Here is a 135,311-nt window from a genome sequence, read left to right as displayed (position 1 = left end):
GAGGGGCTCAGAAGTTGAACATATCTGTGCTGGGAAAATCCCTTATTTTGGCTGCTGATCCCTTATTTTCGAGGCTGCTGGTCCCTTATTTTCAAATCTGTAAGTTGACAGCTATGCTCCAGATATTGCTGAACTCCAGCTCCCAGCAACCGCAGACAGCCTGGCCAATGGGCAGTAGGAGCTACTATTCCAGATTCACCATCCCTTTTTAAATGCATGTCCAGGTTGTGAATAGTGCCATGCACCTTGCCAGTATTTTTGCTGGCCCAATCAGGAAACCCAAATTCTGTCAAGGAACCAATATTGTGGGCTGAAAAGCCAGTAAAATCCAGTTTCTACCAAGCTCTGTCTGTAGCTGTTTCTTTTCTTACATCTACATTCCAGCCTTTCTCCAGGAAACCCAAGGTAGTGATCCTCCTCCTCATCTCCATTTTATCAGTGCTTTTTTTCAGCTGACGCACAGTTCCGGCACCTCTCAGGTAGGTACTATTACACCTGAACGACAGACTGCACAAGGCACTCGGTTGCACTCTTCCTTACTATGGCAAGTTGTAATGCCTATAATGTTTAGGTAAGGCCTGATATTTTTGATGGAAAACAGACTGTCAAGTCGTGCACCCATAGCAGTGACCATAGGAGGAATGACCGCTGGGAGGAGTGCAGAGAGAAGAAACACCCTGGTGCATCTGCAACAGTACAAGCAGACACCTTCACCTGCCCCAGCTGCAACAAAACATGTCTTTCCTATATCGGTCTCTACAGTCAAAGCAGGGACACTCCTCCATTGTCTTCTGAGACAGATGGATGCCAACCAACCAGATATTCTGATGGGTTTTTAATGTTATCATTCTACCTATAATCAATAAATGTTTTAGGAAGCTGCCTTATACCAGATCGGACTCTTTGTCCATCTGGTATAGAAATGAGGACTCTCTAGTCCCAAACTTGGGTCTCTAGCTGTTTTTGGACTACAGTACCCATCATCCCTAACCACTGGTCCTGCTAACTAGGGATGATTACTAGTTGTAATCCCAAAACAGCTAGAGACCCAAGTGTGGGATATCCTGCTCTAGCTCATCGGCCAAGATCAGTCTGCGGGCCCCAGCTTGTGGGGTTATTGGGTTGTTGTTCTTATTTTGATTATGTCTTTTGTGGTTTTATATTTTGATTTTGTTCTATGAACCTCCCTGAGACCTCCGGGTATAGGGCAGTATATAAATTCAAGAAATAATAATGATAAACTACATTCACTTGCTGTGACGTCTGTTGAAGAGCTATATGGTGAGGTTCAAGCATAACAGGGTTTGCCTTGCCAGCTCATTCCCTGCAAGGAATGCACTGGCAAAGCAGACTCCTGCAGCCAGTAAAATTAAACCTGCCACTCATCAGCCAATAAGTTCAGTCTTGCTCAGTTTGGATGCATATGCCTGTTCCCCTACTGGGAACAAAAACTCACCATCAAAGACAGTGCTATGGCCCTTTTGGAAACATCCCTGTGCTGTTCTTTAAACTTCCAAAACCCAGTGGTTTAAAGAGCACTATAGGGCTGTTTGCAAAAGGGCTTTCAAACAGTCCCATACTGTGCTTTCATGTCCCAAAGGCCAGGCAACTGACAAGCAGGCAGCCCCACTCACCTGTCAATTTAAAGGTAAAGGTAAAGGGACCCCAGACCATTAGGTCCAGTCGTGACTGACTCTGGGGTTGCGGCGCTCATCTCGCTTTATTGACCGAGGGAGCCGGCGTACAGCTTCCAGGTCATGTGGCCAGCATGACTAAGCCGCTTCTGGCGAACCAGAGCAGTGCACGGAAACGCCGTTTACCTTCCCGCCGGAGCAGTACCTAATTATCTACTTGCACTTTGATGTGCTTTCGAACTGCTAGGTGGGCAGGAGCAGGGACCGAGCAACGGGAGCTCACCCCATTGCGGGGATTCAAACCGCCGACCTTCTGATCGGCAAGTCCTAGGCTCTGTGGTTTAACCCACAGCTCCACCCACGTCCCCTACTGTCAATTTAGCCCTCCTCTAATTCCCACCTCTGATCTAGTACACTAAGTGACAGCAGCTCTTGAGGGTCTCAGCTAGGGAAGGGTCTTTCCCATCCAAGGAGACTTTTAACGGGGGATGCCAGGGATCAGTTCTAGAGACATTTTGCACAGAAAGCATGTATTGCAGCATGGAGCTATAAGTACTCCCCATATTACAATATTCAAGCAAATGGAAGACTGCAGCTATCAGATCATTGTGCCTGGAGTCAGACCTTGCAATGGATACTGCTCCCCAGGCTTAATCATAATTAATAATAATTAATAATAATAGGTCAAACTTGGCTGTAGTGCAGTCTGGTCTATGCAGCTCTGCACTCTGTTAAATTAATGTCCTCACTGACACCTAATAAATATACTTTGATGAATGTCTCCACTGTTAACTAATAAATATACTTTATTCTACTGGGATTGTTTGTGATGTTACTTTTCCTAAATACCCTTGGAATTCTTTTTTTAAAAAAAAAAATGGCAAGGAGCTGCTGTCGAGCTGCCCTACATCAAGATGATTTTCAGGCTGGGTCAGGATCAGGGCAATATTTCAAAATGCACGTTTTTGGTTGCAGATTTGGAAGGGAGTTCAGGTCTTGAAGGTTTTGCAGATTCACAGTCAAGCAGACCTTTGTGCCTGAGCAGGGCAAAAAAAAAAAGGGAGGCCAGGCCACAGTAGTGAGGAGGCTCCCTCCTGCGTGGTGTCTCCAGGGAAATACAGGTCTCTTACCAGTTTGGCATAGAACAACCAGGTAAGCACTCCGGCAGTGCAGTTATTTTCACATAAATTAAGCAAGACTGCATGTGTATTCCAGAGCATAGCTGTCAACTTACAGATTTGAAAATAAGGGACCAGCAGCCTCGAAAATAAGGGATCAGCAGCCAAAATAAGGGATTTTCCAAGCACAGGTATGTTCAACTTCTGAGCCCCTCCGAGCCAAAGGCAGAAAGCCCAGCCAGCAGCCAAACGAAGCCTCAAGCGGTGGTTCCCACAGCGCAGCAACCCAGCAAAGGGGATGCAGCAAGGAAAACCACTGTTACCTCTCCGCTGGGAAGCGCTGAGCAAAGGTGAGTCCCCAGGCAACGCGACGGATTTGATCGGCACAAGGCATGCAAGCTCCACTTCCCAGTCGTTCTTAGACTCCTTATTGGGTGAGCAACGCAGCCAAGCAACACAGCTGGAGCCTCCCTCCTCCCTGGCTGGCAGGGAGGGAGGGAGAGGAGCTGCTTCCTTTGAAACCCGGGAAATTTAAGAGACATCATCAATAAGGGCAGCAGTGGCACACAGCACTGGGATAAGGGACTTTCCCGCCAGATACAGGACGGTTGCCAGCTATGTTCCAGAGCCTCCCACCCCCGCAAGTGCACTGCTGCAAGCTAGAAATCTGGCATCAGAATGTCCCCAGAGAAGGTAAGATGACCTTGCATCAAAGCAAGTGTCCCCCCCACACACACACTTTCCACTGCATCCTCCCATCACTTCGCTTATTGCAAGAAGTCCAATCCTTTGGGAGGTCTTGCAGAGCAAACTGCTTCCCCACCCAACTATAAATGTGCACCCTGAATTTGCCAGTGTATGACTGGACCCTACCCTGAAACAGCAAGCAGTCTGGCAGCACCCATTGTCCCCACCCGCTCTGAGTACAGTGCCTTATCAGGAAAGGATTGCAGTCATTCCAACGCAGGAAGCGATCAGGCAAAAGGAAAGACCAGGCGCACAGTGACACAAGGACTGCGATAAGGTTTCTTCTCATGACAGCTATGCTAAACTCCAGCCACAGTCCCACTCCAGGAGATGCGCTAAGGACATTAACACAAGATAATAAACTCCAACAAAGTACTCACCAGGTGCAGCACAGTCCAAAACAAACCTCCATCAAGCACAGAGAACCAGCTCAGGTCCAAATGTGATCCAAAGGCAAGGTCAGGAAACAGTCCAAGACCAGTATATAAGAGGGAGGTTACATAAAGGTGCATATCAGCCACTTAGGGTACATAGCAGTGCTGGATTAAACCCTGTGGAGGTCCTTAGGCAGTTGAAATCTCAGTGACAGATATCCCCCACTGGTGGGAATAATTTTCCTTCAAGATATTATTTTGATCCGTTGTCACGGGACCCCTAAAAAGTGGGGGGGGGGGGCGATAGGCTGGTACCTACTCTGCCTATTAGATATTCATACCTACTCTGCCTATTAGATATTCATACCTTGGACACGGGTGGTTCTGTAGTCTAAACCACTAAGCTTCTTGGGCTTGCTGATCAGAAGGTTGGCAGTTCGAATCCCCGTTGTTCTGTCCCAGCTCCTGCCAACCTAGCAGTTTGAAAGCATGCCAGTGCAAGTAGATAAATAGGTACTGCTGTAACGGGAAGGTAAACAGCATTTCCATGCGCTTTGGTTTCCGTCACGCCAGAAGCGGTTTAGTCCTGCTGGCCACATGACCCAGAAAGCTGTCTGTGGACAAACACCGGCTCCCTAGGCCTAAAAGCAAGATGAGCAACCCCATAGTCGCCTGTGACTGGACTTAACCATCCAGGAGTCCTTTACCTTTGAGTCAAGAGTCCTGTGTTGCTTCCCACAACTAAATGCCTCAAAAGGGAGGCCTTATATAAACACACACTGGCCTCCCAAACCACAGCTGCTAGCAATCAAGGGGGTAGTAGGCCTGGTTTACTCTCAAGAATTCTGCTTACTCCTGAGTAGACCAGCAGCTCTGAGTCTTTAGAGGCATACTACACTGTTGCTCTCCCACAGGGATGCAAAGCTTTTTTGCTGGTGGTGTTCTCAAGTCGTCTCTTCTGCAGGTTGCAGAGGTTCCTCAAGGGTGGGGTCAGCAAACTTTTTCAGCAGGGGGGGCCAATCTACTGTCCCTAAGGCCTTGTGGGGGGTCAGACTATATTTTGAAGGGGGGAAATGAACAAATTCCTATGCCCCACAAATAACCCAGAGATGCATTTTAAATAAAAGCACACATTCTACTCATGTAAAAACACCAGGCAGGCCCCACAAATAACCCACAGATGCATCATAAATAAAAAGTCACATTCTACTCATGTCAAAACATGCTGACTGACTGCAGGCCAGATTTAGAAGGCCTTAAATTGCCTACCCATGCTCAAGGGGGTCCTCCACATTGGACTTGGTGGGTGGCAAGGGGGCTCCTAGCTGCTTCTCAAAGCCCTCAACCTGTGGGGTGCCCGATTAAAGATAAAGGTAAAGGGACCCCTGACCATTTGGTCGAGTCGTGACTGACTCTGGGGTTGCGGTGCTCATCTCGCTTTATTGGCCGAGGGAGCCAGCGTACAGCTTCCGGGTCATGTGGCCAGCATGACTAAGCCGCTTCTGGCGAACCAGAGCAGCGCACAGAAACGCCGTTTACCTTCCCGCTGGAGTGGTACCTATTTATCTACTTGCATTTTGACGTGCTTTCGAACTGCTAGTTTTGCAGGAGCAGGGACCGAACAACGTGAGCTCAACCCATCGCTGGGATTCAAACCGCCAACCTTCTGATCGGCAAGTTCTAGGCTCTGTGGTTTAACCCGGGGTGCCCGGTTAGTGCCCTCCAAGTTCCCCTTGCCAGGGGGCCAGGCACGGCAGCCACTGCTTCTGCCTATTTGCCTGGCTTACTGCCAGGCTCTGCCTTGAATAGGTAGGCCGAGAAAGATGGAGCGGTGCCACGGGTCTCCCTTATTTCTTCTGTCTCTCGGTGTGGTGGCTACTGTCTACTCAGGAGTCGGCAGGAAAAGCAGCAGGGAAAATGCCAACATAAACATGGGGGGCAGGGAGCTGGTGGGTCCTGAGACCCCCCCTTCAGCTTCCTCTACCTGTCTGCCCCAGGTCTATGGAAGATTGCAATATTCCCCAAAATGAAAATCCGGACAAAGTTGAGCTTCTTTTCTTTTCTCTAAGTTGTTGAGATTTTGGGGAGGAACATCACCCTGCAAATAAGTTTGGGGCTTTCTCCACTTTTTGAAGGATTCCCCTCCCCCCCCCACACACAAACAAAATAACCCCTTTGCCATATGTCTGGGTTTCCCTGGACGTTTTTCCAATCTAACGAAATGGCGCCCAGACGCAAAATGGCTTCCTGATTCCCGGAACGTGTCCAGGGAAACCAGGTCGTATGGCAGCCCTAGCAATTTAGGGGTCCTGTGACAACAGATCAAATTAATATTGATTTGATCTTGAAATAACATTGGTTTATTAAAATTGGTTGGTCAGTAAAATCAAAAGCATATTAGATCATTTGTGAGGCTGCCACCCCCACCCCCAAGATTTCGACTGCCAAGAGGCCTCCACAGGGTTTAATCCGGCACTGAGAATTTCTAACAGGCAGAGTTCGGGTACAGGTGGCTACTTTTCATTAATGTAACATATAGGACTTGGCTATACAAATATACCGTATTTTTCGCTCTATAAGACGCACCAGACCACAAGACGCACCTAGTTTTTGGAGGAGGAAAACAAGAAACAAAATATTCTGAATCTCAGAAGCCAGAACAGCAAGAGGGATCGCTGCGCAGTGAAAGCAGCAATCCCTCTTGCTGTTCTGGCTTCTGGGATAGCTGCACAGCCTGCATTCGCTCCATAAGATGCACACACATTTCCCCTTACTTTTTAGGAGGGGAAAAGTGAGTCTTATAGAGCAAAAAATACGGTAAACGTTTTAAGTGTTTGTTTCAAGTGCATTATATAGATTTGACACTAGATGGCGATGGTGAGCTTATGGCAAATTCAATATATTTATTTTAAAAAAGCAGTTTTTTATATGTGTCTGGATTCTACCATAGTCAGATAGATAGATAATACTTTATTCGGCTATAAGCCCACAAGGTAAAACAAATCAATAGATAAAAATCAATAGATAAAATCAATAGCATTTTACAATCTAAAATATCAACTAAAATATTTCAACGCATAATCTCTAAATGTACCGTGTTATGGCCTTGAAGATAAAGATGGTGCATAGAGTTTACTGAATTTTTAATAGTCATGCAGCATTCCATGAGGTCTTTTATATGACAGAACTGAGATCAGGAATCTAGCAACCTGTAAAGTTCTATAAGAGTCAATGTCCTGGAGTAGATAAGCTAGATGTAATTCAGGTACCATAGTCAAATTCTTACCATACTGTTGGAGTCCCACTCTCCACATGCCCACCCTTTCAACCCATCAATAAACTACGGGACCTGATTTAAGGTTCTGATTTAGTGTGTAAAAATCCCTATACAGCTTAGGACCCAGATTCTTGTTGGAGTGCCTTTTCCTGGAAATGGGTTTGTGGATTAAATCCCACCCAAAGAGAGCAACAATCTAGAACCCCCCCCCCCCCATTCTCAAAATTCCCATACTGTAGTTTTGGTTCCCTTTACAGACACCTGGATTGCTTTAGCAGAGAGGGACAAACTTGCCTGCAATAGACTACCCCACCTCCAAATGGTCTAGTATTGTGAAGCAAGCAGTTGGCTAACTACTTTATTTCCATGGCAACATATTTGCCAAGCATCAGGGCTAACAATTGTCTTTTGTCAAGACCTAAGACGCTTGGCTAGGTCTTGCTGGAGTTAAGAAAACTCCTGTTCCACGGGTTTGACCACTTCAGCAGATACTTGTCCAGCTGCCAGTCTTACAGTCATAGATTCATCAAGTCGCAAGAGGTCTCTCGTGGTTATTCTAGACCAACCCCCCAAATTTCTGATAACACCAATGCTCAGAGGTAATTTGTTTCAGCAGACACAAAACACAAGGTGTGGAAGAAGTTGACTATCACACTCGCGGCCGGATTTAGGTTTGATGAGGCCCTAAGCTACGGAAGGTAATGGGGCCCTTTATATGTCCAGCTGTCCTTTGTCAACAACAAATTGTCGCTGTTTTTTGTGTTGAATATATGCTATATGGTAATTTACGGACCTAATAGATATCTAAAGCCATTTGCACATAACGAATAGGAGCCTACACAACACAAAACACTGTTGCTGTATGTAGGTTTTATTTTATTTGTTTTTTATCTTATATTTTGGAAATGTACATCCAGTTTTTTTCCCTTTAATTTTTTTTTGGGGGGGGAGCTCCAAGAGAGTGGGGCCCTAAGCTATAGTTTGTTTAGCTTATACATAAGTCCGGCACTGATTCACACTTTGGCTAACTTACACGAATTTTGCTTGGCAGAAACATACTGAAATCCTTATAAGAGACATGTCACCTTCCAAACCCTTCTAGTTGAGTCCCAGAGATATCTGGCTGGCCACTGCTGAGGACAGGACTTTGAAATAGAAAGTGAAGATGGTATCACACCTTGCCTGCTGCTTTTCAAACCAAAGAACTAAAGCAGCTCACGATGAAGACAAATAAACAATATAATGACAGAATAATCAAAACCCTACCACTGAAACCACACACAGAAGGCTTTTTTATTATTATTAATCAGGCATCATTAAAAACAAACAACATGAAAATAAAAAGAGCCATCCTAATACCATCAAATCTCAATAAGGGCCTGATTTCCACCACACCTCCAATATACAGTGGTACCTCTGGTTAAGTACTTAATTCGTTCCGGAGGTCCGTTCTTAACCTGAAACTGTTCTTAACCTGAAGCACCACTTTAGCTAATGGGGCCTCCCGCTGCTGCCACGCCGCCGGAGCACAATTTCTGTTCTCATCCTGAAGCAAAGTTCTTAACCCCAGGACTATTTCTGGGTTAGTGGAGTCTGTAACCTGAAGCGTATGTAACCCGAGGTACCACTGTATCTCCAGTCCTGACCCACAGGCAATCATGTTCTGATCTTATGTTCTTAAGTTCAGGCCTCCTGCCACTGTTCTCCAACTTCAGCTCACAGCAGTAATATGGGGGCACTGGGGAAGGGGTATTTTTTATTTTTTGTTTTGTAATCCTTGGCCAGACCTCAGTGTTTGAGGGCAGGTGTTTATTCCTGCTGTTCCCGCTAGTAGAAACATAGCCAGACCTATAGGCCTTTGTCCCAAACCACAAAAAGCATCTCTTCCGTTATTCAGTGGGAAGGGAAATACATGCTCAGAGGCAATCTGTTCTATACTATATTTTTACATGCTCACAGGTTGCGCCCAATGAATGAAAATAGGTTCTTGAGTGGGGTCTCAGGATCCAGGTATTTACAGTGGTACCTCGGGTTAAGTACTTAAACTGTTCTTAACCTGAAGCACCACTTTAGCTAATGGGGCCTCCTGCTGCTGCCGCGCCGCCGGAGCACGATTTCTGTTCTCATCCTGAAGCAAAGTTCTTAACCCGAGGTACTATTTCTGGGTTAGCAGAGTCTGTAACCTGAAGCGTATGTAACCTGAAGCGTATGTAACCCGAGGTACCACTGTATTTGTTTTAAGATGTTTATGAATTGCCCATCATCCTAAATCTCTAAGAGATTTACAGCAAAAATAAAGTACAGAGTTAACATGCGCCACAAATAAAACAGTAGAGTATGAGGAAAGTGACCAGATAAAATTAACGTACCGGAAATGCTTGCTGAAATAAAAATGTTTTCACAGCACGGCGGAATCCATACAGTGTCAGCATCCATCTCACCTGGAAGAGCATCTGTTTTGCTTCCAGAAGGTCCCAGGTTCAGCCATTCACTCTCAGTTCCAGCACTCAAGTCGAGCAAACAAAACCTTTGACTGCCACCTCAGGATCTTAAAAACAGCTCCGTTGGATTTGACCAGTCCCAGATCCCATTTCCTGAAGCAGTCAACCAGTTGTTTGCAGGAAGTCCATAGGTAGTGTGTGATAGAAATAGATCTAACCTATAATATACCACCCTGCCCCCTGCATTCTGAGGAATATTACCTCTGGATATAGAGATTCTGTTTATGGCTAATATATGGGGTTCGTTGTTCCCATATGGCTCTTATCCTCCACAGATTTATTTAAACACCTTGTGAACCCTGTTAAGCCAATGGCTACTGTTACCGTAAGTTGTGGGTGAACATATCAGACGACACAGCGATTCTTCAAACAGCTCTTGTTTATTCACAGGCCAGAACAGAACTGAACTGAACTGAAGGGTTCAGTCAGCCTGCTTATATAGAGCTCCAGTACAATGTTACTGTAACAACTTTCTAAAACTATCCAATCACTGAACGTCACTTTCGATCCTTCATTTGCATAACTATCTACAGTATCCCCCTGCTGGCTCAGGATGAGAACTTCAGTACATAACAGCTACCATCATCTTTCCTCTGTCCTGTATCTTTTGCTAATAAATTTCACTGAGCTCTAGTATAATGGCATCTCCAGGTAGGGCTGTGAGAGAACTCACTCTGAAATCCTGGGGAGCCGCTGGAAGTCAGTGTTGACAATACTGTGCTAAATGGATGAATGGTCTTTGTATAAGGCAGCTCCCTATTTCCCTATCTTTCTATGTACAGTGGTACCTCGGGTTACAGACGCTTCAGGTTACAGATGCTTCAGGTTACAGACTCCACTAACCCAGAAATAGTACCTCGGGTTAAGAACTTTGCTTCAGGATGAGAACAGAAATCGTGCAGCGGCAGCAGGAGGCCCCATTAACTAAAGTGGTACCTCAGGTTAAGAACAGTTTCAGGTTAAGAACAGACCTCCAGAACGAATTAAGTTCTTAACCTGAGGTACTACTGTATCTCCACTGGATGGTCTGTTCTGAGTAAAGAGAGACTTGGTTTCTGGGACAGAAGGGCACCTCCCAAAGCTCAGTCCCTGATCATCCAAGTGGTTCTTGTTGTTTTACAAATCTCCTTTTGCATGTGTCTTTAGGTGAAGGGAGAGGGACTTTCTGTCATTCATCAGGCAATGGCTTTTTCCACCTGCCTTGCCCCACCATCCAGGCCTAGGAGCCTTTCCCAGACCATGACTTTAAGAACGGCAGAAGCAGCTGGGAAGACAGAAGCCAAGTTCAGGGATATTTTTTAAAAACAAAATATAAGTTGTATGTCCTCATTTCTCTATTTGATCCTTTTACATGGTTTTTTTATGTTTTGTGGAATTTTATGCATTGTGACTTGCCGTTATTTTTATTGCTTATAAAAAGGTAAATGACCCCTGACAGTTAAGGCCAGTCGTGACCGACTCTGGGGTTGCGGCGCTCATCTCGCTTTACTGGCCGAGGGAGCCGGCATTTGTCTGCAGACAGTTTTTCCGGGTCATGTGGCCAGCATGACTAAGCCGCTTCTGGTGAAACCAGAGCAGCACACGGAAACGCCGTTTACCTTCCCGCCGGAGCGGTACCTATTTATCTACTTGCACTTGGACGTGCTTTCAAACTGCTAGGTTGGCAGGAGCAGGGACCGTGCAACGGGAGCTCACCCCATAGCGGGGATTCAAACCGCTGACCTTCTGATCGGCAAGCCCTAGGCTCTGTGGTTTAGACCACAGCGCCACCATTATTTATTGTAGTTGGTAAGTGTAAATAGTTTCATTATTATTGCTGATATTTAATTTTACTATTTACTATTATACAGTAATGGATTATTGAATATTGCTTTATTTGATATAAGCTGCTTATTTTAAAGTTATTGTCACTTGTTTGTATTGGATCAGATTGTTATCACATGTGTGATCTTTGTTGTCTAATTTTGGTTGTTTCTTCAGCTTGTAAACCGCCCTGTATATAGTAATATAGGAAGACAGTATACAAATTAGAAGTGAAATGAAATTTAAAAGCATACCTTCAAAACAGCTGGAAACACTTTTTCAAATGGCAACTAAAGATAGGTTTGAAAACAACTAAAGATAGCAACTAAAGATAGGTTTGAAAACAATACAAAGCAGACACTCATTGGCAGAGATCCATTCATCCAACTAGGAAAGGTTGTCAGAGTGAAAATGTTTTCAATTGTTTCCAAAAAGTACAGATAATAGGTGCTTATCTCAGCAGCGATGCTGTTCCACAAAACAGAGGCAGCCACACTGAAAGCTCTTTCTGCATACAGTGGTACCCCACAAGACGAACACCTCGCAAGACGGAAAACCCGCTAGACGAAAGAGTTTTCCGTTTTGGAGGCGCTTCGCAAAACGAATTTCCCTATGGGCTTGCTTCGCAAGACGACAGCCCATAGGGAAATCTCAGGGACAGCGGGGAAGTGCAGCGGGTCTTCCCCACTGTCCTCGGACCTCCTCCGAAGCCTGGCGGCGGGGCGGGGACACCTCCTCCCGCCGCCGCCGGGCTTCGGAAGGCTCCTCCGAAGCTGGGCGGTGGGGCGGGAACACCTCCCGCCGCCGCCGGGCTTCGGAAGGCTCCTCCGAAGCCGGGTGGCGGGGCGGGAACACCTCCCACCGCCGCCCGGCTTTGGAACGGTGCTCCGAAGCCGGGCGGGGGGGAGGGAACACCTCCCGCCGCCGCCCGGCTTTGGAACGGTGCTCCGAAGCCGGGCGCGGGGGAGGGAACACCTCCCGCCACCGCCCGGCTTCGGAACGGTGCTCCGAAGCCGGGCGGGGGGGAGGGAACACCTCCCGCCGCCGCCCAGCTTCGGAACGGTGCTCCGAAGCCGGGCGGCGGGGCGGGAACACCTTCTGAAGGCGGGCGGGGGGCGAAAGTCTTTGCTCCCCCCTGCCTGCCTGTCCCGGAGGGCTTTTAAATCGCCCCGGACAGCGGAGAAGTCCTCCGCTGTCCCGGGGCGATTTTAAAATGCCGCCCGCCAGCATTTTAAGATCGCCCGGACAGCGGAGAAGTCCTCCGCTGTCCCGGGGTTTTTTAAAATGCTGGGGGTGGGAAGAAAAGCCCTTGTCCCCCCCCCCCCCAGACTTCAGAAGAGGTCTGGGGACAGACTGTCCCCGGACCTGGCCTGAAGGCGGTTTCCCTAGGAACGCATTAATTGATTTTCAATGCATTCCTATGGGAAACCGTGCATCGCAAGACGAAAAACTCGCAAGACGAAGAGACTTGCGGAACGAATTAATTTCGTCTTGCGAGGCACCACTGTACTGGGCTTCTAATATTTAAGGGCCTTGAAGGAAAAATCTCTTGCAGAACTAGGGATGAGGCAGTCTCTCACCTAACGTGGTTCTGAGCTGCATAGGGCATAGGGCCTTATATGTTAGTACTAACACCCACTGGCGGAGGAAGAGGAGTGGGGTGCCATCGTGCCTGCCCTCCCCGCCCGCGCTGGGCGCCATGCCCCTACAGGTGGTGCGGCACGCTCCCGGGTGCTCGCCAGACCTGCCCCTACCTACTCTCTGCCCCCCCCCCCGTGCCAGCGCATGAAACTCCGCCACCGCTAACACCTTGAACTTGGCTCAGCAGAAGATGGGTAGCGAGTGCAAATCCTGAAAACCAAGGTGTTGCATACTGGCGGTAGTTTGTCCCCACAAACAGCCTAGCCGTTGCATTTTGCACTAGCTGTGGCCTCTGGAGCAACCTCAGTGGTAAGTCTCACATAGATCTCTTTGCAGTAATTCAGCCTTGAATGATTGATAAACCACCCTTTGACTGGATTCTCGGTGCCTGAAAGTTCAAAACATTGGCCCCATCTGCATTAAGCGGTATCATACTGCATTCAAAAGTCAGGACTTCCTCCAGAGAATCCTGGGAACTATAGTTTAAGGGTGCTGAGAGTGGTGTAACTATCAATCCCTCTTCCCAGCGTGGGAATTATAGCTCTGTGAGGGGAATAGCGCTCTCCTACTTACTTTCAGCAGCAATGGTTCCCAGGATTCTTAGAATTCTTGGGGAGGAATCTATGACTGTGGAAAGTGATATGATTATGCTTTGAATGTCTAGTGCAGACGGGGCCATTGTCTGAAAGAAATCCACGCTTCTCATTCTTGCTCATTCCCTGACACAAACAATTGCAGAGATAGCATCCCTTTGTCCTCTTCCAAGCTTTCCACTTTAATGAGCAACGCCACCTTCTGGCCACTTGGAAGTTTGCTAGGCAGGTTATTACATAGACATAGAGAGAAAGGAGGGATTCATCCTGCACACTTCTGGCAGGCCAGGCCGTTTTGGGCTGGTGATGGTGATCTGCTGGCCCTCACCCAAATCCGTGGGTCTACAATTGAGTGTCAGGTGCACAACCAGCCCATGAGATCTACACTGTTGCACAAGGCTGTGATTGCAAGGGCTGTTGTAGAATCGATGGCGGCATTGTGTTGCAAGGATATATGTGTTGGATTACCGTAGTTGCTTCAAGAGATCGCTCATGCCTTTAAATGTGAAATGAGACTAAAAACTGGCCAGTAACTAAAGGAGGAGGCTGCCTGCTTCCTTATTCACTCCCACATTTCTGTTGCCCTTTGATATGTACATAAAGAATATATATGTTCCATTTCTCTTCTGATGCTCCCAGTGTGCTGGGATTGCAGCCAGAGTAATACACAGATTATAGTAAAATAACTGGATCTAGGAAACTTAGATGCAAACCGTTTTAGCTTTGAAGCCCACTCCGTGACCTGGGGTGAATCATTCCTTGTAAAAACATGCACAACCTTCTGTACATGCAACAGAATAATAATAATAATAATAATAATAATAATAATAATAATAATAATAATGGCCTATATATAAAGCTGCCTTATACCAAGTCAGAGAATTCCTGCACTCTCGCCTATAATGATTTTCCAACTTTTTGCATTTTAAAATATTCTGTGTCTATCTTCTCCATACCCCAACCAGTACTGATACAGTGGTACCTCGGGTTAAGAACTTAATTCGTTCCGGAGGTCCAGTCTTAACCTGAAACTGTTCTTAACCTGAAGCACCACTTCAGCTAATGGGGCCTCCCTCTGCTGCCGGAGCACAATTTCTGTTCTCATCCTGAAGCAAAGTTCTTAACCCGAGGTACTATTTCTGGGATAGCGGAGTCTGTAACCTGAAGCGTATGTAACCCGGGGTACCACTGTAATCTGTTCTATAGATAAATATGCAGAGCTGTGTGTACCGGCAGCTACTGCATGCAAGGATTTGTGGACTGGAGCAGCAATCTTGCATGGGCAATAGAAGAGGTGGGACCTGCAAGAAAATGTTGCAGCGTAGATTTCCTCCGCTCAGTGCCTGCAAGTTAGAAACTTGGAATGTCATCCCACAAACTACTGTAGTTCTGTTAGTGCAAGGAACTTTGGCTGTGCCCAATCACACATGTTTTTAGGGCATCTTCCAAATTCCTGATTCTTGATGTTTGTGAAAAAGACCACCTTTTATATCAGCCTATACACAGTAATCCTGCACATATGACTGATCAGCTCACCTTATATAGATCAGCCAAATGATTAACTTCTGGTGACAACATTGTATGTTACACATTCACCACTGAGGAAGTGTCCTTGGTTGAAAAATGTTTGGTCTTTAGCCTTACTTTTTATCATTATTCATCACATTAGCTTGATGTGAAGGCATCATTCTGTTGCTATCATAAACTAGGGTTGCCATATTTCAAAAAATGAAAATTTGGACGGAAAAGTTGTTTAGTTGTGTGTGTTTTTTGCAAAGTTTTTTTTGGGGGGCATCTCAAATAACATTGAAATATTTGAGCTATTTTAAATGGAACTTCCTATCATAAATGCTGTGTTTTAGAAATTTCGTTCCTATGTTTGATGCGTGGCCATACAGTTTGTAAGACTGAAGTTGAATTTTCTTTTCATACACATTTTATCAGGGGCATAGCGTGGGAGGAAGGGAGCGCTGCCAGGGCCAGTGCCCCAGAGCACATTTTCCGGTGCTGCTCACACTGCCCTCCCCAAGCCCGTCCTCTACTGTTTTGCGAGGCTGTGGGATCACAAGGTGGGGAAAACCATAAAGCCAGCCCATGCCTCTATATAGCTCCATCCTTATTTCAGACACCGTGATATACAGTGGTACCTTGGGTTACATACGCTTCAGGTTACAGACGCTTCAGGTTACAGACTCCGCTAACCCAGAAATAGTACCTTGGGTTAAGAACTTTGCTTCAGGATGAGAACAGAAATCTTGCAGTGGCGGCACAGAGGCAGCAGGAGGCCCCATTAGCTAAAGTGGTGTTCTTTACACTCTGCACGTGCCCAGAGGTGGCCTTCATTATTCCTCCCCATGCTAAGGCCCTGGCATGGAGAAGAAGTTTTGCAACTGGCTTCCTGACAAGCCCTTCCTCCAAAAAGCCAATTTTTATACATGCCTCAAATGAAGTGCTTGTGTCTATCCCATTTAAATGAGCTTAGGTAAAGGTAAAGGGACCCCTGTCCATTAGATCCAGTCGTGGCCGACTCTGGGGTTGCGGCGCTCATCTCGCTTTATTGGCCGAGGGAGCCGGCGTACAGCTTCTGGGTCATGTGGCCAGCATGACTAAGCCGCTTCTGGCGAACCAGAGCAGCGCACGGAAACGCCGTTTACCTTCCCGCCGGAGAGGTACCTATTTATCTACTTGCACTTTGACATGCTTTCGAACTGCTAGGTTGGCAGGAGCAGGGACCGAGCAACGGGCGCTCACCCCGTCGCGGGGATTCGAACTGCCGACCTTCTGATCAGCAAGGCCTAGGCTCTGTGGTTTAACCCACAGCGCCTTTGCCCATTGGCATGCCAGAGATTGGTGACCTGGAAGGGCAGCTCTCTCCCCTCTCAAGCTGAGCTGTTGTTACGACCACCAGTGAAACCATGAACCAGAGTGAATGACAGGCAGGTCCATCGTCTCCCCTCTCCCAGATCAATCAACCCATGAGCGAAAAGAAACCCCTCTCTCTTTCTCCCCTTCTGACCAACACCTGAGGAATTTGCCTGAAGCCACACGGCTGACAGCTCCCAGATGCCGTCCCTGCACAGCCGGTGCATTTACTGCGAGCAACCGAGGGTCACGTATCATAAACCCAGGCAGTGCTACAGATGTCTTCATAATATTTTACAAGAGCTGTGTGCAGCGTTACCCATATTTCAGCTGGGAGCGTGAGAGTGAGAGAAAGCGATAAGAAAGGGGGCGGCGTAAAGGAGCACAAGGTTGCGTGGAGCTCACGGTGGAAACTGGAGAAGGCTTTGAGATTTTAAAAGCCTTAACAAAAGGGGGCAGTTGGGGGCGGGGGGGCGGGGAGAGAAGAAACTGTTCAAAATCTGCTTTCTGATCCACCAACAGGGCACTGAGCCAAGGAGGCGCAAAATAATAATTAATAAAAAACGGATTTTTGTGAAAATAATAATTTAGTGGGGGATGCCCAATTTTGTCCTTGCTCAGGGCGCCATGTGACCAAAGTCCGCCACCGGTTCTTCCTCCCAACTTTGTTGCTGCCCCTTTTGTCTTACATTTCGCTCTATCAGCTTCCCCCAAAACTATAGTTCAGTGTTTGCAAAAGAAAAACCCTGGCCACCTAGAAAGTTAACTGAAATATACTCAGAGTCGCAAAGTGATTTCATGCTCTTTATTCAGCTCATAGTGGTGAGGAGGAATGAATGAAAGTCCCCCCAAAGTATCTGCTTTATATACATTATTTACACAATGGGCTGCACATGATTGGCTAATTCTGGAATTCTACTGTAAGCCAATCAGGTTGTGGATTCACTTATATCTGGAGCATGATTGGGTGGTTCCTGCCAACCAATCATACTGCTGCATTGTTCTAGGACCAATCAGACTGCGGCAGTTTGGATCCCATTGTTCTAGGACCAATCAGACTGCTGCAGTTTGGATCCTATTCAACTCAGTACATAACATTAACTGAAACTGTATTTGGTGCCAGTGGGAGGTGGTAGCCAAAAGCATGGAATTATGCTTAAATTTCACAGTCCATTGCTGGTCTTGCAGTTCCTGCCACCTGTGATGTGTGGCAGTGGTGGACATTGGACTCTGAAATTTCAGCGGTGCCCTGTGTGATGCTAAATTCCCCCCCTCCACCTCTTGCACACCATTCTACAGCACTGTTGCGGCACCCCCTGCAGCATGGCGCCCAGTGCGGCCAAACCAGTTTCGTTGCACTAAAACCGCCTCTGTGTGTGGCTTTGCACGATAAGGTCCCAGGTTCAGTTGCAGAAAGCAGGACTGGACAATACAGGCAGTGTGGTGTAGTGGTTAGAGCAGGTGGTGCCCTCCTGGTGTTGTTGAACTACAACTCCCATCATCGCTGACCATTAACCATTTTGAGTAGGGATGATGGAGTAGGCATGGTCACATAACAACAGGAGAGCACTAGTTTGGTTACCCCAGGTCAGGGTGTTGGGTTGCGGACTTGGGAGACAAGGGTTCAAATCCTCACTTGACCATGAAGTTCATTGGGTGACCCTGGACCCGACACAGTCATTCAGCCTAACCCCCAAAACCACAGAAAGTTGTTGAGCTTTTTTGATGAAAAAGCCAGAAACACACAATTTCCCGGACACATGGCAGCCCTATTCTGGGGGGTTTTCCCCACCCCAGCTGGTTGAAGGGGCAGAGTGGGGGGTCCTGTGTGTTGGCTCTCGCTAACGCAACTATTTCGCTGAATACTGAATTTACAATTAAAATATAAAGCTGAGGTTTGCAATTCATGTTTTTGGCAGTCTACGTAATGCAAAGTCTAGCTTCAAAACTGTTAGGAGAAAGACGTAACTGCTCTAATTCTGCTTTGCGGCTGCAAGGGGGAAAGAATTCGAGATAGACATCCCTTTGGTTCCTTAATCTTGAGAGAAGTATGTGCTTAATGTTATCAGGAAAGTTTAAGAATCGGAGCTCAAGGAAGTATTACGATGATTTGGAGTTTGATTTGTTGCCTCTGCAGCTGGATGGCTCATTGCTGATTTATACTGTGGACTCGGTTGTATATGTACCTTTGGGCTACATGTTTTCCAGCCTTGGGGATGTGTTTCTTTAATTATATTCAAATTAATAAAAAGTTAAATATAATGGAAAGTAAATCTGAGTCACATTTCCCACATAACAAACTCAAAACTTCAGAATCCCTCTCTCTACTACATAAATTTCAGCTCTATAAGCCAGACTTCTATGGCCAATTTCTGCAATAACTCAGAGCAGGACTGGCTCAAACTATCTTGTTGCCTTGGATGAAAATAGCTTGTTGCACTGGGATCAGAGGGGTTGTGTGAAGTCATGGTTGCCCTACCAGTGAATGAAGCAAGGCATTCACTGGGGTGAGGGTGTGACTGGGAGCCATTACTGCTGTAACCCTGAGAGTTCTCCAAAGTAGCCCAAGAGCACCTGGTAAATTTGACAATTCCAAGCAGCTGAATTGATTGACTTGGATCCAGACTAAGTTAGTAGTTGTTGTTTATTAATCGCCTTCCACAGGTTAAAAGCTTTGGGATGCAACTCAGCCAGTGGGTTTGCATAGGAGAAAGGAGACACAGAGGTGCAATCTAGGCACATATAAAAAACATTGTGAAAATGCTTTTTAAAAAAACGTTATGAAATAATATATTGAATTTGCCATAGCTCACCATCAAGGGGAAGCCGGAGGAGGCAGCAGCGGCTGCAGCCTGAGGGGGGAGGAGGAAGAGGAGGGGATGGGGAGGGACGCAGAAGGGCGGCGCTTCCGCGGCCGCTGTGGCACCCCAACCACCTCATGCCAGGCTCGCAGGCGGCATGGGCGAGTCTCTCTCTCCCTCCCTCCCTCTCTCTCGGGCGGGAAAGGGCCGATGGAACTCCTCGCGCCAGGACGACGGCAGCCCCGACGTGCTGCTTAGCATCTTCTCCAACCAGTGCAGCATCTTAATGTAGTGATTTCCCCCTCTGCATCCCTTTCATAACTCTATTTTTATAAATCATTTGTCCACCCATAGTTCAAATTTTTACTACAAGTTTTCTGTCAATCCTACCAATGCATGTAACTCTTTACAATAGCTTTTCAACTAAATTATAAACTTTCCCCATTCCTTATTAAAGAGGTCCTCTTCCTGGTTTCTAATTCTGCCTGTTAGCTTTGCCATCTCGACGTCATTCATCAGTTTTGTCTGCCACTCTTCTTTGGTCGGAGTTGTATAGACCCTTAGGCTCATCTAGTCCAATCCCCTGCAAAACAGAGTCAGTCGCAGCAAAAGCAGCGTGGCTCCATCAGTGCGGGATTTCTGTACAAGCTAAGCAAAATCCCTTATTTTGGCTGCTGATCCCTTATTTTCGAGGCTGCTGGTCCCTTATTTTCAAATCTGTAAGTTGACAGCTATGCTCTCTGGCATGTAGCTCACACAGTTTTGCACACAGGAAACTAACCTTTACTACAGAAGGGAGCAACGTAAGGCCTGAGAGCTGAAAGAAATCCTTCCTGCCTGGTCCTTTTATAACTGGAGGTGGCAGGGGGTTGAATGGGGGGGGGGGGACGTCAGCATGCAAAGCCTCTGCCTGTCTCCCTCTGCTGGCACCCGGTAGACACCAGACAGAGGTCTCAACACTGTCACATGAAAACACTATAGCTTTGCAGGGGTCGTGGGGTGTCAGATTGACACAGCCCAGAGAGGATGAATACAGTATTTATTGGAAATATCTTAAGCTCAGGGGCTAATCTTGAGAATGGGTGACTTTTGTTCATTCTTGTATTGCAGAAACGGCCTGCACGACTAGCGAGGAGCCTTGCTTGACTAACAGCTTCACAATGGCTGTGGGTGAACAGCCGGTTTTAAGCCTGGCCTCATGCACTTATCTGCAGGAATCCCCTGGTTTCCTCCAGGCACAAGTGCCACCTGGTGGCCACTTGGAGAGCAGCAAGCCCAATCTGTTGACAAAGCCACGTCAACTTGATTAATACCTGACAATTAATAAATATGCACGGTAAATTCATAAAGTTTCTGTGTACTATAAAGTCGCCATAAATCCCAGGCATCTATGGTGTAGATTAAAAGCATATAAATACCAAGGATATAAAATATTACCGATAGTAAAAGAGTTTGTTATATCCCAATTATGTTTCCTACTTTGCTTTTTCATCGCGTTATATCTACGTGTGTGTGTGATTCTGCTGTTGTACAGTGTAACTGAATGGCGTAAAATATGCCAGGCTTTCAAGCCATTTGAGACACTTTAAATGGCAGCGCTTTTAATTTACTTGTTACATTGATGTTAAAGCTCGCGGTAACTTTTATTAATAAAATCGTCGCAGCCACCATGTGCATAAATGCAAACACAGAATTGTCTTTAGACCACCTACAAAAATAGCAAGCTGCGTTAGACCAAGCCAAGCCATTGGCCCATCTAGGTCAATATTGTCAACACTGACAGGCAACAACTCTCTGGGTTTCAAGCAGGGGTTTTTTCCAGGGGTTGAACCTGAGACCATCAGTGTCCTGAAGTGGCAGGACAATGGAAAAGAGGAAGAGGATCCTGGCGAGGTGTGTAGCTGGGACTGAGACACAAGCTGGGGATGCGGAAGGAGAGGTTGGTGTAGGAACTACTCACAGGGTGATGGAGGGTGACAAGGGGTTGTGGGGCAAGGCACAGGAACCAGAGCAGCAGGACCCATCACCAGAGCCAGAGGGGCCCCAGTCTCCACGAACTGTTGGGATTCCATTCCACCTTTCGTTGCAAACATGGGACTGTTGCGTGTCACATGTCTGTTTACATTCCAGCACAGATTGCTGGGTTCCGCTCTGTGTACTGCTTTTGATTTTGGTCTCTCTCCTAGAAGACAGCAAGGAGAGACAACCCATAGTGGTGCTGTGGGTTAAACCACAGAGGCTAGGACTTGCTGATCAGAAGGTCGGCGGTTCGAATCCCTGCGACGAGGTGAGCTCCTGTTGCTCGGTCCCTGCTCCTGCCAATCTAGCAGTTCGAAAGCACGTCAAAATGCAAGTAGATAAATAAGTACCACTCCGGCGGGAAGGTAAATGGCCTTTCCCTGCGCTGCTCTGGTTCGCCAGAAGCGGCTTAGTCATGCTGGCCACATGACCCGGAAGCTGTAAGCCGGCTCCCTCGGCCAATAAAGCGAGATGAGCGCCGCAACCCCAGAGTCGGCCACGACTGGACCTAATGGTCAGGGGTCCCTTTACCTTTACTTACAGCCTCAAGCTTCTTATGTTGTGCAGTTTACACTGCTGAGTAAAGTGTGCTCAAGTCTAAGTCACTGATCACGTCGGAGCAGAGGTCAATGAATCTCCACAGCAGCAAGGCTGGAGGGAGACGCTCCAGCTGGGGCCCTGCCAGCTGGCCTTATGACCCCCAGATTCCGACACAAACATGGTGGGGTTCTGAGGTGTAGGAGCAGTGGGAGGGACACACTAGGACAGGGGTCAGCAAACTTTTTCAGCAGGGGGCCGGTCCACCGTCCCTCAGACCATGTAGTGGACTGGACTATTTTGGGGGGAGAAATGAACGAATTCCTATGCCCCACAAATAACCCAGAGATGCATTTTAAATAAAAGGACACATTCTACTCATGTAAAAACACGCTGATTCCCGGACCATCCGCAGGCCGGATTTAGAAGGCAATGGGCCGGATCCGGGCCCTGGGCCTTTGGTTGCCTACCCCTGCTCTAGGAGGCTGAGGCATGCAAGGGCCCACAGCCCAGATTGCTAGCTGGCCATGTGGGGCTCGCTAGCTCTGGGAGGAGGTGTGTGATTCCTCAGCTGGAGTTGGCTCGGAACAGGTGAGGGTCACCTGTCTCATGAAACCCAGACACTGCAATCAGCAGGCATAGTATAAAAGGGCAGCAGAGCTGAGGTGCTATGTCTACTTGACTGTCCATGTTGATGGACCTCAGCTTGGATGCTCTAGGTTCTCTGCGGGACTGTGCTTGCGACACTTGGATTGACCCTAGACTGGGGGACTTGACATACAGTGGTACCTCGGGTTAAGTACTTAATTCGTTCCGGAGGTCCGTTCTTAACCTGAAACTGTTCTTAACCTGAAGACCACTTTAGCTAATGGGGCCTCCCGCCTCCCGATTTCTGCTCTCATCCTGAAGCCAAGTTCTTAACCTGAGGTACTATTTCTGGGTTAGCGGAGTCTGTAACCTGAAGTGTCTGTAACCTGAAGCGTGTGTAACCCAAGGTACCACTGTACTGACTTGCTGCCAGGGGTTCAGGACATTCTGCATGGAAAGCATATGCTTTGCCGCTGAGTTATGGTCTTCCCCCAAAAAGTTGTATGCCCATTTCCTTGAGAATAACTTCAGTAGTGAATGTGCACAGAGGACAGCAGATCTAATCCAATGATCCCTTCTAGGACCCATCACTGCAACCTTTCAACATCACCCTCGATGTTGGTGATAACATGTGATGCTCGATACAACTATAGAGAAGCTGAGGACAATGCAAGCAAAGCAGTTCAGAAGCGAAGAAAGATCTGTCACTTTTATGGGTTGCCACCTAGTGCTTTTATTGATTCATAAGTCTGATTACATCTGTGTACAGCCCAGCCAAGTATACAAACAGGCAATATACATTTGTATACTGCCCCATTTGCATAGCGCATACTGGGTGGTCTGCATAAGCCATAAAATACAAAATACCACTCACAATAAAATAAACCAATTCACAATAAACCGAAGCAAAATAAATCTCAGCAGCTGCAAAAGGATGCATGCAACCGGAATCGGCATAAAACGCAGAGGCTAGAATAATTTAATCAATTTACAAAACCAGCATAATCCCCAGCAGAGGAACCTTGGTGCAAAAAAAATATCCAAAGCACTAGGTGACTTGTGATTAAAAGGCAGGGCAAGATCTTCATCTGGTGCCTAAAAAGACTATAGCATGAGCACCAAGCAAGCCTCTCTGGGGAAGGCATTGCATAACCAGGGTGCCACTACTGAAAAGGCCCTTCTTTTTAGGAGCCACCTTCCATATTCCAATGGGCAGAGGAACCTGGAGAAGGACATCCAAAGGTCATTTCAAGGTCCAGGCAGATCTGTGGCTGGGGCCCATTCTGACTGATGGAGCAGAAGGTGTGAAGTCAAAAATGTAGGGGCAACCAGATCCAATGACAGGCAAAAGCCACAAATTCTAGTTTCCCCCGCATCCTCCCTGCTGAATTCTGCAAGGATAATACTGAGACAGAAGAGGAGGACCAAACTGAGTAGCTGGAAAGCAAGCAGGTGGGGGCTGGCTGAGGTTGGTGGGACAGTACCCCATTTGCCTCTGTGGACCAGTCTCTACCAAAGGAAGAAATAGAACAGGCACAACTTTTTTTTTAAGGAACACAGGAAGCTGTCTGTATTGTCTAATTGACAACTGTGACTCTAAGGTAGAGAGCATGGGTAGGCAAACTAAGGACTTGGGGGCCGGATCCGGCCCAATCGCCTTCTAAATCCATCCTGTGGACGGTCCAGGAATCAGTGTGGTTTTTACATGAGTAGAATGTGTCCTTTTATTTAAAATGCATCTCTGGGTTATTTGTGGGGCATAGGAATTCGTTCATTTCCCCCCCCCCCAAAAAAAAATATAGTCCGGCCCCCCACAAGGTCTGAGGGACAGTGGACCGGCCCCCTGCTGAAAAAGTTTGCTGACCCCTGGTAGAGAGTCTTTCACACCACCAGGGACAGGATTGTTTTTTAGTTAAAACAGTCATGGGTTGAATCTGTACCTTCTGCAAGCAAAGCGGAATACCCAAATCCGAACTAAGGCTGGTCCTCCCTTCCATTTCAAGTGTGCTAGCAGAGGCCACCTCATGAGAAAAGAAGTCTCCCTGGAAAAGACCCTGATGTTGGGAAAGATGGAGAGCACAAGGAGAAGGGGACGGCAGAGGACGAGATGGTTGGATGGTGTTCTCGAAGCTACCAGCATGAGTTTGACCAAACTGCGGGAGGCAGTGGAAGACAGGAGTGCCTGGCGTGCTCTGGTCCATGGGGTCACCAAGAGTCGGACACGACTAAATGACTAAACAATAACAAGAGGAGGCTGATGGGAGTCATAGTTCAAAACAAGTGGAGGGCTCCACATGGCTGCTATCCCTGAACTAAGTTTCTGTAGTGTAGTGGTTATCACGTTCGCCTAACATGTGAAAGGTCCCGGGTTCGAAACTGGGCAGAAACAACATGAAATTTTGATAGCCAGTGTGGTGTAGTGGTTAAGAGCGGTAGATTCGTAATCTGGTGAACTGGGTTCGCATCTCCGCTCCTCCACATGCAGCTGCTGGGTGACCTTGGGCCAGTCACACTTCTTTGAAGTCTCTCAGCCTCACTCACCTCACAGTGTTTGTTGTGGGGGAGGAAGGGAAAGGAGAATGTTAGCCGCTTTGAGACTCCTTTGGGTAGTGATAAAGCGGGATATCAAATCCAAACTCTGCTTCTTCTACTACTACAGTATGAAGTTCCTGAAGCTATGGTCCCATGGACTGTCTTTAAGCTGAAGAAAAGCAATGAGATCAGCCCCATCCCTCCCATCCTGCTTTTTAGCAAATGTCTTTTTGTTTCACACTGCTTTTTAGGGTACCATCTAGGTTTCAAATCCACTGCTATCAGATTTTAAGTTCTTCTGCTGCCTGTTTCAATCGTTTAAGGTTTGGGGGTGTTGTCTATTTAATTGTTAGATATTTTACTATGTGTGTAACACACAAACACATTCACAATTAAGCAAGGGAGTGTTTTCATGCAAAACTCTTTTTTTTTAGAAAAACATGTTGCCTTTCCAGTTCGTTGTTTAACAGCGGCATGTACGTTGTTTCTTTATTTTGCTAACCTTACAATTAGCACAAAAGCACTTTTTAGACTACTTTTTTAAAAAATAAATAAATAAATCACACAATAGAGCTAAATAAAACTATACATTTAAAGCACTCTGATACCCCTTCAACAGTCATGGCTTCCCCCAAATAATCCTAGGAAGTGCATTTTGTTAAGGGTGCTCACCCCACAGAGCTACAGTTCCCAGCACATTCACAAAATACACTTCCCCGGATTCTCCATGACTTTTGAAGTGGCCGAAGAGTGCTTTAAATATTTGGTGTGGTGTCTTTTCAGTGGTGGCTCCTTGGCAATGAAATGCCCTCCCCAGCGAGGCTTGACTGAGACATATTTTTGATGTCATTTAAGTAGCAGGCAAAAATACCTTTTTTAAATTTTCCCAGCGATTTTAATGTGTTCCGGCTATAATTTACTTTCCGTGCCCCTTTTTATATTGATTTCACTGTATGTTTCACTACTGATTCTGTTTTATTGCATGTGTTCTTAATTGGCTTTTGCTCTCGTCGTAATTCACCCTGAGAACTTGGTGGTAAACTGTATGTGAATACTTAAGATAAAATGGGGATTTGACCCAAACACACAAGACAAGCTGGCTTACTTGTGCCACTTATTATCTGTAGATTCTGCTCAAATTTGATTTATAGTCTATTTTAGATAATTTTATAATCTACGTTTAATCTTGGTAATACATTTCTGGAGATTTTTAAAATTATTATTAAAGAGCCCTTAATTATTATTTTTGGAGGGTAGATGTTAGAAAATTCTTACACTGCATTTTCTCCTTTCTCCCAATCTTACATCCTTGTGCAATTTCCATAATTTTTCACGACAGAAAGCTCAGTGCTGCAGGAAATGCACCAGGCTCCTCCTTTGCATAATGAACCATTGTATATTTGGTTTTGCATCGTAAAGGTTGGGTGCATCCCATTCTTTGCATAATAAGAGGATTGACCAGAGAAGCATGGCTACTTAAGTGTTGTCTGCATTGCAGAGTACCACTTTGGACACCAGGTGGCACTAGAGGAAAAGCTCAAAGAAGCCCTCTTGCTCCCAATTCTCCTTCCAGGAACTAAAGGTAGCAATAGACTTTATTAGTGCAGTGAGCAGAGCATTTAAGCACTACTGATAAAGGGGCTGTGTGCAGCATCCTTCGAAGCTGCTCCAGGCCAGTGTAAGCCCTCTCTTTCCCTCCATAGTTCTGATCCAGGTAGGAAGTCTCTTATTCTCACCTTATAGCCAACTTTTCTTCTGCAGAGCTGAAGGCATGGGGTTCGCAAGTCATTTCCCAAGCAGTTAAGGATCACAGCAAGACCTGCTTGACTTCAGCAAGATGGTTGCATCATCATGTTGCCTTCAGACCAGTGAGTTTAGGAAAAGCACTTTTTCACATGCAGCCTCCTGCTAGGTTGGCAGGAGCAGGGACCAAGCAATGGGAGCTCACCCCGTCGCGGGGATTCAAACCACCGACCTTCTGATTGGCAAGCCCAAGGATCTGTGGTTTAACCCACAGCACCACCCGCGTCCCACGCATGCAAAATGCTGTGAAAATCCATGTCAGTGAGCGCCGTCCTCTGTCGCTGTCAGGAGTGAAGGGCAGATTGATTCCCCACCTCAACATTGTCCTTACATATATAAGACTTACCTACCGCCTGTTCCCTCCAATCTCGGCCATTAGAAGCGAAGTGTGCTTGGATCTGCACAGTCCCACCTTTTCACTCTTCTCATTCTTGGTAACACAGGAAAGTGATGGACAGAATCTGATTTGTGTTTGTTTGTTCATTAGATTCCACATCTACTAGGGGTTTTTTTTTTTTTGTGGTGGGGGGTGAGAGAAGCTGCTGGGCAAAGAAGCACAATTCCTGAGCACTGGCAATCCTGGCTTTGAAGATTTCTGCAAGCTTTGCCCCCATACATTTAAAGCCACGCTTTTGCTTTTGTTGTGTGTAAATCATTTTTATCTACCGTATTTTTCGCTCTATAAGACGCACCAGACCATATGATGCACCTAGTTTTTGGAGGAGGAAAACAAGAAAAAAATATATTCTGAATCCCAGAAGCCAGGACAGCAAGCGGGATCGCAGCTTGCTGTCCTGGCTTATGGGATAGCCACGCATAGCCTCTCCCGGGCAGCGGCATGAATTCTCCCCCTGCCGGGGAGAGGCTGCGTGTGGCTAAGGCTCCCCCAAGAGCCGCACTCCCTTTAAAGAGCCGTCTGGAACGTGTGTGTGTGGCTCTTGGGGGCCCCACACACGTTCCAGACGGCTCTTTAAAGGGAGTGCTGAGCAGAGCCTCCCGTCTGCATTCACTCCATAAGACGCACACACATTTCCCCTTTTTAGGAGGGAAAAAGTGAGTCTTATAGAGCAAAAAATACGGTACTTTAAACAAGAGGAGAAGGAAAGGACAAATGCACAGGTGTTCAAAGCCAGGCTTTCACATTTTATTTCTTTATTTTAGATGGATGCAGAGTTTCCCAGAGTTTTTTAGGGAGGACGGTGTTTCCGGCGGGGCTGGAGGAGGTGGGCAGTGGCTGGAGTGTGGCTCCTCCGGCGAGGAAGAGGAGGAGGCTGGACGTGGCACCTCCTGGCTCAGCCGGCCACTTCGTGCCGCGGTGGCCATGGCAGACAGAGGCTCTGGGTACAGCTGCATGGTGGAGGCGGGTGAGGGCAGCAAGCTGATGCCGGGAGGCACCGCATCCAGCCTCCGCCTCTTCCCTGGCGTCCTCCAGAACTTGGCGCCCTGCGCCACCAGCCTCTATGGGTAAGACGCCCCTGCTCACACATCCACCCCCACACCCCTAATTGGATTGGTTCCACACCAAGGTCCATGAGCATGGGTGAGGCAATTTCTTTCCACCATCAATCAGAAAGTAGAATCAAAACAGGGTTTTCTGCCCAGTACTCACTATAGTGCTATATTACTAGGCAATTCTATTCTTCCATGGCTGAGACTCTTCTGCTTACTCGCCAGTTAGAGTTGGCCCACACGGCGTTGTTATTTAAGTATAATGAGAAGGATTTCCGATGTATTTAAAATATAGTCTCCCGATCTTTGCTCTTTATACACTGATCTGTCAGGGTCTCTTTAAAGCACTAGGCAGTTCACTTTCTTTATATAAATCCAGCAGACCCTCTTCTCCTTAATCGCTTAGTCCTTAGTTAAGGGGATTGAGGAAGTTGGAAATTTTGCCACTGCTCTTACCGTTTGGGGTTTTGAGGCTTGCTGATGAGGCTTGCTTGGGTCTAGGTTCCCTCCGCCGCCTCACCTCCTAGATGGGACGCAAACTTCAGAGAGTTCCTTTTTTTAACGCTGCTGGACCTTGTCAGTTCTGGGTCACCCCCCGGAGCCTTTTTGGGGGTCGCGTAGCCTCCGCATTGCCCCCCAAAATTTCCTCTATCAGCTGCTGAACATGGAGAACCCGCGAAGCACACCCACAACGGAAGGCGGAAAAAACCGGAAGCCTCCATTCCAGATTTAATTCAAAGTACAGCTTTAAAAAAAATCTTTAAAGCCTTGAATGGCTTGGGGCCAGGAATATGTACCTGCCCTAACATGGAGAGCTTCCTCTAGGTTTTGACATTCCCAGTCCTTTTTTTATAAAACACACACACACATACCAATCAATCAATCAATCAATCAATCAATCTGTTTTTCAAGTTCTGGAATCAATGCTTATCTGCTTTTATTCTTTACTACGCTGGAAGTTTTTATTTTAGATTATCATATATGCCATTTCTATGTTGGAAGCTGTCTGCAGAGACCAATGTTATAGGGCAGCGTTTTATATACCGTATTTTTTGCTCTATAAGACTCACTTTTTCCCTCCTAAAAAGTAAGGGGAAATGTGTGTGCGTCTTATGGAGTGAATGCAGGCTGCGCAGCTATCCCAGAAGCCAGAACAGCAAGAGGGATTGCTGCTTTCACTGCGCCGTGATCCCTCTTGCTGTTCTGGCTTCTGAGATTCAGAATATTTTTCTTTCTTGTTTTCCTCCAAAAAGTAGGTGCGTCTTGTGGTCTGGTACGTCTTATAGACTGAAAAATACGGTATATTATGGGGGGGGCACATCTTTAAAGTTGTTTAATGTTACAAATATTATGCCTGAATTTTTCCTTTCAACTTGACAGCTCAGGGAAGATACCTAGCTTCAAAAATCATATAAAATCAACTCCTTTGCTATTTTCCCCTTGGAAAAAGGACTCTTTTCCCCTGCCACCTCACCAAGTGTGAAGACATATATACACACCTCCTACCCCAGGAAATGCCCAGAGGTGACAATTGCTGGACTCACTTAGCCAAGGGAAGCCAAATCTCATCACCAGACTTGCCTCAGGCTCCAGACATACTTTGGGTGTGTGGGTACTTAAGACATGTTTGCCTATGCTAATCTTATACTTGGGTGTTGCCCTGACATATCTGTCCATGCTAATCTTGTGTAACGCTCCCCTTTAGTGATGTAGCAATGATGTACTGATGATGCTGTGCAAACTGTATTCTGGGATATGGTGGGAAAGTTTTAAAAGTCAATGGGTTCGCTCGCTGCTGTTTGAACCTGTTGCGTGACAATAAAGAATCTAAGTCTACTGACCGCTGTTTTGCTACAAATTACTTGGCTGGAACTTCCTTATCTTACTGACCGCGTGGACCCGCGGGGGACTTGTACCCCGAAGAGCTGGGCTGTTGGATAGTCTCTCAACCCAGAATTTTCCTTAACAGTAGCAAAGACCCCTTGTTAGGCTGCAAATGAAGAAGCAGCAGAGCCTCAAAGAGGGAAAGGTTAAATATGTTGAGGTTAAAGATGGGTTCTTTAGGGACGTGGGTGGCGCTGTGGGTTAAACCACAGAGCCTAGGACTTGTCGATCAGAAGGTGCAAGTAGATAAATAGGTACCGCTCTGACAGGAAGGTAAACGGCGTTTCCGTGCGCTGCTCTGGTTCGCCAGAAGCGGCTTAGTCATGCTGGCCACATGACTCGGAAGCTGTACGCCGGCTCCCTTAGCTAATAAAGCGAGATGAGCGCCACAACCCCGGAGTCAGTCACGACTGGACCTTAAAGATGGGTTCTAGTTCTCAAAAAGCTGAAGACCATGGGCGAAATATTAATATATAATATATAATCTGGTGACCACAGATCTTAGCTACGATGGGAGAAACAGCCAATTTTGCTCACGCCTGCTGTGCTTCTGCTGTTGGTGGTTTCCTCCACTACTCTGCTCTTCCTCTCTCGGGCAGCTTCTCGATCGATGCAGCAACCAGATTCAAAAGCAGACACCGGAGGAGCTAAAGAAAAGGACAAGAGCCTGTTCTGAAAAGTAACCATTTATTAGAACCAATACAAGAAGTATGAAAGAGTGGGGATGAGGAACACGGGGCAGAGGAGAGAGGTTTGTTTGTAACGCGTCAAACTGTACGACAAATAGCTCCTTCGCTTAAAAATCAATTTTCACACTTTAAAAAACAGTGTAACATACATTAGTGGAGAATCAAAGAGCTTGGCTAAAACGTCACCACAAGGGAAGCTCACATGTACACCCCCCCTGCAAAGTTAATCAACGTTTTATTGTGGATGGCAGCATATTACTGGGGTGAAAAGGGAAGAGTGGCCACATCGCCCCAGTAAGGCCTCCTTCCAGCGTTCACTGGAACTTTTAACACTGATCAAGTTGAACCTTGATATGCTTCACTTCCTTGCCCCACAGGAAACTCTCAAGGTCCTTTCACACAACTACTCTGCATGTGGCTGAGCTTGTGTTTTTCTGCTTGGATCCGACCAAAGTATTCATGTCGTCTGAACTGTTTGCTATAAATCGAATGCTACAACTTTACAGCCTCTCTCCGAAAGGCTTCACAACAGGCTTCAGTTTGTTGTGAACGGATTCAGGCAGCATTATGCACCCAAATGATGCCTGCATCCAGGCAAGGTGAAAAAAAGTAAATGCAGTGAACCACCAGATTTCTTTTCCTTTGAGAGCTGGCTTTGGATTTTGAAGTGATGACATAAGCTATTGTCTTGGATGTCTCTCTTGTGCAGCTAAAATTCACTTCTTTGTGACCCGTGGTCTTTGTTTCTGATAAACAAGAATTTCAGATCTGGCACAAGAAATTTAGGATCTAGCTCAAAATGGTTCAAATGCTTTTTTTAAAAGGCTTCAGAGAACAGGAATCCAAAACACAGTTCTGCTGTAAGCTAAGCAGCAAGTTGCAAGCCTAAAGTTGTTGCAAAAGTTGCAGGTAAAATCTAATGCTCTTGTTCACAAACAGAATGCCTCTCCAGTTTGGGGGATCCAAGAAAATTCAGATCGTACTGGGTGGATGCCTGGCTTCTCCCTTCCTTCTCCTGCTGCCTTCTTCACTGTTCCCCACTGAGGGGACGAGGCAGCGTCATTACAGTGCACGTTGCCAAGGAAAGATTTAGATGCCACCCCAGGTAAAAATTAGACCGTTAATCAAAAAATTAATGAGTTTAATTAAAACAAAATTAATTTTCTCTCTCTGAGTTTTATTTCATTATTCTAGGCGACTGGGATAACAATTCACTTCTTGACAGCATGCTAAGAAGAAGATGCGTCAGAAGACTGCACCTGCAAATTGAATGTCTCACCATGAACTTAACCCATGATGAATACAGAGAGGAAGTACTCAATTTTAAAGGGGGGGGGAATCTTTAGAGTTTTTTAAAGCCCCAAACAGACATGCACACATGCACACCATTTACAAACCGCTAATAAAAGCCCAGATCTAAAAATCAAACCTCCCCCATCAACTCATCAGACATACATTTCCCCACAACTTCCAAAGGTAAGACACCAAAAAAGCTAACATCAAAATGCTTTGTTTTGCCACTGAAACATTGAGACCAGGAGCCAAAAAGGAGGTAGGATCATTTCAGAAGCCACTGAAACGCAGCGTGAATGGCTTAGAGATCCTAAGATGTTTTCAATCAGCTGGCAAGTTCCATACACCTTGCAGGATGTTCAGCTGACTGGAGGGAACTGGGGCGGCGGCGGCGGGGGGGGTTGCACATGGCTGGTATCCCGGAATCCAGCCATGCTTTTGGGATATATTTAAAAGAGCTTTCTCTTTTTTAAAAAAGAAGTGTCTTTTTGAACAGTGCTGCAGCATATCATCAGCTCACGTTGTGAAACTCGCTAAGGTCTACTTCCTTACATTTCTGCCTACTGAGAAGATTAAAAGGGATTTTCAGTTTCTGTCTCTTAGCAGGTTAGGCAGCTGACCCATTTTGTGGGTATGTTTAGCTTGGCAAGGGAGCTTTAAGTACCACCATACAATGTCCAACTGTGACGGGGGGTTGTGTGCTACCTCAGACTAAAAGTGCATTTTTTAAAAAAAAGTTGAAAGAGGAAAAACAGAATGACATTCTAGTTATTTTAACTTTTCTCCTCCCTGGAAAGCTGCGTATGGGAGTAGATATTTAAAAACACACATGCAGACCAACAAATGCACCACTGAGAAATCGTAGCACAAATACTTGCAAGGAAGAGAAGTGCTAGCGTGTTTTGCTAGAAATGGTTTTAATACAGTGGTATTGGACAGTGGTATTATCAAATACCTACTAATTTCCCCAACAGATGTCTTTGCTTTTTTTTTTTTTTAAGCCTGTCACACAAGTGCTTATAATCACCAGAAGTCCTCATTTTCAGCTCTAGATAGAAACATCTATTAGCAGCAGCTGGCAAAAAGGATAGTGTTTATGCTGCAATAGAGTGGAGGATAAAGGAAATATGTGCTTCTAGTGCTCTCAACGCTGTTCCCACGAGGTTTACAGGGGTAAGAGGGGGAGAAATCACTGTTTGATCTGGTGGAACTGTGGGGACTTTTACAGAGAGGATCTGGGAATTATCCTTATGAAAGGAAAGCTCTCTTATTTAGCCTGCACCATACTGGCAGGATGTCCAGCTGTAAGAGGTCAGGGCACCTGCACCTTCGACAGTTGTGTGGAAGAGGGAATTTCAGCTGGTGTAATTTGTCAGATGATTCACTCTTCTACACAGCTATCATAAGGGACAGGAGCCCTGTTCTGTTTTGCACCTGGCCACTCCTACCTGAACTAAACACACCGACCTTGGCCGATACCAGGCAATGTTGCTGCTAAAGGCTTGGCCTGGGAAGCTAAAGAAGGCGGCCACAATATGGAAACTCTGAGTTTCGATACTGCAGGTTTTGGTCCACAGAACCAGTGGTGTAGCGTGGGGGGAGCTGAAGGGACCATCGACCAGCACACAGTTTTTTGGGGGGTGCCTCAGCTCCCGTTGCTCAGTCCCTGCTCCTGCCAACCTAGCAGTTCGAAAATGCAAGTAGATCAATAGGTACCACTCCAGCGGGAAGGTAAACGGCGTTTCCTTGTGCTGCTCTGGTTCGCCAGAAGCGGCTTAGTCATGCTGGCCAAATGACCCAGAAGCTGTACGCCGGCTCCCTCGGCCTATAGAGCGAGATGAGCGCTGCAACCCAGAGTCGGTCACGACTGGACCTAATAGTCAGCGGTCCCTTTACCTTTTACATGGCACCATGCCCCATTGTGAGCTGTTGCAACATGCATGCGCCCTGGCCCTCCCTGCAAGCCCAGCGCTGCTCACAAAAGCAGCACTGGGCTCGAAGGGAGGGCCAGGGCGCACGTCTGCTTGCGGTACCCCGCAAGCCCCACCTCGCTTTTGCAAGTCTCACAAAGCGATGCTGGGCTTGCGGGGTGCCATAACCGTGCCCCACTTTGCAGCAGTGGGCAGGGATTGCTCCGGTGGTGCGCTCCACCCCCACAGTGTGCCCTGCGCATGCCCCAGGCACAAGCGGGGAATGCTTTGCCGCTGTGCAGAACTGCAGCACAGGAAAGATGTTCCAAATGGCAGACTGCGGTTGGTTCAAAGCTTCTGCTCTGTGGTGGGCTTAGATGTGGTCCCTTGCTGTGGACTCCAGATACCTCTTTACTTCTTTGTCCACTTCCCCAAACTCCAGACCACATGGAGATAACTAGTGGCAAAGAAGAAGGTCCAACAGACTATTGGAAGGACCAGGGAAAAGGGTCAGTACACAAGGCAGACTGACCTCTAGGAGAGCATAAGACTGTGCTGCTTCTGAACTGAAATGGGACTTCAGAGGCTGAGAGCTGTTTGCTGGCTGATTAAGGGCATCTAGCTTTCAATATTGCCTTCCCAGATGCAATTCTTCCTGTCTCCTACTCCTCAGTCCCCCCCTCCCATCTTTTTCTCTCTCTCTTTTTTTTTTTTTTGTTAAGTAGAAGGCAGAAGCTATAATGAGTCACAGCCCCCACCCAAGATGGTGAGCCTCATACCTGTAATGCCTTCAGGTGCATAAATAAAGTTTGGGTCATTCAGCAGCTTTATTTTTCCTGCTGTTTTAATTCAAACAGATGGCTAACAACAAAAGCAATAATAACGAAAATAAGAAGACGGCTATTTTAAACCATTTGTTCTTTCCATCTTTACAGAATACAATGCAAAAAATTTTTTTATCCAACTGGCCCTTTCCAACAGTTGTAAGTAGGGAATGGGGATGGGGAGAGAGACGATAGCTTTCTGTGAAGAAGTGTAGGGAAAGAAACAGGAATTCCCCCCCCCCCTTAAAGTAACTATATTCAAAGATCAGAACCTTCTCAAAAAACTCTCCAAGTGATTATTTGTTCACGGTGCAAAAGTGGCGCAGATCAAATTTAAGTGGAGTGTGAAACCCATCTATCCTCACAAATCCTGCTTAGCAGCTGCTATATTCTGCCTGTTCAACATGCATGTGTTTTGGGGACTGAGTGAAAAGATGCCAAAACACAGAAATGCTGGTGGAGTCAGAAGAGATGGGAGATGGGCAAGTCTCTAGTGGTGCAGGAGTTACAAACAATAGCACCAAGTCAGCTCCTGCCACCACACCATATCCAAACCATCCACAAGAAGCGGTTCTTGACAGTGTGACAGGGCTCAGCATACAGAGGCACAAAATGGAATGATGTGGAACCGCTTTGACTGTCTGCTGTAGGAAAAGACAAAGCTGAAAACCTCACAACGCCAAACGGAACGAGGAACTGTCACCAGGCTTGGGACTTGCATTGGTGCAAACACTCTGTCTCACCCTTCTCCCCTATAAAAAGCAAGACGAAAGTGGTTGGGATGCGTGTGGGGCAGGCAGGGAGCAAAAGAGTTAACTGCTAGACCCTGAAAGGAAATTAGCAGGAAATGCAAGGACTAGTGGCATTTCACTTCCACGGCAGAAGGCTAGCCTACTTCAAACTGATTCTTTTGCACGCTCCCATCAAGTCTCTTACAAAGTTGTACGATGCTTATCTGTCCTTAGGTATCCAAAAGTGCAGCTGGTGAGAAGCCAGCAGCAATCAATGCTAATACTGTCAAGCTTTCCCTTTTATTGCCGGGAGTTACACTGAAATCTGTCTGCAAAGAGGGAAGATGAAGCTAATAGTGAGTGTCAAAACTCTAAAGGGCCCTAAAGTCCTATCTATATACTACACAATACAGACATTCCATGTGAAAAAACATGCATGGGCATTGTCATGAGAGAAGGGCACGAAGGAAGGGAAGACTGCTACCTGCTTTCTGTGACTTGGTCCTCCAGCCGCTCACCATATGGAACAAGATGGGGAAATCAACTGCCGAAAGGACTTCTAAGGGTTAAACAATCCCAACACCCTCAGCGTGGAATAATTATTTAGCCGCCACATTGCTGGTGCAGAGAAATAGGATACTTTTCAGGGGGCAGCCAAGGAGAGACAAAAAAAAAAAGTCTGTCCAGAAAACTCTTGCATCAAGATCCGTGTGCTACGTATAACCAGGTGCTTGAAAGGAAAGCATGCTCGTATGAGACAGCTCCTCTAAGTGGCCAATTTTCTTTTTTTAAAAAAACAAACAAACGTACCTGGGGTAAATGGCGGAAATAAAAGAGTTTGCCCACATCTCACAGCAGAGGTTATTATGTCAGAGATGCCTGCTGCATGTGAAGAGAGCTATCCAAATGACGAGAGAGCCCAGAAAATAATCCAATTTTGGAACCATGGTTTCCAGCTGTCTTTGGAATAGCCACAACAAAGAAGGCTCTCCAGTATGGCACAAAATTTGGCTGGGCTGCTAGTCCTATCCATGTACTGCAAGATAAGAAAAACAAAAGGAAAGAGGTGGTAGGATACTAGATTTTGATTGCATGAAAGGACTGGTTGGAAAAGGAGGAAATTGTCCTTGCTAGCTAATTAGTTTTTAATGGTTGCCTTCCCAAATTACCTGCTCCTGCCCTGCAGCTAGAAAACTGAGTGTTGGCTGAGTGGAGCTGGTGCAAGTGACATTGGCATTGGGAGTCAGGATGAAAACCGGTACCAAGCATCCTGGAACCCAATTCCAGCAAAACGTCAGCAATTCCTAAAACAACGAAAACGGCCCCATGATGTCCTGGCTTGAGAATTATTTGGGTAATCTCAGAATCCAAACAGTTTTCTGAGTCAGAACCCCCCCCTGCCAGTTTTACAGTCTTCATATAGGCCAATGGGAAACAATAACCCTTCACTCTCAAACTGATGCAAAAGTGAGGAACCCGGGTGGGGGAGGGTGGGGGGGGGGAGACAAATGGCCTGGAGACTCAGAGGGATTTCAAAGTGAAAACAGATTTTGGGGGATTGTGAGATAAGGGGAACAAGGAACACACATACACGCACGCACACACACACACCATGTCAATCTTTTGGGAGTGAAACTGAACGTGACTCACACCATTAATGTTATGGCTAACCCAACCAATATCAACATTTCTCCTGTGGAGCACAGTAATAAGCACATTTTCATGGATGCATTTGGGTGGAGGGGAAAGGAGGGTGGATATGTACAACTATGGACGGACAGAGGACCCTGGCCACTTTAGCTTTTCACTGCTTCCCGCTCTTTGTTTTCAGCGTCTTCTGGGTACGCGTGCCAGGTCAGTCTCTCTTCATAAAACGCTATCACAATTTGAGGGCACTTGACGTTGGCTTCTTTCGCTAGAACCAGGTCAGCCTCATCCGTGTCTTTCCTGAAGAGGTAAGCGAGGACAACAAGAGAAAGACTCGTCACTAGTTGATCAAGCAGTCACACCCCGCCCCCCAATTGATTGGTACATGAAAAAAGGGGAGCTGGGCTCAAGTAACCTCCCTGAAGGAAGCAGCACCAGAGTAGGAGAAAACATATACCGGTATTTAAGCTAAATAAGAAAAATTCCTTCCAGTAGCACCTTAGAGTTATTCAAGCCCCTTTGCCACGGCAAGGCAGTGATGCATGAAGGGACATCCCATGGACTGCAAGAAGATAAAGCCTATCCATTCTGAAGGAAATCAGCCCTGAGTGCTCACTGGAAGGACAGATCCTGGAGCTGAGGCTCCAGTACTTTGGCCACCTCACGAGAAGAGAAGACTCCCTGGAAAGGACCCTGATGTTGGGAAAGATGGAGGGCGCAAGGAGAAGGGGACGACAGAGGACAAGATGGTTGGACAGTGTCCTGGAAGCTACCAGCATGAGTTTGACCAAACTGCGGGAGGCAGCGGAAGACAGGAGTGCCTGGCGTGCTCTGGTCCATGGGGTCACGAAGAGTCGGACACGACTAAACGACTAAACAACAACAAACAACAAAGCACCTTAGAGACCAACTAAGTTTGTTATTGGTATGAGCTTTCGTGTGCATGCACACTTCTTCAGATACATTGAAGCTGTCAATTAACTGGGAGGAGGAAGGCAGCTACTGCAACCCCAGTGGTGTGTGCGTGTGTTGCATACATTAATTGTCAACTAAGGGACTTTTTTTCAGTGAAGAAGCAATTTATAAACAAAATATACATATGCAATACTTATAACAGGCTGCAAATGTCGACAGGCATAATCAATAAACGAATCAACTAAATCTTTAGTTGATTAATGGGAGCAATTTTTAATCAATGAGACTGAATTAAAGCCATCCTTGTTTTACATTTCAAGGTGATTTGGTTGTAGTATCTTTTACAAAACGGAAGAAAAGTTTGGGGGGGAGGAAGAAAAAGAAAAATATTGAAAGGTGGCCTTTCCTATTAATTAGGTTGTTGTTTTTGTTTTTATTATGTGTTTTGTGTTTTTATATCTTGATTTTAGTCTGTGAACCATCCTGAGACAGGTTTAGGGCAGTACAGTGGTACCTCAGGTTACATACGCTTCAGGTTACAGACTCCACTAACCCAGAAATAGTGCTTCAGGTTAAGAACTTTGCTTCAGGATGAGAACAGAAATCATGTTCCGGCGACGCGGCAGCAGCAGGAGGCCCCATTAGCTAAAGTGGTGCTTCAGGTTAAGAACAGTTTCAGGTTAAGAACGGACCTCCGGAACGAATTAAGTACTTAACCCGAGGTACCACTGTATATAAATTCTAATAATAATATTAATAATAGCTTTTGTTCATAAATGGCTAATTAAACTTAAATTTCCTCCAATATCACAATGAATTGATTGAAGCACAGATGGTTTATCAACTTAAAAAAAAGATTGACAACTCTCATTATATACTACTTAATGTCCTGGTCAGCAACTGGCTTTCTGGAGGACTCTTTGAGGAGGGAGCAAGGGATGGCTGCCAACCATTTATTTTGCCACCGTTGCCTTTAATCCTCTAGGTTGATAACTGGAGGGCCAGGTTGGCATCTCCTAGGGTACCCAATCTGACACAAGTGCTTCCAGTTGCTGAACCCAATCCTAGTGCAGTAACACTGATGTTCTAACCAGTGTTTGAACGCATACTCAAACAGAAATCTCTGCATTTCTCCCTTTTTCCTGCTCTGATCGATGAGGGGCACAAACACAATTTTCTCTGCTGTACCCCTTCTCCAAGAGCTGACTTTAAGATTAGGGCTGGGTTGCCAAAAGAAAGCAACACTGTGCACTTCTTTTCCCATCAAAAGGATGAGAAGAGGGGAGAGGAAGCAACAGAGCAATGTCTCGCCCTCAATCTTTCTAGGAATTGTACGGTTATGGGTGGGAGTCCAACATTCAATCAATTAATTGGTTAGATCAATCAATTAAAAATACTCCAACTGGTTAAAAATGTGCATCTGTGCATTACATACAGCACAACCAAGCACACACTGCAGGAAATACTATTGACAAAAATTGAATGATTCTTTCAAGCCTGATTGCAGCAAAGGAAAGGATTATCTGGGCACATGTTTGCCCAGGAATGCCATGTTGGAAACCCCTGATTTAAATCAAAGGACGTATGGTTTTCTTTTTTGTTTTACCCCTGTGCAAATGTAATTGATTAATAATGAATCCCTGATTTTATTTTTTACACCACCCAGAAAACTATTCCTGTTGAGCAACTGATAAATGGTTGACTAAGGTAAATGGCAGCCCGAGTTTGAAATGTTTCCACCTAACATAATAGGGGCTAAATACAGTACAAAAAGGTGCCCAGTTTTCCTGGATCTCTAGAAGCATAGAATTTGGCTCCTGTACTTGTCCACACAATCGTTTGATGGCACAGCATATTGAAAACTGCTACTATAAGCAAACTTTTTAGTTATTTTTTTCAGCTTAACTTTGTTTCAATTTATTTACGCTTAAAATGTTGTGCTTCAAAAGGTCAACTCCCAGGATTTTTCTTTCTTTCTTTACTCTATTGGCAGGACTGGAGGCTTGCACTGTATGTTAGAGATTCCTATTTTAAAATGCATTTCCTATTTTAATATCTCAAGGGAACTGCATGCAACCGATGAAGAAATCATATAGTAGAATGTACAACTACACGAGATGAAATGTAAGCTTGCTTTGTAATCTAGCATCTTCTTTTTTTTAGAAAATAGGGATAGGCAAAGGCAAAACAGAGGTAAGGCAAGGGTATACAAAGAGGACAATTTAGCTTGACCAGTATACTACAATAACAAGAACAGAAATGGGCAATATAGCCTGGATGTCCATCCACTCTCATTTTCTATGCCTTGCTTTGAGTTTAAAAGCTTCTGGTGATACCTGAGCTTTCTGCAAAGGCATTACAAAGTTGCTAGACATTGCGTATCTCATGACATTTACTGGTAAAGGCTACCTAGCACAGATTAGGGCTACAAACCTTTTAATTAATTAACTGGTGCAATCAACTCAAGACTTCATTACCAGTTAACCTCCACCCCCAACACATACACAATGGTATTAGTGAGAGGCTATAGCAAGTAAACAGTCTGGGGACTGTTAAAGGTAAATTTGATGAAGGTAAATTTGCAGACTGCTTTTCCTTGTGTCTGTGCCCAACATTAACAGTTACGCCCTGGGAAGCAAAGGTTTTCATGACAGTCGTCAGAAACTGAAGCTGGTAATCCTGACCTTTACTTGCTTTTTATTATTAAGCTGATGAAAAATAAAATATTGACAAATTGCCTTTCCTTAAACAATACATTATTTATTAATTTATAAGCTACTTCTCTTCGCTTCAAGATCCCCAAAACAAAACAATCATTCAAGTTTTACATTTTGTCAATCTAAATAATATACATATTATTGGTGAGCATTTTAGGTTCTTTTTACTCGTTTTTAATATTTGTTTTCAAAAGTCACTTTGAGTTTACCTTTCTGAGAAAAGCAATAAATATAATAAGTAATTATAGCAAAATATTTATGAGTAGATATTAGGTGCACTGTTAAGTCCCAATTGAGTGCAATTCAGTAAATGCAATTCCCAAGTAAATGGGTACAGGATTGCAACCTTAATTCAATAGAATTCGCTTAAATGCCAGATAGCAAACACGTTTCATTAATGACCACTGAATGATGTCAATTGCAAAGGTAAGATTTAAAAGTGATCCAACCTAGAGTACAGATTAATTAAAATGAGTGTTGTTAAACTTCACAATCTGTTTCTGCAGTATTTTGCAATAGAAATTATTCCCACTGCCTAAAAAGAGATTAGTTCTTTTGAAGTAATTAATTTACCCAATGATGGCAAATGTGATCCAGGGGCTAATTTGGTTGTGTACCTATAAGCCCAGGGCTCAAACCAAAGCCTTGGACAAGCCACATTCCCTTAACCTCAGCTTCCATTTATAAAACAACAATCACAGCAAAATAGTTCACAGGGTTCAATGGTGCTGAGCACTGTAAATAACCTTTGCACATTTAAAACAGTCTACAAATATCATCGTGTTAATCTGCAAAGCATTTGTCTCATTGAACAGATTCCTTGCTCTACAGAATTCAAGTGAGCTGGAAATTTCAAGATTGGATATTCATCAGCTATTAATCATTGCCTTTCTTGGATGCATCACCTGGGACCAAGCTACCATTGGACCTGGGCCTCATATAAATGACTTTTTTTAAAACAGCGATTGTTCCACACAGGTGATTTACCAAAGGTGAAGTTCTCCAGTTTGGGATTGTAGCCCTTACAGGGTATGGGGGTGTATTTCCGCAACCAAGAGGTGCCAGAAAATACCCCTGGGTACCCAGGGCGTTTGGTCGCGCAGTAGAATGAACCAGGGAGAGGTGAAGCGACCAATTCTTCTCCCCGCGTTCCTTGTCTCTGTGTTCCCTCCAGCCCCCTCCTCCAAGGCGCTGTTGTGCAGCTGGCTCCCCTCCCCCACCCTGTCTCAAGAGGAGGAGGCACCATCCATCTCAACCCCGCCAGCTTCAGAGACAGCAAAGCCCCGGACAAGGGCTTATTATCTCTGCTGCATAGCTACAGGGGAGGAGGACCCAGTATCGAAATCTTGCGGGGCTGGGGCTGGGGGTGGCGGAGGGGAGTTGAGGAGCAAGAGGCAGCTCCCTTGAACACAGCTGTGCTATAACCTCTGCCAGGCAGATAAGCCAGACTCCCAGCTCTTTGTTTCGGCTGGCGGGGGAGGGGCTGCTGCATATGCAAGCACGGCCATCTCTCTCTCTCTCTCTCTCTCTCTCTCTCTCTCTGGCCAGAGAGGCTTCCAGCTGAGATAAGCCCAGGAGCAAAAACAAGAGGCAAGTCAAAACCTTCCCAGGAGGATTTCCTGTGCTCTCTAGTATTTCTTCTTCTTTTTGGGGGCGGGGAGGGGGGCCGAGATGTGGAAGGGAAGGGGCTTGTGTATCTTGCAAAGCATGATATACAAGCTCCAGGTGTAGAGCATTTTGCAGAGCAGAGGGAAAACAAAGCCTTAGCAGAGAAGCAGAATGAAGTGTCCTTGGGCCGTTTCGCCACAGCACCTCACCCTAGACTATTCTGGTAATTTATTGGCTGCTTTAAGAAGGGCCGCCGAGAGCAGGAAAACCAGACAACACGGTCAATATTAAAAAAAAAGAAGAAAGAAGCACACTCACCATTTCATTAGGAACATTAAATCGCCGCAAGAGTCTGTGGCTCCAATGATCTTTTCCGGCTCCAATCCTCTTTCAAAGCCCCTGGCAATATCGGTGCTCTGGTGGAAAGAAAGACAGAGAAAGAGAAAGACAGTTACAAAAACAATTCTTTCCTCCTCCCGTTCTTTGGCCATTTGTTAATCTCCCTCAACCATGAGGCAGAGGGGCTTCAAAGGGCACCGAGAATCAGGTGATAAACAGATGTGGTACATGGCTTGATGGTAATTAGCAGATGAGGGAAGAGGCCTTATCATCTTTTCTTCTTCTCTCTTTTCTTTGACATATCTTCTTTATGAAATGTTTGGGGAGAGGGGGAAAGGGGAAAGAAACCTAAAAGGAGGGGGGGAGGGAGAGAGAGAGAGAAGAGAAATAAAGAGTCGCCATTAAAATGGGCTAGCAAAGCGATGGATAGATCTAGGGAATTAAGTCATCTTGCCTTTGCAGCTGCTGCAGCAGCAGTAGCAGCAGCCATTCGTGATTTCCAAGGCTCCCCATCCCTGCTACGCCTCCCCCGCTCCAGAGCGCACCACCTCTACGGGCTCTCACACGGTCCTCGAGGTCTTTGTGCCGGTGCCGTCAATGGGTGTGTCCCATTCATGCAGTTGGGGCGCTTTTTTTGGTTTGTTTTTTTGTTTGCAAGGAGAGAGCTTAAACCGCCGGGGCCCCAGACAAGGGTCGGTCAGCTCCCTCTGCACATACCATCTGAAGGCTGGTAACAGCGTTCAGTTGCTGCAAGCCTGGAGCGAGCGTGTTCTCCCTGCTTTGCAGCAGCAGCACCGCCACACGCTATTCTGAGGGAGATCCACACATTTGTTGCCCACACATACTGTCTGGTAGATGCGGCTAGGCAGAGCAAGCAGTTAACAAAGAGGCAGGCGGCTTGACTTTTTCGAGGAAATAAAAGCAATTGCCAAATGAAGAAGAGGAATTTAAAAAAAAATCTATCTGTGTGTGTGTGTGTGTGAGAGAGAGAGAGAGAGAGAGAGAGAGAGGAGAGAGAGAGAGAGAAAATACAGACTGAATACAGAGGACAACTCTAGGGGACCTTGGGGAAACTAATGAACCCACAAATCATGTAATAATATAATACAACACTTCATTTCTCAGCTTCCTCATATTGCATAAGAAATCCAGACCAAACTCCTGGTTTAGGACAGTTTGGACTAACAATCACCTCTGGCTTTAGTTAAGAACACTTTAAATTGAACTCATAACAGGGCCAGAACAAGATCATGTCTGTGTGGAAAATTGTAGCATATGAGGGGGCCCCCTATTTCCCCCCCCAAAAAAAAATTGGAGTGGGGGCTTAGTCAAAACTGGCCACTAAGATTACTGAGCCCTTACAACAAATATCTAACTCAACAGGTATGTATATGGGCATTTTTTTAAAAAGTCTTACTCCCCAAAGTGCTGATGGCCATGATAGATCTACGTATAGCTGTTACAACTCCCAACAGCCTGGTAGAAAAGGATAACTGCTTTAAAGAAAAGTTTTGTTGGGTAAAGAGAATCTCTTGTGCGAACAGTAATTGGATAGTGCGCTAGCCAAAACAAACAAGCAAAAGTGTTCTCCTTTTGAACTATTGAGTCTCCAGTAGCTATTGTTATTTGCTGTGATCTCTAAAACAGTCACAGTGTTAGCAAGACCCTAGCAGATGGCTCAATATAAGGGCCAAAGCTACACATGGCTTTAAAAAGAGGGAAATGTTTGTGTTTGTGTTTGTGTGTGTGTGTGTGTGTGTGTGTGTGTGAGAGAGAGAGAGAGAGAGAGAGAGAGAGAGAGAGAGATTTCAATCCAAAGGACATGTGCATTCTCCCCATGCCCCTTTTGTGCTTTAAAATCACATGCCCCACCCACCTTACATATGACTGGAGGAGACCCATGGAGGAGACACAGGTTACATGCCACCATTAAACATAGTTTTGCCTTGGATTACCAACTAAGTTAAAAAGCAGTCTGGGCTGGAACTGAGACCAGTGCTGTCTCACTCTGCCTTACCAAGCAGCCTAGCTGCACATGGAGATTTGTTTATTTATTTTTTTAATCTAAGTTTTACTCAAGAGAAGACATACTGAAATTAATGGACCTAACCTAGCCATGTTCGCTAATACCAATGAGTGTACTTCAAGTAAAACTTAGCTGACTACCAACCCACCTCTGTCAAATCTCCCTCACGACAGAAAGTTTCATACACTTATTTATTTAAATATTTTTATGCCTCCCTTCAGTAGAACTCCTAGGGTGGCTTGCAAGAAAATGAGAAAAACAAAAAAAAGGTTAACAACAAATATAAAAACAACAATAATCCAATAGCGCAACTAATCTTTGAGCACACTGCTGAAACTGTGAGCAGCCAGGAACGCACAACAGTGTCTTAATCTGAGATACAGGATCTCTTATATGACACATAGACACAGACCCATCTTTTTCACAGGCCTCCCTGTGTTCCTCTCCCTTAAACAGCACCACAGGCTCTAGTGTAGAGACAATCATAAGTGCACTGAGCTTTGATAACCAAAGCATATACCAAGAAAGAATAATGCTGTACCGCTGCAAACTTCCTCTCTTGAAAATCACATCTTTTGATGTGGTTTCAGTGGCTAGGTCAGACAGATATGGGATTTTCACAATATGTGTTTTATATGTGGTTGATTATTTAAAACATTTTAAATATATATGTTTAGTTGTCAGCTATCCTAAGCTCTGGAACAGGGCTAGATGGATGTTTGAATGCCTTTCCAGCTCCCCGCTTGCTCATCACATTTATATCCTGCAGATTCTGAGAGGTAAGTTAGACTAAGAGAAGCAGAGTAACTTGCTCAAGGTCATCTAGTGAGCCTGTGGTCCAAATCCCATGCTTCATCCACTACTATACCATACTGGCTTCCAAAGAGGGAGCACTATGAACTGAGCTTCTAGCCTCTTCCAAGGCTGGTGCAGACATGATGCTTAACCATGATTAAACATAACAAATGGCCTTAGCCTTACTATCTGGGTTCTCATCAGCTGCAAACTAAAATGTGAAAGCATGACTTAAAGCAAGATTGCTAATCGCAGTCACGGCGTCTATGGTTTCATCCCTGTATGCGCAGGCCACGACACCAGAGAGATGGGAATGCCGAGTAGACATACTGCAAGTCAAAAAGCAGATCTTTTCCAAACTAATATTTACAGTCTTCCTCTTTCTATCTGTGACTCAGCCTCCATCTACACCTCATGCCTGGACTCTGGCTCAACCATAGAAGCCAATTCCTAGGGTCCATGGGGGCTTCAGTTCCCACAATAAAATATTTGAGGGGCTGATCCCCCCCAGTTGATATGCATTCCCATTCAAATGGTGTGTGTGCACTGTGTCATGTGATCAATTATGCAGGGTGGGGCTTACCTAGGCCCCCACAATATTTATTCAAGTTGGCACCCGTGGGCTCAACCAGCAACAGCCTGTGCCTACAATTTGTGACTGTCTGATACGTCTGTCCCAGCAGTCCAGCAGAGACCTCAGAAAACATCTGCTGCAGCCCATGAGCTAGAGCTGATTATCAACAGAGAGATCAGAGCTATTCCTTCTTAAACGGTACAAAAGCATCACTGTAGTGAAACAAGGAGACCAGGGAGCCTGTTGACATGGAGGTGAGCAAGAATATGCAGGAACGTCTGCAAACCCAGCTCTGAAAAAAGACTACCTTTAGAAGAAGAGTTTGGATTTGATATCCCGCTTTATCACTACCTGAAGAAGTCTCAAAGTGGCTAACATTCTCCTTTCCCTTCCTCCCCCACAACAAACACTCTGTGAGGTGAGTGGGGCTGAGAGACTTCAGAGAAGTGTGACTGGCCCAAGGTCACCCAGCAGCTGCATATGAGGAGCGGGGAAGCAAACCCGGTTCCCCAGATTAACCACCACTCTTAACCACTACACCACACTGGCTCTCTTTATCTAGCTGTTAAGAGATAGCAAAGAAAGGCTACAACAGAGCCTCATGCTAACAGGTGGGGAACCTCTGGCCCTCCAGGTGTTGCTGGACTACAACTCCCATCACCCTGAATCATTGACTATGAAGGCAGGGGCTGATGGAGTCCAACAACATCTGGAGGTCCAGAGGCTTCACATCCCTGCTCTAGCCAGTGCAGGGAGAAATGCAGCGGCAGCTCACAATCTCCATTCTGGAGCAGAAGCCATCTGAAGTGTCCAACAGGATGGGGAAAAGGAAATTAAAGAAGTTACCATTTAGTGCCTGCTTCAAGAGAAGCCACAGGATTGCAGACAAAGGAATAGTACTGCTGTGGGTTCCAACATTTCTCTGACTCGTTCCACACCTTCCGAAACAAATCCTGTGTTTTGTTGGGGATGGGAAAGAACAGCATGGGGGGTGTTGCTAGTAGACTTTGAACATGACAATGAACATTCTCAACTCTTGGGAATGAATCAGTGTCACTTGAGGTATTGCCAAGGTGGCTAAGAGGCCTGGAGCCACAGATCCTTGATGAAACTTCACCCTGCTCCTAGAATGGAGTTTATCAAAGCCATCACAAACTCAGGGAAGGCAGCAGCTGGAAGGTGCTCAGTGGTAGGCACCTGACATCCTCTACTAATTTCCTGTTTGCTTGCAACTCCCAACTAAACATTCCATAAGTGTATTTGGAATTTCCCCTGCACCTCATTTAGCAGGTACTTAAATGAGAGGTGCCTGTAGCATTTCAAGATAACCCACTTCCCTTTAAATTCCTATGTCTCTTGCTAATTTTTTGCACAATTAACATTTCCCCATTCCTGTCTCTCTCAGCAAACAGGGAAAGAGCAGCCATGTGTGTCCCTAGATGGCACACGAGCATTGATTCAGTTTATGGGTCTTAGCACCTCTATGGTTATGGGTGGAGGAAGCCGATAATCTGCTACAGCCACAGGAAGAAGAGTAGCAGAAATAACCCCTTAACATTTCTAAAGAAAGCATGCCTGGGAGGAAAAAACAGGGATGTGAAGGAGAGGCCTGAATTACAGGGAATACTAGATGCCACTGTTTAGGGTACGTTGGTCTACAAACTTGGGGAAGGGTACTTGGGTGGGTAGTACTAGGAATTGGAAGTGAAACACCTGAACAGGAGGTGAAAAGCTGAGAATTGCCCAGAAGTTGTCAAGGAGGAATGCCCTTGGCTTATCTGCCTGCCAATGGTACAATGCTAACTTGTATGATGTTGCTCTGCCCTCAGTTAGGCAAAACAGAGCAGGGTCAAAGAGCATCTGGGGCTCCTGAAGAAGGCAGGTGAGACAAAGGACACCATTGAAAGCTGCGGAGGAACAGTCCCTCTTTCCTCCTATGCACACAGTCAGGGCGGCTCAGCACAGCTAACTGCTGACTGAGTCCAGGCCAGGTACACTGGAGAAAACTTGAGCAGTGTGGGCAAGTGGGAAAGTGAAACCTCGGACGGTGAATCCATGGGTCGGTCACTCACTCACTCACTCACACACACACTCACACACACCCTCTACCTGCCTGCCACCATTCTCCCACATCCTGGATGGCATTGTTGCTGAAGTTGGTACTGCCAGGCCAATTGCCTCTGTCAGGAGGGCAGCACAAGTCTGGTTTGTACCTTGGAATGTAGTCTGTCCTCTGTTCTGAATAGGGTTGCCCAAGGAAGGTGGACAGGAAGCAATACTGCAAGAGAGCGCGACAGGCAATCACTGTCCTTTAACTCATCACCACACATTCAGTCCCAATGCATTGAAGTGCCAGCAGAAATCTGCCCAAGCCAGGCCTCACTTGAGTAGAGGTGATATGTAAAGATGAAGCACAGCCTCCTTCTACCAGTATCCAATCCACACTAGCCAGCCTCCTTTGAACATGTCCCACATTTCCCCCCCTTTGGGGAAGAAAATGCCAAGGAAATCATCATCACTGTTCCCCTCTCTTGGCAGTGGTAAGAATAGCTGCAGTTGGCTTGTACATTTAACAAAGATACCACCATTGTGATGCACCCCCACTTGCTATTGTCTTTGATAAATGTTACCAGAGCAACAGAACCTCATAATCCCCACATTGGCTACCAAAATGTCACTCACTGTCCATTAACATGAGGTCTACAAAGATGGTGGTCTGATCAGTGGTGGACACTTTGTTGGTTCATAGGTCCCAGCACCTGAGCATTTTGACTGCTGAGGCAGAACCTAGACTGTCGCTTGACTGTATGCTTTAAATCTTAACTGCTGATAGGATTCTAAACTGTGGTTACCACTAGCTACGGTTAAGTGTTATGTCTGCAACTGGCCCTAATGGACAAGTCCTAAAAACCTGAGGCACTAAGTCCAAGGGGAATCGTGGCATGTTAAAATGCTGGAGGAGACAGGATGTTTCGGCAGGAACCAAACCACTCATTTTCACAGTGGACAGTTTTACTTCTCAAACTTTAAGGAGAATACATAATGGGTTATAAAACTGTAATCCAAACGCACTAAGGATAACCTGCTGGATATGAAATATACGACCTTATTACCCCTTATGATTTCATTAAGGACCGACAGTAGCAGTGCAGGTTTGAATCTCTAGTGACTTAGCCATAATTTTGTACAGACACAGCTGTAAAGGGCAGGGCATTTCTTCAAATAAGGTTATAAAAAAATAACGAACACACAGAACTGCAGAAGATTTTTCTCCTCCAGGAAAGGAAAGACAAGACATAAAATGCCACTCAACAGATCCTCATTTATACCAAATTTCATATGTTCACATTCCCCTATAAAGATGTTTTAATAACCCATGTTCTCATGTCTCCTCATGCATTGGCTAGTGAATTCGGCAAATTTTAAAATGAAGGGGAGAAATGCCATTAAGCTTTAACCAATCAAGGTGATACATTTGACCTTCACAGTATTTCCAAAACCTGTAACTTAAGTCAGCAAGAGCACTGTCTTTACAACATCATATATAGAGCGGTGTGTGCTCTGTCATTTGAAGGCCCCAGTGTGCAAGCATGGAGCAGGGCACAGAAACCATCATCCTTAGAACCTCAGATTAATGTAAGAATGCAAAGATAAGCCAGAAAGTAAAGTGTGTGGACAATTCCTCATGAAATCTCAGAAGTGGGAAGAACTGAGGGAGCAGAATTTCAGGGCCTCACATTGGGTCATTTGCAGAATTAATTATGTGGAAAATATATTGGTATTGTGTACACAGGACATAGGTTGTACCCTGAGCTACAGGAGTGGAAAGCAGCTCACACTGCCAGTCTTTCCCTGCCCTCCTGCATTTCTAGAGAGCCAGGGGAATCTATCAAATATTGTGAGCTGTGTTTTATGCAGTAGGAGGGATGAACTGCAATTGCCCCTTCCCACTACAGCTCCATAAGACTCAGCCCAAAACATTTGATACGCCCCTCTGACATTTTGGAGAAGCTTTTCACATTGTACAGATGGCTGCCCAGAGGAAGAAGGGAAAGACCAGTTGCAGAAGCAGAGCTTTGGATGCAGCCCATAGAATTTTGATTCCTCTCAGCAGAGTATACACAGGCCTGATCACACTGAGGCAGCTTGCATTTTCTAAGTGAATTGTAAGAATTTATCCTTCAAATTCTTTTTGGCTTGCATGCCTCGTGAAAATCATATAAGGGTTTGAAATATGGAGTAATGACTCCTAGTAAAGATACAACAGGCTTTATCTTGCCTATCTCAAAAGAGGCTTTTCTCTGAACATAACTTTGCAACATTCACCTAAAGTTTCATCCAGATCATAGCTACCCACACTCTCTGTACACTAAGCTAGAATTATGGAAGTAGGAGAAAGAAAACGTAGCCTTTTCTCTCTCTATTAGAGTATCAATAGATTGTCTGGTCCACATTAGATTTGTATTCATTACAGCCTGCACTACAAACTGCAGCAAATGACCAGCACAAACTAGAAGGACCAACATGTATGGAGTGATGAATGTGACCAGAAAGCACATCTGTGACCATTCAAAGCCACCACCTGGCCTGCCCTTATATCCACAGCATTTACTCTCTTTCTTTGCCAAGATTTTCCAGACACATATACTGCAGAACTCAGAATTTCAACTTCCAGTTGTAAAACTGTGACCCAATCTACTTGTTGCATATGTATTGGGAAAGAACTCTCAGTTGTTTAAAGAGGTGTATTATGTCCTCCCCTCCATAACTGTAATTGAAATATCTAATATTTTTGTAGAAAGCCTAATGCAGCTAACACAAAATTAAAAGCAGTAATAGCAAAAAGATCAAAACAATTCCATAAAACTATTAAGATTCTATTAATTCATCACAAGTTAAATACATGATAATATTTCAGTAACTAACTACCTAACAAAATATCAGCATAACACCGAGTAATCTTATTATTCTTCTGTGACCCTCTCAAAGGTAAGGAGGACCTTTGACTGTAAGGACACAGGAGTTGTGAAAGACCCATTCTACCTCACTCAGTGCAGGGTCTGGCTTCAGAACTCGTATGAGGCTAACTTCAGAACAAGCTTTCCCTTCCTTACCTGCTGTGGCACATCTGCTCTGAGCACCCTGCTGTTACAGCAGCAGAGGTTAGCCATTTGGGCAGTACATTCTTAGCAGGTGATTCCTGAACCATGGGTCTTGAAATTGCTCCCCCCCCCCGATTCTTTTATGTTAAGGCTACTCCTTCCAAAGAAAAGTGACAGAAAATTCAGCAGAACACAATCACAAAAAAATAAGCTGTTCCCACACACACACACACAACTCTCTACGTTGATTTGTGAGCTTGTTTACTGTCACAGTTAGAAGAGTGCATTAAAAAGGATTTTGCTTTAGCCAGGCGTTCAAACAGTAAATTGCATTTCTTCCGATCTTAATCTGCTCTAGATAGTACTGTGAGGCTCCCTGCTTGATTGTTAATCTTTATTATATTTTAAAGGCCATAATTATTTTAGCGATTCTTTTCTTTACAATGAGTGGTGGCAATTAGCTCATCCTGTTTTACAGGGTAGTTTTCCCTGAGAGGGGTATGAAAATTGGCACAATGAAGCACAGCCAACCTGAAGCTTTGCTCTGGGGACACAACATCTCAAGTCCTTGATTTTTAAACTTAAAATCCTAAGGTTTCTTAGGATGCAGTTTTAAACTACTGAGTGCCACCGGCATACACACATACATCCAGTGCTGGAATCACTGAGATGGGGCAAACCTCTGGAAGTGAAAAATGCCAAGGCAAAAAGCTCACCTCTCTCTTCTTTTTGGCTTTGATGTCCTCAGTATTGTTGGCAAGGCTTGACTTCCGCTTGGCACTCTCTGATTTCTCCCGAGGCTTGTTCTCACCTTCCTTCATTTTTTTGTATTTTTTCATAAACTCAGAAATCAGTTCAGGGCAGTCAAGGTTCTTCTCAGGTTCCCAAGTATTATGCTCCCTGATATAGTAAAAGAAGGACAACAGTGGGGGACAAAATAACAAACAGAAAAAAGTTGAAAAAGTTCCCATTTAGTGATCACAGACATCAATTAAGAACTGAGTGAAGAATTACCCTGCACAAGAAAATCTGTGTATGGAGAAAAAGCTGTTCCAGGTTTTTAGGGAAGACTGGAAACTTAGAAAACCAATTCAGAAGACCTGATGCTCACGATGGATTGCTCAGAGTAAGAGTTGTTTGAATCTCTGAGGGCTTAAACAGAATTCTGTGGCAATTTGGGATTGGTTTCAGCTGCAGTGGGAAGAATTCTAAGCACAACATTGCCCTGATTTCTTAAAATCCAATGCAGCTGCTTAAGAAATTGTCATTCTTCCCGGCCACCTTGACCCTTGCACAGGACTGTTTCCTAAAAAAATTGGTTTCTAACACTTGCATTTGAAACATCTTACCAGCCCTGGTTCTAGGAGGTATTTTTGTTTAAAGGGTTACATACCCTTTGAGAGATTTCCCCAAATTTACATTGGGAACAACATTAGCAGCATTTAGAGATATTTTTAATAAAGGAATTAATCACACCGTCACTTACGTACAGGGAGGCTTCCTATATACCATAGCTGCAAGAATGCCTACAATGCAAGGGATTTATTTCTGAGAATATAGCCTTGTCTTAGATACAAGCTGTTCTAAGAACAGTACCAGAGATACTAACTGAACACAGATTAAATAGGAACAGTTTACAGTAATCATATCATTATTAGGTTCAACTAAATAAGCAAACATTCATATTTCAAAGAGCCCTTTTTCAGGCTTGATGTTTAAACAAAACAAAAAGGAAAAAGTTGGGTGGTAATAGAGGAAAAGGTCACTTTAGACTAACTGGGTTAGTTTGTGTCCAGTATATGAGATTACAGGTTGCAGCAAAAGCATATTGAAACACTGAAGCAATGGTTACAATTCCACACAATGCTCAACCACAGTTTACTGCTATGTGGCTGACTCTCCACAAGCCCAAACAAAGTGTTAGCCTCTCAAGTCCCCACCTCTTCTTCAGCCAGAAGGAAGACCTTTGGCAAGTTTAGTTTTGCTTTCAAAGGATCTCAGTTTAGTGTTGCATACAAACCAGGGATCCCAGTTTAAAGCAATTCTTAGTTAAACAAGCCCATACTTTGAGGCTGGCTTTGTTTAGCAACGAACCACTGTGAGCTGCAAGCCAGGATTCCTGGTTCATACATAATGCTAAGTCAAGGTTCTTTGACAGTGAAGCTAAACTAAACAGAAGTCCTCCTCCCAGCTCCACATAAGGAAAAAGAAGGAAAAAGCACACAAGCAGAACACTTTGCTCAGGTTCAGAGAGGCTCATCCACATAGCACTAAATAACAGTTTAGCATTACGTGTGAGCTGGATCTAAGGCTATTTTCCTTGGAGATTATTTACTATTTTCATACTGAGCATGGTCTAAGGGACACAGAATCATTTTGAACAACTGAATCACTGCAAGCGCAAAGTGCTCTTTTTTGATGTGGTGCTGATGAAGAAATACCCTCTCAAATGCTGCACAGCAGGGCAATGTGTCAGTGTCTGCTTGATAACTTGCCTTCCCAGAATCAGGTGGTGTGCATCCATTTAAACACCGTGGCCTCAAATCTGGACTCTTACATAATGAATCACGGCTGTCCTTCATGGAACCGTAAAACCGGCTGCCAGAACCCAGGACAAATACCCAGGGTACATATACATACAAACACATACATCGACAAAAATCCTTTTTAGAGCAGTTCTTTTGTACTGGGACTAATGAGAAGGGCTGTGCTTTAAAAAATCATGAAATCAATCAAAATGACATACTAAGTTAACTTAAGCTCTGCACCCTGTGCAAATTATGCATTTTGCATATATTTGCTTTGCATAAATCTATTTCAATTCTGGTAATTGTGGAGAGGGCCAAAGTATGCTGAAGCTACTGATTTGGTTCCTGGAAATTCTTCTCAGCTCATCTCGGTGTCTGAGATTCAACAACCTTTGCTGACAACTTTCAAGCTTATCTTAATATCCTTAACAGCTAGAAAGTTGTATTTTTGAAAAATCAAAATCAAAAATCATAGCAGAGATATTTGGGATACTCAAATTTCACACCCAGGACCAAATTCTGTGCTTGGACAACACAGCCTTGAAGGGAGGGGAAGAGGATTAACGTTCCTTTTCCAAAGCAGCTGTTTAAAGCAATCCACAAGAGTATTTGATCAAAATGCCCTCCCAAATCAGAAACCTCAAATGAGGAGGAAAACTATTTAGACAATAGTGCTGGTGAATAACTCAAGTGGAACTACCAACTCTGTGAAGTGAGAGAGGGAACGCAGATGCCAGGATTTCCAAAACACGCTTTAAGGTCCCAGGCCCTCGCCTCGTGACCCACTCATTTAAATGGATGCACGCCACTCTTGTCTGGAGTGAGGAAAGCAAGCTCCCACCCATGAAGGTTTTTTTGTTTTTAAGGAAAGCTTGAATGAGGGCAACGGAAGTTAAATTTGAAGCACTGCCTGGAGCTCTGCTAACAAGAAAGCTCAAAGCCCACGTCAGAAGGAAAGTTGGACTTACTCAGAGAATCCTTTCCACTTGAGAAGATACTCCACTTGACCCTTCACAACACGCCTGTCTAGAACCTTCTCCACAACATATTCCTCCTCCTCTTCAGAGGACGAACTATCTGCTGTCCTCCTGTTTCTCTTTCCCATAGCGCAGAAGTTGCACCTAATGCACAAAGGCTACCCAATTCCTGCAAATCGGAAGGGAAACGTTAATTGGCGATAACTGAAAACGGGCTTCTGTTTCCAGAAATCTCACAGTGCATCACCCACTCTGTAACGGCACATCTCTCAAATGTTTCACTGTCTGCTGGCTAACAGTCGGGGCTGCAAGGGGGATCTGAGGGCAGAGGAGGCTAACAATTAGTATATAAAAATAAGCTAATTTTAAAGGAAGAAGGGAATAAACAAATGAAGCATTAGGTCTTTTCTTCCAGGCCATTTTTAAGGTGCATGATACAAATGTAACAATTCCACAGAGCCACATTATATGCCAAACCTACCCGCACTCACCCGAAATATCAACCATGCTGATACTAGTCATTAAGCATTGTCCCAATTGAACAAATTGCGATGCTCAGTAGCAAGAAAGGAGGCTGCATTTATCTCAAGATAAATAAACAGGCATGGCATGAGATTGTTTCACAGGGTGTTAAATACCAGCTCTTAGCGTAGCAGGTCAAACTGGAGCTAATTCAAGAAAATCTTTAATAAACATTATTTATTAAAAAAAGAGAGAGTGAAAGAATTGCGTGGGTGCTCATTATGAATATGAAACTCCTGGTAAGCTGTATGCTTCAAAAGAGAATTCCCCTCAACAGCATATAGTAATTTATTCTCTCTTCCTGCAGTAGCCAATCACTTCTAAAAAGGAGCAGAGCTTCTATTTGAGCGACTATGTTTTAATTTTTATCACATATTTACAGCTTTTAGCAAGGAAAATGATTTACCACCTTCTTCTTCTTGTTTGGACTTTACAGCAGTCCTTCAACTGTTTCATTTTTTGCAGACTGGGATGCAAGGCTAAAACTAGAACTAGGCTATGCAGCAAGTGCATGCAATGACAGAGCCCAGCCTGGAACCCAGATTCAGCCCTGGACCCACTGTGAAGTGAACCCTAAAAATGACAAAACAGATGTACACTACAAATGTAGGATACTGTAAAAGTGAGCAGATACCTGTTTCAGCAAGGCTAAAAGCACCTTGGCTCACACCAGGAAGGCACAATAGGCTTAAAACATTATTTAGGAGGGCAGAAGCTCAGAGAAAACAGGGTTAGGATCATGCTGCTGGGTTCATACTGAACAGAAATAGCATAACTCCTGATTAAGTGGGTGTAAATATGCACAGTGTACAGGGGTCAGCAAACTTTTTCAGCAGGGGGCCAGTCCACTGTCCCTCAGACCTTGTGGGGGCCGGACTATATTTTGAAGGGGGGGGAATGAACGAATTCCTATGCCCCACAAATAACCCAGAGATGCATTTTAAATAAAAGCACACATTCTACTCATGTAAAAACACCAGGCAGGCCCCACAAATAACCCAGAGATGCATTTTAAATAAAAGGACACATTCTACTCATGTAAAAACATGCTGATTCCCAGACCGTCTGCGGGCCGGATTTAGAATGTGATTGGGCCGGATCCGGCCCCCGGGCCTTAGGTTGCCTACCCATGGTATGGACACTTCCAGCTACTATGTTTCTCTAGGGCAAAATGTGAGGAGGGACGGACCATAAAATAAGCCATGCACAAGCCTTGTTACTGAAGAACTGGAAGCTGCGATCTAGGAAATGTTTTGTAACTTACACCAGTTGCATGAATGTAGAGAAAAATTGGTTTGCATCCCTAGATTTCCCCTATTTTGCATGCTATTTCCAAAGAGAAGATTAGATCTATCACTTTGTGCAACAATAACTTATGGTAGGGGCATTGGTGCCTATCAGCTGTGGATTTCAGGAATATGAGGGGAGGGAAAGCAGGTACTTCAAAGAGGAAAGATCCAGAATTTTTTTTTAAAAGGAAAACGGAAAAGAATGAAACTCAATTTTGTTCTGCTGCAACTTCTTGTCACACACACTTTTTTTTAACATTAAAAATAACTTTGAAAAGAAAGGTAAGATAGTTGGCCCGGCACTTTATTTTGGTTCAATGACAAATTAAAATAATGTAAATGTACATTTAAAAAAAATGAACAGGAAAATATATTCGAGTGATGACTAACCTGTGGTCCTCCAGACGTTTTTGGACTACAACTGCCCCTATTTCTGAACACTGGCCATGCTGGCTGCAGCAGATGGAAGATGTGAGTCCAACATGTGGAGAGCCACATGTAAGCCACCTCTGTGCTGGGGGTGGGGTGGGGGTAACAACTGAGAAATACTCTTGTGGAACAAAAGGATGGATTTTTAATTTTTCCTGCCCCATTTAACATTACTTGTAGCCCCACTTAACATTCAAATGTAGCCCCACTTCTGAAATATTAAAAGCCGATGACATTATCTGAAATTTGGATATTGCCACTGTAAAAATCAAGATATTTATACCCACAGAATAAAAGTTGCAGACACGTTTCTGAGTATGCAGTCTTTAACTGGTGAGTGTGTGATGCAAGTAACGCGCCAATAAAATTACTTAGAAACCTCACATTAACAAGAGAAACTCTTCTCAAAAGCAGAGTTGAAATGACGAAAAACTGAAATGGATTGATTCTTTCAACAGACTAGTGCCTCACTGCTACGGCTACAATAAACTGGACTGTGGTCATGCTGGTATTCATGGATCAGTAGTTAAAGTTCTGTCACAGCTAGTTATAAAAAGGCATATTTTTCCAGGGATTTATAACTTGGCTATAAAAATTCACTGCAGCTTGAAATATGGGCTTATGAGGTCTCAGACCCTGAGTGAAGTTTAATACCACCCAAAAAAGGTATGTGTCTGTGGAAGAGAAATCAATTACACCATTTGAGTTACAAGACTGAAAAAAAAGTAGTTACAGTTGCTTTGTGCTCTTATAAATTACACAGCTTCCAATTTTAACAAGTCTGAATTTAGCAGATGATTAGTTCATAAACACTGTGTGGTCCAGCTGTGCTTAGCAGAAATTTTATTTAACTTTCACTTACGGGTTGCCCTCACAGCTCTACCCCTAGTGCAAATATTTGCCATTGTGAAACATGCGCACCCCATCACAATTAATTGCACATTCCATATGCAGACATGAAATTAGGTGTTGCAGTCTTGAACAAAACACAGTAAGAGGGCTTATAAATGGAAGTTCTTAATAATTTTCCAAATGGAGACACATTACAAGTTCCCTGGAAAGTGCATATTTTTATAAGGCTATTAAATGTGGTTTTTAAAAGAAATTAACACAACAACAACAGAGAGACTTATTTTGACGGAAACCAGGAAATTCCATGTTGAAGCAGGCTCCCATTTCTTGGCTGGAATTTCCTGACTTGTGTCAGTTTAGGTCAGACAGCTAACATATTAAAGAATATTATAACAGATTCTTTGCCCATAGGAGTCTGCCTGGCAGGCCTGTCCCAGGGCAAAAGCAACATAGTAACCAGTGCAGCCTGAACAAAATGTGTGTATGTAGTTGTGGGCATGTTGTCATTTACTATACAGATTATGTAAAGCTAACATCCTATACAGGGAGAAAGATCATATGGAGATAACAGATGAAGACAGCATGCAAAAAAGTGTTTGTGCTTTTGTCAAAAGGCAGCTGTCTAAAAGTAACAGGTTTCTACTATCTGCCCCATGCAATGGACAGAAATAATGCACTTTATTACTGCCAGGGCTTCTGAGACTAAAGCTCTAGGGGAGCAAAAGAAATGAAAGGGGTGTGTGGGTTCTGCTCCATCTGACAGATCAACGAAACTGCCAACAATGGCTGGGATTATGCTAGCATTTTACACAGTGTTAACAACATGCTGTTACCCACTTTGTCTCTCTACAATGGAAGCATTTGCACTTGGCAGTGGTAATGACCACGTTAAAACCAACTGACTTAACACTGTATGTAACCATAATAGTGCTTTACACTCTGATTTAAAACTATAGTATCTTGCAAAACCTGAGGAGTTAAGTATCTCCCTGCCTGGAAAGAGGATCTGTTTAGTATACCTTCAGAAGGCTACAATCCATAAAATATTCCAGCGAGTGGGTACTGAAAAAGAACCATATACATTTAAACCATGGTTTTATAATTTGTAAACACTGAGCATGGTATTTTAGCTAAGGAACACTAAGTGACAGGATATGGAGAGGATGGGGAAATCTGTGCCACAAGTTCATACTGAACCTTTGTGTTTGAGTAGCCTTAAATAAATGTATCTACACTGCAAAATTCCAATAACTGTGGGAATGGGATCAACAAAACATGGGCAGGCTGAGCAGTCTTCAGATTGTGACCAACACCAATCAACTCTTGGGTTGCATTCAACAAAGTAGTCTTATTCGTGCAAGGACTTCTGCCTGAAGAATGGGATGACTTCTCTGTCCTCTTCCCACATGTCCCCTGATCTGGAGGGCTGGGGAAAAGCCCAGAACAGGTTGAGAGGAAGTCCCATTGTGCAAGCAGAAGTCCTTGGACTAATGGGACAACGGATTTTCTTAATGAGGATCAGCGACATGAAGTTTAGCTTGCAATGGTGCTAGTATGCTGTCAAGTTCCCTAAGAGACTCCTATGACTCAGGGCTAAAATAGGGCTCAGATACTGTCAACTTAGAACATAGAGCATAACCATTCTATAGCGGAATGAAACACCCTAATCAGTGTTCGTTTATGCATGTCAAACAAGTCTACAGGACCAACCACTGCTAAATGCCTTCATAATTTAAAGGTAGCTGTGATAAATTGTAAAGTTAGACAAATTAGTGGTGTCCAGTTTTTAGGAGGTCTGTTTGAATGATTTGAAACATATATGCCAAGATAAGTATGATAAAATCTTTAATTGGCATTTACTATACTGCAGCTGAAATATTTTATGACACTGTACCACTACGATAATCAATATCCTGCAAATACCTAAAAGAGGAAAATTAATATGCTTGTGAAATCATATGTATGCCTAACACAAAGCACACACAAAGATGTAACATCTAACATACAATGGTTGAGAAATGGACACAGGCCAACCCACTGAGGCCGAATGCAATTGTTAGCAGGCCTTGTGACTTAGAGAAGATAGGGATAATTATCTTTATAGGGCCAAACCACCCTTGTAATTAAGTTTAAAAGGCTGTAGGTGCTTCTGGATCCCGGAGCCAAAGTGACTTAAGGAAAGATTTCTCGGTGGTATCTCTTAGGGACATTTATGTCTACATTCTTAAGACAAGAATAAGCTTATAACTCTGGATATAATAACTGCGGGGGGGGGGGAGTCCTAAAGCGCATGCTAACACATTTAATAGTATGTATATGAACTCTGGCAGACAAAACAACTACTTGGGCATAGCCAAGGGGAGCAGGGAGGGCAGCCGTCCCCCCTAGATCAAGTGAAACAATAGACATACTTAACTAACTGGCCAATCACGTCAGTTCTGCCCCCCTCAAACAAAAGTTCTCCCCCCCCCCCCCGACCAACAAAAATCCTGGCTACGCCCATGGATAAAGATAAGGAACATATCCTGAAGGCAAGACACAGCATACATAAGTAGAATGGTCTTTATGTTTTTATACGCCCTGGGACCTTGTGGTGAGCAGCAGGTAAGAAATCTTAAAAGTAAATAAATAATAGGTTCAGTCCACTGAAATGAACAAGATCCAATAACATGGCGCAATCCAACATAAGAGCACCCATTCCTTACAGGTGGGAGCTTCATCTGCATAGATAAACTCTTCATTAATGCATGTGTTTTGGTCAACATTACAGGGTGCAAATTTTACTTAAAATTTGGAGGAAACTGATGTGGTTGTTGCTAGTCTTTTGGCCCAGTAAGAGGGGAGGCTAGTGCTAAAATAGCAAGTACAGCATTGAGGCCCGGATAAAGAAAAATAAAGTTTACAAGCAGCTTTTTTACTTGCAGTTGAAGGACCAGACCATAAACCTTAGGCTTTATTCAGCAACACAAACACAACTATTACTAAGTCTTCTATACGTCTATGGAAAGTGATAATGGAAGAAAAGAAAATAATAATTAGAATTTCGTATGTTTTATATAAGCCGCAGTGCCATCTGTTATTTGTAAGCCATATGGAGCTGGCATTTACAATATTCTGGCGATACTGTAAAGCAATCCCTATAACAGAGCATTTAAGATTTAAACATTTAGTTACAAAAACATAATCAAGATATGCATTTCCTATAGTAATTCCCAGTCCATAAAGTTTTGTTATGCTTCCAGCAACACTCACATTGTGCTATTTGATGCAAAAACAATCCCTGCGAATGTCTCACACTTAAAATTTTAAATGCTAACATAACCCCCAACAATGGACTGAAAGAAAAGCTCTGTTAAGTCTGCCCATGTACCAGAAAGTTTATATACTGAAGAAATGCCTAAAGCCCTATTACACAACAAGAAAAAATAATATGGCTAAAAAGCAGTAATTAAGTAAGAACCCAAGGAGTTCAGGCCAAAGGCCCATCTAGTTCAGAATCCTGTTCCCACAATGACCAAACAAATTATTATTTTCTATTCAGTCACTTACCTGCCCTTCACCATGAGGTCCCATGGTGAGTTATAGCAATTTAAAAATACAGGATTAAAAACATGTTAAAACAAATGTCTATGGGAAGCCTGCCAGCAGGGCACAAGTGCAACAGCGTTAAATTAAATATTTTCCTGGTAATTAAATATTTTTGTTAAAACTAAGTAAGATAACATTTTGTCACCATTTTGTCAAATTTCCTGTATTTACAAATCTTTTGATCAGTGTGCATTTAATAATGTACCGTAGCATAGGGATCTGGTACCTGGCTGAAAGATCATGTACCCCTACACATACAAATTCACCCAAATTGTTCACTACACATTTACATGATCACATGTTTTATTTTATTTCTACACTGTATTTAGACAACTTTCAGTTATGGTGCATCGGCGCACTTAATTCCAAACCAGGTTAGGAGAAGACAGGGAAATGTCAGTACAAAAGGGAAGGGACAGAATAGAGAGAAACGTGATCCCATTCCCATTTCCTAGGCAATGGTTCTAAGTTATGAATCTTCTAGGTAGGTTTTGTTGCTGCAATGACCATTATTGTATTTCTCCAACTTCAATCTTTACAAACATAGCTAATCTTTAGACATCCCAAAGAAGATGCATGTGATATATCTGCTAAAATTCTTTCTTTCTTGAGGCAAATCACTGTGCAGAAAAGAAAAAAGTGGGGTTTTCTGTTGGTGAGACACAGGACAATTAAATTAAGGCCATTTAAAAACCGCGGATTCAAACTGAAATCTTTGCCTGACAGGAGTTTTTTCTGCTTCTGGATGCCATGTAGATCTAAGAATAATTTGTTATTTTTTAACAAAATCTGTTATTTCTCAATTACTATATCTTTAGTTTCTTTTTTTAAAAAAAAACCTTTAGTTTGAAGAGGAGGAGGCGGGAGGAATAGCCCAGCTATTGTTTTATTGATTTAATATGCTGAAACTGCTTTGAGATTTTTATTAAAAATATAAAGCGGTATAGAAATAAATATTAAATAAATAAAAATCTTTGGGGCATACTGAAATAGACGCTTACCAATAAGCAGAGAGTTGTTGTAAATTAAAAGTATGATTTCCACAGCCTTTGGAACCAAAAATTCCACTGTGTGTGAAGACTATTCTACTAACTGTATTGTATTTTAATCTTGTTTTTTAAATTGTATTTTAATCAACTTGTTTTTTATTATTGGTTGTTAGCCACCCTGAGCCTGGTCTTGGCTGGGGAGGGCGGGGTATAAATATAAATATAAATATAAAATAAAAATAACTGGGAGAATTGTTTCTCTCTCTCTCTCTCTCTCTCTCTCCAATACCCCCAGACCGGCTTCAGATTATCAGAGGACTCTCCATAATTGGGGTTTTTTTTGGAGGAGAGAACAGAGAAATTATTTTTCATTTGTCCAGTGCAATCTTTGGAGTCAAGTTTACTTTGCAGTTTCCTTTGGAGCAAAACTAAATTATACAAATGTACTGAGTGCATATAAAGCTTCGTGATGGAGGGAGTCAGGTTCAAAGTTTTGTTCAACCATGAAGTTTATTGAAAGGCCCTGGGCAACTCACTATCCGACAGTCTAACCTACCTCACATGGTTGTTGTGAGGACAAAAAGAAGGATATCGGAAATTACCCTAGTATAAAAAGGCAATTTCAATAAATTACACAAATGTTACCTGATAATTAAGCTAACAGTCTGCTTTTAAGAAACCTGATGAACTTTCTGGATCCTGTCAACAAACCTTCACAAATCTACAGTGGGATAACAGCTATGCAATACAGCAGTATCCTAGTTTCTAGTAACAATTATCCGAGGAAAAAAAGCTTGTATTAAGTTCAGTTCTTGGGCCCACTCCCTGCTAGAGCCCACAAAAAGTCACATGGCTGACAATGCCCGTAGAAGTTCCAAGCAAATATTCAGAAAACTAAGATAATGGCTGAAGTTTAATCTTCTACCAAAAATTTGATGAAGGGTTTGGCAGTGCCTCTTTTAATGCGCAGTATAGTTTTGTACTCCAGTATCACTCCAATGCATTTGTCAAACAAATTACATTTAAGCTATATAGCCTAGAACTTAGACACATAAAACCAAAATAGTATTGAACTTTCATCCACCCCGTGCAAGGGTACCCTTGGCAGCCTCTTAACCATCCATTATAATCCAAAGCAATTTCTCTCTGTAGCAATTTAAAAGCTGTAAAAAATATAATGGCCGATGACAGGAGAAACAAACCACACCAGAAGTTATTGAACCTTGTAGGTTCTCTCAAGTGTCTCTATTGACATTTAAGTGTGAGTTATTGTGCCACAATATCATAAAATGTGCTCAGTGTTGCAGATATATTGTTATTTAAATGGCACCCAAAAAAAATCAGCTCCAAAGAAGAGGTAGCTACATCTTACAGAAAGAGAAAGCTTTCTTATAACCTTGCTGCTGTGGAATAGGAATTTCAGTTACTTAATTTAGAGAATTGATACAAATGGTTCCCCCCCACACACCCTGCTTATCGCTCACTTGGTTCACAAACAGAAAAATCCAACAGACTTCAATCTCAGAAGTGCAGTTTATGAACAAATGGTGCAATGTGGACTTAAAAAAATAAATTTATAGAAGAATTCATTTCACAATTTATTAAAAACTATTTCTGCTTCCTGCTAAAACGCATGGCCGTTCTTCTGCTGCACTTACCACTGCAATGAATGGCTTGGCCACAATCCTGAGATGAAAGACCTAAGACTAGTGTTGTGTGCTTTGTAGGACTTCCGTCACAAGTCAACCCTCTTCTGCCCGATCCCAAACAAAGACTAGTGTCATAGAAAGAAAACTGCATATGAAGCTTCCTAAAGTTCTGGATGGAGACCAGATTTTCCCATTCTCTAGCATAATGTTTTATTATCAATAAGGACTACAATAGCCCACATTTCTGTCAGAAGGAAAAGAATACCCCCCAAACTTTTGTACCAAGTACCCTTGGTCTGATAAAGAATCTAATACAGTGGTACCTCGGGTTACATACGCTTCAGGTTACATACGCTTCAGGTTACACACTCCGCTAACCCAGAAATAGTGCTTCAAGTTAAGAACTTTGCTTCAGGATAAGAACAGAAATCGGGCTCTGGCGGCGCAGCGGCAGCAGGAGGCCCCATTAGCTAAAGTGGTGCTTCAGGTTAAGAACAGTTTCAGGTTAAGAACGGACCTCTGGAACGAATTAAGTACTTAACCCGAGGTACCACTGTATATCAATGATTTGGATCCTAACTAGGCTTCCACTAACTCAGGCACATCCAACATCCAACAGGTTACCCCCACCCCACCCCCAGCACAGAGGTGGCTTACATGTGGCTCTCCACATGTTGGGACTCACATATTCCATCTGCTGCAGCCAGCATGGCCAGTGTTCAGAGATAGGGGGAGTTGTAGTCCAAAAACGTCTGGAGGACTGCAGGTTAGTCATCACTCGAATATATTTTCCTGTTCATTTTTTAAATTTTTTAATGTACATTTACATTATTTTAATCTAGATCACTGGGCTTTTCTCCTCCCTAAAAAAAGCTCAGCAATTTTGACCTGAACCCCCAAAAAGGAGTAGATCACTGCCGGTTTTTAACTCTGTGAGTAGATTGCAGTCTCTTGGGAGTTGGCCAGCCCTGCACTAACTGAAGGACTTCTTCCATTCACAGACAGGACTGAGAATCCAGCAGAGGAACCTGCCAGCAGAGGAGCAGCGAGGGCATTTTTCACCCATTTCCCACTACACCTGCAGTACCCCCACCTCCTGGTGCCAGGGGCATAGGAAAGGGGGGCCGGAGGGCGGCCCCAGGTGCCATAATGGAGGGAGGTGACAAATTATCAAGGAACAATTACTGCCTTACTAGGGCGGTTCATAAAAAACTTTTTTTAAAAAAATGCCTCCTCCAAAGGTCTTATCTTACTACACTAGGGATTATATAGCTATATCTGAAATTTCATGCATATCAGTTAATATCGTGACCCTCCTCCACGAAAATAGCTGTTTACTTGGCCGTTTTCCTATGTTGTGAAGGCTGAAATTTCAATTCAGTGGAGCAGGGTCAAGATATTAACTGATATGCATGAAATTTCAGATATATAATCCCTAATTTAGTAAGGTAAGACCTTTGGAGCAGGCATTTATTTTTTTTAAAGTTTTTTATGAACCACCCTACTGCCCTACCCTCCGCTGGGCTTCCCAGGTCCTGGAAAGTCGGCCTATGTGAAGAAAATGAGACTAGGACGAGTAGATTAGGCCTTGCCTTGCCCCCTGCACGCAGCCGATTTTTCTTGATTTTACTGCTGTGGTGTTTTTTTGTTTTGGTAAACCACTTTGCAGGTTTTTTAAAAATAAATTTTATTAAATAAATAAACAATAAATATAAATAAAATAACACAAGCCAAAACACAGTCCATCCTGTAGATTTAAGTATCTGTCCATAGTCGCCTACTTGTTACCAGAGGCCCAGAATCTACATTCCTTTGTAAGAAAATATGAAATAAGGTAAAACCATTTTTGCAGGCAAAAAAATAAAAATCAGTGTGGGGGGGGGTGACAAGAAATTTTCTGCACCGGGTACCACCTGACCTTCCTACGCCTCTGCCTGGTGCTACATCCAAATGGCCAGCTCTGCCCCCCCCCCAATCCGCTCTGGTAACACTAGAGCACAACCTAATGCTGCCATCGACATCAGGGATTCATTCACCTGATCATCTTTCCAAGGTGATATATGCCATCATCTGCAGCAATGTCTTTCTGCATTCCACATAGGACAAAACAGGCCTGCCTCCACACAAAATAATAAATGGGCATGAATCTTGAAATGACACTATTCGAAGCCAGCGGAGGACCATTTCAGATTCCCAGGACACTCTGTAAAGTGATCTTGGAGTAAAGGAGGTTCAAAGGAAAACTGGGACACAAAACCACTGAAGTACAACACTTCAAAGGATTCAACGCTATCCTTTGTGTAAAGGACTTTTTAGCACATTATATATGTTAATTGGCTTACCAATGTCAGGATGTCTGTGTTAAGAACTGTTTGGTGAATTGCCACTATTAAGTACTTTGCTGCACTGTCATTTCCCTCTGAACTCATTGTAAACAAAAAGGTAAAGGTAAAGGGACCCCTGACCATTAGCTCCAGTCGTGACCGACTCTGGGGTTGCGGCACTCATCTCGCTTTATTGGCCGAGGGAGCCAGCGTACAGCTTCCGGGTCATGTGGCCAGCATGACTAAGCCGCTTCTGGCAAACCAGAGCAGTGCACGGAAAGGCCGTTTACCCTCCCCCCGGAGCGGTACCTATTTATCTACTTGCACTTTTGACGTGCTTTAGAACTGCTAGGTTGGCAGGAGCAGGGACCGAGCAACGGGAGCTCACCCCGTCATGGGGATTTGAACCACCAACCTTCTGATAGGCAAGTCCTAGGCTCTGTGGTTTAACCCACAGCGCCACCCACGTCCCTATTGTAAACAAAACCTCCCCCCTAAAAAAAAATGTATGGATGTGTGTGCGTATCTATCTATCTATCTATCTGCAATTCAAGATAGTCCACAAAGGCTTATGGGAGGAATGGATCTTTGTCAGTCCCAAGGACCATGTTGCTTTCTGTACAAATTTTTACCTTTGTACAGTGGGCTAGTTTCTACACATACTCACACATGCCTCTCTATCCTTCAATTCAGCACTCAAGGGCACATTCCAGCCAGCCAAAGACACTCAAAGAAAGTCTGAAGCAGGGTCACTCAAATGTGGCTTGGGGGGCAGCCAAAGGAAAGCCCCAAGTAAAGATGCAAAATTAAAACCCACTCCCCCCCCCCACCAGGAAGAACAGAAACTTTGGAGGAAAGGGGAAAATATGCAGTACTCCTTTTTTTAGCACCCTTTACTGGAAATGACTTTGTTGCTTTAGGAACGGAAACGTATTATCTGCAATTTGGTTTCCCATAAAATTATCATCTTTGGTTTATTAAAAGTACAGTTTATTAAGGCAATAATTACAAGCTGAATTTACTTTTTGTTACAAACGGTGTTACAACCTGCTGAAGAACTATAAGGAACCTAGCATCCCTTTTGCTTTTGCCAGTTTCAGTACAGTAAAACAAATTATGTCTTCTGAAAAAATATTTCAGCCCTCCTGTGTCAAGCAGACATAAAGCACTTAGTAATTCCATTTATAAAAAGCTGAGAAAAAGAGTGGCAGGGAGGAGGGGACCAAAAGGCAATGAATACGAAATGAAATTCAATCATTATCTTTTTTTTTCAGCTATCACGATCAGTTGTTTATATTTGTCAATGGATTTATAATGGACCTGAAAACGGGGGGTATGTCCAGACTGAAACAAGTTTCTCGACTCTAGGTGTGGGGAACCTTTGTCCCTCCAGCTGCTGTTGAACTACAGCTCCCATCATGCCTGGCCATTGACATGCTTGCTTGCTGGGGCTGATGGGAGTTGTAAGTTCAGCAACATCTGGAGACCCAAAGGTTCCCCCAGACTTGCTCTACCCTTTCATGTGTCCGTTTATTTATTGATTTGGTGTATTTCCAAGCATAGACCACTTTCTTCTACATGCTGCAAAAGATGGAGGGTTACAAAGCTGGCGAGAATCAAGGAGTCAGAGGTTGTGCTGCGCAGAGGCTTGCAACCATGTTGCAGGAGGTTTGGCAGAATCCCAGTCTGCATTCCTGCGCTAAGTAACTAAAGATGTTCTGGATTCTGCAACATTTGAAAGTACATCTGGTCCTAAGTGTTCTGCTTGTTTTGTAATCCAGTCAAGTGCAGTAGCAGTGCTATCATCACTTACATTTCTGCCTTTGAATCTTGGATCCAACAGAACTGCAGCGGCAACAAATTTCTGTTGCTCTGTACGTTCCCATACTCCCAGTTCTCTTGAGGCCCAGTCAAACCAAGGGGACAGAGACAGATCCACCGTGTTGTAACAAGATGAAGACACAACTTCTCTTGTGACAATGGCAGTGTGCCCTAGAGGCAGAAATGTATTTTGCGCTTGCATTTGAGACTTGGAAGTCTTGAGACTTGATTGTCCTCAGTGTACAGAAACTGTAATGATCTGATACTGTACTTACATAGCAATCTTCCAGTTACCCAGGTTTTTTTGTTTTGAAAGAGTAAAAATAATTTTGAGGAGTTAAGTACATGGTCACCTGCTCTTAAATATTTTATTCATGTAAAATGAAAATAAAATATTTCACACACACCCCATTTTTCAATTCAGGGGGACGGGGGGAAACTAGCTTTGGAGAAACCCCACACCATTTTCTTCCATGTCTTTACATTTTTAGTCTCCAACCCTGAGCTGATGCCCTAACTTGTTCATCTTTAAGGTGTTCATCTTCGTTGTTTCTAACGTACAATGTTAGCCTGGCAGCTTTCCTTTACAAAGACGATACCAAAGTAGGATCTGGGTAGTCTCTCCTTAACACAAAAGGAGTGTGAGATACTTCAGACTCAGACCAAAAATTGTGCAAGCCTCGACAGGTCTTTGTTCTATAGAAGAAATTTAAGAACATCAGTAGAATATCACCTTCATGCACACCCTTAGCTTCTACATCTATCAGTTTCAAAAGTTCATAGCAAAGTCTCCACTGGGTGATTTACAGCCACATTCCAGTGACTCAAGATGGGCCACTGTCTTAGAGCATTAGCATTTAAATTGTGACACCTAAGCCTTACCATTAACACTCTATTGAGATAAATAAGGGAAATTTACACCTCGTTTTGATGCAATTTCCATGCATATGGCTATAAATACCAGACACAAAAGGTGATCTTTTTGCCCAGAAGCTTTGTCTAAACCACCCCTCTATCTTTCTCACACCATTCCCCTATATTTCACATAATTGCTTGTCTTGCTACTTTTGGTTAACACAAGCATCAGTTACTTAGAAACAGTCAAAGCCCAAGAAATACTGGAGTTACTGGAGGAATTCTCATTTGAATGTTGTTATGTTGCTTTGGTAAAGGAGATATTTGAGAACCCACCCTGATGAATTTAGGAGTTACAAGGAGAGCAAACCATATCTCTGTCCGTAAAGTGCTTACACAGCTGGTAAAACACTTTTGTTCCAACAGAAGCAGTCAAAAAAGTCCAGAGGCCCCAGAGCATGAAGAAGCTGGCTCCATAACAACTCATCAAGATATTCTCTAGGTATTCTTTGAAAGCAGTTGAGAGAATGAGCTGTGGCCAGTGCGTGTTTATGGTTTGGAAGGAAAAAGTATCTGATAGTGTAGACTGTGGGAGAGTAGAGAGGCAGCTGCTGTAGCACAGTGACAAACATCACTTCTAGTAGATAACTTTAGACAAATCTAGTTGTGGTTTATTAAACCATGGCTTAGTTTTATATGCAAACCCTGCCCTGCAGGTTAACTATGGTTTGTCTACTGCAAAAAAACCCCACAATCTGAAACCATGGTTTGTTTCTGGCTTACAAACCTGGCTTACTTTCACTATGGCTTAATATTACATCTGAATCCAGCATTTCCCTAACCATAGTTTGATCACCTCACCCCAGAAACTACAAAATATCATATTGATTTATAGCATGCTTTTTTTCCAAACAGGGACTCAACATGGCTTACAACTAAACTAGGTTACTGTATTAAAATGTATTTAAAAAGCAATGTTTGAAAACAATTAAACATTAGCAATACTCTCTCACACACATACATACACACATGATCATATACAGAGGTACGTTGGAGACAAGAGCAGCTGGGAAAAAACCAAGCTAGTCATAATTTTGTTTGATCACCTGTGGGTTAACTCATTGCTAACTTCTAGTTTGTTAAACAAACCATGGCTCAGTTATGTCTGAACCAAGCTTATTCTCAGCCCTGTATCTGCAATATGGCAATGATAAAAATACTGTATACAGTAATACTGTACTGCTATAAGGATTGCTAAAATTTGGAAAGTGAAGTTATTTGAATGCTCAAGAAACACTACATAAATCTGAGGTGTGATTATCATCATTTTATAATATCCTGTAGGGTGCTGAAGTACTGAATACCAGCTATGGACACCATTAGTGATTAAAATGTCATTTTCTGTAAATGCACACTTCTGTTGCTGTGAAGGACAGGTGGGGAGGGACGAAAAGCTAAAACTGATCTAGACCCGACAATTAAGCCACAGGAAGCAGAAATGCTATCTAACCATTTGGGTCAACATGGACCACTGCAACAAAATTACTGCAATGCAGCTACCACGAGATCTTGATTTCACATGCGCATAACTGTATAGGTCTTCCTATTTCCAGCTGAATTGTTCCTGCGCTTGATTTTAACTGTAAGCAAATTTTCCTGCCTAAACAAAAAGCTCCACTGTTTTACAATATAGGAGAAATAAAAAATTTTCAACTCACAAGGAAGAAGCGAATGTCATATTTTAATCTGATAAACTGCTGTAGTTTAGAAGATACAGATCCATAGCCGCCTGTCTGGGGACTAGTGCCTCTGCCTCTTTTTAAATATGCAGTTTTGAGCTAATAACAACAACAAAACATAGGGAAATTACTAGGAATCTATAGAAACTTGCCAGCATTTTCTTTGCATAACAGAAAAGAAAAAAATATTTTAACACCAACGAAGCAATGTGAACACACATTTAGCATATATAGAGGATATGTAGCACAATTATTTCACTTAGCCTTCACGTTAGCTCATCATAAAGAGAAGGGGTGTCCCAATCACTTTTTAAATGCTTGCTACCTTTAGGACGTGGGATGCGGGTGGTGCTGTGGTCTAAACCACTGAGCCTAGGGCTTGCCGATCGGAAGGTCGGCGGTTCGAATCCCCGTGACAGGGTGAGCTCCCATTGCTCGGTCCCTGCTCCTGCCAACCTAGCAGTTCGAAAGCACGCCAAAGTGCAAGTAGATAAATAGGTACCGCTCTGGCAGGAAGGTAAACGGCATTTCCATGCGCTGCTCTGGTTCGCCAGAAGCGGATTAATCATGCTGGCCACATGACCTGGAAGCTGTACGCCGGCTCCCTCGGCCAGTAAAGCAAGATGAGCAAGCAACCCCAGAGTCGTTTGCGACTGGACCTAACGGTCAGGGGTACCTTTACCTCCCTTTAGGGCAACACTTCATGTACCTGATAAAGGACTCTATTCCACGAAAGCTTACCCCATAAATTTAAGGTGCTGCAAGACCTAGTCTTCTGCAGAAAAACAAAGAGCACGGTTCCCTCTCTGGAGATCCTGGGTTTTAGTAGCAGCATCCTGCAAGACAGCACTTGAGTGACATATCGGGTGCTATGGCACCTTCAGGCATAAGATGCCTTTTAAAAGTGCAGCATGGTGGTGTAGTTCAGAGGCTTTCAACCTTCTTGAGTCCACGGCTCCCTTAACCAACTGCACTCTTTCTGCGACATCCCTGTGGGGCTCAGGAGCCCAGCTATGTCACTCCCTGCCTGCAGAGCTGGCAGCCTCTCATCCTTTTTCAAACACCCTCCCTTGCGGTGTGTTCCCTCAGCCTCCTCTCTTCTCCCCTCTACTTGGGAGTTCTTTGGGCAGCCGCGGCTTCTGCCCCTGGTCTCTAAGCTGGCCCCCCACCCCAAAGAGAGCTGCCTCATCACACTGCCCCACAGGGACCTGGGAAGCAACCCCTGGTCAGACCCAGAGGCACCATTTGCCTGGGGAGCTTGTGGCCAGGGCTGCTGCAACAAACAGCTATGTAAAACCACTGGGAGGCAGAGATGCAAGAGGGAATCCGAGGAGGCAGGGAAGGACAGTGGGGCAGAGGCCAGTGTTGCCCGTAGCACCCCTGACCATCTTTCAAGGCACCCCAGGGTGCCACGGCACACTGCTTGAAAACCACTGGTGTAGTTCAACATTTGAAAGATCAGCCACCCAATTTATAAATTTGACATGTTGCCGCCTTATAAAGCCACAAAACACTAGTGTCATGCCCTATGTCTTTCAAAACATTTTTTGATTCTTATTATGGTTTGATGAAATGCAAGCTTAACCTAAAAAAAACACACCCAGAAATGTCCAGCTCACAAGATTATTATACAGTGGTACCTCGGGTTACATACGCTGCAGGTTACATACGCTTCAGGTTACAGACTCTGCTAACCCAGAAATAGTGCTTCAGGTTAAGAACTTTGCTTCAGGATGAGAACAGAAATCGTGCTCTGGCGGCGCGGCAGCAGCAGGAGGCCCCATTAGCTAAAGTGGTGCTTCAAGTTAAGAACACTTTCAGGTTAAGTACGGACCTTCGGAAGGAATTAAGTACTTAACCCAAGGTACCACTATATTGGTCTCATTTGCTAGATGGATTTCTGGGGAACGTTAAGCCACTGGTCATAAATCAAGAGTTGTGTCTCCACAGCACAGACAAATTCTGTGGAGGTGCAGTCCTCTTACGACAGAGAAGGTGTATACCATGTCCTGATCATAGGCCAACAACCCAAGCTATGCACTGTTTCTCTGCCTAGTCAAGAACGTGCTGTCTCTTCCCTGCTGCAGAACAAAGCTCTCTTGCAACTCAAGAGAGGCTGGAGAACTTCACTCGTTGTTGGAATAACAGCCTGGACAAAGGAACAACAACGGTGAAGTTAAATGTAATCTGAGAGCTAAACTAGATGGTACAAAAAACACCTCAGGATCTCATGGTACATGAGAAAGAGGAGATGTAACCCATAAAAGATAATGGTTATCATGTCAGGAGCTTTTGTAGGCAAGAGTGGCTCTTACTTCATGTATGAAGTATCGTGAAAATTATGGAGAATGTATACATACACAGATGGCTGGAGAGAAAAACTGCTTGGAAAGGCAAGATGTTAAAAAGTCAATGCATACTGAAAGCAAAGTTAAGTAAACAAGACCTAAGGTAAAGGTAAAAGGTAAAGGACCCCTGGATGGTTAAGTCCAGTCAAATTTGACTATGGGGCACAGTGCTCATCTCCACTTTCAGGCCAAGGGAGCCAGCATTTGTCCATAGACAGCTTTCCGGGTCATGTGGCCAGCATGACTAAACCACTTCTGGAGCATGGAGAACCATGACAAGTGCCAGAGCGCACAGAAACACCGTTTACCTTCCTGCTGCAGTGGTACCTATTTATCTACTCACACTGGTGTAGATGATTTTACTCTATTCTGTAATAAATGTTGCCTACTTAAATATAAGGAAAGAATTAGTACCGAGATTAATGTAACAAGAGAGCAAGGCTATGTTTCTGTATGGTGTGTCAGAACATTCGTTAAACTGCAATGAGTTCTCTATGTGCTACTAAGCTTCTAGAAATTTAAATTGCTTAACTATACTTCATGGGGGGGGGGGAGAGACAAGAAGAGGAGATTACAATAAAATCACACCAGAAAAGGGAATAAGTTACAAGAAAGGGACAAAGACAAGGACATAAAACTCCAACTGAAACATAAGTGATAAGATTTCTGAAAGGTATTTTTTTGCTAGAGGAAAAAAGTTAGCATTTATGCCTTGCTACCCACAAAATATAATTTTCAAAAGCATCCTGTTTGAGAGTCAAATAATTTTATTAAATGTGTCAGGAGGCTCTCAATGACAACCTCCATTTACCTATTTCAAATCCAAATACTTTCACCAGGAAGCATATCAAATACCAAAATACAAGAGTCAATAATGTATTTCCAAAATAAAGCACCAAATACAGTTACATTCAGCAAAATATTTTATTAATACAGGGAACTCATATACATGTTATAAGTACACGAGGAGCTTGTTTTGCAAGAAACTGTATGAAACAAAAAATAAGGCATATTTAACACAATTGAAGGAAACAACAATTTTAGGACTATTTATGGGTTGGATCCAGAGAAGCACAAGTGTAAAGACACTCACAGAAGAACCTCTAAACAAGTACAGCCAAATCCCCACTCCCCATTACAGTCCCCACACCCCACCCCACACTTTTCTGGAAGACTCCTTGACCCAGGAGAAGTTTTTCAGAAGCCAAAGGAGGAGGAGAGGAGAGGAAGGGATGGGAAAGTCCCTCTGTGTGAGCATTCTAAGGCTTCCAATATATAGCTCCAACTGGGTTTTACTGTTGTTGTTGTTTAGAGATTTACTGAGCTTTCAGCATAAAGTTCTCAGAGAGAGTTACCAATATCCTACCTCTTTAATTGGTTAGTTATAATGCCATGTGAAAATACCGAGAATACTGTGAGTTCTTATGAACCGAATATCAGCTTCTAAACTAATGTAAAACAAATATCAACTTCTATACCTCCAGGTACAGGGCGGTATATAAAATCAATCAACCAATAAATATAAATAAAAAGACATTTCCTAAAGTTGCTTTGCACTACAGAATAGTTGGCATCAATGTGCCTGATTAGTGTTTGTCTTGTGATAACATCAGTGTTTCTATTTAAACCTGAAAATGTACAAATGTAACATTTTGACCTGAGTGAACACTGTATATGAAGTGTCAGAATAAGACACAATTGTACATAAATCATCATTATTAGGCACCCCAATTTTCTTCTGGCAGGAAAGTACCAATCAGAGCAATCAGCACTGATGGATCCTATAAGCAGCCATAAAATACAGAGATCTTGCTTTTGCAGTTATGCCCTTGCGGTTTCTTACTGTAAAACAGCAGCCTCTTTAAAGCACATTGCACCTATTTTTGCATCTAGCAATGATGCTTAAAACCCAGTCACCAATATACCTCTTCATTCCATTTTCAGGTTACCTGATCTTCAGGTGGTTTCATGCTGCTCTGTAAGATTCTGATTAGCGTACTTTAGTAGCATGGATTCTCTGAAACAAAACTGCAGGATAAAAACGCAAATGAAAATATTTTAATGTTTGGTATAATTTTTTAAAGGTGTATTAATATAGACAAATGTATCAATATAGGATGGGGGGGAGGGATACTCACACTCAGATGTGCTCTGAAGTTTCTAATTCAACCAGATATTGCTGTAGTCTTTTCTGATTTGCGAGGCATTTACTTTGCCTTGACAAGTTTCCCATCTTATGGAGCACAGGAAACAGAGAAATATTTTCCATCTAAAATATGAACATGGCCATTTCAGGGATGATACTAAAGTACTTGTATTAGTTTCCTATTCATCCATACAGGATTAAAAGGAGGTACATTTCCACACAGATTCCAATCAAATAAACATGCAGACTCAGTATTGCCATTTCCCCATTGTTTCCCACTGGAAGACACTGAAAGATCCATTAGGCCTCAGGAAACTTCTCATGACCACAGCATAACCCCACATCATGCAAAGAACTGAAACCAAATTAAGTAAGACATGGTCCAATTCTCTCGGCCATGGGGCTCACTTGGGTGGCCTCAGGGTTTGAAATTAGCAGGGAGCCAGGCGCATTTTGCATCTAAAGACTCTCCATTTGTGAGCACCTCAAAAAGTCTGGGTGCCATTTTTTGCACGTGGCTGACACTCAAGGATTACCGAAATGTATGTGTTTTGAAGCCTTGAAGTACATGTTAAGGATAGACAACATGTTAAGGAGTTTAATAATAAAGAGTAGCTTTGAAAACAGAAGTATGGAACCAGTGGTGGCTAGACAGTCTGTTTAGGGGTCCAAAACCCAGGTCCCAGAAGTCCTAGCTTTTCAATCCCGGTTTCTAACATTAGGTGACCTTAGACCACCATCTTGCAACCTAATCAGTCTCTTTTAGTTCTTTTGAATGGACATCATTCCGGTGAAAGGGAGTGGTATAGGAAAAAAGATGTTAGGATGTCACTATACCAGCAAGATTTTAAGCAGAACATTGCAACTTACATGCAAAGAACAGTAAGCAGCATTCCACTTATACAACTCACTGTCTCTTGTGCCAGCAATGAGCTACTCCATCAGGAGAACATTCTGGACTGGCATACAATTTGGCACCACAAGAAACCAATTGTGCACAAGGGAAAGTGCCTTTCACACACCCTAGACCATGGCTGAAGTCTAGCCAATGAGTTTCAGTCTTGCTTTTCTGTGAGCACCGAATTCATCTGTCCTTTAATTATTTTATGGAGCTCCAGAAAGGTACATGTTTAAATACTAGAGACAGATAAAAGATAATCTTGAACAAATCTAGAAAGTTGATAGAAGAGGAGATGCTCTCCCACCGTTTCCCAATTTACAAGACTGGCATATTTATGCTGGATATGACAGGATGAATTTACATAATGGAGATCCAAGTGACTGGGGAGGACAGAAAGGGAGATTTTCAAAATAAAAAGTCAGCTCTAAATTACACCATATTGTGGCCTTTTAAACTCTAGGAATGGCAGAAAGGTTTCAGTGCTGCACACAATCCTTTGATGGAAATCTCAGGTGCTGTTACTTTAGGTCCTAAAACCTGGATTTGAACATTTTGGAGCTTTATGCTGCTGCTTCCTGCAGTATCCAGCACGTGTTGGTAGTATAACAGAGATTCTTTATTTTTATTGGAGGAAAGAACCCATGAGAGATTTTTCGGCCACTCCCTTTTGTATGTGCAAATACTTTTTCAGGGGTGTGGATTAAGCACTAAATCATGAAGGTAAAAACAAAAAGAGAGCTGTATGTAGAAGAAAACATTCTTTGTTCCTGTAGCTTTTCCTGAAGCGTTTAGTATATGCAAATATCTTAAAAATCAACACCATCCTATTCTACACTCCACTATGTAGCTGTGTGGTAAAAGGCCCACTATTTCTTATAACATCCATTTTATTCAGTTCACTTTGAAGAGAACCTGGAAAGAGGTTTGAAAATTTGGTAACCTACCAACATAGTTGGTATGATCAGAGAGAAATCCATCATAATTTTGGATCAGTTGCGTAATGCAATCATGTAAATTTTAAACAAAGCACACATCCAATAAATTTGAAGGATAGCGTCAAATACTTTTCAAACACAAGTGTTGCTTTGCGCTAAACAAGACATAATGGCCTAGATCTAAATACCACTGTGTGCAAGTAAAAAGCTCTCAATTTGTTGGAAAAGGGATTGTCTTTTTGGGGTTTCCTTTCATTGGCAGATATTAATACTACATTGAATCCTACTTTGAAGCAGCTGGAGGTGGTGGACGAGGGGTTGCAAAAGTTTGGGTACATGCATGAAACATCTATATATTCTGTTCAGTATAAGTTCAGAAAAATATCCTATAAAAAACTATGTAGTACACATAACTATGTAGTAAAAATAACTTTGTAGGGTCTTGTATCAAGTATGGTTTTTGATGTGCTAGTATTGCACTAGAATATTTTTTTAAATCCATTGGATATTAGTTCAGTATATTTTTTATATTGTATCAGAAATACACATAGAAAAGTTGCTTTCTTGTTTATATTGGGCTTGTTCTTTCTCCCACAATCCCACAATATGCTGTTGCTTTTAACCAGATCCTTCAGTGACTTCAGTACAGGTGTGCATGAATGCTGTACAGTCGTACCTTGGATCTCAAACGTCTTGGCTCCCAAACAAACTGGCTCCTGAACGATCGAAACCTGGAACTGAGTGTTCCGGTTTTCGAATGATTTTCAGAAGTTGAATGTCTAGTGTGGTTTCTGCAGCTTTGGTTTCCGAACGTTTTAGAAGTTGAAAGGACTTCCGGAACAGATTCCGTTCGACTTCTAAGGTACAACTGTACTTCCCTCGGAAGCCACTGAAGTGCTTAGCAATACGCAGTTTGAATTTCTTGGCCCACACACTGTTGATTGAAGTAGGCCAAGAGAGAATGAGAGGAAGAAGAAATGTGGGGCAATGATGTGACTACAATACAGAGTGTCCTATCGCTGGAGCCCGATGAGTAATTTGGCGAGTTTTGCATCCACATCTTACACTATTTACCATGCTGGAATGTCCTGAAGCAATTTATTTTGCCTTTTTGCAAAAGCACATATACAAATAATTTTATCTCAAAACACCCAGTTTAACTTTGATGTTTGATGGTCTCACCACCTTTAACAACAACTCAGTATGCCACAAAAAATATTAAACAGTGACCATTTCTTACGCCCAAACTAGCAGCAGCCAACTTGCTAAGAAGCAACGCAGATGTGAACTAGACTGCAAAACAATTGAGAGCTCAAGTTCTTAAACATTTATTTAATATTTTGACAGATGCAGTAATTTAAATTAAAAATATCACAAGTCATTTGCAGTTCAACTACTTAAATTACTGAATTACTTCTGGTAGGATATGAAAATGGTTTTATTAGTACAGCAAATCAGGAATACAGATGTTTGGTTGCATATTTCAAGTTGCTCTGGACAGTTAATAAGCAGATCTGTCTGTTTGTTCAGGAAGTGCTCAGACAGCATGCTGGGGAAGACAATATACAATAACTAGAAAAAAAGTTATATTGTAAAAGAAAATACAAGGGTAAATAATAGTAGACAATTTGCCTGTTGTAACTTAATTGGCTTCTATTTTAACATGTGGGGGGGAATTCATTAAGAAATAAAAGTCTATGTTGTAGCATAACATTTTATCATTTTCACAATAGTTACTGTGCAAACAGAGAAGGCGCAGAATTTGAAAAAGGAATCGGGTCCTGAGTTTTGGATATTGTTCTTGCTAGTATGAGGGCAAAAATTCCACTTTTGTATCCATGTGTAGATATACAATTGTGGAATAAACTCACATACAGCATCAGTAATGAAAGATGCCTGCTTCCATTGATTTTGAATGGGTAAATGGCAACTTCCACCCACACAGCAGGACTTCCCTTTCCTCTGCTCCCCAAATATGTTTTGGATTGTTGGGAAAACTTCTGGAGGAAATCAGGGTTAAGGAGGGCTTAAGAGGGAAGGAGAGGAAGAAAAAAACCAATTGCGTCCACTGACACGATGAAGCTGCCACAATCTTCTCTGCCACTAGAACCAGGCCGTGTTCTCATGCCGTAGAGGTAGATGCAGCCCATGGTGCAACTTTAAATAAGTGAAAACCTTCCCAAGACGTTTTAATGTTTAAATTCTGCTACTTTTTTGTTATTCTAAGGTACTTTAAATTTAGCTTTCATATTGCATACACACAAGCATGCATATGTATGTATCACCTTGTATACAGTGGTACCTTGGGTTACATACGCTTCAAGTTACAGACTCCGCTAACCCAGAAATAGTGCTTCAGGTTAAGAACTTTGCTTCAGGATGAGAACAGAAATCGTGCTCTGGCAGCGCAGCAGCAGCAGGAGGCCCCATTAGCTAAAGTGGTGCTTCAGGTTAAGAACAGTTTCAGGTTAAGAATGGACCTCCGGAACGAATTAAGTACTTAACCCGAGGTACCACTGTACAAGTAATGCAATTCATAAATGGAGAGGAATAGAAAAGAATAGAATTAACAAGTAATTTACAATTTGCATGTTTAGCTTAATGCTTTTCAAGTCATGGGGCGAGTTGGACAAAGGTGGACTTGCTAATCACTATTCTGCTGTCTGGCTAAAAAAGAGTTCATCCCCCAAACTAGATGATTTTTTTTAAATGATTTTTTTTTTTAACCATTTCATTTTTTAAAGATGCAAGTGTCTTGTATAATCTAGTTCAAAAGGAAATCTAAACATTTACTAGAAACACATTAAACTTCCTAAAACCAGTATCACAGCTACCTACCAAATAGAATGAATTAAAGATTTCATTTTTGAGTAAAGTAAACCACAAGGGAAACAATGTATATTTTTAAAAATACAGTCGTACCTTGGAAGTCGAACAGAATCCGTTCTGGAGCCAAAGTGTGGCTTTTGATTGGCTGCAGGAAGCTTCTGCAGCCAATCGAAAGCCGTGGAAGCCCTGTCAGATGTTCGGGTTCCAAAGAACATTCGCAAACCGAAACACTCACTTCCAGGTTTGCGGCGTTCGGGATCCAAGGTACAACTGTACTGCAAATGACACAGCCAAGAGTAGTGTTTTTGAAATAAACCAGATCAAGTCACCGCAACAAGCCAATATTCAGGCAAAGTGCAATTGCTCAAATCCTCCTTCTGGCCATGCGGGAAGAGGCAAGTGTGCAAACCTCAGGCTCACAGCAGCTCTTTCCTGTTCGTGCACATAATTCTAGAACTCTGGTTTAGTGTAAGGTGCGAACCAGTTCAGTGTGTTCAGTTTCAAGTTATGAATGAAATGCAATTACTTTCTATCTCAGGAAGAAATACTATTTTGCACAGTAACTAACCCTTGCATCATGGAAAGCTATGAAAACTTGCAGTTAATCTTATACATGTTTACTCACCCACTTTGTTCAATGGGATTTACTTCTCAATACATGTACATAGGTTTCACCACTTTAGTCAAGGAAATGGATTTTGCTTAATAGACTTACATGTGTACAGAGAGAAATCTATCTTGTCTTATCTCTAAGCAGGAAAAAAAATACAATGCAAAAAGTACATGGGATACATGAGCAAAGAGTTTTGATTCTGTCTATGTAAAGGCATAGCTGCAAACCATGTTTTATTTGTTATGGTATGAAAGCTTGTTCAGGAAGGAAATGAATTTCAGTAAGTGGGCAGCTTTGATTTTGAATCTATTTTTAAAGCCTAGAGCCTTCTCTTCCATATTTCTCAGGGACTAGCAACCCACAGCAACTAGATACCTGGCAAGACACTGAAAAAAGACATTGAGCAGTCACTTCTCTTCAGGTCTCTATACCACTCTGCTTATTGTTTATCTACCCATTTGTAGCAGATATAGCTGCTTTCATCTTCACATTACTCAGTTTTTTCCTTCCAGCCAAGTTAAACAAGATGGCAAGAATGTAAAAAATTCTACCTATGCTGAGGGTCACCCCTATATGTGCAGCATTTGTGTACCTCATTTAAATCAGCTTCCACCTAAGTGTGGCTGAGAGCCAACTACAAGCTCCTCAGCATCCCAGCTGCCATTTCAAGTTCTAGATACCCATAATTCAATGTATATTCTACAACATGTCTGTACTTGGGATCCACACATAATGAATTCATCATCTGCACAAATCACTAATGACCTTTGTGTAGACTCAGCCCTGGTGTGAAGAAAACTAAACCTGATTTCTCTTGCTCCCCTACCCAGCAGTAGGAAGGTGACTCGGTGATCTGCTGAGGTTGTATTTAAAACTATAGTTGTTCTTCACACTAGAACATTGCAGCCCTGCACTGTGTGCAGCAAGATTTTAATTTTCTTTCTTCATGGGACAAACAGCTGGACAAAAAGTGCTAAGCCAATTTTCAAATCTTACTCTCGACAGTAATCCAAAGCATTAAGTGCCATTACACCTACAGATACTCCAGCTCTCTGGATTGAATAACATTGATTTTATTTGAGAAAACGGTAACATATATATTTGGACATTTCTTTATCAATTGTTATGCACAATAAGATATTCTCTATGGCTTGCAGCCAACAAATCCAAGTATGCACTCTCATTCCCTCATGTTGGATCAAGCATAGTATCTTAACATGGAATTGCTGTAAAGACCAACAGAAGTCTTGTAAAGAAGAAATCATTATTATTATTTTAGGACTCTTTTTTTTCAGTCCAACCAGCTATCAGAATAAGCAAAGCAACTGTGAAGGGGCAATGTGAATGAATGTGAAGGGGGCCCCTTCGCTCCTTGCTCTCCAACAGCAACCACAATAGCAACACCAAAACTTGCTTAAGTGTGAACCTGGGTTTGTGGACTATGTCCTTCCTCTGCAGACTTCCCACTCAACACCCAATTCTCAACGTTTATTTTATTTTTTTAAATGACTATTTCCTCCCACTGTGTTTTCAGCGGTTCTTTAGTTGTAAACTGCCTTGAGTCCAGTCAGGGGGAAAAGGCGGAGCACTAATAAGTTCAAGTTTGATTCCCTCCCCCGCTTTCTTTTTCCTTTCTCCTCCTATGAAGAGGCTGCATCCTAATGTTTTAACTTAATCTTTTAAATTGTATTTTAATCCACTTGTTTTTATTATTGTTAGCTGCCCTGAGCCCCGTTTTGGCTGGGGAGTGTGGGGTATAAATAAAAATTTATTATTATTGATAATAATCCAATACAATGATACCCAAATATTCCCCGAACTTGCCTGTGCTATATATACGCTGGGCACCAAATAAGTTGGGAACTATCTTCCATGGGGGGGGGGGGTTATACCGTATTTTTTGCACCATAACACTCACTTTTTTCCTCCTAGAAAGTAAGGGGAAATGTCTGTGCGTGTTATGGCGTGAATGCCTACGGATGGTGGGGGGATCTGCTGCAGTCGTGAGCAGAGGATCCATGGTTCCCCTTCCTTCCCTCCGTGGCTTGCTTTGAAATAGCAAAGCGGGAGAAGACCCGCTGAGTGGGGAGGAGAGAGGGACAGAGAGCCTGCTTGCTTTAAAGGAGCAAAGCGGGAGAGGAGAGGAGCCTTCTCCTCTTATACCCCTCTTCTGCATTATTAACAGCATCCTTCTCCACCCACCCCACGCGTGTTCCTTGTCCCTTGAGTGCTTTTCCTTCCCTCCCCACTTAAAACATGGTTACAAAGCACGGATCCACATGGATCCTCAGGATTTTTGCACTGGGTCACCCCAAATTCACCATCAGATCACATAGCATGTCCATGGCTACAGCTTGCACCAAAAAAATCACGCACCCACTGTTGCCTGGGGCCGCAGTGGTGCAAAAACATGGTTACAAAGCATGGATCCACAGGATTTTTGCATTGGGCTACCCCAAACTCACCGTCAGATCACATGTCTGTGGCCACAGCATGAACCACAAAAATCATACATCCGCTGTTTCGTTTAGAATATTTTTTTCTTGTTTTCCTCCTCTAAAAACTATGTGCGTGTTATGGTCGGGTGCGTGCTACAGAGCGAAAAATACGGTATTTCATGGAAAGTTTCTGGAATTTCGGGTTTTGGAAACTTGAGTAGAGGGGTAAGTGAAAGGCTGGTGGATTCGCCTGGTTGGCTTGTACTGTCTCCGGGGTCGGGAGCGAAGGAGCGTGTGAAACAGCGAACTCCCCAGAGACGGCGGGAGGAAAACACGAGAGGCAAAACTCCAGCCCTTCACAGCCACTTATCCTCGAGCGACTAAGGCACGAAGACTTTCTCCGGCGTGAATGGGCTGAACGTGGACGGCAGACTAAAAGAGGTTTCTCTAAAAAAGTTCGCGGGGGTGTACAGCTTTGAAAATTACGGGCCGGGACAAAATACTGCAAGGCCATATGTAGTCAAAGACATGAATTGGGGTGGGTGAGACTGAGGGAAAGCTGACGGCGGGAAAGCCTCCCACTCCTAAAGAAAAGCGCCATAGTACCGAGGCCCCTCGCCATTGGCCATCCTCCGCGCCAATCAAACAGTTACGCTAAACCACCTGCCCCACAAGCAAATGCGGCTTCCCCGTTGGATAAACCGGCTGCCACTCCACCCTCCGACCCTCAATGGTCTAACCCTCCCAACTGCCTCAACCCTTCGACCTATGAGGCTGTCACTCAGATTCCAACACCCCGCCTCCCAGAGCGCAATCCCCGCCCCCTTTCCAACGGTACCTCACAGCACGGACAGGCTCCCAATCACGCCAAAACCACGCCCCCCTCCCTCGGAACCGCTGGCTCCCGGTAACGCGGCCCCGCCAAGATTGTTTCCCGTGGTCGCTCACCTGGGGAAAGTAGCGGGCTCGGAGCGGAAGCAACTTCCCCCTCCCTGGTTTGTAACCCCTCACAGCCGCCGCTTCTGCGCAACGCCCGCCAAAAACCCCGTCCAGTGCGCACGCGTCAGACCCTCCGCCCCCTTCCCAGCCTCACTGCGCCGGCGTGAGGCGCGCGCATTTATCCCCTCTCCCTTCCTCCCCTCCCCGTTATTCGTCAGAAGCAAGACTTTGTGACGCATGCGCAAGGTGTGCAGCGCGCTTCAGCGTAGGCTCGCCTCACAGGCAAGTTGCACGTATTAAACTCTCTTTCCTCCCGCACCCCGAGCCCAGCCCGGCTCGCGCCTTCACCATACCAACCATCAACACAAAAAACGCTCAGGAATACCAACTTAATTCCCGCCTCTATTAGAATGAATGAATAAAAAGCTAACCAACCCCCAAAAAGGGTATCCGTTGGTCCCAGCCAATCGCAAGAAACCTGCGTTCCGAACTGCCCAATGAAAGAGAAACTCTTGCGACTGGTTATTTGAGGAGTAAAGGGCGGGGAATTCCGTCGGAGTCGGAAGAGTGACAAAAAACCCAACCAACGGAAAGCCAACAGGGGTACGGATAACGGAGTGAAAAGGGCGGGGTCACTACGAGAGCTTCCAATGGAAGCAGAGCAATCTGGCCGTTGTCCAGTGAGAGGCGACGAAGCCGAGAAGCCTGCCCAATGAAATGGGGCCGGTGTGGGCGTTACTAGTGAGGCGGCGGCGCACTCGGTGACTCGGCCCCTTTTCGTCTCGGCTTCAGCGAGAGGCAGCGTCGCTTTGTGGGGAAGCCGGGCTAGGCCTTGCCTGTAATTACGCCGCCGCCATGTCGAAGTCTGAGGTAAGAGCCCTGATTACGGGCGGTTTAGTTCCATTCTTTCGACCCTCAACCTGTGGCTTGTTTTTGTGGAATTATGTTTCCTTTGCCTTTAGGGATCGTCCGATTACGGGTGCGATATGTCTCCTCACGAAGTAAGTCTAAAAAAAAAAAGTATATATTCCCTATCCCCATCCCGGAATTCTTTTCTCTCTTTCCCCGCCATTTGCCTCGCCTTCTGCTTCAAGACGTCGGCCTTCCTTCCTTTGCCGCCTGGCCTCTTTTTTTCCCCTCGGGCTACGCATGCGCGCTGGCTTTCCAGGGCAGGCGCCATGTTTCACAGTGCGTGGCGGTCACCGCTGCTCTTCCCCGACGCTTGGAATGGCTGCGCCTGCGCTCTGCGGGCTAGGAGGATTGGCGCGCGCCTGCGCACTGGCCTCCGGTTCCCCTTCTTCGAGTTGCGTGGGGGATGGGGACGTGCGCACACCACGTGCTCTCCTGCTTTGTCTGCAGCCTCTCCGCCCTCCCCCCGCAAATTTCGCCAGTTTTTCCCTTCGCCAACTTTCCCTTTGCAACCGTGGATGTCTTTCACGCTTTCGCCCCTGTCTCTTGGGTGATAATTTTCTTGGGATTCGTGTACATAATGCATGTTTATCATTCAGTAGGGAGGCCTGCCGTACATAAGCACATTACTCCCAACTTGGTATGTAGAACTTGGGGCGCTACTATTAGCGAACAGCTTGAAAATCTTGGCCATTTTAGGGCTACAAAGTTTCTAGCTCTGCCAAGAGACCTAAAATACTACAATGTTGCCATCCTGTAGCTGAAAATAGACTTGATGCTTTCCTGCCCCCTTTAGGTTTTTTCCCCTTTTCTTAGAAATGGATTCTGATAGGTAGCTTGTAGTCTTCCCTAGAAGTGTGTTTATTTGTAGAAGGGCAGATTTAAGTGAAGGAAGAGCAATATTCTCAACAAGACTTGGAAAGCATACTTGTGTTTTATAAAATTAAGCAGCAGAATACATAGCTGATGCATTTCCTATTGCTTTAATACATCATAATGTGTAGCTGAAAACAAGAATAAAAGGCATAAATAATAAATAAAAGGTTATCAGAACAAGAATAAAAGGCAGTCCTTGGTTATTTGGGATATAGTGATTATGTGAAATAGTGACAAATGCAGGATTGGAGTGTGCCCCTACTCTTGTTGAGAAGCTTTGCTGGCATGTTGATACCAGTTAGGGTGCTAGCAGGGAAATAGGTAACAAGTGTGCTAACTCATCCAAGGATTATTGTGCATTAGTAGGCCTGCTTATCTACATGAAGCTGTAGTTCGATGGGAGAGTCCTACAGTGCCACCTTCCTTGTTCTATATTTCCCTACTCTTCTCTTTTTCAGTCCCCCAAGGAACCTGAACAGCTACGCAAACTGTTCATTGGCGGCCTAAGTTTCGAGACGACAGATGAAAGCCTTCGCAATCATTTTGAACAATGGGGCACACTTACAGACTGTGTGGTAGGTGTTTATATGGGGATTGGCTTTTCATTTTGGTGGGGACATTGGTTACTTGGTGTTGTAGATGTTATTACCCAAGAAAAATGAATGTTTTTGAGTCCTGTAAGAATCATGCATTCCATGGCATGCTATGATGTGTGTTGTATCCTTAGAACAAAGTGAAATAATCTGACTTGGCTTTTTTTCTACTAGGTGATGCGAGACCCAAACACTAAGCGCTCCAGGGGCTTTGGATTTGTCACCTATTCAACAGTGGAAGAGGTTGATGCTGCCATGAATGCCAGGCCCCACAAAGTTGATGGGAGAGTTGTTGAACCAAAAAGAGCTGTATCCAGAGAGGTGAGAGCTGCTGTCGGCTGCACTAGTGAGGAGTGTACCAAAGTGCTGTACAGTGGTATCTTGGGTTACAGTCGCTTCAGGTTACAGACTCAACTAACCCAGAAATAGTACCTCGGATTAAGAACTTCGCTTCAGCATGAGAACAGAAATTGCGCGGCGGCACAGCAGCAGCAGGAGGCCCCATTAGATAAAGTGGTACCCAGGTTAAGAATAGACCTCTGGAATGAATTAAGTTCTTAACCCGAGGTACCACTGTATTAGTTTCCTGTGGCTGAAGGCCATAAACATTGTGTTCATGTACCTGGTTATCCAGAACTGCAGTTAAAGCAACTATATTAATACCAGTAGGGAAGGTACAATGTAATTAAAACTATACTTTCAGTGCCAGTAGGTCATGGAATATTTAACCTGTTGCATCCTTTTGGTTTTTTTCAACCATTATAGTTAATAATGAAAGTCTTGGGTGGTATGCCGGGTCCCTGTGCATTGCTATATTTTACATGGCCATAAGAGCACCTATTCTGTTGGTTGGTATTCATGTAATGCTGTAATCTAGTATGTGCTCTAGTCAATTCCTGGTTCTGAATACACAGGATTTGTTTAGTGTGGAGCAATTCATGTTTATTTAGAAGTGTTCTCCCCCACCCACCCCACATTCAGTGGTGCATACTTGTGGTGCTCTCCAGCTGGAACTCATGGGAATTGTAGTCCCACAACCTCTAAAGAGCACCTGTTGGCTGTCTCTGAACTACAGCACATAGCCTTGATGTAAAATATACACCAGTCTTCAACTTAACCTAAACATGCTGTCTGTATGATAGCTTTCTCCAGTACAGAGAGTTGCAGAGCAGTGATTGGGAGAATAAAATGGTAGCTACTGGCTCACAGTTGATAATACAAGCCTAACATTGCATTTATCCTGTCTTATTCTAGGACTCTCAAAGGCCTGGAGCTCACTTAACAGTAAAAAAAATCTTTGTTGGGGGAATTAAAGAAGATACAGAAGAGCACCACTTAAGGGACTACTTTGAACAGTATGGCAAAATTGAAGTTATTGAGATCATGACTGACCGTGGCAGTGGCAAGAAGAGGGGGTTTGCCTTTGTTACTTTTGATGACCATGACTCTGTGGACAAAATTGTCAGTAAGTGTATTATTTGAGTTGGTTTGACTTCCAATTTTAGAGTTGCAAGGGAAATACTGACAACACTTTGTCTTCTTTATATAGTTCAGAAATACCATACTGTGAACGGGCATAACTGTGAAGTCAGGAAAGCCTTGTCAAAGCAGGAAATGGCCAGTGCCTCATCCAGCCAAAGAGGTGAGTTTTGTGGCTTTGATTGATATGAACCTAGACTTCTAGTGCCTCTTTGTAGTGCTGAATGTTGTTCTTTTTTTTTGTTAGGTCGTAGTAGCTCTGGCAGCTTTGGGAGTGGCCGTGGAGGCGGATTTGGCGGTGGTGAGAACTTCAACCGTGGCAGCAGCTTTGGTGGGCGTGGTAAGGACAATTTTACTGGTTACTTTCAAGATTTAATGTTGACATGAGGGCTTCAAAGACTTAGAATCATAGAATCATAGAGTTGGAAGAGACCACAAGGGCCATCGAGTCCAATCCCCTGCCAAACACTTATTCCAGAGAATCTGCCCAGGGCTCATGTTTTATAACCCCCCCCCCCCCAAAAAAAAACCAACTGCACTAAAATGGGAGAAGAAACCTTATTTCAGTGTCTAGTTATTGATTCAAATAGATGGAAGTTGCATGTTCATATTTACCTATCTCGTGCAGGAGGGCTATACCAGCCAGAACATTGGTCTTCAGCTGGTTGGTCGGGAATCCCTACTAGGTTTTAGCCTGATTTGAGGTGGGTTGTAACATCAGCTTAACTACCATGCTACAAGAAATAAAGGAGCAATGCCCCAGTGCAGCTTGGGGTTTTTTGTTTTTTTAAGGTATAAGAACTCATCTAGAAGACAAATTCCCAGACCTCTGTCTTCTGGTTGAGGATTTGCAGGAATAACTTGCTTAACTTCTCTAGAAAGATAGTAAGAGAAATGTTTGGAAAATGTTTTCTTCATAGCCTGCTTTGAATGTGTTTGTAATAGCTGTATTTTAATAAATCAGCTAAAATGTAATCACCCGTCATCTTAATGAACTGATCCTGGTGCTAATAGTAGTGCTCTTTCTCAGGAGGGTTTGGCAGTCGCAGCGGCGGAGGTGGTGGCGGCGGCGGCTATGGAGGCAGCGGAGATGGCTACAATGGGTTTGGCAACGATGGTAAGTTTGCATCAACTGTGCTTTGAGGATGCAAATCTTTCCAAAGTGGCTTACAAATTAAATTGAAAGGCACTTAACATCAAAAGACTATTATCAAAACCCAGCAGCCTAACTGGACCCTCCCCCATGACAGCTGGCAATGGATAAACCTGCGGTTGGGGGGCAGGTAGTCTTTGATACCTTCCCCAGCTTCCCTTCCTCTTCAAGTTCTTAAAAATATTTTCCCATGTATGCTAATTGAGAACTTTATGCTGTGAACGAGAACATGTCCTTTTCTTAAAGGCTATGGAGGTAGTGGACCCGGATACTCTGGAGGAAGCAGAGGTTATGGCAGCAGTGGCAGCTATGACGGCTATAACAATGGAGGTGGCGGCTTTGGTGGCGGCAGTGGTGGTAAGTGTTACGTTTGGGTGGTAAAATAATCAGCTGCGTGCACAGTTTGGTTTTGACAAATTCCCAGTGTGGTCTTGGCATTAAATTTCACATTTGCTTCAGTACCTGTTGCCATATGGCAAATCCTCTACATCTTCACGTAAAGTAGTAGCAACAAGAATAATAGAAGCCGAATTGTAAAGTTGGAAGACACTCAGAAGGCCATGTAATCAACCCCCTGCAATTCAGGAATATGCAGGTGGCCACCAAGGGGATCGAACCTGTGATCTTGGCATTATCAGCATCAGATTAACTAACTGAGCTAACTGGCATGCTTCAAGGCAAAGAGACATAAAGATGATCCTGTCAAAAGGACTAAATACAAAAAAATCTATGAATGCCAATCTTTGTATAGTTCAATATTGCCTTTTATGACTGCAGTGTGTATAAGCTTTAAAGGTCTTGATGCACACACGAGACTGCTTTGGTTAACTGAACTTTTTGTGTTGGTAGCAGGGGATCTTTAAAGCATAATTTAAAGATTATTTTTTTTTAATAAGGCACTTTTTGAATGCAGTAGCTTAAATAAAAAAGACCACCTAGGGTAACCAGTGTAATTCCACATTTTGCAAAACTGTCTCTGGAGAAGATAAGCAGTATGTATATCTTCATGTCATGCTGGGTATAATAGACAGGGATGGCAAATTGTTCCTAGTTTGGTAGATGCAAGTAACTTGTTGAAATCATTGCTTCTTACTCTCTACAGGAAGCAGCTTTGGAGGCGGTGGAAGCTACAATGACTTTGGCAGTTACAACAACCAGTCTTCAAACTTTGGGCCCATGAAAGGAGGAAACTTTGGAGGCAGGAGCTCTGGGCCATATGGTGGAAGTGGGGGTAGGCGTCTTTAAACTGTAGTAAAGTTGAACCGCATGAACTTCTGTTTTGTTCCTTGATCACAGGGAATTGGGGGGGGGGATAAGTCTACCTAGTAGGACACTAGAGGCTAATTCCTACCTTGCTGCTCCTGTTCTTGGCTGTATGCACCTCTCTGAAAATGCAACTTTGATTATTTCAGGTGGCTACGGTGGCTCTGGTAGTGGCAGTAGCTATGGCGGCGGAAGGCGGTTTTAATTCCTAGGTAAGAATCTTCCTTTTAACCATTGAAGAAATATGCAGTGCTTATGAAATTTAATTGTAACTCTTAATTTAGCTGAGCAAAGTTATTGTAGTTTAAGCTTACTTGGACTAAAATACAGATGTTAAAAGCTAATATATGGATTGGCAGTCGGTGGGAAGAAGCTTGCTATTGGATTGTAGCTTTGAGTCTCAAATGTGTTTAGATTAACAACTTTATTCCGTATTATTCAACAGGAAACAAAGCTTAGCAGGAGAGGAGAGCCAGAGAAGTGACAGGGAAGCTACAGGTTACCACAGTTGTGAACTCAGCCAAACACAGTTGTGGCAGGGTAGAACTGCCTCATGAAGACATGTGTTAGACAAGCGCTTGTTTGCAAACATCAGGACTGTATTTGTGACTATCTGTAACAGGATATTTTAGTTTTTGTGTTCTGTGGAAAGTGCAAAGCATTCCAACAAGGGTTTTATGTAGATGATTATTTTTTTTCCACACCCATGCTGTTGATTGCTAACTGTAATAGACTGATCATGACGCTGAATAAATGTGTCTTTTTTAAAATGTGCCGTGTATAAGTTAAGTTTCACTGTAAGTCAATATGTACTGGTTTTAGCTGCATAGTTGCTGTGCAGGCTTAGTTTAAAGGGTATCAGTGCCTGTTGATAGGTCTATAATACTGTGTCAAAGACCAAATAGCAGTACTGCCCGCAATTGCAATGGCAGTATAAGCACCTGCCATTGAACCCTTGAAATGGCACTTTGGACTCATAGTAATATTTATATTGGGGTATGCTGTGATACTTGTGAAATCCAGCTGGTTCTGGAGTGCCATAGATACGCTGCCAGTATCAGCCCTGCACATTTTTAAATTCCACACCTTTTAAAAGTCTTAAAGCCAGGGCCAGTTGATTGAGTCTGCTGAAGGTTGTAAAATCTCCAATACTGGAGCTTAATGCCAGGTCCAAATGGTTTTTGCAACCTGTTCCTAATGGGGGTGGGATTTGTTTCCATAACCGAAGAGGCTAGTAAAATATGACTTCTCATCTGCCCCTAGCTAAATGTTTGGGGTTGGTCTGTGAAATACTACAATTATTAAGAAAGCATTGAGCATCCTAGTTAACTGGGGAAGATTGGAACAAAACAAGTTGAGTTCTTTACTAAGTAGCTAGACAACAGAATTATATTAGTTTGTGTATGTTGGGCAAAAGCTTTTAAAAGCTGTAGATCTGGGTAAAGACTCCACAGTTGTGTAGCCTCTGTCTTTATGGTTGATTAGAATTTTTTACTGGAAGCAGTTGTGTTTAAAATAGTGCTGTGAAGTGAACCACCAGTACAAGGATTTCCACGTGTAACAACAACTCTCTCCTCCCCTTCTCCTACCCAAATCTGCTCACAAACCCTTGAACAGATGGGGATTTCTGTTGTGCAAATGGAAATACTTGTGCTGATGGGATGCAACATTGCAGCATATAAAAGAAATGGGTCTGAACGTTCTTGCTGGGTTAATAAACAAAGCTTTCCTGATTAGAATGCAGGAAAACTCCATAGGGCCATTGGTTAATGCTGGTGCCTAAGAAAAGCAGTACACATGAGAAACTGGTATATGAGGCAGCTCCCCAACAAGGCTCCTCCAGTTTCCTGGCCTCATCTAGGAAGAGCAGCTCTTTTCTGTCAGCTTTAATGCTTTTAAATTCTTTGGATTAATAAAGTTAAATTAGGCCCCATCTGCATTAAATGTTTAAAGCAGCATCATGCCACTTTAATGTTCATGGCTTCCCCCAGAGCATCCCGGGGTCTGCAGTTGGTTAGGGGATTGCACCCCTAACAAATTGCAGTTCCTAGGATTCTTTGGGAAAAATAATGACTTAAAGTGGGATGCTTTAAATGGTATAGTGCAGGTGGGGCCTTAGTCTTGTGGGCATTGAAGACACTACTTGTCTGCTAAAAGCACTTTGGTAATTATCCCTACATCTTCTAATCTGAGTGGGACAGCCGATAAGTTCTGTCTCACATAATGGCTTAGATGCACTTGAACTCCGCAGCCCATTTTTGGGATAGTCTGTATTTTCTTTTTTGAAGAAACAGTTCCAGGCATTTCTCCCTCCCCAGTGCAGTTGACAGTAGAATATTGGCCTCTTGGCTGTAATAATTTAAAACTGCTTTCTGGTCTACCTTTCCATTCTGTGAGGTGGAGCCAAAACTGCACTTAAAAGTGGAGGGTGGGAGGGTTTGTATAGTGCGGGTTTTCCCAATATTTGGTCTCCAGCTGTTTTTGGATTACAACTATCAACCTTAGCTAGCAGGACCAGTGGCCAACGATGGTAGGCATTGTAGTCCACAAACAGCTGGAGACCCAAGTTTGGGAAACCCTAGTATATTGGTCCAGTTAATCTTCACTGAGACCTGAGCACACCTTATGAAGGATTTCCATCCTAGCCTCTTGTTGAAATAAGACCAGTTTTAACGTGTGCTTAAACCTTTTTCTAAAGCTGCAATGGTGTTTGTATATATATCATTTTGTTTGACTGGTGAATGGCTTAATTTAGAATGCAAAACTGATAGTCCTGATGGGTTTTTACGTGGCTGAGTTTGCAATAGCAGGCGGATCCTTATTCTGTTGAGGGAGACGAGACCTCAGGATTCACGAAGTAATGCTCGGTTTTGGCATGGTAGCATAACCACAACAGAGGAGAGCACGCCAGGATCCGAAAACTAAGTAGCTTTACAAAATCCGGGAGGCTTGCAGATGGTTGAGCTACTAGGAACGGCTAGCAAGCATAGCTCCGAATGGCTTCCAGCTCAGACGCTACCACAGCTGAGAGTAGACGCGTGTTGAGTCGAGTGGACAGATAAGCCAGGTGCAGGCTTCTGCTGACTAGAAAAGTGCTCAGTGACCACCGGAAGGAGGCAGACGAGAGTAAGGATCCTTGCTCTTAGGACTAGCAGTCAGACGCAGAAGGAAGGAAAGGTTATATTACTGTACTGGTAGGTAAGAACAGATTTTACTTATGTCCTATACAGTTTTGTTATCCTGCTAAACTTTTCTCAGAGGCTGAGTTTACCTTGTAAATACTAGTTGAGCTACTTAAATTTTCCCAGTGCTGTAAAATAAGCATTAGATGGGTAGAACATAATATTGACTTGCCTATTTTTTTTTTTATAAAAAAAAAAATTAGTCACAACATGGGTGATGAAATGTACTTAATGAAAGCACTGCCTCTTATCTCCTCCTCGGGTAGCCTTGTGGACTTATAAAAGCATAGTACCACAATGCAATGGCTATACTGCTGTAAATGCAGACTACTTTGGGGGGAGGGGACTCCCATGCAAAGTACCTGTTAAATGTAATAGGGTGAGGTCGTATTGAGTATTTTAACACGTCTTCCTTTTTATAGGAGAAGAGCTGTCCGGTGCTAAAACACCTGCTCCAAGACAAATGGACTAGGATGCCCCTGGATCTCATTTTCTGTTAAAACCAGGTAAAACCAGCCAATCCTAAGAAGGTGGGTGAGGCAGAATGTGGTGAAGTGACTGGGTGCAATAAAATACAAGAAGCACTTGATAGTTAGCTGTAGGATAGAATCAGAATTGTTGGAAGGGACCCAAGGATCATCTAGTCCAGGCATTGGCAAACTCAGCCCTCCATATGTTTTGGGACTGCAACTCCCATGATCCCTAGCTAACAGGACCAGTGGTCAGGAATCATGGGAATTGTAGTCCCAAAACATCTGGAGGGCCGGGTTTGCCTATGCCTGATCTAGTCCAACCCCCTGCAATGAAGAAATATGCCAGGTAGCTGCTATGCAGAATGAACCTATAACCTTGGCAATATGAGCACCACACACTCGAATCAGTGGTGTCCAAACTTTTTTCAAAGAGGGCCAGATTTGATGAAGTAAAGGGCCATGAGGGCCGACCAAAGTTGTTGAGGTGTTGTTGTTTTTAGGATTTTACCCCAGGAAATAAACTGCCATGGGCCGGATTAGGCCCACAAAACGGACTTTGGACATGCCTGCTCTTAATCAACTGGGCTAACTTTCAATGGATTCCAGTATTTTGTTTTATTTCTAGATTGATAGGCAAATACTAGGCTGCATCTAGGAATGAAGAGTAATACTAATGTGTGTTCAAATGTTCCCTGTGTTTCATCCTTTGTTCTTTTCTTGCAGGACTCTTCAACTTCACGTACCACAAAGCTTTCCAAGAAAGTTTAAATGGCTACTGGGTAGCTGTATACATAAACTATTCATGTGAATAGCTGTTAAGTAATTTTTTTTTTGTAGCAACTGGGTTGCATTTTCAGAGTTGTCAACTTCTAAGGCAGTAGTGAATTCCATAATATTCTGACACAGCCTTCTTGGCCTTCATATAAAAACAGGGTTGAACTCCCACTTCATTGTGCACCTTTCATTGCAGAATTTATTGAAGTTGACCTACAATTATGTCTTTAGATTTCAGCTGCTCAACACCTACAATTTCTCCCTTCCATAAATAAAATGACTGGGGCCAAAACCCCCATCTTAATAAAATGAGCAATATTTTGCATTTCTTAGCATTGTTTTTCAAGCAGGGACAGACACAGATAACTCGGTTGAGGCGCTCTGCTCCTTACACAGCGCACACACAGCTTTGTTGAAATCATCCTGCTTCCCTGAAATACATTGGGTGTCTGTATTTGCTCTATCAGCCAGTACCGTCGGGTTTGTAAAACACAACCGCCCCACAAACCTTTGATGCACAAAACCAAAATGACTTAAAATACTGATGCTACAATGCAAAGGGAAATGCAACATGAGGCACGATTTAACCAAACAAGTTTATTCTGTAGAAAGATTTAAGTGCAACTTATTTACACATTGTGAGTGGCCATGCTGCTTTGCAGGCCAGATGTGTTTTGATGCCGCAGTCCTCTCCTGCACAAGTGTGTTCTGCCCAACACCCTGGTACACTTATACTGGGGGATGCAGGTGGCCTGCATTTCTGGAAAGCAGCATGCATTTTAAGAGACCACATTATGTTGTTGATTTCCATGGGTAAAGAGCAAGGGGTGATCTACCAGAGCTAGTGCAAGCCTGTCCCATAATAAGCTGGTCCCATAATTTACAGAGGCTTCGAACTTCTTGAGCCACAAGCTAGCCTCCCTGCTAAAACTCAGGTTTGTAATACGTAGTCGGCTAAAACAATTTTGTACCACACCTCAACAATCTGGAAGCAACAGTAAGATCCCCAGACAGCACCTGGTTCTTAAAAGCCTCTGCTCTTTCCTGAGCCTTAGTCAAGTAGGCTTGCATAATTTATTCTAGCAGAGCACGGGTCATAGAACCAGCTTTGGTTCCTCCTTGCAGTTTTTTTGTGGAAGGGTTCATTCACTTCCTTTTGTCTCATTTCTACGCACAGGTCTCTGGCGTGTGGTTTGTTTTGGTGTCTTTACACTGTTCACCACTGAATCGGAACAAATATCAATTGGATTTTCTGTGGATTGATGTTTGTTCTGATTCAACAGTAAACTGGGTTTTCCTCGCGAACGTTGCAGAGCAAAAGGGAAACCTTGGATTTGTATACGGGACTTGTGGGGAAAAGGGCACTGTGGATGAGCCTTGTATTTAACTTCAAATGCCTGAAGTGGTGCTTGTAGCCAACAGCAAGCATAGTTCCACAAAATGAGGGGGAAACGGGGGTCTGAAGAGTCTTGTGTGCTCTTAATGGAGCATGACTATGGCTAATTCTGAAAAGATTGCAAGCAGCCTCATTTTCTGTTGAATTTTAAGATAGGTTGAAATTTTGTGGCTCCTACATTTTGGAAGCACTCCCCTACCCCCAATCTTAATATTCTGCACTGGAGGGTATGCCAACCCCTTTTGAGAAACACTGGATTCAACTCCACTAGTGCTAATTCATTTGGCCCTCTAGAGTAAATTTAAGAAACAGGCTGTCTGGGCTAGACTCCCAATTCCCAACATCAGGCTTGCTTCCTGAGCTTGTGAGCTGAAGTCCATCATCTGGAAGACCTTACGTTTCCCATCACTGTTCTAGAGACCTTGTAGTTTCCGAAGACCAGGAAGGCAGGGTGGGTGGAGAATTAATTATGATCAGAATTAAACGAGTTGCTATACCTTTTGTTAGGAGACAGATCTAACACCACCATACAGATCTTTTTTCAGTCTTTGTGCTGCATGCCAGCGGGTGGGTGGAGGCAGGGGCAAACGTAGGAGGAACAGTGAATGCAAGTTTGCTTTTGCACAGTAGAATAATAGAATCTTAAGAGTTGGAAGGGACCCAAGGGTCATCTAGTCCAACCCCCTTGCCAGTAGGCAAATTTCACACTCGATGCAACCTTTCCACTGAGGTAAACAAGAATTCTTGGGCATGTTTCATTGAGGCAGCACTTGAGGTATAAAGCAGGAGGCCGTGCATGAGTTCAGAGGGCCATATAAAGAGGCTTGGAGGAAGATTTGGTTGGGCCCTGGCTTGAGGTTTGAGGTTCCCCACTCTCTCTTCCATAATGGTCTGGGAATACAGTCGTAGCCTGGTTGCTAAACAATGTATTCTGAGAGTCCTGCAGCCAATCAGAAGCTGCACTGGACATTTGGCTTCCAACAACTGGAACACTCCCAGTTTTCAATCGTTTGGGAGCCGAAACGTTCAGCAACTAAGCCGTTTGAGATCCAAGGTAGGACTGTACTGCCTTCAGTAAACAATCTGGGAAAGACTAACCTTAGAAATGGTGTGTGGATGAAGCAAATAATGTGAAGCTAACAAAAGTGATTAGTTTGGCTAGGTCAATAGTTATTTGGATAGATTCTAGTTGCCTTCAAGCACCCAGAGCTGTTTCCCTCTCCCAATTCTGTAAATCGGTTGTGTGTTTAAAGAACAGCCTAGATACAGTCATAAGCACTTTTAAGTTCAGAAGCAATGGCATTTGTTCAGTTACAAATATGTATATGCGTTCATTTGCCATGTGGCTTGCAATAGACAGTGCTCCTCTGTTTGGGTAGCCTCAAAGCCTGAGGTGGAGGCTCCTTGAGTCTCCTTGAAAATAGTGCAGGGTTGCTTATTTTGGGTCTATTCAATCCCTGCAATTCCTCCCCCCAGAATCTGCTCTGTTCAGTCACTGGGGTTGTCTGGCTGGTTGTTTCGCGGTACCAGGAAGACTCCGCCATCTGCCGTGAGCTGCAGCACATACTCTTCAGGGGAGTAAGTGTTGCCAGATTCGTCACGCAACATGCAAAAGACCTGGTGGTAGAGAGCCCCCAACTTTTGCTTGGTGAGCGCTAGGGTCCTGTTAAACTCTCCTTGGTCCCGTAGCAGCCGCTGCCTCTCGCAACTCAGCTCCTCCAGCTCCCGCTCCAAGTGAACCAGGGTCTCTAGCTTGCGCTTGCGGCAATTCTGAGCTGCCACTTTGTTCTTGCCGCGCCGGCGGATGTCTCTGATCAGAGCCAGCTGAGGCTCGCTCAGCGGGAAGCGTGTCACCAGCTCGTTGAAGTCGTCCACGGGCAGGTTGATGATCTTCTCGACTGGGAAAGGGATGTTCATGGCAAGGGCCCGCCGCTCGTCCCGACTGCCCACCAGCTCCCCACGTGGGCTCCGCCCTTTCTCCAAAGAATGTTCCAGGGGTGGGTTGGCGCAGGGCAACTCTGGCACAGGGGGCAACATTGGGTAGGGTGGTGCATGGTCCATGGGGTACAGTGGCGCATACTCTGCCCTCTCCAGCCCCTCTGCTTCTAGGGACTCTGCATCGCTGTAGTTAAGGGACAAGCCAGAGTCTGATTCCAAGTCCTCTTGGGGCTTGCAAGGGCCTTGTGGCCCATAGCAACTGGCCAAGTCCCTCTCCAGCACCATCCCTGGTGCCCCTTTACATTCGCCCAGAATGGCAGGTCCAGGAGGCTCGAGGGAGGACGAGATCAGCATGCCAGTGTAGCTGTAGACAGTGCAAGGGCCTGGCAGAGTTTCTGGGAAGGGGCGCTCGTATGCTGGAGCAGGATGGCTGTAGGAAATCGAACAGTCCCCCATCTCTGTGCACGGCCCGTAGCTGGGAGGTGGCACCATTGGTTGTGCATGGCCGCATAAGGCAGGGTCATAGCAGCTTTCAGCTGGCATCTCAAGGCCCTGCAGGGATGAGAGAGAGGTGCTGAGCACAGGCTTAAAAGATTTCCCTGCATACAAGGGTGTAGAGTCACAGCTGCGGCTTAGGAGGAGGGAGACACCAATCAAGATCTAGAGTAAGGGTCAGCAAACTTTTTCAGCAGGGGGCCAGTCCACTGTCCCTCAGACCTTGTGGGGGGCCAGACTATATTTTTTTGGGGGGTGAATGAATTCCTATGCCCCACAAATAACCCAGAGATGCATTTTAAATAAAAGGACGCATTCTACTCATGTAAAAACACGCTGATTCCTGGACCATCCGCGGGCCGGATTTAGAAGGTGATTGGGCCGGATCCGGCCCCCGGGCCTTAGTTTGCCTACCTATGATCCAGAGATTCAGAAAGCAGAACTTAGAACCCAGGAATTCTGGCTCTTGTTCTAAGCTGTTTCCCGACTGCTGATCCCTTAAGTTCCAACTTCCATGCAAATGAACTCCTGTTCCCCCTCTCGGTTTAACTCCTTTGATTCCACCTACACCTTCCCGTTCCTTTTCCAACAGAGGCCTCCGTAGGTAGCAGCTTTCTCCTAACAATTTTCTCTCCCCAGCCATCTATTTACCCGGCACGTTGCTCTTTGATTACTGAATAGGTGGTGTTCCAGTCTGAGCATCCCTCAGTCACAACCCTCATCTACTCATTGGCACAGCCTTCTGCTGCAAGCATGCTATGCAGGGGCGGAAGAGGAGCGAAGGAGCCCCTGCGCAGGTGCCTACCTGGCGGAGATGGATGGGTTGATAGCATTCCCCCTAAGAACAAAAGGGCGATTCATCTCATCAGACAGATCCCGCATTGTGCACCGTTCCTCCCCACCTTGCATCTCCCCAGGGTCAGGTGCTGAATGGGGCAGTGTTGGGAGAGCCATCATGAAGGAGGCAACTGTGCGCAGTGGATACCTGCCCCTCTGCTACTTACTTGGTCCACGCCTCCGTGGAGGACCTAAACCCCCCCATGCAGAGCTCCAACGCTGTCTAGGATGCTACATATTCCTCCTTCCTCTCCCTAACAGCTCCTCCTTTTGCACATTAGCTCTGAAGGCAACTCCGCGGAGGTCAAGGAGACCTGCTCCCAGGCAAATGCAGAGAGGGCTGCCATCTTTGCTTCAGCAAAAAGTTTCACGCTCATGCAAGACATGGGAGGATTTCAATCTTGCATTCTTCTGAGGTTTTGCAAAAGGACAAATAATGATAAAAGGAAGGCAGCTCCCCCCACTTTGAAGCAGCAGGGATGAGTGACGAAAAAGGAGGAGGCAGAGTAGAGTGGAATGCCCTCCTTGAAGGAAATTGCTGGAGTTCTCTTTTAGGGGGCAAGGGTAAAGGTAAAGGGGCCCCTGACCATCAGGTCCAGTCGTGGCCGACTCTGGGGTTGCGGTGCTCATCTCGCTTTATTGGCCGAGGGTCAGCTTACGGGTCATGTGGCTAGCATGACTAAGCCGCTTCTGGCAAACCAGAGCAGCGCATGGAAACGCCGTTTACCTTCCCGCCAGAGTGGTACCTATTTATCTACTTGAACTTTGATGTGCTTTTGAACTGCTAGGTTGGCAGGAGCAGGGACCGAGCAATGGGAGCTCACCCCGTCGCGGGGATTCGAACCGCCAACCTTCTGATCGGCAAGTCCTAGGCTCTGTGATTTAACCCACAGCGCCACCCGCATCCCATGGGGCAAGGATACACTGCAGATATTCATTGGTGGTTTCACTTGCTAGTTTTATAATCTCTAATACTAATGCTGCAGATGACAGTGCTTCCATCTCCTTCTAAAGCTCTTTGCTATCCTGAGCAGGAGAAAGACAAACAGGAAGCTGAGAGGGATCGGAAGGAGCCCTGTGGCCTTTCCCCTGGGGGTGGGGAGGGCTGCCCCCGCCCAAATGCCACAACCTCCCACGATAAGGTTAGCAGACATCCCCGTTTTCCGGGGAGAGTCCCCGGATTTACAAACCAGTTCCCATACAAAACCCATTGAAGCTGAAAAGTATCCCCAGATTCATTGGAAAAAATCTAGTAACCTTAACTGCAGCAAAGGAAAAGCAACACTCAATGCGTAGTTAAGGGCTATTGTGACATCAGCAGCCAATCCCATCTCTGCCCACTGTTATGTAACAGAACCTGAAGACTGGTGGGGGGGCTTGCAAGATGTTCACAGTACTTTCACTACTGTCTCTCAAGTAGCACAACCGCCCTGTTAAGGTAAACCAATATGATCATCCCCTTATTGCAGGTGAGTTGTGCACATATATCCTTTGTTGTCTCTGACATAATATAAATGAGCAGCAGAGCATCCAGAGTGCAGAGGAAAATCCTGAACGTCACCCCACTTCACCTGTTGCAACCTTGAAGAACTGCATCAGACTATGATTGATTGCTGTAGGATCTAGGAAATCTGGTTGCCCTGTCTTGCACCTTGGAGGAACTGCCTATAGGCTTACATTATAATACCTGACTATACCAGGAAGTTTTAGCATGTCTTACTCTGGTGCATAGGGGACGTGGGTGGCGCTGTGGTCTAAACCACTGAGCTTTGGGCTTGCCACTCGGAAGGTCGCCAGTTCGAATCCCCGCAACGGGGTGAGCTCCCATTCGGTCCCTGCTCCTGCCAACCTAGCAGTTGGAAAGCACGTCAAAGTGCAAGTAAATAAATAGGCACCACGCCGGCAGGAAGGTAAACAACGTTTCCGTGCACTGCTCTGGTTTCGCCAGAAGCGACTTAGTCATGCTGGCCCAGTGGCGTAGCGTGGGGGGGTGCAGGGGGGCCCGGCCGCACTGGGCGCAACATCTGGGGGGGGCGCACTCGCACTCGCAGCTCTCTGCCCCTACCTGGCTCACTCATTCTCTCTCACTGCAGTGCTGGCTGTGCAAATCCGATCCGAGCCGCTGGGTCGCCGCCCACTGTGGAGTGGGTGGGTGCCAGGCGTGCGGTGCGGAGAGAGAGCGAAGGACTATCTGGGGGAGGGACAGTGCAGCGGCCGCCCAGCGCAGCGCTGAGCGCGGGAGAGAACCACACCAGACCAGACCAGGCAGCAGCAAGAAGAAGCTGGCAGCGGCGGCAGGTTAGGGGTTAGGGGGCGCAAATTACTTGCCTTGCCCCGGGTTAGGGGGCGCAAATTACTTGCCTTGCCCTGGGTGCTGACAACCCACGCTACGCCACTGTGCTGGCCACATGACCCGGGAAAACTGCGGACAAACGCCGGCTCCCTCAGCCAGTAAAGCGAGATGAGCGCCGCAACCCCAGAGTCGTTGAGACTGGACTTAACTGTCAGGGGTCCTTTACCTTTTTTTACTCTGGTGCATATACTTTAGCATAAGTAATAGCAATTGATGTGGGTTGTATCTGTCAAGAAATCCTTGCTCACTTGCTTGCCAGTTATTCCAATTCACAGGACGACATTTAAGGTGTCGAGCAGTGAAAGGTGTTGGGAGGGGGGACTCAAGGTTTGATTTACATTGGAGATGGCCCATCTCCCTCTGTGCCAGTGAATGTCTGTCACCTTTCCAAGTCTTCTGAAAGCTTTCCCCTGTTCAGCGGAGAAATGTGACATTGGCTCTCATTGGTCAGAAGGAGCCAGGTGTCACCAAATCCAATTTGGGCTCAGAGAGTCCTTTAAAAACTACTTCTGGCCCAGAGATGGAAGGAAGACAAAGTCACAACCAGAGAAGAATGGCTGATAAAGATGATGGATTACGTTGAAATGGTGAAAATGACCAGGAAAATCAGAAATCAAGAAGATAGAAATTTTACTAAGGAATGGGAAAAAATTGTAATTCTATCTTGGAGAACACTGTAAACAACTAAAAACTTTGGCAGGATTGTAACACTTGTAATGAAACAAGAACTATGGGAAAACAGGGATTTTTAACAAAAAGGAGAATTTTATAAGATGCAGTTGAAAAAAGATTCAGGTGGTAGCCGTGTTGGTCTGGCGCAGTAGAAATATATTTTAAAAAATTTAAAAATTGTCTAGTAGCACCTTAGAGACCAACTAAGTTTGTTCTTGGTTACAGATAGGTAGCCGTGTTGGTCTGCCATAGTCAAAAAAAAATAAAAAAATCCTTCCAGTAGCACCTTTAAGACCAACTAAGTTAGTTCTTGGTATGAGCTTTCGTGTGCAAGCACACTTCTTCAGATACACTGAAACAGAAGTTGTCATAGAAGGATCTGGCAACTTCTGTTTCAGTGTATCTGAAGAAGTGTGCTTGCACACGAAAGCTCATACCAAGAACTAACTTAGTTGGTCTTAAAGGTGCTACTGGAAGGATTTTTTTTTATTTTGTTCTTGGTGTGAGCTTTCATGTGCATGCACACTTCTTCAGATACTAAAAGCTCATACCAAGAACAAACTTAGTTGGTCTCTAAGGTGCTGTGGGTTAAACCACAGAGCCTAGGGCTTGCCGATCAGAAGGTCGGCAGTTTGAATCCCTGCGAAGGGGTGAGCTCCCGTTGCTCGGTCCCTGCTCCTGCCAACCTAGCAGTTCAAAAGCACATCAAAGTGCAAGTAGATAAATAGGTACCACTCCGGCGGGAAGGTAAACGGCGTTTCTGTGCGCTGCTCTGGTTCGCCAGAAGCGGCTTAGTCATGCTGGCCACATGACCCGGAAGCTGTACACCGGCTCCCTCGGCCAATAAAGTGAGATGAGCGCCTTTATTTGAATATAAATGTAAACTGTAAAAATCAATAGAAAATTGGGGGGGGGGGAGAAAGTCCTTTTAAAAAAAAAGGCTGTCCAAGCAGCATTGTCCTGTCCCATCATCAGGGGTACAGACCTTGACCACTCACTGGGAAACTGACCATCCTCACTGCTTACTCATAAGTAGACTGAGAACACTGTGGTGTTAGTAAATAGGTTAGAATTCGTCAAAATTTGGAGCGACTGGGTTCTTTTTGTTTTTCAGTATTCTGTTTGAACATTTGCCTTACTCTCTTATTTGGGTGAAAATTATGAGAGAGGCAAACAGCAGTATCTTCAGTGTGGGAGTCTGCTATAAACCTCCAAAGTCAGACAAAACATGGGATGACGTCTTATTATAGCAGATTACCAAACATTCAGAGATATAGTAGTCATGGGAGACCTCAGCTGATATCCGTCAGGACTCGAACTCTGCCCAAAAAAATGTAAGGTCCAACAAATTTCACAATTGCCTTGCTGAAAATTTCATTTCCCAGAAGGTGGAAAAAGCAACAAGAGGATCAACTATCTTGGACCTGATCCACACCAGCATACTGAGAAGCTTGGGTGGAAGTGACCTACTGGGATCCATTGTGCAAAGGGAGGGGAAAGCTGGATGTGGTCAGATGCACAAACTCTGGATTTTAAGAAAACAGATTTTTAAAATCTTAAGGAACTACTGGGTGAGATCCCCTAGTCAGAAATACTCAGAGAGATTAAGATGGATGGGAGTTTCTTAAAAGGTGATATATTGAAGGTACAGTTGCAAACAATTACAACAAGAAATTGAAGGAGGCGGCAGCTAAAGAAAGTGTGGCTGCATAGGGAGCTTTCAGATGGGCTGGTGGACTCTGGATGTTTTGACTACAATCCCTATCAGCATTGGGACTGATAGGAGTTGCAGTCAAAACATCAGCATGGTGAAGGCTGAGATCCAGCATTTGTTCTTCAGTTGGAGAGACAATGACTTTCTGGAAATAGCAGTGGGACAGAGAGTTCTTCGCGCAGTAATCACATGCCCTTTCTTCATCTCCCCTCTTGGCCGCTTCCAATCTCTACCAATTGCTAATTGCAGCGAAAGCCTTCTCTTAGCTGCTGCCTTGGCCAGTTAATAATAATAATAATAATAATAATAATAATAATAATAATAATTTATTATTTATACCCCGCCCATCTGGCTGAGTTTCCCCAGCCACTCTGGGCGGCTCCCAATCAAATGTTAAAAACAGTACAGCATTAAATATTAAAAACTTCCCTGAACAGGGCTGCCTTCAGATGTCTTTTAAAGATAGGATAGCTGCTTATTTCCTTCACATCTGAAGGGAGGGTGTTCCACAGGGTGCAGTTATTAAGTTTGCAGATGACACCACCATAAAGGGTTTAATAACAGGTGGAGACGAATCAGCGTATAGAGGGGAGGTCCAAAAAATATCTACATGGTGCCTAGGGAACAACTTGCACCTTAATATCAGCAAGACAAAGGAGATGGTGTTGGACTTTCGGAGGAAGAGAGGAGAACTAGCCCCACTATACATCGGGGAAGGCTGTGTGGAGAGATTCTCTTCCTTTAAATTCCTAGGAGTTTATCTCAGTGAAGACCTTACTTGGAAAATAAATACCGTATTTTTTGCACCATAACACTCACTTTTTTCCTCCTAGAAAGTAAGGGGAAATGTCTGTGCGTGTTATGGAGGGAATGCCTATGGGTGGCATGCCTACGGATTTTCCTCCTCTAAAAACTACGTGCGTGTTATGGTTGGGTGCGTGTTATAGAGCGAAAAATACGGTACAACCCAGGTGGTTAAGAAAGCCCAACAGAGACTCCATCTCCTCAGAGTATTGCGGAAGAACAATGTCAATCAACATTTGATGATCTCCTTCTACTGGTCAACAATAGAAAGTATCACGGTGTGGTACGCTGGTTTGACATCATCTGATAGGAAGTGTCTACAGAGGGTGGTGAATACAGCACAAGATATTATGGACTGTCCCGTGAATCTGCTGGATGAAATAGTGGAAGAACGTTGCCTCAGGAGAGTGAGGAAAATTCCCAGGGATGATTCACACCCTGGCCGGCACTTTCTTGATCTCCTGCCCTCAGGCAGAAGACATAGAAGCATGATTAGTCACACCAACAGGGCAAAGTACAGCTTCTATCCATGGGCTGTTAGGCTGCTGAATGAAAAGATAACAACAGGGCAACTGACTTTCAGGTATGGTGGGTGTGCATCAGTAAACAAGGGGAATTAAGACTAAGAGAGCTGAGTGGGGGTGCTCGTGTAATCTCACTGTATACAAGTTGTACAAGTGACAATAAAGTTTTTTAAATTTCAAATTACCTGCAGTTCTGAGATGGAGAGGATTTCTTGCCAGGTGAGCTCCATTTGTCCCTGGGGGCCAAGCTCCCCCCCTGCCAGGGGATTGTACAAGGGGAGGAAGGTTCCCCGAGCCCATCCTTGCTGGGGTGGGAAAGGGGGCATTTTGTCAGGCTGGGCCCTGTCCAGCCTCTGCTCCAGCTGGGTCCCCCCAAAATTAGCCGTGGCAGCAAAGTTCTGCAATGCAAAAAGAGAAAACGGGGTCAGGTGGAACTCAACCATTGTGAATCTTTCATAGGAAGAAGCCGTTGGTCTATCTAGCTCCATTGTTGAATTGAGCATTGAGTTGAATAGGATCCAAAATGCAGCAGTCTGATTGGTCCTAGAAAAATGGGATCCAAAATGTAGCAGTCTAATTGGTCTTAGAACAATAGGGTTCAGAATGCAGCAATCTGATTGGTCCTAGAACAATGCAGCAGTATGATTGGTCCGCAGGAGCCACCCAATCCAGCCCCAGGTGGAAGTGAATCCACAACCTGATTGGCCTACAGGAGAATCCCGGAATTAGCCAATCACGTGGGGCCCATTGTATAAATAATGTATATAAAGCAGATACAGTGGGGGAACTTCCATTCCTCCTCACCACTATGAGCTGAATAAAGAGCATGAAATCCACTCTCGACTCCGAGTATATTTCATCCATACTGTCTACACAGACTGTCAGCAGCTCTCCACGGTTTCAGACCAGGGTCTCTCCCAGCTTGATCTACAGACTGACCTTGGACCATCCTCATGTGAGGCCAATGCTTTTCCACTGGGCTCCAACAGCGTCACGTCATCCCACAACGTACAGCTGTTTGGAAGCAGCCTAAATGAAGCAAGGCCTCCCGAAAAGGGGAGCAGGGGTAAGAGACCATGAAGTCCACAGCTAAAATGACCTAACTGCACATCAGGGCAATGTCAACCGAGTGCATGCCTTAGGACACTTCCCAGAATCCTTTGCAACTATTTAAGGATGTTCCTTGGCAGGTACATTGATGTGGTAACAGTATCTGAAAGGTGAACATTGGAGGACCACTCATTTGTGCATCAAATCTATTTCAGTGTACAGTGGTACCTCAGGTTAAGTACTTAATTCGTTCCAGAGGTCTGTTCTTAACCTGAAACTGTTCTTAACCTGAAGCACCACTTTAGCTAATGGGGCCTCCTGCTGCTGCTGCGCTGCCAGAGCACGATTTCTGTTCTCATCCTAAAGCAAAGTTCTTAACCCGAGGTACTATTTCTGGGTTAGCGGAGTCTGGAACCTGAAGCGTATATAACCTGAGGTACCACTGTACATAACTACAACAGGTAAAAATAATAATCAGCTTTTGTTTCAGAGATGGGGGGGGGGGAACCTGAAATAAAACCTCAACCCACACCTTCCACCCAGAAGAAAAATGCCACTACAGTGGTACCTCAGATTACATATGCTTCAGGCTACATGCACTTCAGGTTACAGACTCCGCTAACCCAGAAATATTACGTCGGGTTAAGAACTTTGCTTCAGGATGAGAACAGAAATCGCATGGTGGCAGCGGGAGGCCCCATTAGCTAAAGTGGTGCTTCAGGTTAAGAACAGTTTCAGGTTAAGAACGGACCTACGGAACGAATTACCGTATTTTTCGCCCAATAGGACGCACTTTTCCCCCTCCAAAAATGAAGGGGAAATGTGTGTGAGTCCTATGGGGCGAATGCAGGCTTTCGCTGAAGCCTGGAGAGCGAGAGGCATCGGTGCGCACCGACCCCTCTCGCTCTCCAGGCTTCAGGAAGCTATCCGCAAGCCTTGCAAGCCTGGTGGGAGGTCCCGCGGGCTCACAAGGCTTGCGGGCAGCAGCCTGCAGCCCCGGCGAGTGTCCGCAAGCCTTGCGCGCCCGGCAGGAGGTCCCGCCGAGCGCGCGAGGCTTGGGGCGGCAGCCTGTCGCCCGAAGCACGGGGAGCCCTCCGGAGGGTGCCCCGTGCTTCAGGCAGGTGTGCGCAAGGTTTGGGGCGGCAGCCGCGGCGGGGGGGGGAATAATTTTTTTTATTCATTTCCCCCCCCAAAAAACGAGGTGCGTCCTATGGGCCGGTGCGCCCTATAGGACAAAAAATACGGTAAGTACTTAAACCGAGGTACCACTGTATATAGGAAACATGTAATGAACCTGGGCAATGAAAATGACAGATGAAAATGGACCGAATTAGATGTGAACACGGCTCTAGAGTTTTTGGAAGCACCAACATTTTTCGGGGACTTGGGGTAGCAGCCAGCAAGGTTAGTGGTAGACAGGAACCTGTGATTTGGGGTCTATTTCCTATAAACCTTCCACACACACACACACCCGTGCTCCTTGTCTTAGTCTCAGCTAGGCATGGGTGGGACTGCCCATCTGGTCCTTGATAAAACTCCCCCCGCTCCCCACAGGTTCTTACCTCAGAGCTGGCTCTGTGAATCTGCAGCGTGCAGCTGCCTGGATTAGACATTCATGAAGCCACGAGGGTGCCCAACTCTGTTTCTGCAAGGGAAAGATAAACAGCCTTCTTATAAGCCACAGAGCGCTTGCCCTGGAGAGAAGGGTTTGGGGGCTCTCTGGACTGGTAAGGCAGCAGGCCAAGAAGAGAGCCGGCAGAGATCAATACAGGGAGGCAGAGCTATGGGGAGAGGATAGCTGAGTTTTTTTGCCCTGGGTGTAGCCTCCAGAGGGGTGCGATTGAGGTGCTCTCTCTCTCTCTCTCTCTCTCTCTCTCTCGCTCTCGCTCTCTCTCTCTCTCTCTCTCTGTGTGTGTGTGTGTGTGTGTGTCTTTTCTGTTTTTGCTTTTGCCAAACTGGGTCTTTGACTCAGGTGAAATAAAGCTTAGTTTTTCCCCTGCAGGGAGGTAAAGAGCAGGTTAAAGAGAGAATGTTTCTGGGAATTTGGTGGGATAGGGCAGGGCAAGATTTGTCTTCCCACTTGTTATGTACTGAGTTGAATAGGATTCAGAATGCAGCAGTCTGATTAGTCCTAGAACAATAGGATTCAGAATGCAGTAGTCTGATTGGTCCGTAGGCCACCCAATCCAACTCCGGGTGGAAGTGAATCCGCAGCCTGATTGGCCTACAGGAGAATCCCACAATTAGCCAATCACATGGGGCCCATTGTGTAAATAATGTATATAAAGCAGACATTTCAGGGGAACTTCCATTCCTCACTACTCTGAGCTGAATAAAGAGCATGAAATCCACACTCGACTCCGAGTATATTTCACCACTGCTTTTTCCTTCCTTCCTTCCTTCCTTCCTTCCTTCCTTTCTTTCTTTCTTTCTTTCTCGCCTAGGAGACTGGATTTTTCATGCTAGTTTTTTAATTTGTATATTGCCTTTCTATGTTACAGTATTCAAGGCAGCTGACAAGCCTATTATACAACAATAACCAAATACATCATTGTGCACCTAAGAACACTGCTGGAACAGACCCAAATTCTGTCGGGCCCTGCCATCCTCTTTAAGAGTGCTGGACTTTGGTTGGCGAAGACCTGGGTTCAATCCCTTACTTGGGCTGGTCCCTCAACTTGCCTATTCTTGTGACTTGAATTTAATTTTAGCTGCTTTTGATATTGTGGTTTAAATGGTTAAAACCCGTCGAAGGACCTGATGTTGAAGGGCAGGTAAAAAATTGGAGCAGCGGCCAGTCTGATACAACTTAGAGAAGTCCACAAGCAGGGCAGGAGAACGAAAGCCATCCATCCACACACACACCCTCTTATTGGTCCACAGCACCTGGTGTTCTGAGGCATCGAGACTGGATTTTTGCACTAAGGAAGTGTGGAAATGCAGGAAACAAATGATTAATGGAAAGAAAGGTAAACACACCACAAGCAAATCTCGGTGAATGCAGAATAAATGCTCATTGTGTCAGGGATCAGCAAGCTTTTTCAGCAGGGGGCCGGTCCACTGTCCCTCAGACCTTGTAGGGGGCCGGAATATATTTTTTGGGGGGAAATCAAAGAATTCCTATGCCCCACAAATAACCCAGAGATACGTTTTAAATAAAAGCATACATTCTACTCATGTAAAAACACCAGGCAGGCCCCACCAATAACCCAGAGATGCGTCTTAAATAAAAGGACACATTCTACGCATGTAAAAACACGCTGATTCCTGGACTGGATTTAGAAGGAGATTGGGCCGAATCTGGCCCCCAGACCTTGGTTTGCCTACCCATGTTGTATGATCACCATGCAAACATATCAGGATAAATGCTCAGCGAAGGCTGAATATAATAATCCACATAAGCTTTGTGCAAGCAAATAAGGATGAACGCTCGAGAAACAGACTGCCTGAGGTAGTCCAGAGGCCGCTTTCGTATGTCCCTGTAAAAGTAGAAAGCAGCCCCAAAGATACTGCCCCATAAAGTGTTAAGATTCCACAGCCCACACTGCTCTGCTCCTGCAGCGGCTTCCAAGATGACAAAGTACCCGCCTGCTCATTGCGCACGTGCCCACGATGCTGTCAGAGTTGATTTATGACCCCGCAATGGCAATCTGGAGAAGCAGATTGGTTGTGTCTGGGTTGTACCAGCAGCAGCCCTTCTGACTGGGTGCCAGCCCTGAATGAAAGAGCATCATTGGGAGTTCTTGCTTCTTCCATGATTACCATCAAAGGCTGATAACAATGGAATGCAGCTGTTTCTGGGGTATGGCGAGGCAACCGCCACAGAAGAGGAATCTTTCTTTAAGCACAGGGGTCCCCAGCTGAACCATCTTCTCCGCCATGTATATTCTGTGATTCCAGGCAGCCGCACACTGAGAAAGCCCAGGAATGCTTCTTTGGCTACTGGATTTCCGAGAATCTCAGTACTGTACCAAGCTTTCCCCCCCCCCCTCCAAAAAAAACGCTAAGTTACTAGATCTTATGGTTGCAAAAGTATGCTTAAAAATAAGTGGGCGAAATTTCATCAGAAGCCTGAGGAGCTGTTGAATAAGATTTCCTGTGGTTAAGGGTGGAAATGTACCACTCCCCTTGATTAACAAAAGAATGAATTTTGCAACATTCGTCCCTGTGTTTGCACATGGAATATGCACAGTCCTGTGTTTCCAGGCCTCTTCTCCCCTTTTGAGCCATAAAAACACAACCCCAGCTACAATATATCACACCGTAGCGGGCAAGGCTGTGGCCAGGTGGCTTTTGCTGCTGCTCCCTCTTCTGCCCAAGCACAAACGCTGCGTACACATTAATAATAATAATTTTTATTTATACGCCACCCTCCCCAGCCAAGGCCGGGCTCAGGGTGGCTAACAAGCAATAATAAAAAGTTGAATGAAAAACAAGATTAAAATACAACAATTAAAATATTGAAACATTAAAATATTAAAATGCAGCCTCATCACAGGAGGAGAAAGGAAAAGGAAAAAATAAAGAGAGGGAGGGAATCAAATTGGCTCCAAGCCAAAGGCCAGGCGGAACAACTCTGTCTTCCAGGCCCTGCGGAAAGAAATCAGATCCTGCAGGGCCCTGGTCTCATGAGACAGAGCGTTCCATCAGGCCGGAGCCAGTGTTGAAAAGGCCCTGGCTCTGGTTGAGGCTAATCTAACTTCCTTAGGGCCCGGGACCTCTAGGGTGTTGCTATTTATGGACCTTGAGGTTCTCCGTGGGGCATACCGGGAGAGGCGGTCCTGTGGTGGAAGTGTAGAAGGTGATTGGGTCAAATCCGGCCCATGGGCCTTAGGTTGCCTACCCCTGCTCTAGACGGAAGCAAAGAACTCTGTGTCCAGAAGGAGAAGAGTAGCCTGGCCCCAAACCCCTGGCCAGAGAAGAAGCAGCTCTTAGATCAGGGGTAGGCAACCTAAGGCCCATGGGCCGGATGCAGCCCAATCACCTTCTGAATCCTGCTGGGAATCAGCGTGTTTTTACATGAGTAGAATGTGTCCTTTTATTTAAAATGCATCTCTGGGTTATTTGTGGGGCACAGGAATTCGTTCATCCCCCCCCCCCAAATATAGTCTGACCCACCACATGGTCTGAGAGATGGTGGACCGGCCCACGGCTGAAAAAGGTTGCTGACCCCTGTCTTGCTTCTCCCTTGAAGGAATTAAGGCAGGCCTAACACCCTGTTTTAGGGACTGGAAAGCAAGAGGGAAGCATGACTGGCCTCTTCGATCAACCAGGGGTACAAGGGGCAGCCTTGCCTTCCAGGAAGAACGTCGCTACAAGGAGAAGACCAGCGCGTCCCCATCCAATGGGCAGAGATGGAACAGTTGAAGGGAGCTTCCTCTCGCCCTCTCTGCCCCATCAACATACACATTGCTTATCAGTTAAGCTCAAGGCCAGGGATAGGGAGCCTGTGGGCCTCCTGTTTTGTTGGACTACAACTACCATTATTCCCAGCTGGTTGGGGCTGGTGGGCTTTGGAGTCCATATGTCCAGATTCCACCTTGGAGGAAAGGTGCGATATGAATGTAACAAAATCAACCAACAAACACGTGGGCCATGCATGCACATATGATTAAAAACAATAGTTTTGAAGCAAGAAGCGCCATCTTTTTGCCTGTGGAGAGGGAATTCCACAATGTCAGGGCTGCCGCAGAGAATGCCGCTGAATGACAAAGAGGTTTACAAAATATAAAAAACCAACTGCACAACATTATTAGGAAAATGCACCGCAGTTAGAACACACTTCATTTAAAATATGCAACAAAACAATCCCATTAAAACAGGTGTCAAGGGATCAAGCAAATGCCTGCCGGACTGATTATCCGTTTCTGTGTCATCCATATGACATAACTGGCATAACAAATGCCTGCCCGTATGACCCGTTTGCAAATTAAGCCCCTGTCTGGATGTGCCCAAATACCCAGTTCACTGCTTTCAACTGGCGAAGGGCAGCACCTCAGTGAGAGCTGCTAATCCAATCTGATTGACAGCCCCACTGAAGGCTGAGAAAGACTCCTGTCTGCATAACTAAAGCACTGTTGCCAATCAGAGTAGACAGTACAGACTGAGATGGATCAAGGCTCTGACTACAGTGGTACCTCTGGATGCGAACGGGATTCATTCCGGAGCCCTGTTCACATCCAGAGCAGAATGCAACCCGCGTCTGCGCATGTGAGGGTCGCGATTCGCTGCTTCTGTGCATGCGCGTGACGTCATTTTGAGGGTCTGCACATGCGCGAGCGGCAAAACCTGGAAGTAATGCGTTCCGTTACTTCCGGGTCACCGTGGAGCGCAACCCGAAAACACTCAACCTGAAGCAACTTCTACCTGAGGTATGACTGTATAAGGTAGTTTTCAATGTTCCTGTGACACAGGGACCACCCATATGTCGGCTAAGTTTTACTCAGAGTATACCCAATAACACTTTTGACCGATAAAGCCTTAAACGGCTCAGGACCGCAATACCTCAAGGACTTCCTCTTCCCATATGAACATACACAGACCCTGAAATTGTCTTCTGAGGCCCTTCTTCGTGTGTCTCCTGCATGTGAGGTCCAGAGGGTGGCATCACGAGAACGGACCTTTTCTGCAGTGGCTCCCCGTTTGTGGAATGCTCTCCCCAGGGAGGTTCGGCTGGCACCTTCATTAGACTCCTTTAGGCACCAGGCAAAAACGTTCCTCTTTAACTTTGGCTGATTGACATCCAATACCCTTTTAAAATGTGTTGGGGAGGGGGGAATTATTGAGTTGTTTTTGTTTTTATTATGCATTTTGTGTTTTTATATTGCGATTTTTTGTTGTGAACTGCCCTGAGACCATCAAAAAAACGAAGATCATGGCCACTGGTCCCATCACCTCCTGGCAAATAGAAGGGGAAGAAAGGGAGGCAGTGAGAGATTTTACTTTATTGGGCTCCATGATCACTGCAGATGGTGACAGTAGTCACGAAAATAAAAGACTCCTGCTTCTTGGGAGAAAAGCAGTGACAAACCTAGACAGCATCTTAAAAAGCAGAGACATCACCTTGCCAACAAAGGTCTGTATAGTTAAAGCTATGGTTTTCCCAGTAGTGATGTATGGAAGTGAGAGCTGGACCATATAGAAGGCTGATCGCCGAAGAATTGATGCTTTTGAATTACGGTGCTGGAGGAGACTCTTGAGAGTCCCATGGACTGCAAGAAGATCAAACCTATCCATTCTGAAGGAAATCAGCCCTGAGTGCTCACTGGAAGGACAGAACGTGAAGTTGAGGCTCCAATACTTTGGCCACCTCATGAGAAGAGAAGACTCCCTGGAAAAGACCCTGATGTTGGGAAAGATGGAGGGCACAAGGAGAAGGGGACGACAGAGGACGAGATAGTTGGATAGTGTTCTCGAAGCTACCAGCGTGTGTCTGACCAAACTACGGGAGGCAGTGGAAGACAGGAGTGCCTGGCGTGCTCTGGTCCATGGGGTCACGAAGAGTTGGACACGACTAAACAACTAAACAGCAAATAGCCCTGAGACCTACGGGTATACAAATTTTAATCATCTTAGTCGAAAACCACCCTTAGCCATGACTAACTTTTGCTAGATTGCGCCTACTGTTTCAAAATGTTGTTGCCTACTCCAGAGCCTGGTAGATTACAAACCTGTATCTATATCTATATTTCTGCAGGAAGCTGGGAGGGGAAGCATATGCCAAGAAAGATAATATACAGAGTGGGACTGTGTCAGTACTCCCTGCTCATCCAAGGATTTGAAATTGCTCCTCTGAGGAAGGCACACGCAGGGACAGCAGAAACCTCTTAGGCAGCCGCATGCTGTGTTCGCTTCTGCTTGCCAGGAGGCTGAATTGGGAAAGTCACTGAATATTGTCTAGCTGGCTGGCATCTTTGAGAGGACTGAGTAAACTTGTGTGCTAAAGCAGGGATGGGAAACCTCAGACCTGGGAGCCATACGGGGCCCTCTAGTCCTAGCTCTCTGGCCCTTGGGACTCTCCAAGGCCACACCCTCCAACCAGTCTTACTTTGCATGTTTTTGCCTGGCTGGAATTGTCCTTGAACTCTGGCAATGCATAGAAAGTAGCCTACTGTATAAAGGTAAGTAAAGGTAAAGGGACCCCTGACCATTAGGTCCAGTCGTCACCGAATCTGGGGTTGCGGCGCTCACTCATCTCGCTTTATTGGCCGAGGGAGCCGGCGTATAGCTTCCGGGTCATGTGGCCAGCATGACTTAGCCGCTTCTGGCAAACCAGAGCAGCGCACGGAAACGCCGTTTACCTTCCTGCCAGAGCCCATTTATCTACTTGCACTTTGACATGCTTTTGAACTGCTAGGTTGGCAGGAGCAGGGACCGAGCAACGGGAGCTCACCCTGTTGCGGGGATTCAAACCACCAACCTTCTGATAGGCAAGTCCTAGGCTCTGTGCTTTAACCCACAGTGCCACCCGTATAAAGGTAGAATTCACATTAATTGCTCTCCCCACTTTCCCCTCTATCCCTACACACCAGTCTGACACGTGGCCCCTAGCTGGTTGCCTAGAAGACAGTGTGACCATTAAACCCATCCACTGTCAAGATGGAAGATTATCATCATCATTATTTATTTTTATGCCACCTATCTGACTGGGTTCCCCCAGCCACTCTGGGCGGCTTCCAACAAATTAAAACACAATACAACATCAAACATTAAAATCCTCCCTGAACAGGGCTGCCTTCAGATGTCTTCTAAAAGTCAAATGGTTGTTTATTTCCTTGACATCTGATGGAAGGGCATTCCACAGGGTGGGTGCCACTATCGAGAAGGCCCTCTGCCTGGTTCCCTGTAACCTCACTTCTCGCAGTGAGGGAACCGCCAGAAGGCCCTCGGAGCTGAATCTCAGTGTAGGAGCTGAACGATGGGGATGAAAATGCTCCTTCAAGGCCAAAGCTGTTTCGGGCTTTAAAGGTCAGCACCAACACTTTGAATTGTGCTCGGAAATGTACTGGGAGCCAGTGAAGATCCTTTAGGACCAGTGTTCTATGGTCCCGGAGGCTGCTCCCAGTCACTAGTCTGGCAGCCACGTTCTGGATTAGATGTAGTTTCTGAGTCACCTTCAAAGGTAGCCCTACGTAGAGCGTGTTGCAGTACTCCAAGCAGGAGGTAACCAGTCCATGAACCACTCTGGCAAGACAGTGCATGGGCAGGAAGGGTCTCAGCTGGCATACCAAATGGAGCTGGTAGACAGGCTTATGTGTGGGGGCATAGCCACCACTTTCATGTTACTATTGTGACAAATCGCAGAGGAATAGCTGTGTAGTCTGTTGTAAGGAAAAAATAGAGCCTTCATTATAAAGGACTCCTGGACAGCTCAGTCAGGAGAGCACAGGACTCTTTAATCTCAGGGTTGTGGGTTTGAGCCCCACACGGGAAGAAAGATTCCTGCATTGCAGGCGCTAATGACTCTTGTGGTCCCTTCCAACTCTACAGTTCAATGATTCTACAATTCTATGAGCTACTAACATGAGTTTGACCAAACTGCAGGAGGCAATGGAAGACAGGAGTTCCTGGCGTGCTCTGGTCCATGGGGTCACGAAGAGTCGGACACGACTAAATAACTAAACAAGAACACAATTCTATGAAAAGATTCCTGTGGCCCTTTGAAGTCTCCCGCCTATATTGTGGCATAAAAAGCTTCCGTGAGTGCTGGCTCACAAACATTAATTCCACCGCAATAAAATTCCCAAGGCTATCCTGAGAGCCCTCCCGCAGGACATTTTGTTGTTTTGGCAACCATTGTACCAACAACCACCAGTCTTAGCCTCCAAAGGGTCCTGGGAGTCAAAGTTTTCTGCGCATTTTTGGTTAGAGATCGCCAACAACTACAATATTCCCAGCATTCTCTGGGAAGAAAGAATGACTGTTAAACCAGGCCTTTGAGGGCCCCTCCAGACTGTTGTTGATTATTATTATTATTATTATTATTATTATTATTATTGGTGTATTCTGCAACATGTTCTTGATACAAGAATAGTGCACCAGCCATGGATTTGTTCTGCTCTGTGATGATTCCCCAGGACAAAAATAAACCAGAGCATTTGTGGTAGAAAAAGTGATGGGATTTCAGCAAGAAGCTATGGGATATACATGGATTGCAAGTGAAGCAGTGTGACATCCCCAAAATGTTTGTAGGCACAAACTGTATTGAAAGCAAGATGGTGTCAGGGACCATGCTGAGGAGGGCTACACTGAGGAGGAATGGTGGGAGCCTCCCCCTCCCCCTCATGAATCTTCCCAGGAGCAGGAGGACAGTATAGATTTGGAACAGCGGTTTGCAGAGGGACATAGTTCAGAAGGAAGAAGCTGGGAAATACTGGATGGGGAACAGCTGAAAGAAGAAACACTGGAAGAGAGAGGGACAGCATTCACACCCCTTCTCCAAAATCACAGAGATCTCAGAAAGTGGCAGAACAGAAAGCACAGAGGGTACAAGCTCAGATTACAAGATGTAGAAGTGACGTAGATTAATAGGGACGGAAGGGAGTGTAATCCTTAATTGGGAGCACCGCCATTTCTAGGAGATGTTCTTCTTTGTTCTCTCACTGTGATTATTAAAGTTTCTAACTGGTAAGAAGACTCCTTTTCCTTTGTTCTGTTTATCTACTGCCACGGGAGAGGAAGCTGATTCCCTGAAGCCTGACATGTGACTGCTCCAATAGCATCATGAGAACAAATCATCATGAATGCGCAGTAAAAAAAAATAGGTCCAGGGAAGGGCTGTGAGAGAAGCTCCATGAAAATAAGTTTGGGGAGGGGAGGTAGTCCAGAGCAGTGTTGCATGATATAGCCCACCGGATGCTGTTGGATTACAACAACTCCTATAATCCTTGCCCATTGGCTAGGATGAGTGCTGCTGATGGGCTCAAGGCTGAAGAACACGGAGCATGTGCTTTACATGCAGAAAATTCCAAGTTCAACTGCTGGCATCTCAAGTTGAGAAACGACAACACCAGCAGCAGCAGGTGACGGTGAAGACCTTCCTCTGCCTGAGATTCTGGAGAGCCATTGCCAATCAGAACAGAGTAGAAAATAGCTGCTGACACAATAATAGTTCATCATTGGTGGAGTCATCCTGGACCGCCTACAAATCCTTCTCCTTTATTAGATGTCAGGTGATGATTTTCCAGTGTTACCACATTATTGCCATTTGGAGGAGCGCCCATGCGCTATAGCACAACGAAAGCGGGGCAATAATCATCGTCTTATTTGTAGGCCGCCTTTCCATAGTTAAAACCATGCTCAAGGCGGCTTACGATGCGAAAAGATTTACATAATTACAAACATAGCAAAAGTAGTCAAAAACTATGAAATAAAACACACCAGAAAGTACACAACCCAACTGAACAATCTCCATATAAATCATAGTATCTGAAAATAAAGATACAAAAAAAGTATACATAGCAGCAGCTTCCTCAACCTCGGCCCTCCAGATGTTTTTGGCCTACAACTCCCATGATCCCTAGCTAGCAGGACCAGTGGTCAGGGGTGATGGGAACCCTCAAAACATCTGGAGGGCTGAGGTTGAGGAAGCCTGCCCTAAACAATATCCCAGCTCAAGGGAGTGTTCAGCAGCTTCAGCTTTCGTAGCTGGAGTCAGTCAGTCAAAAACAGAAATTTAGCCTAGTTTGGGACCACCCATTGCACTGTAGTAAAATCGCACCACGTGACTGCAATCAGTTAATAATAATTTAATGATAATTTCATTATTTCCACCTCGCCCATCTGGCTAATGCACCTTATGCTATGTAAGGCTTTAAAAAATTCAATTTCCTTGCCAACAGAAAGGGAGAGGGATTAGGCAGAACTATTAAAAACCACAGTCTACTCATGTGATTGAAGTGCAGGGATTTGGGCATCTTTTTCAAAGCAATTTTTATCTGAAATATTGCTCTTCCAACCCCTCCCTCCCCACTGCCAAGAATATTTGTGGTATGAAAAATTCCAAGATTTGGTTAACATCAAGAAATATAAACCTATTTAAAAATAACTATGAAAAAATTTGGCTTGAGGTAAAAAGAAATTTAGAAATATGGAGTAGAATGAATCTCTCATTGTTAAAAGTTCCAAGATTTCAGGGGGATGTCATGGGATTGCACTGATTGGAGGTGAAGCAGTACGCTCGCCCCAAAACTTTTGGAGGTGTAAACAGTATTGGAAGTGGGGTCAATGGTAGCCACCCCAGCACCATCGTAAGCACAAATCTTCATGAAAGCACAATGGAAAAGACATCTGTGCTGGTCCACTACACATCTCAGGCCAGACTGGCAGCCTTTCTCAACCTGTGGGTCCACAAATGTTGTTGAACTACAACTCCCATCACCCCTAGCTAGCAAGGCCAGAGCTCAGGGATGATGGGAGTTGTAGTCCAAGAACATCTGGGGACCCACAGGTTGAGAACCACTAGGCTGGAGTCTTCAAGCCCAGTAGCCTTTGTATGTGTGTGTGTTGAATTTGTGATGCCCCCACCCTCCATTGATTTGAGCCATCCATCCCTCTGGCCATGCTCTCCAATGTAACTGTGGTGCGCTCCTTCTCCCTGGGGACATTTATGGTGTGTGATGCGCTCATAGGCAAAGTACTGTTATTGTGGGAGGCCCCAAGGATCTGAAACTGCTCTGCTCTCTTCCTCCCGCCCACCCCACCCCGGAACCTCTCTCTGTGGTCTGCTATCGCCTCTCGCCCTTTGCTTTTCCCGTGTGCATTTCGACAGAGACTGGCCCTGCAATTTCCGATCCTCTGCTAGGATGTTGCATAAGAAGAAGAAGAGGGGGGGGAAACCCCACACCCAGAGCTCCTGAGACACCTCAAGTCTTCTGAGGCCAATGGTGGTGATGGGGGAGAGAAAATGTATTAACACGAGCAAGGCTTCAGTGGGATTTCTAAACTACAAATTCCCCAATTGGTTTCTCCCATCCCAAGAATAGGTAATCTGGCAAGTTAGGAAAACAAAGAGGCGATGGAGGACGCAAAAACTGCCAGCATTATGGGTGCAAAATGGAATCACCAAATGCAGATGCAGAATATCTCTGAACGCCAGATCCTGGGCCCAAACAACAGGGGATGAGCATTTGTGTTATGTGACTACCAAAATCTTTTGACAATGACGTGAGGCCAGACTCAGTAAGGTGGTTCTTAGTTCTTGTTGACCTGTGGCATTCATTATCACACGATGTGCTGGTTGTTCCCTACATTGGGGTTGGTTTTTTAAGGGTTGGATTAAACCCGGTGTGAGGAACCTTTGGTCTTCTAAGGTTCAGGTGTAGCCCTACAAGTCTCTTTCTCCAACTCTCAGGAAGAAGAAGAAGAGTTTGGATTTGATATCCCGCTTTATCACTACCCTAAGGAGTCTCAAAGCGGCTCCTTTCCCTTCCTCTCCCACAACAAACACTCTGTGAGGTGAGTGGGGCTGAGAGACTTCAGAGAAGTGTGACTAGCCCAAGGTCACCCAGCAGCTGCATGTGGAGGAGCAGGGAAGCGAAGCTGGTTCACCAGATTACGAGTCCACCGCTCTTAACCACTACACCACACTGGCTCTCCCCAGTCTACTATCCCTCTCCGCAAGCCCCCAGGCCACACGCCTCTGCTTCACACGCCATGTATTTCTGCCTGGCTGGAATGTGTTACTGAACTGCGATCATGCCTCTCACTTGTCTGGAAGGAAGACAGAGGGGTGTGGGTGTATGTTGAAACCTCTGGCTTTTGCATGGCTGAAAATCAGCTGGTAAAAAGACGAGTTGCACTACTTGCTCTGCCCATTTTTGCTTCTGGCCGATCATGGCCCACAGCTTTACCCAGGACAGAATGCGGCCCTCATGCTAAGCAAGGTTCCTCCATTCTAAACAAGCTCATCTCTGGCCCAACCAAAGATTGGGGCAAGACTTCCCTTCCCACTTCTCAGAGGGTGATGTACCAGCCACACCAGGCGTTTGGAAATAGGCCCCATGGCTCTGTCGTAAACCCATGCTTTGCATGTCTGAGCTGCCAGACTCAATCCCCAATGTCTGCAGTTTAAGCAGGTGGGGGGGCCTGCAGTCCTTCCAAATGCTGAACTACAACTCCCATCATCTCTGACCATTGCACATGACAGCTGAGGCTGATGGGAACTGGAGAGAGTCCAGCAACAGCCAGAGTCGTGTTAGCAGGGTCTGGTTATAGGTGATGGGAAAAACCTCTCTATGGCTTGAGACCCTGGAGAGACAATACCAAGGGCCACATTCCCTTCTGTGAAGCCTTTCAAGGGCCACATCATTCCAGAACGGTAGGCAAAGTAGGTGGAGCTGTGAATGTAATTTTTACCTCTGCACAGTAGGCTAGTTTGTACATACACACTCAAACAACTCTCTCTATCTTCCATCTGGACAAGCAAAAGGCACCATCAGAGATCAAAGACACTTTCCAGCCAGGCCAAAACATCTGCGGTGCAAAGCCGTGGCAATGAGTGGCGCAGAGAGTGGACTTGTGGCCTCAGAAGAGTTCTGAGATCTCCACCCGTGTCCTAGACACACATGCAGAGCCTTTACTCAGGTGGAACCTGCTTGTAATGGCTCCAGGTGTGTAAGATCTGAATGACATGTGTGTGCTTGACACATGCCCACGGTTACATATAGAACTCACACATTGATAGGAGGGAATGACTCCAACTCTGTCGCCAGGGCAGAAAGCGAAGCAGCGCAGAGAGTTCTGTGGCCCAGAAAGCAGCTATAACACTGGCTAAAATGTATAGAACAAAAAATGAACTGTAAGGAAATGTAAGGAAAAGGAAGGTACATTTCACCACATGTGGTGGACATGTAAAGAGGTAAAAACTTTCTGGGAAATGATATATAATGAGTTAAAGAAAATGTTTAAAAACACTTTTGTTAAAAAAACCAGAAGCTTTCTTATTGGGTATAGTGGGTAGAGAGCTACCAAGACAAGATAAAAAATTCTTCTTATATGCAACAACTGTGGCAAGAATTTTGTTAGCCCAAAGAGGGAAACAACAGGAGTTACCAACAAAAGAAGAGTGGCAGATGAAGCTGATGGGCTTTGCAGAACTGGCGAAAGTGACGGGAAGAATCCGGAACCAGCGAGACCAAGCATTCCAAAAGGACTGGAACAAATTTATATTATATTGGAAGGACAACTGTAAGCAATTAACATCATTAGCAGGATTATCTGAAGATTTGTAAGATGAAATTGCTACCTGTTCAGGTTGAGTAATATAATATTTTAGGTAATGATATAACAAGGATGGGACAGGGGTGGCGCTCTGGGTTAAACCACAGAGCCTAGGACTTGCCGATCAGAAGGTTGGCGGTTCGAATCCCCGTGACGGGGTGAGCTCCCGTTGCTTGGTCCTTGCTCCTGCCAACCTAGCACTTTGAAAGCACGTCAAAGTGCAAGTAGATAAATAGGTACCACTCTGGCGGGAAGGTAAACAGCATTTCCGTGCGCTGCTCTGGCTCGCCAGAAGCGGCTTAGTCATGCTGGCCACATGACCCGGAAGCTGTACGTCAGCTCCCTCAGCCAATAAAGCGAGATGAGCACCGCAACCCCAGAGTCGGCCACAACTGGACCTTATGGTCAGGGGTCCCTTTACCTTCTATAACAAGGATAGGAAACGAAGCGAAATGTAAAGATGTAAAGTTTAATTTTGTAAACCAACAGATGGGGGGGAGGGAAGTGTTAGGTTCAGTTGAGCCAAAGAGATAAAATATGAGGGTACAATTTTATGTAATGTGATTATATGTAAATGCAATAAAAATCATTTACAACAGAAAGCAGATATAACACAAAGACTTCTGGTTCTATCCAGGAGAGGGCATTAGATTGAGAACACGTGTACATGCATACATGAGCACACACGTGTGTTATTCGTATTTCTATCTGGAATATACACGCACAGAGAAACACAGACATATTTTGGAATGTTCCCATAACACCCAGGTAACAGTGGTCCTAAAGGAAGCGTGTGTGTGCTGCCCATCTCCACCAACACAGATTGGGCAGGGAGTAATTTGTGGTCCTACTGACAGATGCCGCTGCACACAACACAGGAGGAAACAGCATGGCAGAGAGGAGTGATATGGTACGCGAAGATTAGAAGAAGCCTACTCAGGAGAAAGAAGCAAAGCAGACCTGCAAGACAGTCAAGTTAAAACTTCCACGTTAACAGAGGGACCTCCACACACACACACACGCATAGTCACATTCCTATTACACAATGACACCTCCGGCAAGCAGGTTGACTAGACAGTTTGGATCATGTAGATTAATGCACCACCACAAACCATAAAGGGGAAATAAGCAAGGTCCAAACCCCCCTCCCCTATACACTTAACATGTAAAATAGGAGCTGTCGGAGCTAAAAACAAAACACCACACATCCTGAAAGTCCCTTTGCTCTGGAAGCCCTTATCCCAAACTGCAGATGAGGGGTTGGGAGCGCTTGGAAGGCACTCTGAACATGCTCAAAGGCACTCCTTTTTATCTTTTTATTCCTGCCATCTTCCAAGGAGCTTAGGGTGGCCTTTTAGCATAACATCAACACATCTGCTAGCCTGAGGGAGAAGGGTACTGGTAAAATCCTCCTTACGACTTGCCAGGACCATACTGCCAGGAGCCAAGCTACAATTTCTAGGAGGGTTGAAAGCAGTTTGAGAGAGGTTTTGCTTTATGCAATGCATATAAATGTTCCTCTTGGCCTGCTGCTTCTGCCTCTGGATAAATAAGATTTGCAGGTTTCTGAAATAAGAAATAACTTCTTCAGCAGAGGCAAAAGGGCAATGATACAAACCAAACAATTTAATATATATTTATGTATATAAGCAGTGCTTTTTTCTGGGGGACGGGGACACAGGGGGACGCATAGCCCTAAACATTTTGTGAATCTTTGTACTTTTGTCCATTTACTGTATTTATTTTCCCTGATTTGAACTATAAAGTGGTGGTTTCCTTGAGTCAAAATGAGAGTACCCCTAAACATTTTTTTTGTAGAAAAAAGCACTATATATAAGTCTCTCTCGTTCTTTCTCCCTCTCCCTCTCTCTCTTTCTCTGTGTGTATTTGTGTCTTTCTCTCCACCATGCAAACAAACACTACCATCTCTCTATCTCTCTAGTCAACGTTATTCAAACTATCTTGGTTAAGGTAACCCACGGGACTTCATAGCTAAGCAAGGCTTTGAATCTCACACGCAAATCCAGTGCTCCACTACATTCCTCTGGCTCATGTACCTCACACATTCCCAGACTCAAGAGACATATTTTCTATAGGGCGTTTGTGATGATTTGTGTCCGTGCTGCTGTCAGGGCTGTCAGACACAACCCCACCTTCAATACTATTTGCTCCTGCAAAAGTGTTTGGGCAGTTATACTGCTTCATTTCCCACCAGTACATGCGCTGAAATCCCATAACTTTTCATACCACAAAAATCTGAGGGATCGGGTTGTCTCACTTTTATTGCACGATAGCCCCTCCAGACAGCAATAGCACCGGGAAAGCATCATACTTGTAATAAATGGATCTCCTAGTGGCAGCACCGTCGACTTGAAACTCCTTCCCTATTGACATCAGGCAGCAGTCTTCACTGTTCTCTTTGCTAAAAAAATGTTTTTGTTTAGAAAAGGCTAGCTGGCACGTGTTTTAATTGTGTGTTTTTTTAGCTTGTTGATTTCTATTATTTTTGAGTGGTTTAAATAGTTGTTTTTAACTGGTTTTTCCACTTATTTTTTAATTTACAGTGGTACATCGGGTTAAGTACTTAATTCGTTCCGGAGGTCCATTCTTAACCTGAAACTGTTCTTAACCTGAAGCACCACTTTAGCTAAAGGGGCCTCCTGCTGCCGCCGCACTGCCGGAGCACGATTTCTGTTCTCATCCTGAAGCAAAGTTCTTAACCCGAGGTACTATTTCTGGGTTAGCGGAGTCTGGAACCTGAAGCGTATATAACCTGAAGCGTATGTAACGCAAGGTACCACTGTATTCTTTTTTTCTAAACCGCTTTGATGCTTTATGGCAATCAAGCGGTAAATATTGTGAAATAAATAAGAAAATTACAGCTAATAAAACAGAGTAAGACTACCACCAACACCCTCTTATTGTGTCAAGAACATGCTGCAAGAAGACACTCCAAATAAAACATCAGTCTGGAGGGACCCTGAGCCACAACACCCAAATCCAACACCTGCCCCTCAGCCCTGGATTCAAATCAGAGAGAGCTGGCCGGCTACACACCTCCTTAAACAACTTCCACCTATCGTGGACCCAAAAGTTTGTGTTTACTCCAGGATTCCCACAGGTCATCTTGCATCATAATATGGGAGGAAAGTGTCTTCACAAGCACGCATGAAGCAACTGCATACCCCAGCTCAAGAAGTATGGGGGTGTTTCCTTTTGCAAATACCCAACTCCCCACCCCCGCCGTTATAACGGCTGTGACAGCCGCTTTCTTTCATCCTCACACAGGCTGGTTGTGTTGGCTTGCAACACAAATGTACACGCACAAGACTTGGAATAGGTGAAGGATGTTTCTCTTCATCCGTGTGGTTTTGTATTGCTGAGTTGTGTTTGTGCACAAGGCCACTTGTTGCTGGCCTGTTTGCAAGTGAGCCTGCGCACTTCAAAAATGCCCATGCAGAATGAACGGGTGCAGGGTGTGTGTGTGTGGCAACAACTGCAGCAAGCAAAGGCTATTTTACAAATATTTTGCAGCAAATATACACGGCCATTTAACATCATAACCCAGAGTCTAAAATTACCTCTCTGCCCCACGGGAGAATGCTGCAGCCTAATGCCACAGTCAGACCATATATTCAAAGTCACGGGGAATACTGGGAACTGTATTTTCTTAAGGTTGCTGGGAACTTTAGCTCTGTGAGATCGGAACCCTTAACAAACTACAGTTCCCAAGATTCCGCGCAACCATTAAAGAGGTGCAATAGTGCTTTAAGAGCATGGTGCAAATGTGACCTTGGTGTGCGTCATTTGTATGTACAAATGTTCTACTCCCTTCCACCCCGGGGGTTCAGGAAATAATTGCATTTTCCCTTGCAAAATGAGACACAGTTGCTCAGAAAAAAGAGACGCAACGGGAACAAGCCATTAAAGGTTCCTGATCAAAACACCCCATAAACGCACCTGTAACTTGAACACTGGATAAGGGCAGCTTCTGAGGGAAAGAAGCTTCTTTGCTCCTCATCATGAGACGCAAACACAAAAAAGTCCCTGGAGCCCGTGTTGTATGAGTTAAGGCCCTCTGAAAAAGCTACCTGCCCAAACTAGTGAAGGACCTGACATGCAGAGAGCCGGCGGGACTTCTGTCAGGAACCAGAGTTTTCTGGGGGTGGGTAGAGGGAGAGATTTGAAGGTGATGCCTGTCTACCCCATGGGCCAGGGAAATGGCTGGCGCTAGAATTTCTAACATTTATTTGGGGAAGGGCGGGGGGCTCCCATAGGAAGAGCGGCTCGGTTTGAGATCCTCCCCCCTCTTCTTGCTCCTGCTACAGCCTTCACCCCTCTCTCTCACCTGGCCACGCAACCAAGGAGACAAATAGCCCCCGCCTTGCTAGAGAGGGCTGCAAACAATGGTACCCTTTGAGGCAGTGGCAGCATGGCTCCTTACCTGCAGGAATTCCTAGCTGCTTGGGCCAGGTGTGCAGCCGGAGAGGGTGGACGAAGAAGCAAAAAGAGAAAAGGGTCTCCTCTGGGATGTGCAGGAGAAAGGACCCCCCCAGTTTTCCAAGCGGTGGGTGCTGTTTTCCCTTGATGGGCTAGGGCTGCTCGAAAAGGGCCCTCAAGGAGCTTCCATCGCTGCAGCAGTCGGTCCCACAGACTCCAGGTGGCCAGAGCTGTACAGTGCGTGTCCCGCCTTGTCTCGCTGGGGGCTGCTGATATTACATAACAGGAGCCGCCCCTGTGCAAGGGGCAGGGAAACCACAGGGCCGGTGGCGGCGATGGCTCAAGGGTTTTCTTCCCTCCCACAAAGCCTTGTGTTGCACCCTGCCTTTCCAAGAAAGGCCACAGAGCCGTCTCCTATCTGCACTTACAGAGCTCGAAGGAAGAGAGTCCACAGAACACCACAAACACATACCACACAAAGGAAGAAAACTAGAGAGAGTGTATCTGCCGCTCCGAGGTTACCCTGGCACAAACATACCCTGCAAACAGATATAAACGAACAGGGATGCCAGAGAACGGAATAAAACAAAAGGGAAGACAAGCAGGAGTACATGCAAGACGGCGCTTCAATACACAGCACAGGGCCGGCTCTGTCATTAGGTGGGGTTAGGCAGCTGCCTCAGGCGGCAGATGATGAGGGGCTGGGAGAAGATGGAGTGGTGTGTGTCACACGGCCTGCCTTGCGCCCCCTAAACTGGCCTGCTGCACCCAAGTATAGTGGCGGGTGATCTCTCTCGCCTCTTGTCAGTTTCTGTATATGGAATTGGTGGAGGTGGTGAGGCGTCATCTTGTCCTTTGCCTCAGGCGACGGAACATCTTCCACTGGTCCTGAATGTGCAGGTCACACTCATGCTGTCACACAACCTAAGTGTTCCCAGCTGCAAGGAATAACTGGACGCAGCGTGACAATGTTTGTCACGACAAACGCTCCACAGGGACACACGGCAAGATGGTGCTGGGCGTGAGGAGAGGTTACATTTCAGATACAAGGCCGCCATTTAAGAAACACACAATGAGAACCAGAGGTTGTAGCTATGCTACAAACCTGAGGAATTATTATTTTTTAATGCTTGAAGTGTTCTTGGGGTTTCTTGAGAATGGTCGTTTTGTGGCAATGCTAAGCATTCCTGGGTGAATGTCTTAATCCTGTCATGGGGTTACGGTCCCAGGGTTTCTTGAGGGAAACCATGACAGTGCACTGGATTACAGTAATAGTGGAGACATACCCACCCATTTCCATGTCATTCTCACTGTCTTGCACATATCTTTCTCTTTCGCTCACTATCTTCCATGCTCTCATAAGCTTGAAAAAAGAGACAAGGCATGTATTTTTGTAAACTAAGAAATCTTTAATAAATATATATATATAAACTTAAAAAATAAAAATAAATGAACACCCCTCTCAAGAATTCCATGCAAAATATGCTCCTGACCACTCCTCTTCCTGTCACATTCACTCTCTCTCTCTCTCTCTCCATTAGGGTTTAGTTTTGAGATTAATTAGTGCCTCCTTTGGGAAAGGTCTGTACGGTAGCAACATGAGAACCGGCCTTTTCTGCAGTGGCTCCCCATTTATGGAATGCTCTCCCCAGGGAGGTTCGGCTGGCACCTTCATTAGACGCCAGCAGAAGACTCTGTTTTTTGGGGGGAAAGAACTTTTAAACATTTTTTCAATTCATCATAGATCATTTCCCAATACTCTTTTACCCTTTTACATGTCCACCACATATGAAAGAATGTTCCTTCTGCCTCTTTGCATCTCCAGTGCTTATCTGATTCTGTCTTATACATCTTATCAAGTCTGTGAATTATTTTCAGGCAGTTCTCCTTCAAAGAATAACATGCTGTAAATGTCAAGTCACTTTCCCAGAGTTTGTCCCAGAGGTTAATATCTATATTGTGTCCTATATCTATTGCTCAGTGTGTCATTGAGGCTTTAACAAGCTTGTCTTTTGTTTCCCATTCTAATAAAAAGATTACAGTGGTACCTCGGGTTACATACGCTTCAGGTTACATATGCTTCAGGTTACAGACTCCGCTAACTCAGAAATAGTGCTTCAGGTTAAGAACTTTGCTTCAGGATGAGAACAGAAATTGTGCTCCGGCGGCGCAGCGGCAGCAGGAGGCCCCATTAGCTAAAGTGGTGCTTCAGGTTAAGAACAGTTTCAGGTTAAGTACGGACCTCCGGAACGAATTAAGTACTTAACCTGAGGTACCACTGTATACATTTTAGACAAAAGTTTCTCTTTGTTTTGTAGAAGTTCTTTTTTGAATTGTTATATATATATATATATACACACACACACACACACACACACACACACACACACAGTATTGGAAGCTACCCAGAGTGCTGGGGCAACCCAATAAAATGTGGGAGGTATAAATAGTAAAATTATAATTATGGAATGGGACGTCCCTATTTTCATTGGAGGAATATTGGAGGGTACACACCAGGCGAAAACATTCCTTTTCAACCAGGCATTTGGCTGATTGACATCTGATGCCCTTTTAAATGTGTTGTGGGAGGGGAGATTATTGGTTCATTGCTGTTTTTATTTTTACTATGTATTTTGTCATTTTCATATTGTAATTCTATGTTGCAAACCACCCTGAGATCTGCGGATGAAGGGCGGTGTAAAAATTAAATAAATAAATAAAACTACAATTTCTGCAAGACTGGATCCTCTGCCTTTTCATAGCATCCCGACAGGCAGAAATCAGACAGGTGCAGCCCTCCTCAGCTCTTACCTCCACGTGCATAAAAGCTTCACCTGCTTCATTCCGGCCTGTCCAGCTGTCATTCAAGGCTGAAGAGCAGAGCTAGGAGAATGGGCCAGTCGCTGCCTCTCAGTCTAACCTACCTGCCAGGGTTGTTGCGGGAAGAAAACAAAGAGGATGAGAACCTCCTACACCATCTGGAGCGACTAGGAGGAAAATATGTTCTATAAATGCAATAAACAAAATTATAGCAAAAAATAAAAATAAAATAAAATGCAATGATGCCCTGAAACATGATCCAGCTGTGGACATCTACTGTTACGCACTTCCCACAAGGTAAGGCTTGTGGTTTCTTGCCTTGATGCTTGTGGCCAATACATGTGGCCTTCTGTGCATGTGTCCTGGCAGAGAAAACACTCTGCCTATTCTTCTGCTCACTTGAAAACAATCAGGGGTCAGCAAACTTTTTCATCAGGGGGCTGAGCCACTGTCCCTCAGACCTTGTGGGGGGCTGGACTATATTTTGAAGGGGGAAAAAATGAACAAATTCCTATGCCCCACAAATAACCCAGAGATGCATTTTAAATAAAAGGACACATTCTACTCATGTAAAAACACACTGATTCGCGGACCGTCCGCGAGGCCAGATTTAGAAGGCGATCTGGCCGGATCTGGCCCCCGGGCCTTAGTTTGCCTACCCATGCTAGGGCATGGAAAAGATGCCTGTGCCTTTAATAGGCCTGTTCCAGCAAACATCCAGAATGTTTACTGGGGGGTGATAAAAGAGGCCTTTGTTTCCCCACTCAGGAGTGGGATGGCCCCATGGGGAGGGAGCCCCTCTTGTAGCAGGTGGATGCTTGGATGGCCAGACAATACGCTTCCAACCTGTTCATGCCTCTCCTTCCAACATCTGCTGCCCACTACCTGCTTAATATTATTTTTAAAATCGGTTGAGAGTTCCACCTGCAGTTGTCCCACCTCCTTCTGCATCTGGCCCTGCCCAATACGGAAACCCAGAGGGTTGTCCATGAGGATACATGGCCCACTCTGGCTAATAAAGGTTCCCCACTCTTCCTATAGAAGGACGTGTGTGGCGCCACAACCCCAGAGTCGGTCACGACTGGACCTAATGGTCAGGGGTCCCTTTACCTTTACCTTTTACTCTTGCTATAGGGCAACTCTCATGGCAGCCACTCAGATGGATAAAACCCATTCCATAAGCTGCCTCCTTTCGTCAGGTTGCATGTTTACAAAGCAGGATGCCATCACAATGTAGGGAAATTGTATGACCCGGGCAGAATCGCTGCAAAAATATCTGTAGTTTGCCATGATTGGGGAACGGAAGGTGGCAGAGTGTGTGTGTTTGGGGGCAGGAATGGGCAGCCGAAATAAATCCTAGGATGGAACGCATTTCTCCTGCTCAAGGTCCTTTTCCCACCCTGTGCTGCCAAACATAAAGGTAAAGGTAAATGGACCCCTGACTAGTCGTGGCCAACTCTGGGGTTGCGGCACTCATCTCGCTTTATTGGCCAAGGGAGCCGGCGTACAGCTTCTGGGTCATGTGGCCAGCATGACTGAGCCGCTTCTGGCGAACCAGAGCAGCACACGGAAATGCCGTTTACCTTCCTGCCAGAGTGGTACCTATTTATCTACTTGCACTTTGACGTGCTTTCGAACTGCTAGATTGGCAGGAGCAGGGACCGAGCAACGGGAGCTCACCCCGTCGCGGGGATTCAAACCGCCAACCTTCTGATCGGCAAGTCCTAGGCTCTGTGGTTTAACCCACTGCGCCACCCATATCCCGCTTCACTGCCAAACATAGTCACATGTTAAATTAATTAAGTTAAAAGAACCGGTCATACATCTGTATCGATTGCTGGCTTAGAAGGTCATTAGCATATTTTGGGGGGGGTGGGCAGTTTGTCACATGAGCGGTGATGTTTCGCTGGGTTGTCCATACATCAGCACACATTGGCTTCCATTTGCTCCTCACTTGAGCGCAAGCTACCTCTTTTCGTTCCCGGCAGCCCAAATGACAGGAGTGTGCCTTTTCCAGTTGCACATCGGGATTTCAACAAACAAGTTTGGAGGAGTCGTTCTCTTGAGGTCTCACGCCATGCGGAGGATTTCTTAATTGCAGTACATATACGGGGACTTTGAAGAGCTTGTGCAAGACCTCTTTTTCAGGATTTTGGTAGAGCTAAATGCTAGTCTTGTGCAACACCACTCTATACGTACATATTTTTTTTCAAGAAACAACAACAAATGGAGATAGATGTTGCTCCTGTCCGAAAAGCACGAGACTCCCTTTAGCCCACAGTGAACAGAAACAAACGCATTTCAACAACCTGTTTGCAACATAAGGACCCCATCTGGAAGCACCCTTACACAAAACTATAAAGTATTGTGTTCAGTGGAACCGTCTCCCTGTCAGCATCGCCCTTGAGCCAGTGCCACCGACTGGACTCATCCACTTCAGCCCCGACTGGGCCAGGCGAGCTGGGGTAGCACTTCCAGAGACCACCTTCTGCACAGGAACAGGTCTAAGTGCTGTGGACTCACAACTCAGAGTTGTGAGCACCGGATTCACTCCAACAAGAAGACAGTTGTCGCACAGCAGAGTACAGCAGAGTATAGCAGAGCATAAACGACTCGGAGAGCAGCTCTGTAGAATATCTTCTTTTATTCTATCTACAACTATAATACACAACTATGTACAGAGCTAAATGAGGTCTAAACGAAAATGCTGAATTGCACTGAGTGTCTGCAGCTGCTCTTAGCAGCATCCTTATCTATACACACAATCTCTCTCTAACACTCAGTCTCTCTCTCTCTCTTTGATGTGAGGCTGGAGTGGAATAAGTAGAGAGCAGAAACCGCCCCCTCCTCTCTGGAGAATCAGCAGAGAACATCAGCAGATTCTTGGATATGGGAGGGGTGAAATCTCCTCACTCCCTGGTAAGCGTGCCCAGAATTGTGGGCACTTCTGACTGTGTGGCTATAGCTTAATATCTGACCCACTTCCCAAATACCTACAAAGGATGTGCGCAATCCAATCCAGTGAAGATGGCTCAAAAAACCACTGTTTTAAAGCATGGTTTGCTTGGATTGATCACATTATGCCACATAATATAAAGAGGCAGGGGGAGAGAACCTCAGGCCTGGGGGCTGAAGGCAGTTCTCCCAGTATTTTGGGTGTCAACACTCTCTAAATCTCACACCATCCCCTGGCCCGACTCCGCAACCTCCTCAGGTGCTTCTGGCCTGGCTGAAATGTACCCTCTAAGGCTCTCGCTTGCCTGGATTGAGACTGGTGAAGCGAATGGGTGTCCGTAGAACCCTCTGACTTTTGCATGGCTGAAGTGCAGCCACATCCGAAAGGAAGAGTCACCTCCATTGTCCAACCTGCTTTTGCATCCAGTCCTGCCTATCACTGGAACATGGCCCCCAGAAGGAAATGTGTCCCTCTCTGGCTGATAAAGCTTCCCCACTCCTGCTATAGGGCAACTCTGATGGCAGCTGCCCAGATGGATAAAACCCGTTCCAGAAGCTGCCTCCTTTCGTCGGGTTGCATGTTTACGAAGCAGGATGCCATCACAATGTAGGGAAATTGTATGACCCGGGCAGAATTGCTGCAGTAAAATGTCTGCAGCTTGCCATGAATGGGGAACAGAAGCTGGCCAAGTGTGTCTGTGGGGGGGGGGGGTGGATAGCCAAAACAAGACCTAGGAAGGGATGCATTTATCCTGCTCAAGGTCCTTTTCCCACCCTGCACTGGCAACCACAGTCACATCCCACAACACTGCCCACCACAGGAAGGTCGTTACTGTGGTTTCTGTGGCTCCTCCTGTCTCTTTCTGCCATATGGACAACTTAAAAAAACAACAGAAAGTTCCCCAGGGGCTGGATCTATTTCTGGATATTCCCTGTAGGCGTCTTTGCATGCAACACAGGAATTTGGGCAGAGAGACAGAGATGGATGTCACTGTCACGAGAGCTGTGTGTATTGCAATCCTGTTGCACTTCATAGGGAAATTCCAGAGGCAAGATTATTTTGGCTGTTCATTGATTCTGAAGGCAGCAAGAAGCTGGCATTTGAAAGGATACTGTAGGCATGGCTATCAAGTGGATGCTACCTATGTAGGCTTGCTTGCAACCCTTCCCCTGTAAGATTTAATCCAGTGCCTTAAAGCAGCTGAATGAAGGGAGAGACTTGGCTTTCCGGTGTGAACATTCCGGGTATGTTCATATTAACACTCCCACTGCTAGTTTCTGAAGTTATCTTCATGTGACGTTAGCCACAATCTCTTTTGATTCTGCAGTTTCTTTACAAATATTGCTGTTGGATGCAGTCTCCCCCCACCAGCTTCAGTCCAAGCAAACTTAAGCAACATTCACTTCATACTTCAGAATTGAGTGAACATTTGAGATAGCTGTTGCACATGTGCAGATAATTGCGTATACGAAGATAGCTTCATGAATAGGAGTTCTAGGTGGGTTGTAAGGGGCAGGGAACCCAAAAAGGCCATGTGAGTTGGCTGACGAGATCTTTGCCCCCTCTCTGGTGTGAACAACATTGTGCAAATGGGGCTTGAAACACGGTGGGGAGAAGGGGATAACTTTGCTGTGTTTTAAGCCGTGAATGTGAACATATCCCTTGTCTCCCAGCGTGGCACGGTGGGCTGTTTTGGTTCGGGGCGATGAGTACCTTCCCCCTGCTAAAAGGCATGACTTAGTTGCTGATGTGTTTGTGCAACAAATGGAGCCAAGATCAGTCCAGCTCCTTCTAGCAACATGTTATTTGCACACGGACTGTATGCATATTGGGTTTGAAGGGCATCAAAATTAGACGCTGCATGTCATGTGTGACGAACAGCATGTGTGTACAGATCAGCACACATGTTGGATGTAATGTGTGAACAGCCTTAAGTGAACAGGGCCTTAAGGGGGACACAGAAGTCCAGAATGGCAATTGGAAGGGGCCCCAATCTAACCCTCTCTGAAGCCTCTATCTGCCAAGGCCACTCCCCACAGTCTGTGGGATATTATGAAACCAGAAAGGGAGGAGGGGAGGAGGCAGCTGGCAGGGCCAGGAAGGAGCCTTGTGTTGAGTTATCAGCTCCTCACAAGGCATCCGCCTTCCTAACTTCCTGTGCAACTGGTCGACAGGCTTCTGCGGCAGTTATTCCTAAGCCAGACGCTTCCCCCCACCAACAGTCAGGATCCCCCAGAGACAGACCAGCTGAATATCCTCACCACATCATGATGCTTGGGGGGCAGAGGTACCAGGAGGGGCTGGGGATAGAGACCCTCACCCATCAACATGAATACATGTCCTTGCAGCAGAAACAGAAAAAAATCCTTAGGGCTATAGTCCTATGCAAACTTAACTTGGAAGTAAGTCCACAAAACAATAAATAAACAATGAGACTTACTTGTTATGGTTATGAGTGGACAGCTCCTAATTCTTTCCTAGGGTTGGCAGCTCTGCTGATGAAATATGGCGTTTGCCGCTTTCTGAACCACACTGAAAGGGGGACATTACACCAGATGGGGTAGCTTCTGCCACCATTGCGTTAAGCACGAGAGCAGAAGCCATTTATTTATTTATTGAATTTCTATACCGCCCTATATCCGGGGGTCTCAGGGCGGTTCACAGAATAAAATCAAGATATAAAACCACAAAATACATGATAAAAATAAAAACAACAATCCAATAGTCGTGTCTCCTCCCACAAAAAACACATTCTAAAAGGGCATAGGATGTAAATCAGGTCAACCAAAGGCCTGGTTAAAAAGGAACATTTTTGCCGGACGCCTAAAGGTGCATAATGAAGGCGACAGGTGAACTTCCTGGGGAGAGCAGTCCAAAGATGGGGAGCCACTGCAGCGAAGGCCCTGTTCTCGTGTTGCCACCCTCCGGACCTCTTGAGGAGGCACACGAAGGAGCGCCTCAGAAGGTAATCTCAGGGTCCGAGTAGGTTCATATGGAAAGAGGCGGTCCTTGAGGTATTGCGGTCCTGAGCTGTTTAAGGCTTTATAGGTGAAACCAGCACTTTGAATTGGGCCCGGAAACTAATTGTTAGCCAGTGCAGTCAGACCAGGATCGGTGTAATATGCTAAACTGTCTTGTTCCGGTGAGCAACCTGGCCGTTGAATTCTGCACTAGCTGAATTTCCAAACCATCTTCAGAGGCCATACTAAAACAACGAGAAGAAAAAATCCCTTCTGCTCAACTTGTAAAGTTGTACAAATCCACTTAGGATCTGGAGTTGACAATCCTGCTCCTTGGTTTTTTCTAAGTGCTAGAATTCATTGGCTTTCGCTGCTACCTTTGGCTCA

At 44.9% G+C, this 135,311-nt stretch overlaps 3 protein-coding genes and 2 long non-coding RNA genes across 11 annotated transcripts; 2 read left to right on the top strand and 3 right to left on the bottom strand.

Moving 5' to 3' along the window:
* Window positions 1-30,833: 30,833 nt before the first annotated feature.
* CBX5 (chromobox 5) lies at window positions 30,834-84,211 on the bottom strand. 2 transcript variants are annotated; one of them, XM_080995100.1, is made up of 6 exons: window positions 84,054-84,211; window positions 54,830-55,007; window positions 52,050-52,233; window positions 48,445-48,509; window positions 42,816-42,913; window positions 37,324-37,557 (listed from the first exon to the last, which is right to left on the bottom strand). In XM_080995100.1, the coding sequence occupies exons 2-5, from the start codon at window positions 54,964-54,966 to the stop codon at window positions 42,832-42,834; spliced, it is 468 nt and encodes a 155-aa protein (XP_080851226.1). In that variant the 5' UTR covers window positions 54,967-55,007; window positions 84,054-84,211; the 3' UTR covers window positions 37,324-37,557; window positions 42,816-42,831. The 2 variants fall into 2 exon arrangements, with proteins under 2 accessions (XP_080851225.1, XP_080851226.1); XM_080995099.1 differs by lacking the exon at window positions 48,445-48,509 and having other exon boundaries at window positions 30,834-37,557; window positions 84,054-84,207.
* Window positions 30,834-122,247, bottom strand: LOC308471264. The gene is made up of 2 exons (XR_013982857.1): window positions 121,943-122,247; window positions 30,834-33,825 (listed from the first exon to the last, which is right to left on the bottom strand). It is a non-coding gene; the product is annotated as an uncharacterized lncRNA (long non-coding RNA).
* Window positions 84,788-95,071, top strand: HNRNPA1 (heterogeneous nuclear ribonucleoprotein A1). 4 transcript variants are annotated; one of them, XR_013982693.1, is made up of 13 exons: window positions 84,792-84,914; window positions 85,007-85,045; window positions 86,288-86,404; window positions 86,597-86,743; window positions 87,677-87,887; window positions 87,972-88,064; window positions 88,149-88,241; window positions 88,932-89,018; window positions 89,301-89,411; window positions 90,157-90,285; window positions 90,467-90,529; window positions 93,922-94,005; window positions 94,696-95,071. XR_013982693.1 is itself a non-coding variant. In XM_080994877.1 (12 exons), the coding sequence occupies exons 1-11, from the start codon at window positions 84,900-84,902 to the stop codon at window positions 90,520-90,522; spliced, it is 1,098 nt and encodes a 365-aa protein (XP_080851003.1). In that variant the 5' UTR covers window positions 84,792-84,899; the 3' UTR covers window positions 90,523-90,529; window positions 93,922-94,781. The 4 variants fall into 4 exon arrangements, 3 of the variants coding, with proteins under 3 accessions (XP_080851004.1, XP_080851003.1, XP_080851002.1); XM_080994877.1 differs by having other exon boundaries at window positions 93,922-94,781; XM_080994876.1 differs by lacking the exons at window positions 93,922-94,005; window positions 94,696-95,071 and adding an exon at window positions 90,763-91,087 and having other exon boundaries at window positions 84,794-84,914.
* NFE2 (nuclear factor, erythroid 2) lies at window positions 95,329-126,456 on the bottom strand. 3 transcript variants are annotated; one of them, XM_080994830.1, is made up of 4 exons: window positions 126,193-126,456; window positions 108,092-108,174; window positions 105,665-105,877; window positions 95,329-98,632 (listed from the first exon to the last, which is right to left on the bottom strand). In XM_080994830.1, exons 2-4 carry the CDS (start codon window positions 108,140-108,142, stop codon window positions 97,631-97,633), a joined length of 1,266 nt encoding a protein of 421 aa, XP_080850956.1. In that variant the 5' UTR covers window positions 108,143-108,174; window positions 126,193-126,456; the 3' UTR covers window positions 95,329-97,630. The 3 variants fall into 3 exon arrangements, with proteins under 3 accessions (XP_080850956.1, XP_080850957.1, XP_080850958.1); XM_080994831.1 differs by lacking the exon at window positions 126,193-126,456 and having other exon boundaries at window positions 108,092-109,636; XM_080994832.1 differs by lacking the exons at window positions 105,665-105,877; window positions 108,092-108,174; window positions 126,193-126,456 and adding an exon at window positions 99,227-99,358.
* On the top strand, window positions 100,712-103,786 carry LOC308471227. The gene is made up of 2 exons (XR_013982816.1): window positions 100,712-100,850; window positions 103,552-103,786. It is a non-coding gene; the product is annotated as an uncharacterized lncRNA (long non-coding RNA).
* Window positions 126,457-135,311: the final 8,855 nt, after the last annotated feature.

The sequence above is a fragment of the Podarcis pityusensis genome (assembly GCF_964106645.2).
Source record: "Podarcis pityusensis genome assembly, chromosome: 2".
Classification (NCBI taxonomy): Eukaryota; Metazoa; Chordata; class Lepidosauria; order Squamata; family Lacertidae; genus Podarcis; species Podarcis pityusensis.
Note: the sequence above shows the minus strand (reverse complement) of the source record. Positions and strands in the feature narration are given on the sequence as shown.

Bases quoted from the DNA above. Each gene is read 5' to 3' on its own strand.
- CBX5 (XM_080995099.1), bottom strand. From the start codon at position 54,966: ATGGGAAAGAGAAACAGGAGGACAGCAGATAGTTCGTCCTCTGAAGAG. The intron at 52,234-54,829 runs GTAAGTCCAACT...TTACTATATCAG, and splicing joins AAGTGGAAAGGATTCTCTGA to GGAGCATAATACTTGGGAAC. The intron at 42,914-52,049 runs GTGAGCTTTTTG...TCTTTCCACCAG, and splicing joins AAGCCAAAAAGAAGAGAGAG to AGCACCGATATTGCCAGGGG.
- HNRNPA1 (XM_080994877.1), top strand. The intron at 86,744-87,676 runs GTGAGAGCTGCT...GTCTTATTCTAG, and splicing joins AAAGAGCTGTATCCAGAGAG to GACTCTCAAAGGCCTGGAGC. The intron at 89,019-89,300 runs GTAAGTTTGCAT...CTTTTCTTAAAG, and splicing joins CAATGGGTTTGGCAACGATG to GCTATGGAGGTAGTGGACCC.
- NFE2 (XM_080994830.1), bottom strand. From the start codon at position 108,142: ATGTCTAATCCAGGCAGCTGCACGCTGCAGATTCACAGAGCCAGCTCT. The intron at 105,878-108,091 runs GTAAGAACCTGT...TTTGCATTGCAG, and splicing joins TTCACAGAGCCAGCTCTGAG to AACTTTGCTGCCACGGCTAA. The intron at 98,633-105,664 runs GTAATTTGAAAT...TCATCCCTGCAG, and splicing joins TCTCCATCTCAGAACTGCAG to GGCCTTGAGATGCCAGCTGA.